General features: G+C 34.7%; 3 protein-coding genes across 23 annotated transcripts; all 3 read left to right on the plus strand.

The window, feature by feature from the left end:
- The first annotated feature begins 23,279 nt into the window (after positions 1-23,279).
- Positions 23,280-48,825, plus strand: LOC138327926 (cingulin-like). 3 transcript variants are annotated; one of them, XR_011209134.1, is made up of 15 exons: positions 23,280-23,417; positions 23,685-23,735; positions 24,289-24,363; positions 24,499-24,634; positions 25,212-25,373; positions 27,050-27,079; positions 32,922-33,074; positions 36,152-36,205; positions 38,002-38,052; positions 38,418-38,471; positions 39,083-39,284; positions 39,477-39,569; positions 40,484-40,582; positions 41,365-46,196; positions 47,070-48,825. XR_011209134.1 is itself a non-coding variant. In XM_069274393.1 (14 exons), the coding sequence occupies exons 4-14, from the start codon at positions 24,567-24,569 to the stop codon at positions 41,641-41,643; spliced, it is 1,245 nt and encodes a 414-aa protein (XP_069130494.1). In that variant the 5' UTR covers positions 23,280-23,417; positions 23,685-23,735; positions 24,289-24,363; positions 24,499-24,566; the 3' UTR covers positions 41,644-48,825. The 3 variants fall into 3 exon arrangements, 2 of the variants coding, with proteins under 2 accessions (XP_069130494.1, XP_069130495.1); XM_069274393.1 differs by having other exon boundaries at positions 41,365-48,825; XM_069274394.1 differs by lacking the exon at positions 24,289-24,363 and having other exon boundaries at positions 41,365-48,825.
- A 7-nt stretch (positions 48,826-48,832) lies between these two features.
- LOC138327929 (DNA ligase 1-like) lies at positions 48,833-71,790 on the plus strand. 8 transcript variants are annotated; one of them, XR_011209135.1, is made up of 16 exons: positions 48,833-48,935; positions 49,809-49,913; positions 57,866-57,973; positions 59,078-59,170; positions 60,891-60,920; positions 61,393-61,434; positions 62,378-62,431; positions 63,075-63,188; positions 64,875-64,904; positions 65,361-65,402; positions 66,040-66,093; positions 66,892-66,945; positions 68,454-68,658; positions 68,872-69,043; positions 69,414-69,512; positions 69,988-70,026. XR_011209135.1 is itself a non-coding variant. In XM_069274410.1 (16 exons), exons 2-16 carry the CDS (start codon positions 49,879-49,881, stop codon positions 70,264-70,266), a joined length of 1,332 nt encoding a protein of 443 aa, XP_069130511.1. In that variant the 5' UTR covers positions 48,833-48,935; positions 49,809-49,878; the 3' UTR covers positions 70,267-71,790. The 8 variants fall into 8 exon arrangements, 7 of the variants coding, with proteins under 7 accessions (XP_069130511.1, XP_069130513.1, XP_069130512.1 ...); XM_069274410.1 differs by having other exon boundaries at positions 68,872-68,964; positions 69,988-71,790; XM_069274412.1 differs by lacking the exon at positions 65,361-65,402 and having other exon boundaries at positions 68,872-68,964; positions 69,988-71,790.
- A 14,916-nt stretch (positions 71,791-86,706) lies between these two features.
- Positions 86,707-133,245, plus strand: LOC138327927 (glutamic acid-rich protein-like). Of its 12 annotated transcripts, XM_069274396.1 has the most exons (26): positions 86,707-86,856; positions 88,905-88,995; positions 91,304-91,390; positions 92,212-92,352; positions 93,006-93,092; positions 93,829-93,969; positions 94,577-94,663; positions 95,467-95,607; positions 96,818-96,904; positions 97,862-98,023; positions 100,217-100,246; positions 109,457-109,585; positions 111,669-111,824; positions 112,036-112,116; positions 113,300-113,431; positions 113,975-114,061; positions 114,885-114,986; positions 116,454-116,618; positions 118,673-118,810; positions 119,405-119,491; positions 128,368-128,397; positions 128,738-128,791; positions 129,110-129,314; positions 131,250-131,342; positions 131,812-131,910; positions 132,639-133,245. In XM_069274396.1, the coding sequence occupies exons 2-26, from the start codon at positions 88,967-88,969 to the stop codon at positions 132,915-132,917; spliced, it is 2,829 nt and encodes a 942-aa protein (XP_069130497.1). In that variant the 5' UTR covers positions 86,707-86,856; positions 88,905-88,966; the 3' UTR covers positions 132,918-133,245. The 12 variants fall into 12 exon arrangements, with proteins under 12 accessions (XP_069130497.1, XP_069130503.1, XP_069130499.1 ...); XM_069274402.1 differs by lacking the exon at positions 119,405-119,491; XM_069274398.1 differs by lacking the exon at positions 112,036-112,116.
- The last annotated feature ends 965 nt before the right edge of the window (positions 133,246-134,210 follow it).

Below are 134,210 nucleotides of genomic sequence, written 5' to 3' on the forward strand. Positions count from 1 at the left end.
CAACAACACAATAGTAAACATAACGATAGGCACTATTGGTTATTTGGTACACGGTTTCGCATTTTGTTTCGTATCATTCCAAAATTTTACACAACAATCTACGAAATCGGGGTCATGAGTTCGAATCCCACGAGGGGCAGTTGCCAGATACTGACCTCTTGTCGGTGATTTTTCTCCTCGTACTCCGACTTTGCTCCACCAACAAATCTTGCACGTCTTTACATGGCCCTGGCTGTTAAATAGGACGTTAAACTAATAAAATCCTAACCTGCAAACGAAATACCACTTGTTTAAACGAGAGCCTATTATAGTGGCATATTCCTGCCATCGAGTTAATTTAAGTCGAATTACGAATTCGACTTCACCAGGTTTGTTAGCAATTGAGTTATGACATGGTTTGTTGAGATAAGTATGTCAACCAGTCGAGTTATAACAGGACTTGTTGAGATATTTATATCGGTAAGACGAATTTTAAGATGCCAAATCCACATATTTATATTGGTAAGTCGAGTTACACTATCGCGACTGACTATCGTGAATCTCGTCGATCTAAGTCGACTTGCCGACACAAATATCTCAAGTCATGGTATAACTCAACTGGTCGATATAATTACCCTCGGCAAAGTTACGCTACACAACTAGCCCTAAAACAGTACGATGGCAGAAATACACCATCAAAGATAATAGAAATTTGCAACCGTGCGTGAGTTATTGTCCTTCTACCCTTCATTCTATGGTCAACGCATTTTATATCAACATTACTTTCTCCTATATCAGATTGGATGTCATACCCTGTACTGCCCTGCTGATATGGAACCAGTGAGGGGTTCTTGTGTTTCAATTAAACACGAAACTAAAGGAATCGCGCTGGATCTCCTTTTTGAGGTTAACGTCGACAAAAGGGATTGCCCCCTTGCTGAAATCGCCAAAGTCGTAATTAACAGGTTAAATGAAAACTTTCACAATATCTCAATCTCTCACGGATGTTCTATTGGGCGACAAGAGAGCAGGGTTTACAGAGGCTATCATGTGAACACGATGGAACCTTGTTCGCTGGTTCAATTCCAATGTACGGTTAGGGAACAAAAATACAGAAAACCAACTGCAGATTACACCAAGTCAATTCTTAATTTATTTGTAAAGTTTGAACACAACTTGTCTGGTGGTGTTTACGTTAAACATGTTGATGAAGTCATTAAATCGGACTGTAAATGTAACGAGTCGCTGAGAAATCCATTGTATATCGCAAATCAAGTTCCCCAAGACTCCTCGTTACCGTGCCGGGCAGTGAAGGTGTACCTCCATGATAATTACTCAGATATTAACGATTCTAACAGTTACACTGTAAATAGAACACACTATCAGCAGTTCTTTACTTTAAATGGATTACGTATTGAGTCGGAAGATGTTCTACAGAAGTTTGGAAGTTATTTTCTTTGTGTAGATATATTTTTTATCGAAATACCAAGAAGACAGTAAACATTATTCAAGCACAGCGTATTACCGATATGTAGCAAATACGATCTGTACCAGTATCTCAATCAAATCATTGATTTATTCTCTGATACAGTATTTTTATATTCCATTTCTACGTCAGGGAAAGTCTGAGCTCTTGTTTCTTTTGATGTTGTTTTTACTGATAGCCCAAACTGCATTCCTGTTACTTTCACATATCACATTACCAACAGAATTATGTGGATGGTTCGGTATGCTACACCATTTTGTTTGGATTGGATCTTTTACTTTCATGTTTCTTTGTTCTTACCGTCTGAACACTGACATTAAGAGTCTTTCAGTGTTAAGTAAATCAAAGCGTTTCTCAGAAACTGTAAAGTATGGTATATGTGGTTTAGTGTTTAGTATTTTAATTGTTTTATGTTCAAAAATAATAAATCTTATTATAGCGCCATCAGAAAACTGGTACGGGGGGAGACATCTGTTTCATATCCAATGTCCGTGTTCTTCTCGTCGCCTTTATCTTACCGATAACGCTATTTCAGTGCGGAAATATTATAATTTTTGTTCTTATTGTGAATTATATACGAACAACAGCAATCGCTACTAATTCTGGCACGTATAGGTCCTTAAACTTAGTACTGATTAAAATTTCTTCCGTAATGGGTTTTAGTTGGATTATTGGAAACATTGCTATTTTAGTCCAATCAGAATGGTTGTTGATAATTTTTGAAAATGTATCAGCTTTACAAGGAACGTTTTTGACAATATCTTTTTTGTGTAATAATCGTGTTGCTAACTTTTACCGAGATACTTGCTTAAAAAGAACAAATTCCAGCACAATTCAAACGAGGTCTGCCAACACCCGTTTCTGAAATCATTTTTTGACAGGTATGGTTGCATATTTGCCATCGAGTTGCCGACTTACGACTTCATGATGTCGACATTATTTAGGCATTATATCGACATACATTGTAATATTGGAAGATGTCGACATAAACAGAAGAATATGTCGACTTACATAATGTATTGCCCACATAATAATTCCAAGATAATCATGTAGAAAGTCGGAGACTCGGCGATTAATCGTGTTTATGCTCCGGTGTGACACCGACGAGTCAGTTATTTATGTCTACATCTATACTAAAAGATGTCGACATCTGATCTTGGAAATCAAAGGCCATTCTTTCATGGAGCACTGTGCATATGCAGCAAGCTACCATACAGCTTAGCCCGACGTTGATTTTGTTATTTGAGGTAAGTTTTTATTTATTTGACTTCAAAATTAAGAATTGTGGTCCTGCATTAAACATTGAATTCATGCCTGCCATGCAGCTGTATACATAGTCTGCGTGTGCGTAGCCGTTAGTGAGAGCTGATGAAGTTAGAGTGGGTAGGGCGAGGGCAAAAGGACTCTGTTTTGTACAACGAATTTCCCATCCTCTCTGCCATAATTATTTATTAGTTTATATAACTGTGGGTTGAAAATTCCTTTTAAAAACATGTGTGTTGTATGTGTTGGGGGTTGGGATTGGGATCAAGTAAGCCTGCTCTGACACCAGCTTATACCTTGATATAATATATAATACCGGCCGTTGGTAGGCAATCGTGTTCTTACCAAGTCCTGGCGGTACGGTATAAAAAATGAATGAAAATTGCAAAATTTTGATTTTTTCTTCTGAATCACGAAATAATAGGACCTAACTCGTTATGTTTCTGAGGGTTCTGTACGAAACACCCCTGAATACTTCTGGCTATTAATATGTGATTTAGTTTTTCAGAAATAATCTTTATAGATTGAAAAGTCTCAAGGCCCTCTGCCAAAATTGTGAATTTCATGGCCCTAGGGTCTCGGATTTTCCCCAGGGGAGAGAGTCAAATTCACCACAGTTGAGTTATGGGAAAACACATTCATTACCACTATTTGCGCAATTTTCATAGGAAATGTAACTAATGTAATGGAATCAAATACTCTTCATGGATTAAAAGGTTAAATTGATATCATCACTGACTGATTTAAAGGACCTGGCCCCGATTTCTCGAAACAAACTTAAGATTTTATCAACATAAGTTACATAAGGAGAAAAACTTAAGTTTTGACTTAAGTCTGTACTTTGTTTCGAGAAATCGGAGCCAGATAGGCCTATATAGATTGCTTATCTATGTCTTTGTTTCATTCTGTATATATGGGCAACTTATTATACGAAAGCATTGTTAAAGTCGGTCATTTATATATATTTTAATGCTTTGTTCTGATAACTGTTTCACTCAATAATTAAAAATAACAGTCCAATCAATAATCCAAAATGTTATAGTCGTCTTGTTTCTGTTTCAGCTTACATATTTTGAGAATTGACATAAAGATGGACTAAAATCAGATATCAATTTTATTATTACAGGTGTAAAGATTGATATAGGAAAGCGTGACCATGATGGCATCAGAATTGTCTGGCCTGACTGTGTCTTGAGCTACAACAAGCACATGGGGGCAGTAGACACGTATAAGACAAATAACCAGACTAAATTAAATTACTACAGATAAACAATGTCTTGATAGATCAATAATATCAGAGCCATTAAAATTTAATCTGTTGCAAAAGATTTGGTTACATTGTAAAAACTGCATCACTGATGCTATGAAATGCGCATGTAAGTAAATGAGTTTACTTTGTGTGTCATATTCATTAAAGCAATATTGGTTTTTACTAAGTTTAGATTCAAAATATACTCCTAGATAAGGGACGTTATACTTTAATATTTACAGGTATGACCAGATGGTATCCTACAATGGATTCGACAGGTGAACATTGAAATGTTGGAAGAAATTATTTTTTTCCTCGTCCTTGGCATTACAGTCCTAAGTTCCTATATAATCGACAAAGAAATGTGCCAACTCCAGTTATTTAATGGGTATCAGATGTATTATGGAAAAGAAAACATATCTGTCTTACTTAAGACAAAATAAATTCAATTATTTTGGGTATTAAAGTTGCATTTTACTGCTAAATATTAACAACAAAAAAGGAATCCGGAACTTTGATCATGTAATATATGACACTTTAAAATTGAACCATAAACAATTTGATATCGAAAGCATTTTTTGTGTGAAATCACGAAAATTTGCATTCCCATAATCTATTAATTTTACAAGAGAAGTTGTTCCCATCTTGTCATTGAGGCTGATGTGACACGGTCAGAATCTAGAGGTAGGAAGAAGGGAGATAACCTTCGGCGCCTGTCAGCACGACATTTTTATGGCACCTTCCACCAACGGGAACCAAATCAGCAGCCAGGAGGAGGTGTGTTGTCTGTGGGCCTGTTGAATTGGAGCTGATAGAGAATAACATCAGGGACTGCTTTAAGACGTCTTAGAAGGGAAACCACTTTCCAGTGTAAACAATATGGACAAGAAAAATATACTTTGATTGTGAAACATTGATAAATTGAAGATTATATGTTGTGCCAGGCAAAGAAGATAGCAAAGTTCGTGCATATATCTAACAATTATTTGAAACATCATCTACTAAATTTAAAGTTGCGTTGAAATTATAATTGATGTTGACTAGGAAATGTACCAGTCTAATTTTTGGTTGAATAATGCAAAAAAAAAGTGAATTGACTATATTGAGTAAAAAAAGTAATCTTATGCCACAACCAGTCCAATCTATTACATTGAAATACAAGTTAATTCGACATGTGCTATATTTTTGGTTTTTCACTTTTTTATTCTGAACTCACATGTTTTAAGATCTAAACGTTTCTACTCTGTTGAAAATCCTTCAAAACTGATTATTTCCCTTGACTCAAAAATTATGACAAACCATGTACATTTTCAATGATATGATTTTTTTTTAATTCAAAAATGAATATAGATTAAATATATTAATCAAATATTTGGATAAATTTAGTTTTGAAACGTGATTATTTTGCTGATAAAAGTTCAAATAAATTGTAATTTTATTGTTTATTATGTTGATATTTTGTATTTGCTGTAACGTAACAAAATCGCCTTAAATATACTCAGGAGGTTCCCAAAAAGTTTAATAGCATATTTGAAAATATTTATGGTAAAAAAAAACATTTTTCAACAATTTAGACATAGACGTCAGTATATTATCGAACAATACCGCACAACAAGGGTTTTAAGCTTTGAAAACGTTGTTATGGTACAACATTGGACAAAATTTTGTACATTGAACTATATCAAAATAAACCAGAACATTCCATACACGTAGACATAAGTAATAGCGCTTTCTTTTTACAATCTTCATGATGTTTATGACGCCTTGACACATTGTTAATTGGTAGGTAGTAATCTTTGATGTCATATCAAGGGTAATTACATGACGTCATATTATTGTACAGGAGATAAATATACAAAAATGCACATATTTAGCAATATTATTCAGGTTGAGTTAATTTGAATTAAGTCATAAACAGTTTTGAAAAAGGGGAAATGCTGAATGCCTTCTTTTTGGAAATGTCCAAGTCTTCATTCATTTTTTCTTGCTGTACTGGAATTGAATGTATGTTGTGTACTCTTGCTCAAGCCCTTAGTGAAGTGCCTCCTCTCCAATGTAGTACTAATTACAACCTGGATATAGTACATAAGGTCTTTCGCTCCACAGAATATATTTGGATTTATGGAGATTTTAGTCCATTTTCAAGACTGAATAGTATTTGTTAATGTGATATGTGCATAATCCACTTTGGCAGATTTTTCAATCTCCTGTCCACAGTTTTTCATAGCAGGTGAACAAAGTTGATACCTGCAGTCAAGGCTTTAATCCTAGCATGCTACATGGTGCCATATTATGACCATGGACATTAAAATTGTGGAGAAGAAGTTTGTTATAATTTGAATTGTTTATAAATGTATTACAGTAGAGGATGAACAGAAGGCAATAAGGATATATATGTCTAATAAGGGCTTCCAACAGTCACCTAAATTCCGATATGCACACTTAAAAATAATATTGTGCTTTTAAACAAACAATAAATATGTCTCAGCACTGTGATTTGGAACATAAGTCAAGATCATTTATTTGAACAAACTTTTTTTCCTTTCATCCCAGCATGCTATGACCCAATATCATGTCCATGCGTGGGGTTCTTGGTTATTAAGAAGAAATCGAAAACGTAAATTGTGTAATACTGGGTACCAAGTGGGTGTATCTTAAATAGTTATAATTTATCTCATATAGTGGATTTATCTTACACAGTTACACATTAAATTTTAATGGCAATGACTCCTTGAAACAAGCCATCCCAGAAGAAACTTGGTACCCACTATTACACAATTTACATTTTCGATTTCTTCTTAATTACCAAGAACCTCATGAAAATGTAAAACCAGACACTGGATGATGCCGACCAAAATAAAATTTCAATAGGTCACTTGAGACTTCATCCACCTCCGGTTCCCTAAACAAAATATTTTGAAATATTAAAATTTAGTTTTTGTTTATTGCATTAGTGAAAATACAAACCACTTACTGCGACAGAGGACACTTGTAAATAAGCACACACATTAACTGAAAACTGCCTTGGTCTTCCATTGTTCAATCATCAGAACAGCAAAAAATCACTATTATGGATAAAAAAATATGTAGGCTTAGCTTCCAGATCCCTCATCAATGTATATGTATACTGGATTACTGAATAAAATAAAATTTTGTTCAGACTAAAAATTTACTATTGACTGAATAAGTGAAAACAGCATCAAATAAATTTGATAAATCCAAAGATAAAAACTAACATAACATAAAAAACAAAACAAGCTGGTTCTTATCTTAACAAATCGATGATGGTAGAAGGATTAGTCTCTAAAAATACAAAGTGGGTTTTTTGGGTTTTTTTTGTCAAACATGTTCCGACATATGTGGCAACGTCGGTTCCTCGCTTCCAATTCTGCAGCACATACCGCACACATGTATCCGCATGGGATAAAAACGATACACTGTGGCGATCCTTACAAATTGCACATGTCGATATTTACGACAGTCTTGCACTCTGAAAAAGAAGATAGTTTGAATAACTATTATATTATAACTAGATATATCTCACACAGTTGCATATTATTTTTTAGTGGTTATAACTCTTTGAAACACGCCATTCCAGAAGAAACTTCTGAATGACGTAAATCAGTCCAATAAAATCTGAATCTTGTACTTTTTCTGTAATTCTTTACCCCTTCCGTTTCCCTTGGAAATGTTTTATAAAAAGGAAAAACTAAAAATGAAGTCTTTATAGCATAAATAAACTTTCAATGAATAAAAATTCAAGATATCCACCTGTCAGCCATGTTGTTTTCTGATTGGTTTTGAAATAGAATATACACAACTTAGAACAAGGAACAATAAAACCTCTGGTCCTCATAAGTTTTCTCTGTTTTTTTTTTTTTTTTCGCTTTTTTTAAATGGCGGTAACAAACTGCAATTGTCATAATCTAAAATGATTTACTTCCACTGACCAGTTGATACATGTATCCATAATCCGATAGCGTCATATTGGAATAATTGTCTACGGATGGCCTGCTTGATTTGAGATCGACGTACATTCATCTATATTATCATTATTAAGTTCAAACTCTTTTTTAACGATATGCTTCAAAGTAGGTACAATGAATCTATGTATATTCTTATAAATAAAAATACATGCAAATAAACTACTTACCTCTATAGACAAAATCAACTTCGGGCACGCTGTGTCATGTGCGACTGATTAATTTCCGCATTTAGGACTAGATGTCGACATCTTTTAATTTAGATGTCGACATAAATAACTGACAAGTCGATGTCACACCCGAGCATAACACGATTAATCGACGAGTTTCCGACTTTCTACATAATTAACTTGGAATCATTATGTGGGCAAGTACAAATTCTTCTGTTTATGTCAACATTTTCCTGTATTATTGCGACATAACATCTTAAATATGTCGACATTATTAAGTCGTTAGTCGGCAACTCGATGGCAAAAATATGCCACTATGGAAAGGAAATATTACTTGTTAAAGGTTCAAAGACATTGCTTTATTATTAACATGAATGGAGTATAGAATGTTGTAGCATAATAATGTGTGAATGTGAAACTAGTCGAAAGTCTTTTTAGGATATGGATATTTTGTGAATAATTAGAAATGCAAAATCTGTATGGAATACTTACAAAGTATGCTAATTGTGTTATATATCAAGTAACTGATGTATTAAAACACATGTTCCTGCTGCTGGGCGCAATCAATTTTTATGACAGCTGCGGAACGTACCAATTGCCTAGTTTCGTTGTCATCAGTGCATACAGTTGTTGCAGACGACGTTTTGAACACGTGATATCAAGGTAGGTGACTCATTAAAGTTACATTATTTAAGTTAATTTAATAACGTGTCTTTCATCAAAATTTCAAGAAATTTCTTGCAAAATCTTATACTCAGCGGTTCTTTCAAACCGGTCAGTCTGCGTCTACCTGTGTCGGGGCTGAGTTATCTTTAGTTTGATGAGTATGAAGCGATGAATAAAGAAATGTTTTTCTCTGTGTCTGAGCTTACTGTTGTTGGTAGTTCATGTTACTTGAAGTCTATATGTGGTTGGATAGATTCACAAGGAGAGGGACATATTCGGTGTTGTAAAATATATTTGTCCTGGTCTGTATTATTAATAAATGTTTGTATCTATAAAATGGAATAATGGTTATTAATGTGAGGTCTACATAACTACGCAGGTGATAAAATGGTGTTATATTAGTCGTCTATATCAGGGCAAGAAGACACCTCTCCGTCTTATACGGAAGCCCGCTACCGCAGATATAACTTGGTTTCAAGCTGGTTAAAATTTAGAGTTCTGACAACTGATCCTTACATAATGGATAAAGAAAATTGATCCAATGGTCGGTACCGTAATAGAAGAACAAACAAAAGACATTGACTCCGCTGAGTGTTTTCATTCCAATATATGTGTGGATTACTGTGAACTCTTTATCTTCACTTATACAATCATTCCTCGAGTCATCGTTATTTTCAATAAATCAATAGTAATCGATATAATCTGTATTTGCAAATTACAGAGGTTTCTGCCCTTGCGAGAAGGTATTGATGGTGACGTCATGTGTTTCAGAGGTGAACCTCATACTTTTCTGAGAAAAACAAAGTGAGATGTGATCACAAAAGAATGACGTCACAATGGATACCTACCAGAAAGGGAGGTAGCTCTGTAATGTGCAGAGACGGAATATCACATCACGCAAATGGTCTTCGCATTTAAAAATGAATGTTTGCTTTGTAATGCATCATTTATGTGAGGAAAGAGCAACCATCTCTACGTACTAGGATGCATTTGTAACTAATCCGTGGTTGTGTGAAGTTGGCTCGATATACGACATTCGACATTCAACATTTAAATATCGTTGGCCACCGACGGACTTTTGAATGTTGTACAGCTCGACATACGACATTCAACATTCGGAACTTATATATAACTGACAGACGAACGGACTTTTGAATGTTGTGCAGCTCAACATACGACATTCAACATTCGGAACTTATATATAACTGACTAACGAACGGACTTTTGAATGTTGTGCAGCTCGACATTCGACATTCAACATTCAGAACGTATGTATAACTGACAAACGAACGGACTTTTGAATGTTGCGCAGCTCGACATTCGACATTCAACATTCAGAACTTATGTATAACTGATAAACGAACGGACTTTTGAATGTTGTGCAGCTCGACATTCGACATTCAACATTCAAAACCAATAACTGGCCAACGACAACAGAATCTGAATGTTGCACAGCTCGACATACGACACTCAACATTCAGAACTTATGTATAACTGATAAACGAACGGACTTTTAACTGTTGTGCTGCTCGATATACGACATTCAACATTCGGAACTTATATATAACTGACACACGAACGGACTTTTGAATGTTGTGCAGCTCGACATGCGACATTCAACATACGGAACTTAAATTTAACTGACAGACGAACGGACTTTTGAATGTTGTGCAGCTCGACATTCGACATTCAACATTCAAAATAATCTGAATGTTGTGCAGCTCGACATACGACATTCAACATTCAAAACCAATAACTGGCTAACTAGAATAGAATCTGAATGTTGCGCAGCTCGACATACGACATTCGACATTCAGAATTTGAATGTTGTGCAGCTCGACATTCGACATTCAACATTCAGAAATTATATATAACTGACTTATGATCGGACTTTTGAATGTTGCGCAGCTCGACATACGACATTCATCATTCAAAATCAATAACTGGCTAACGAGAACAGAATCTGAATGTTGCGCAGCTCGACATACGACATTCGACATTCAGAATTCGAATACTGTGCAGCTCGATATACAACATTCAACATTCAGAATTTGAATGTTCAAAAGTTATAAATAACTGATAAATGATTTGACTTTTTATTGTTTTTCACCTCGACGTTTAATATTCAACATTCATAATTTGAAGGTTGTGCAACTCGACAAATGAGATCCAACATTTAGAATTTGAATGATGTTCAGCTCGACACAAGACTAACGAAATTCTTATATCGTATGTTTTGCAGTTCGAGATTCCACAATAAACATTCTCAAATAAGTTACCTTCCTTCAATGTATTAAACACACTATAGTGTAGGCTTCCGTATCTTATGTATGCGTATGAATATTTTTTGTTCGTTTAATTAATTTATATGCGACAGGATTATTACATATCGAAAAGCTTGCGAGATTTCATGAGAGAAGTTTCAACAACGTACATTACAGGAATTCACAATTCAATCGGAATGGAAATATTGCCAGACACGAACACAATATACAAATGTATATAATCATATAGTTTATGCATATGGTCCTATAGCTCATATTATAAGGATTAGATAAATATCACATTAATTTTGTGTTTCTATATTAGACATTTGTTTATGTGACATGTTTTTATTTAAACCCTTGTCCGTATTTGACGCCGCTCGACGTCACGCTAGTGTAACGTTAGGTATCAAAAGTATCTTGTGACCCATCTATGTTTTCAAATTTGTGCAGCTCGACTTTGGTAATTCTTCATTCAATCAATGTCATCGTCTTATCAGCAGGATTTTGTTTTAATATTTTGTATTTTGCCATTTTCAATTCATCATTCAGCATTAAGTGTTATTGAGCTTGTAATAACCCATTCTGATTTACAATGTACAATGTTTATATCTAAGTCTAAGTTTATATGTACCAGTTCAACTAACTTTTAACATTGTCGAGGAACTGGTGGGCTTCATTAATGATGAAATCGACAGAGCTCGGCTAGGGGTGAATATACATATTGTATGTCATTCTTCATACATAGCCTCCCAGAATGGTTGCCTGATACTCCTGGGGTAAAAGTGTCAGGGTTAAATTTGGCCAACTTGTCTATATTAGAAAGTACCTCTTCTCTGAACGCTAAGAATGAATATAGTCTAATCTATAATATGTAGCAGACCGAAGGTGTTGTGATTTGAATGACATGCATGTATATCATGGCAATGAGTAAACAGGGGATCAAGGAATCGGACCACAAGAAATCAAACTGGTTATTTGGATATAAACGACTTATCTAAATGTAAGGAATGGATATCTCTCATATTTTATCAATGCATCCCTAAAGGATGGGTATTCAATATTGCTAAATAGATAGTTGAAAAAATATTTTGATTTGCTTCATGATAACTGAATCCATTATTGCAATACCTGGTACTGCTGAATCAGTTCCAAACTAGAAAATAGTGAAACTTAGATATATGTTTTGTGTAACTTACTGAATTTGAAAGGCCAAGGACCAGTTAGAGTCCACACACGCTATTACAAACTCAAAACAGTTCTTGTTCCTTATTTTCATCAAGTTCGTCATTTATTTTGCCATGATTGTCGTCCATTTCATGTTTCGTCTCTTTAAAACTAAGGCGACCGAGATCAGACATGACAAATTACTTATTCGTTTTCTAGGTACTAATGAGTGTCACAAATTGTTCAAAATGCATTATTAAGCATCGAAATGATCTATTTAACCTTTATTTCCATATTAAGAGCTCATAAAGTATCACAAGGGCAAAATGGCTGGGGAGGAAAGGGGAGGAAAGAGAAGGATGGGACTCCATAAAGTTATGATAAATATTACATCATGAAAATTGGTTTTACATCGCAAAAGCCTCAATTTTCTTTCAGTAATACATTACCATAACTTTAGTCTGGGAATTCGAGCCTGAACCACCCCCTCCCCCCTCAATAAAGGCAGACAAAGAGGCGGATGATGCTACCTCCGGTCTATCATAACAATAGTTCTGCGATAAATTGCATTATCTAAACAAAAAGAGAAGGAAATCAGCGATGAGCTGGACAGAGGCCTTGGCCGGATCCATCTTTCTACCGATTCACCAGTCACAGAAAATCTTCGTGACTGGTAGACGCAGAAGAGGAAGACCTAATTGATCGGGTGGTGCTAGGTGACACGTCCGAAGAAAAACCTGCCTGAGCGAGGCGTCTTGAGATAGCTTCCGCGTGTGAAGGTGGAGGTTCTCGGGACTTGAATGCATACTCCTGGACCGTGACTGGAGCAGGATATTGGTTTGGATGGGAGAGCTAGAGAAACATCTACCAAAAACTACAAGAGCTTCGGAAATCAGAGTTGTCTCACCCAAAGGGGCAATATCAGAAGGAGAGAGCAATAATCCTCCCAAAGCTAATGTAGAACCCTGCATACCTGGTTATATGGAAGGAAAGCATAAGAATGCATCCGTCCCAATCCAGATATAGTGCGTCCACAATTATTTGGTCTGTTACCACCGGATAGACAGAGGTTGGCAACTAGTTGTTCAGGAAATTGGCGAAATGGTCTATGTGAGGCCTGTTCCACATCTGAAAAATGCCCGCGAAGATCGAGGGATTTAGCTGCCATTCTGACAGCGCCTTGAAAGAGTATCCGCCAGAACAGTCAACGTGTCCGGAAGATGCTTGACTAAAACAGTGAATACAGATAGCGAGGGCACAAAGGACTGGCGATGGTTACCCAGGTAAGCCCTCCGCCCTTTCATTTACGCATCCGTGAACAAGGTCATTCGTGAAAGCTGTCGTGGACAACTGAATCCCCCATAGAACATTGTCTTTTAGAGTTTAACACCGAATAAATCCTTCTCCGACTGGTTGAGAGGAAGCTAATTCCCTGATGGCAGGGACCCAGTTCGCAAGGAAGAACATCTGGGGAGGTCTGATATAACGTCTCCCTAGAGGGACTAAATCTGCCAGAGCATTGAGGTAACCCAGAAATCAAGGAACCTAGACGTGGGACGAGCCGATGGAGGTCAAAGCAAGATCTTTAGCCTTCTCGATCTTCTCCTAGAAATAGTTTCCCAGGAAGACAAAGTCTTCAGAAGGGGAAACCTCGGTCTTCTCCCTGGAAGGAATGAAGCCGACTTTGATTAAAAGTTTCAGGACCAGACGGGTGTTATATTCTAAAGAATACCACACTAGCTGGAGCATGAAAGAATCGTCGAAATAGATGTAAACATCTATTCCCCTGGAATGCAGAAATCCGTTTCCTCTCCTGAAATCTAATCCTCAAAGAACCAGAATCTACAATTGGAGGAGCGGAGCCCTACAGAAAAGCACTTTCGTCTGGAACGACAAAGGAAAAGAAGAAAGAGTCAGGAACTCTTCTTATTGCCCCCAGGAAGGGTTTTATCCTTATCAACCTTTCTCTTGTTGCCCTTCAACTAAGGCTTCGATTTCGGCTGCACAGCAGACTGGGGAGCTGAAGTTCCAGCCATCTTATCAGGAGGCGCTGACCCTGTGAGGTACTGGCCTTCACGCATTATCTTCAAACGAAGGGCAGAAGTTACCGAGGCCTCCTTCAAATCCTTTGGAATAAAAGAAAGAGTCCCTCGAAAAAGGTTGAACCCATACAAAGGGACAGTCACCAAACGGGAACGACAAGGTTCCTCAAGTAAGCGGGTTTTTTTTCAAAACAAAAAACGCCTTGCCAACACGATATTGACAAACAATGAAGCAAAAACTCTCAATGACCTGGTAAGGGCATATCTGTCATGTATGTTGGCTTGCTCTGTCTCAGATATCCAACCCTTGGACGCATACCCTATATAGATAAACCGTCTATGTAAGACAAAATCTGGATGGAAAGCCGCACCAGCCTCTCCATCTTGTGGTGCGTCTTGGCTCTGAACGCCATCTTATCCGGTTAGTTGGAATCAAAGTATAAGATAGTGCATCAGAATACATACAATGCATTTTAAACCATTACGATGTTAATAAGTACCTTAGAATCGAATAAGTAAATAGGAAATCGAATAAGAAATCAGGGAATCGAATAAGTAATGGAATAAGGAACTAGGAATCAACTTCACGGGGGCAACACTCTCTCCTGTGAACACATTCCTAAGCTTCATGCAATACCTTTGCATACGAACACAATATGAAGCAATATACACACGCAAACAAAAACAATATTCAAGTGAATATTCAACAATTCTGTTGTTGTGCCCCTGCTTCTCGCATGTTGGAATTCAAAAACCGAAATTAGTATTTGCTACTTATGCTTGAAATAAGTCAGATGAGCTTGAAAATCACTGTCATATATACATATTTGTTAAGTTAAGAGACATGTTTTACTGGATAATTTCGTTCCAACAATTCTTGCATAAAATTGATTTACATTTGAACAAATAGATCTCTGTATATAAACCTCATATCACTTACATCACTAGAAAATTATGCACTAAAGCAACTGACACTGATCAACATTTTTCTTTCTTCAGGAACATTGGTTTAGGTGATATTTATACCAGTAACTATATGGTGATTAAGTTTGTGATCACCAAACATGATGTATAGGTTCTGTAAAGTGTACAAAATAGATATATGAGGAATACCGAACAACACAATAAATATACATCGTGCTGACTTGGAGGTGTGTCTCGATCCTCTTAACCTAACGTTTAGTCTTTGTCATTCCTTTCTCAAAAGTGTAATTTATCTAAATTTAAGATAACAGTAGTCTATTAATTAAGAATCAAAATCCAAATTCTTCTGAGACCTGCACAGAGGCACACCTGCATATAATCACTGTTACAAGAAATAGCAATTTCTCGTGAGATTTGACTCTTTGAAAGGATAATCGATTTGGTGTCATAAAGCTGCTGGAAGTCCATGCAGTACCATTCAATGGAGAATATATAGAATGATGATACGTTTTTCAAGATGTTGGTCGTGATATGCATACTGAAAAAAAATAAGCAGGCCACATCAACGACCGGTGCTATCTTCAAAAAAAATGCTAAATTTCACACCATCAATATCTTATATCTCTTCGGTCCTTAACTGATTTTTTCTATCATAAGTATGTACTAATACGAATCCCAAATAATTAGATGCAAATTATACCATAATTACTGTTGTTACAACATTTAACATTCAGCGAATTGTCGCTTTGTCGTAAGGTCGCATTCTTGCACTATCACAGGAGCGCCAAGGCGACAATATGATATATGATAACGCGATAAGAAAAAGATATAGTGACAACGCGACAAACTCTAGGTAAGAAGACGACGAAGTGGTATTCCTGTTGCAAATTTGGTGTCTGGTTTTGCCACCTCATGTTTTTGGCGTATTGTCTCACATCTATCTATATCCATCTTCATTGCGTCTATGTGAGCTGGTAAAAATCAGCTAACACACAAAATAAAGAAGAAAACAATCTTCGAAATTGTGTTGGAGAAAGATTCCGTTATACATATAAAACACGACATTTGATTTCAACAGTCACATTCTAAATGTTAACTGTCAAATGTCGAAACATAAAACGTCAAAATGAATATGTTGAATGTCAAGCTAAACACCATTTAAAATTCCGCTCATAGGCCAGGTATAGTTTGTGTAAGTTAAATGGTGAATATCGATATGCAAAACATTTAAAAGTCTGTTCGTTTGTCATATATATAGAATTTGAATGTTGAATGTCGTATGTGGAACTGAACAATAATCAAATTATCCATGTTGAATGTCGCATGTTGAGCTGTACTACATACAAAAGTCTGTTCTTGTTGGCTATCTATATATGTTTTCAATGTTAAATGTCGTAAGTCGAGCAGCACGACATTCAAAATTCCGATCAAGTCTGAATGTTGATTATCATATGTCGAGCTGCACAACATTCAAAAGTCCGTTCATTAATTAGTTATATATAAGTTCCGAATGTTGAATGTCGTATGTCGAGCTGCACAACATTCAAAAGTCCGTTCGTTTATCAGTTATACATAAGTCCTGAATGTTGAATGTCGAATGTCGAGCTACACAACATTCAAAAGTCCGTTCGATTATCAGTTATACATAAGTTCTGAATGTTGGATGTCGAATGTCGAGCTGCACAACATTCAAAAGTCCGTTCGATTATCAGTTATACATAAGTTCTGAATGTTGAATGTCGAATGTCGAGCTGCACAACATTCAAAAGTCCGTTCGTTAGTCAGTTATATATAAGTTCTGAATGTTGAATGTCGTATGTCGAGCTGCACAACATTCAGTTTTTGAATGTTGAAAGTCGTATGTCGAGCTGCACAACATTCAGATTTTGAATGTTGAATGTCGTATGACGAGCTCTGCAACATTCAGATTCTGTTGTCGTTGGCCAGTCATTGGTTTTGAATGTTGAATGTCGAATGTCGAGCTGCACAACATTCAAAAGTCCGTTTGTTAGTCAGTTATATTTAAGTTCCAAATGTTGAATGTCGTATGTCGAGCTGCACAACATTCAGTTTTTGAATGTTGAATGTCGTATGTCGAGCTGTGCAACATTCAGATTCTGTTGTCGTTGGCCAGTTATTGGTTTTGAATGTTGAATGTCGAATGTCCAGCTGCACAACATTCAAAAGTCCGTTCGTTTATCAGATATTCATAAGTTCCGAATGTTGAATGTCGTATATCGAGCTGCACAACATTCAAAAGTCCGTTCATTATCAGTTATATATAAGTTCCGAATTTTGAATGTCGTATGTCGAGCTGCACAACATCCAAAAGTCCGTTCGTTTATCAGTTATACATAAGTTCTGAATGTTGAATGTCGTATGTCGAGCTGTGCAACATTCAGATTCTGTTGTCATTTGGCCAGTTATTGGTTTTGAATGTTGAATGTCGTATGTCGAGCTGCGCAACATTCAAAAGTCCGTTCCTTTGTCAGTTATACATACGTTCCAAATGTTGAATCTCGAATGTCGAGCTGCACAACATTCAAAAGTCCGTTCGTTAGTCAGTTATAAATACGTTCCAAATGTTGAATGTCGTATGCCGATCTGCACAGCATTCAAAAGTCCGTTCGTTTATCAGTTATACATAAGTTCTGAATGTTGAATGTCGTATGTCGAGCTGCACAACATTGAAAAAGTCCGTTCGTTAGTCAGTTATATATAAGAATGTTGTATGTCGAGCTGCACAACATTCAAAAGTCCTTTCGTTAGTCAGTTATAAATACGTTCCAAATGTTGAATGTCGTATGCCGAGCTGCACAACATTCAAAAGTCCGTTCATTATCAGTTATATATAAGTTCCGAATGTTGAATGTCGTATGTCGAGCTGCACAACATTCAGATTCTGTTGTCATTTGGCCAGTTATTGGTTTTGAATGTTGAATGTCGTATGTCGAGCTGCGCAACATTCAAAAGTCCGTTCCTTTGTCAGTTATACATACGTTCCAAATGTTGAATCTCGAATGTCGAGCTGCACAACATTCAAAAGTCCGTTCGTTAGTCAGTTATAAATACGTTCCAAATGTTGAATGTCGTATGCCGATCTGCACAGCATTCAAAAGTCCGTTCGTTTATCAGTTATACATAAGTTCTGAATGTTGAATGTCGTATGTCGAGCTGCACAACATTCAAAAGTCCGTTCGTTAGACAGTTATAAATACGTTCCAAATGTTGAATGTCGTATGCCGATCTGCACAACATTCAAAAGTCCGTTCGTTTATCAGTTATATATAAGTTCCGAATGTTGAATGTCGTATGTCGAGCTGCACAACATTCAAAAGTCCGTTCGTCTGTCAGTTATATATAAGTTCCGAATGTTGAATGTCGTATGTCGAGCTGCACAACATTCAAAAGTCCGTTCGTCTGTCAGTTATATATAAGTTCCAAATGTCGAATGTCGTATGTCGAGCTGCACAACATTCAAAAGTCCGTTCGTTAGTCAGTTATAAATACGTTCCAAATGTTGAATGTCGTATGCCGATCTGCACAGCATTCAAAAGTCCGTTCGTTTATCAGTTATACATAAGTTCTGAATGTTGAATGTCGTATGTCGAGCTGCACAACATTCAAAAGTCCGTTCGTTAGTCAGTTATAAATAAGTTCCAAATGTTGAATATCGTATGCCGATCTGCACAACATTCAAAAGTCCGTTCGTTTATCAGTTATATATAAGTTCCGAATGTTGAATGTCGTATGTCGAGCTGCACAACATTCAAAAGTCCGTTCGTCTGTCAGTTATATATAAGTTCCGAATGTTGAATGTCGTATGTCGAGCTGCACAACATTCAAAAGTCCGTTCGTCTGTCAGTTATATATAAGTTCCGAATGTTGAATGTCGTATGTCGAGCTGCACAACATTCAAAAGTCCTTCGGTGGCCAACGATATTTGAATGTTGAATGTCGAATGTCGTATATCGAGCCAACTTCACACAACCCTAATCCGTTATTCATTTAAAGCACTGATGTATCTCTTACTTAATTCCACAAACAGCTTTTCTTAATTTTTTTCTTAATTAGAAAGTCAGTATGCAAAATAGACAGGCATACGTGTTATTTTACTCGAAACTACCTGCGGATATGTTTTAAGCGTTATATCAATGCCAACACGGGAATAATATAGGATGGGTACATGAGTATTTTAAATATATGAAATGCGACTGTTGGTAAACTGAATTGGACTTCACATTTAAATGAAGTATCAGGAGCTTGATCCACTCTTGCCAAAGGTAACTAAAAATCAATATAATGTCAGAAATGAATTACAAAAAAATACTGAATTAAGTTACTTATTGCTCAACACAAACACTATCAGTATATGAATATTGCATTGGCGAGAAGTAATATGGTAAACATCATAGCTACGTGATTTTTCTGTCAATAGCAATATCACTAAACAATACCAATTAATGAAATGATTCCGCAGCCGTAACACTACATTCAGTATATCTCAAAACCCCATTTAGAATAATTTACGTCGAAATCGAATAATTTTTAATAATAATGTTCAGCATTCCACTCAATCCCGTTTTATAGAGGCGATAAAACGTGTGCTATTCATCACATATGATGATATTATTCGCCAACTGCGATACATACAAATAGTATTATATATAATCTTAGAAACTGGTCTTCCAAAGAAATTGCTTTGTTGATATGTCCGACACATCAATTTATTGTGTGATACTAGTTTTGAGTCGAATGTGATTGTTTAACCCTCTGTATTGTGTAAATATAGAGAAATTATTAATGAGTGCCGAGGTGATAAATGAATGTATTTATTCAAGAGATCTAATATTACAAAGAGACTCCACCCTAACATACCGCAGCCTGCCAAAACATACAGACATTTAGACACCGCATTACATTGCACAGATGTCCTTAAATGACGCTGGCTCTACAAATTACAATAAACTAAACTACATCTACTCGGACCGTAGTAGGAAGAAGAAATACGCAACTCTTGACTGTTAAAGTCAAATTATGTATTGACCGCATGAATGAACGTTCAACAAGCTAAACATCAATATCCCTAATAAAGTCACATAATATTGTTGAATTCTTCACAGTTTCGACAAATGGATATGTAGAATGTGTTTGTCTAAAATATCCTATGGTTGTAAGTACGTTCACAAATAGAGATTGAACAGTGTTTTGATTGCGTTAAAGGTGGTATGAACGAAATGGGATACAGACATATTCAATATAGCGCGTTGTGTGTGTGTGGTTTTTTCCCCAATTTGATAATATATCAATAATGTCCATTTCGAATAAAAATTTAGATTACCGAGGCGGAACGACTACCGGTATGTATCGTTGTCGAGCCGCCATATTTGATTTTCAACCGAGGAAAGTAACTGCGATATAGCCTATTGATGGTATGACCGTTGAACTGCTGAATGTTTGTCATATATGTGTCGGTCTACGCACGCGATATAGACTAAATTCTTTATAGTCATGACTTTTAATTTATTGTACGGAGGAAAGACAAGTGTTTGTATGGTGTGTGTAGGCCTATTTTGAACGCAAAGACGGGGGTAAAGCTGATGATACTGTTTCGGATAGGGTACTACTTGTAATGTTTTTCTTCTTCTTGAAACCTGTACATGACTGGATAACCTATTGTTCCCTTTGACGATCCCAGAACTGTTCGCCGAAAATCAGATGTTCTGTATATTAAGGTGATATGAGTTTCCGTACACACATACTGACGTAACTACTGTATAGAATTCCCCGAACATTCCCGAGGAAAGCCCCTCGGTTGTAGCCCCGACCAGCGATTCATTTTGTTTGTTTATTACCGTTACAATGCTTGAACACATGTTTTGTTTTGATGTCAATTACATATATTTAATTGGATCTAAGAGAAACTCTTTATTGTTATTTTGAAATCCGTCAACTTATGACGCAAAATCTTATCGCAGCGTGAACTAGAAATAGTCGGAACTTTCACTGCGTTTGTATTCATACTTCATTGCGATTACGCTAATTTGAACGCAACTCCCCTCCCATTGACTATATAGGGACATATGTAAATATATGATCAACATGTCAATCTGACGACTTTCAACGCGCTTAAAATACAACAATACAAAAGAGCGCAGTATCTATAAGTAAAGAACATTCTTTAGATGCCCTCTGGTATCTGTGTGTTATGTGCAATATACATCGCGTGCCAACATGTAATTTAATTAGTTTATACAAAATGTAGTTGTAAAGGATTTAAAGATTTCATTTGGTTTGAGTATCTTCAGTCTATCTTATGAATCATAGCGTTGCCAACAATATCTGTACTGACAAACACATCGAAGGTCAAAACTTAGTGTACCACTTGACTAAGTTGTAATTTTTTTTAGTTTAAGCAATATTTTTATTTAGGTAAACTCTCGTGCAAATTCACATACATTTAAAGTTAGGATTTCTCATTCATGATTAATCAAATAAAAACATTACAAAGTTCTACACACTATACGTTGACAACATTACAAGGTTCTACACACAATCCGTAGACAATATTACAAGGTTCTACACACTATCCGTAGACAACATTACAAGGTTCTACACACTATCCGTAGACAACATTACAAAGTTCTACACACTAACCGTAGACAACATTACAAGGTTCTACACACTATCCGTAGACAACATTACAAGGTCTACACACTAACCGTAGACAACATTACAAGGTTCTACACACTATCCGTATACAACATTACCAGGTTCTACACACTATCCGTAGACAATATTACAAGGTTCTACACACTAACCGTAGACAACATTACAAGGTTCTACACACTATTCGTGGACAACATTACAAGGTTCTACACACCATCCGTAGACAACATTACAAGGTTCTACACACTATCCGTAGACAACATTACAAGGTTCTACACACTATCCGTAGACAATATTACAAGGTTCTACACACTATCCGTAGACAATATTACCAGGTTCTACACACTATCCGTAGACAACATTACAAGGTTCTACACACTATCCGTAGACAACATACAAGCAATTACAAGTTCTACACACTATCCGTTGACAACATTACAAAGTTCTACACACTAACCGTAGACAATATTACAAGGTTCTCTACACACTATCCGTGGACAACATTACAAGGTTCTACACACTATCCGTGACAACATTACAAGGTTCTACACACTATCCGTAGACAACATTACAAGGTTCTACACACTATCCGTAGACAACATTACAAGGTTCTACACACTATCCGTAGACAACATTACAAGGTTCTACACACTATCCGTAGACACAACATTACAAGGTTCTACACACTATCCGTAGACAACATTACAAGGTTCTACACACTATCCGTTGACAACATTACAAAGTTCTACACACTAACCGTAGACAATATTACAAGGTTCTGCACACTATCCGTGGACAACATTACAAGGTTCTACACACCATCCGTTGACAACATTACAAGGTTCTACACACTATCCGTAGACAACATTACAAGGTTCTACACACTATCCGTAGACAACATAAAGTTACAAGGTTCTACACACTATCCGTAGACAACATTACAAGGTTCTACACACTATCCGTAGACAATATTACAAGGTTCTACACACTATCCGTGGACAACATTACCAGGTTCTACACACTATCCGTATATAACATTACAAAGTTCTACACACTAACCGTAGACAATATTACAAGGTTCTACACACTAACCGTAGACAACATTACAAGGTTCTACACACCATCCGTAGACAATATTACAAGGTTCTACACACTATTCGTAGACAACATTACAAGGTTCTACACACTATCCATATACAACATTACAAAGTTCTACACACTATTAGTAGACAACAGTTTATTTACAGTCACAAAATTACAATAACATAATGGGGCTTTAAATACTGAACTGATTTACACACATGCTTAGATAGATGGGAGTTTATCTAAACCATATATTAACCTTCATTCTACATTCGTATAAACGTACTAACAAATGTTATATGATGCTTCCACTGAATTAAGTTACTCGGAACCACGTTAAATAAAGAACTATTATTAATCCTTCCGAGAAAAGATTATTAAAGACTAGTATCGACAAGTACCTGGTGTGTAGGATCGGTGTGTTGCTGTGTTTTACTAGGAGGCCTTTTACATAGTTTTTATTACTTGTAAGGTAAGCAGTTATTTTAAGTATTGTATCTACTGATAAGGCATAACTTCTGATGTAGAAAAGGGTTCGAATTATTCAATTATGCAAAAAATCACTGTTTTGCTTGTTCAATTGTTTAGCAGTCACACCAAACAGGAAGTATATTTCTTTAGAAAACAAGCCCCTGCATATCCCATGTGTGTAGTGGTACGGTATGCAATTTAACTTCCTTTTAAACATATCAACAACGTGCTTTATTTTAAAACACACCGATACTATTGTATATTGTAGTATCAACGAAAAGAAACTGTTGCGGAAACAATGTGCACAAAGATGGATAAAGTAAGTAAAAATGCCACCTGAAATAATTAATCATTTAATTTTACAAGCGAGATCAAATTGAAGGATTTTTTAGAAACGGACAAATATGATTAAATACCGGTTTAAACAGATGCAGGATATAGGAGAGGGGTCAAATCGAGATATTTTCCCAACCCTTCAAAACATAGTGATGGACAATAGATTTTCGTGGAAGATCATTTAGAATAAATTTTAGTTTAAATTTAAACAAACGGAAATTTTGCAATTTTCCTTAAGATAAAAAATAACAACTAAAAATGCCGAAAAATGATGATACAAAGATGTTTTATCTGTTTCGAAATATATAAATATATGTGTGTTGAATTGATTTATTTTAGCAAAATCGTTAAATGATGATTCAAATGATTAGCGATGATATCTATTAAAAGGAGACCATTTTACAGCCACTTATTGATAAACAAAATATTTTTCATACAGGCAAGGTGGCCTGGATATAATGCATGTAGGTAATATTCATCGTAAGGTATCGTCTTTCAACTAAGCATCTAATCAAGTTTATTGCCGATTTTTTCAGTAATTTAAGTGATGGAAGGATGCTAGAAATGTGCCTAATGTCCTACAGCATGATCGAAAAAGGCAACTAAATTAGGTAATTTAATCTACCAAGATCGATTCTGTCAATTTCTACCATCATATTACACGATATCGGTAACCCTGGAAGTTATGAGTTTCTGAGCGATAACATTTTTGTGCAATGTTCTGATTTATGTTTCTAATAATCTAGAGACAAACCAATCTGCATTCCAAACGCAAAAGACAACTGATCAACGAGACAAGGAAATCATTTAAGATATGGAAAATACCAAAACAACAGACATTAAGATGGTAGAGTCTCCCCCTGAGACGCAATCTAACCAAAGGTATGGCGTATTTGTTTTAGCTTAACCTCGTGTACTCTAATTGAAATAATTTTTAATCACATCTGCCTAGTGATTAAATACGAACTACTAAACCGGCGTGAGTCGAATACGATAGTCCTAACATCCTGCGACTATGACGTCACCAAATCACGTCACATTATGACGTTACAATCGTCAAAAGGTGGGCCTAATTGTAACAGGCTATACCAACTTATCTCTAAATCGACATGTTGCTTACCAATGTTTACAACGTGTACCAAAACAATGCATTATAAAACTATCAAATATGTGCTAGTCTTTTGTTTGTTTGCTAGTCATAAATTAACACAAAATATATAAGAACCATATTTAGTTACTCCATTTATTACATGTTATTGCACGCCAATGTGCTGGTATATTGGACTTTATAAGGCTGTGGTTACTTTTTGCTTCCTTTTATTTCCACATTTCTGTCTCCAAAGCAACAGTTTATTTCTTATATTTTGTCAACAATATAACAAGTGTAGTAACAAAGCGTCAATATTTTGGTTTAATATATAATGTTTATATAAATTGTCATATTTCAAAATTGATTTAGAAAACATGACGCGGACATTGATGATGGACCAGAAGAAGGTGTTGAAAGGAACACAGAGGAACTCAACAAGGGCAAGTCTGAAATATCGCCAACTAAAAACCACGAAGCGTGTGATGAAGAACATGAGCAAGAACAGACACAGATCACGGAACTCCGTAAAAGGTTTGTAATATAAGACTCTGTCATATTTGGATATGAAGAATAGAGATATTCTACCCGAGGGTCACAAAATGTAGTAAAACCCGAGGCTTGCCGAGGGTAATGCAACAATTTGTGATGCCGAGGGTAGAATATCCCTATCCTTCATATCCACTTATGAAAGAGTATTTTTCTTTCATACATCGACGTTTTAATGCAATTTTAAAAATGTACAACTATAATATCCCGTCATTTTGAAGAAAATTCGAAGAAATCCACGGCTGAAAGGCAAATTTTCATACATGAAAAATTACGTGATATTTTCAACAAAAATACCGTTGTTTGCATCTTTTATAGTAAAACCAGTCAGGTTTGTGAATTTTTAAAAAAAATTACCGAGGAAATAGAAATTTTGTTGACGCCGTGATGTCACGACATCCCCAGGCGGCATGAGTGTAATGCCCTAGACCAGCCAGTATTACACCCGTAGGTAATAAAGAAATTACTTTACTTTATGATATAAAGATTATGCAACTGTTCATTATATACATTTTCACAACATATTTCATGTGAAAAAATATGCAATTACAAATTATTGTAAGAGAGGAAGAAGTCGAATGATGCCCAGACTGTTAAACTCAGGGAAGCTTCTTTTGCTTCATATGTGAATACAATTTATGTATGACATACATATTTCCACAATAAAATAAACGAAAAATCAAAACTTAATGCAACTAGTGAGAATATTGTTCTTCAAAATTTTTATTGACGTTCATCATAAGTATTTTTATATGATTTAACTCAAATATATGGGTTATATGTCATGTAGGTATATGTGCCGTAATTTCCAAACTTTCTGAATCAAAAACAGCTTTGAATATTCTATTCGACACCCAGAATTACCAACATTTTGAGAATTTCAATACTTATTATGCCTTAGATTTAACTTTACAAGTGATTTTTTTCAGTACTGCCAAATCAGTGTATTTACATCTACACTGGAGTGAAATGTGTACGTACTGTCAGACCACAAGCCATTTTAATTTGTGGTGTACACTTTCATTACACATTTCTACAGTGTTATTAATAATTATAAAGTGATTTCTGCAGTTATAATTCCATCTAAACATACATAAGGCATAAGAAGAAGATTCTTTCAGTGCGAAAATTCTGCTTTATGAGGCATCATTCATGCTTGTTAGTCCATTTGAATGCTAGTAACAGCTTAAGTCACCAAACCTGTAAGTAAGGGGAAGTAACTCGTATACACATTTAATAATAGTAAGCCAAGTAGTGTACAAGTACGTTTACTATGTTCATATTATGTTTATTCATTTACGTTTGTATCTATGGAAATTGGTAGATATTACAGAAATTAGTTAGAACATTACGATTAACAGTGATATGATTTATCTTGGTGCTTAAGTTTAGGGAGTCGTATTTCCTTTGATTGGTGAAGATATTAGTCGCCTAAGAACTTTTCTATAGTAGTTGTAATATGATATACTGTACTTACCTATACAAGAACGCTATTCACACTAGAAACTATTACTGTGTTAGAGGAGGGAGTAAATTGTCTAGTTGTACACGTTTACCATTGGAACGATCTGGATTAATTATTGCAGAGAAATTGACAGATTTGAAATGAGGCCAATCGCAAGGAATACAGAAACTTTAACTATCTGACGTTTATGTTTCAGCGAGAAAAAAATACAAGACCAGTTGGATAAGTAAGTGTTAGGCTTAATTTAAATTAAAAAAAAAACATAAAAAAATATTAGACAATGGATATAACTCCGCAATGGGCATAAATGCACAGTAAACATAACAACACATGGTATAAATCAACAGTAGACATATCACCAAACATGACATAACACCACGCATGACATATCACCACACATGACATAACTCCACACATGACATAACACCACGCATGACATATCTCCACACATGACATAACTCCACACATGACATAACTCCACACATGACATAACACCACGCATGACATATCTCCACACATGACATAACTCCACACATGACATAACTCCACACATGACATAACTCCACACATGACATAACACCACGCATGACATATCTCCACACATGACATAACTCCACACATGACATAACTCCACACATGACATAACACCACGCATGACATAACTCCACACATGACATAACTCCACACATGACATAACTCCACACATGACATAACTCCACACATGACATAACTCCACACATGACATAACTCCCAAATATGACATAACTCCACAAATGACATAGCACCACACATGACATAACATCACACATGACATACCAACACACATAAAATACCACCACAATGCATAACGACACACATGACATACACCACACATGAAATAACACCACACATGACATAACACCACACATGACATAACACCACACATGACATACCACCACACATGACATAACGCCACACATGACATACCACCACACATGACATAACACCACACATGACATAACACCACACATGACATAACACCACACATGACATAACACCACACATGACATAACACCACACATGACATAACACCACACATGACATAACACCACACATGACATAACTCCACACATGACATAACTCCACACATGACATAACACCACACATGACATACCACCACAAATGACATACCAACACACATAAAATACCAACACATATGACATAACGACACACATGACATACCATCACACATGAAATAACACCACACGTGACATACCACCACAAATGCCATAACTCCACACATGACATAACTCCACACATGATATACCACCACACATGACATAACATCATACATGACATTACACCATGCATGACATGACGCAACACATGACATGACGCAACACATGATATGACGCAACACATGACATTACACCACACATGACATTACACCACACATGACATAACACCACACATGACATAACACCACACATGACATAACACCACACACATGACATAACACCACACATGACATAACACCACACATGACATAACACCACACATGACATAACACCACACATGACATAACACCACACATGACATAACACCACACATGACATACCACCACACATGGCATAACACCACACATGGCATAACACCACACATGACATACCACCAAACATGACATACCACCACACATGACATAACACCACACATGACATAACACCACACATGACATAACACCACACATGACATAACACCATTCGACACATGAAATACCACCACACGTGACATAACTCCACAAATGACATAATTCCACACATGACATACTACCACACATGACATAACAGCACACATGACATAACATTATACATGACATTACACCACACATGACACAACACCACACATGACATAACGCCACACATGGCATTACACCACACATGACATAACACCAAACATGACATAACATCATACATGACATTACACCACACATGACATAACACCACACATGACATAACACCACACATGACATACCACCAAACATGGCATAACACCGCACATGACATACCACCACACATGACATAACACCACACATGATATAACACAACACATAACATAACGCCACACATACATACACCACACATGACATAACCCACATGACATAACACCACACATGACATACACCACACATGCATAACAATGACATAACACACACATGACATAACACCACACATGACAAACACCACACATGACATAACTCCACACATGACATAACACCACACATGACATACCACCACACATGACATAACACCACACATGACATACCACCACACATGACATAACACCACACATGACATAACACCACACTGACATAACACCACACATGACATACACCACACATGACATAACACCACACATGACATACACACCACCACACATGACATACACCACACATGACATAACACCACATATAACATAACACCACACATGACATAACACCACACATGACATACCACCACACATGACATAACACCACAATAACATAACACCACACATGACATAACACCACACATGACATAATCCCACATGACATAACACCACACATGACACATACACCACACATGACATAACACCACACATGACATAACACCACACATGACATAACACCACACATGACATACACCACACATGACATAACACCACACATGACATAACACACACATGACATAACAACACTGACTAACCACATGACATAACACCACACATGACATAACACCACACATGACATAACACCACACATGACATAACACCACACATGACATAACACCACACATGACATAACACCACACATGACATAACACCACACATGACATAACACCACACATGACATAACACCACACATGACATAACACCACACATGACATAACACCACACATGACATAACACCACACATGACATAACACCACACATGACATAACACCACACATGACATAACACCACACATGACATACCACCACACATGGCATAACACCACACATGACATAACACCACACATGACATAACACCACACATGACATAACACCACACATGACATAACACCACACATGACATAACACCACACATGACATAACACCACACATGACATAACACCACACATGACATAACACCACACATGACATAACACCACACATGACATAAACCACACATGACATAACACCACACATGACATAACGCCACACATGACATAACACCACACATGACATAACACCACACATGACATAACTCCACACATGACATAACACCACACATGACATAACACCACACATGACATAACACCACACATGACATAACACCACACATGACATACCACCACACATGACATAACACCACACATGACATAACACCACACATGACATAACACCACACATGACATAACACCACACATGACATAACTCCACACATGACATAACACCACACATGACATACCACCACACATGACATAACACCACACATGACATAACACCACACATGACATAACACCACACATGACATAACACCACACATGACATAACACCACACATGACATAACACCACACATGACATACCAACAATACACACACACACATAAATACACCACACATGACATAACACCACACATGACATGACATACACCACACATGACACAACACCACACATGACATAACCCACACATGACATAACACCACACATGACATAACACCACACATGCATGACGCCACACATGACATTAACACCACACATGACATAACACCACAATGACATAACACCACACAACAAAACACCACACATACATAACACCACACATGACATAACACCACACATGACATAACACCACAAGGACATACACCACACATGACATAACACCACACATGACATAACACCACACATGACATAACACCACACATGACATAACACACACATGACATAACACCACACATGACATAACACACACATGACATACACCACACATGACAACATAACCACACATGACATAACTCCACACATAATAACCACACACATGACATACCACCACACATGACATTACACCACACATGATACCAACACACATGACATACCACCACACATGACATAACACCACACATGGATGGCATACCACCACACATGACATAACAGCACACATGACATACCACCACACATGACATACCACCACACATGACATACCACCACACATGACATAACACCACACATGGCATAACACCACACATGACATAACTCAACACATGACATAACAGCACACATGACATACCACCACACATGACATACCACCACACATGACATAACACCGCACATGACATAGTTTATAAGGAATTGATTATATCAACTTCGCTACCAAAGGTATTCAGTACGGCACTGTCCCCGTTGAAGGGAGAGTATCGTACGAACACATACACTACTTGACTCACGAAGTTGTGATAATATCAGCAGATTAAAACATAACATATTTGATTTTGTTTCAATTTAGAATTGATTTAATATCAATGTATTTCACTAAAGATAACATCACAATAACATAACACCACACATAACATTAACTAACAGTAGATATTTCACCACACATGACATAATACCAAACATGACATAACACCACGCATGACATACCACCACACATGACATACCACCACACATGGCATACCACCACACATGACATAACACCACACATGACATAACACCACACATGGCATACCACAACACATGACATACCACCACACATGACATAACACCACGCATGGCATACCACCACGCATGACATAACACCACACATGACATAACACCACATATGACATACCAACACACATGACATACCACCACACATGACATAACACCACACATGGCATAACACCACACATGACATAACACCACACATGACATACCACCACACATGACATAACACCACACATGACATACCACCACACATGACATAACACCACACATGACATACCACCACACATGACATAACACCACACATGGCATACCACCACACATGACATACCACCACACATGACATAACACCACACATGGCATACACCACACATGCATACATAACACCACACATGCATGACATGACATACACCACACATGACATACCACCCCACATGACATAACACCACACATGACATAACACCACACATGACATAACACCACACATGACATAACACCACACATGACATAACACCACACATGACATACCACCACACATGACATAACACCACACATGACATACCACCACACATGACATACCACCACACATGACATAACACCACACATGACATAACACCACACATGGCATAACACCACACATGACATAACACCACACATGACATACCACCACACATGACATAACACCACACATGACATACCACCACGCATGACATAACACCACACATGACATAACACCACACATGACAATAACACCACACATGGCATACCACCACACATGACATACCATACCACCACACATGACATAACACCACACATGACATAACACCACACATGACATACCATCACGCATGACATAACACCACACATGACATAACACCACACATGACATAACACCACACATGGCATACCACCACACATGACATACCACCACACATGACATACCACCACACATGACATACCACCACACATGACATACCACCACACATGACATACCACCACACATGACATAACACCACACATGACATAACACCACACATGACATAACACCACACATGACATAACACCACACATGACATACCACCACACATGACATACCACCACACATGACATACCACCACACATGACATACCACCACACATGACATAACACCACACATGACACAACACCACACATGACATAACACCACACATGACATAGTTTATAATGAATTGATTACATCAACTTCGCTACCAAAAGGTATTTAGTACGACACTGTCCCTGTTGAAGGGAGAGTATCGTACCGAACACCCTTGACTCACGAAGTTTTGATAATTTCAATTTAGAATTGATTTGATATCAACGTATTTCACTAAAGATAACATCTCTATGTTTAGATATATACAGGTCGATAAGGTTCGTAATGACTGGTACATACAAGTTCTAAAAGACTATGAAGACCATCAACTGCAGGTAGACATTGACATCCCGGACTGTCTATCTGAGGAAGAAAGGAGTGGATTAGAGAAGTTTAAAGATATCCTGAAATGGTAAACTGGCATTCATTATAGTTACTATTTATCTCTGATATGTACTATTGGTTTTAATTCAAGATTTTATTTGTTACTCTCAGACACATGAAAATGTGTTACATGAGGACATAATGATATACATAGACATATACATGACAAGATGGACACAAAATATACATGTACAAGATATAAAAATACATAGAGTTATAATAGTATAATGTTTAAAGTAATTTCATTATCTTTCCTAGAAAAATTGCGAATTTGTTTAAAACTTGAATACTGCAGATATTCAATAGACGTTCTAATTTTAAAAAAAAGTAGGATATTTGGTGTAGTACTGAGCAAAATATGTTTCTCTAATAGCTTTAATTTCCCTTTTTTGACATTTGAAAAGATAGTGAAATTCATCTCCGATATCAACTTGACATAAATTACATATTCTATTTTCTTTTGGGATACCGAGCCATCGTCCAGTTTCAATAGGGAATTTTATATTTGAGGTAAGAAATTTTGTAATAGTAATTCTGTTTTGTTCCGATAACTTTGTTAAATAACTTTCGAAAATAAATTCTTTTTTAAATTTTGAATAAAACAGACTTTTGGACGAGGATTCTATGTCTGCGAACCATTTTTGTATAAAAGCGTCACGTAGACGTTTTGCAACTTAATGCTTATAAAAATTTGCATTCATAGGTAACATAGCTAGCCCTAACATTTAAAATTCTTTTGCAAAATTTAGGTGGGTTTGTTCTAAAATCTTTAAGTCTTCGTAACCCCAGATTTCTGACCCATATAACAGAATCGGTTCAACTAATGAGTCAAATAGCTTAAGTTGTAGATCTACTGGTATTGCCTGATTTCGGATTTTTTTAAAAATTGAAAATATAGATTTTTGTGCCTGTTCTATAAGCTTCTGTCCAGCCGCTACAAAATTTCCGTTAAATTTAAAAGTAATTCCGAGATATGTAAAGCAGTCTACAATTTCCAATATTTCATTATCGAGTATAAAGTTGTTTTGTCGTCTACACTTTCTCTTGCTAAATATCATTACTTTAGTTTTATTAACATTTACTTCTAGCTTCCACACTTTACAATATTCGCTGAAATTATTCAGTGCAGCATGCATACCTTCAACACTTTCCGCAAAAATAACAGTATCATCAGCATATAATAGTACAAATACTTTTATAAAATACGTAATTCTCTGGTTATAATCTCATTAAGATTTTGGAGAGAAGTACTACCTTTAGATATCAAAAATTCCTCCAGATCATTAAGAAATATAGAAAACAAAAATGGAGAGAGATTTTCACCTTGGCGTACCCCCAACTTGGCAAAGGAAAAAGTCGGTGGTTTCCGAATGGAATTTCACACAGGATTTGATATTATCGTACATATTGTATATTATTTTGAAACATTTACCCTTTATACCACTTTTAATCATTTTCTTCCAAAGTCCTGTTCGCCAGATAGTATCGAACGCCTTACGAAAATCAACGAATGTGTAATAATTTTTTTTACCACTTGATGTATAAAGAGATATTAAAGTATGCAAAATAAAAATGTTGTCCATGGTTGAGTGGTTTTTCCGAAACCCTGCTTGATTTTTAGATAGTAAACTAACAGTATCGGAGTATTTGTTAAGTCTGTTATTAATTATACGTGTAAATAGTTTTCCTAAACAGCTTATCAAAGTAATGGCTCTGTAATTATCGGGGTCATCAGGATTTCATTTACTTTTATAAATGGGTATGATCACGCCGATTGTCCAACTTTCTGGTATTAAACCAGTTTCAAATATAATATTAAATAATTTACAATACATTGACATTAATTCCGGAGACGAAAATTTGATATATTCATTTAAAATGTTGTCTACACCAGGCGCTTTACTATTTTTCAGCTGTTTAATAGCATTTTTAAGTTCATCTTCCGATATCATACTATTAAGTATAGCGTCATTCTCTTCGGGGAAGACGTCATTATTTTGATTAGTTACGTCATTTTCATTATCATCGAAAGTCTGGTTTTCGTTTAATTCTTTAAAATGCTGAAATAGAGTATCTATTGGAATTTCGCCAGTTTTTTTCTTACACTGTGAATTTTTATTTAGAGTATTCCAGAACAGTTTAGGATTATTTTTAGAAATCTGTCGGAGTTCTTTTGCACATTTTTCTTTGAATTTTCTGTGATTTACACGGATTTGATGCAATTAGAAGTAACACATATTGATGAACAATACTGACATATTTAGAAATCGCTGAGTGTATTATATAAATACAACCTGCATTAGAGGAAGACACAAGGCACTATCATCCTCTAATACAGGTTGTATTTATTTTATTATACCAAAAGTATAGGAACAAAACTAGTTTTCAAGTATTTGCAATCTATTCAAACATTTTACTTGTTTTAGCAAAATTCGAAAACTTTTCGACTTTTCACAAGAAGCATTCAGTAAAATTATTCGGGTCTTGTCTCATGGATTTGTTATAATCTTTACGTTTATGGAAATCTCAATGAATTTTGATTTAGTCCAGTTGACGCTTGTAATCGTATGTCTTCTGTTCACCTAAACACCGATGGGAAAATGAAAACCAACATATAGCGTTTGCACAGTAGACTTAAAAGGTGTAAACGGAAAGATCCAGACTTAATTTGAAAAAACGATATCGATGAACTGACTAATTTGGCAAAAAGTATTAATAAACACCTTCAAGCAAGATTTGGCTATTGTCTCCTATTGTTCGAATGCTAGCTACCATGTGACAGTGTAAAATGCCAAATATATCTCGACCAAACAGAATGCAGGAATTTCACTTGAGGTATAATAAAACATGAAAGCATACTGTAAACAATCTATTTTCGCGTATCAATTCCTCACTAATTTTTCTTGGCGGCTTGATTTCACGATTAAGATTCATATGGTTTAAAAGTGTTTCTGCCTCACGTTTTGTAGTGGCGATTTATTTTAGCCATTTTCTGCTTGCCCGCGAAATATGTGAAATACAATCGCACTGAATTATTAACTAGTTCACAGTATCAATGTATCTGAAAATCATTTCTTTTCATTATCTTTTATTTACATGTTACAGTCAAATAGAAACATGTGAAAACCTCAAGACAAAAGTTACAGATATGGAATCGAGGTATGTCTCTAAAGCCAATGTTGATTTACTATTTCTACCACAATACGCCGTATCATTGCACTCTCAGGTCATTGCATAGGTGTGCTGGGTTTTGTATTTGGTCAGTGTAATGTAGCTGCACAAGGACTCTACAGGTGATTGTGTCAGATTGACGGGCTTGAACTTGGAAACAATGCTTTGATGTTGATTTTACTGGGAGTAGATGTCACCGTAAAAATTCTCGCATGTTATTCGACGATGAGTTTTATTCAAGCACTATAGAAATATAATTGATGAGACGGTAAGAAAGTAAGAATATATTGAATAGTTAAATTAAAATGATTTTTATCAATACATTCTTTATACAGTGACATGTTTTAACATCAATGAGTACATATCTTCTTATGAAAATATTACTACACCTTATTTGAATATGTCGGCAAATCTTTAATTGTTGTAGAAACAGGTAACATCACTCAGGGTTATTGGATATGGACTTGTTTTCCTACTCTTATTTCGTTTAAAACTTATCTCACTCGTATGAAATTAATTTCATATCCAACAATCACTCTTCGTGTAACATCTGTCCATGTTATGATATACTGACCTAAACGAGTGAAGTGTAAAATCATTTATAGTGCAATAAAATAGTTTATGCAGTGTTTGTCATAAAATCAAGATACCACAAACAATCAGATTACGGTGATATAGTGCTCAAACATTAATAAAATAATAACTATTTCATATCTCAGAGAATCAACATTTGAAAATCTTGTAAAAGAAAAAGAGGAAGTAATTGAAGTGTGAGTAATCTAAATTGAGGAAGCTATTAAATAGTAATCCAAATTAATGTATTGTCATCCTTAAGTCACGCACATCGAACCTGAATGATTTGAAGAATTAAAGACAAGAGCTTATGAAGATATCAAGTTTCGAATTGTTCCATCATTATTGTCACATATTCGATTTCTCCATCAAAACCATGAACCTTTAGATGTTTATTTCATTGTTAACTAACGATGTCACAAGCTAATTATATCATAAATACATGTCATAGACTTGATAACTCTAAATATCTTATTGCATGGCAACATGCGCACATATGTTGCGATTCCTTTTGTATATCAGGAATGATGAATATATGGAAAAACTAAAGAAAGAAAACGATGTTGTTACCAGACAGAAGGAAGAATTGGAGGTTAAATTGGACAGAGTTAAAGAAGAGTCAAAAAATTAATAAATTCATTGTTTTCATTCAATAAAACATACAATCAATTTTCATATTTATTTTTATAAATAGTGTTACTATTAAAACTTTAAATGATGCGAAACGAGCTTTTATGATAGGATAAATAAATATATTTGTTTTTAATGATATATATCAATTAATGAGTATGACATCGATTTTCATCCTTGATACTCCAGGGATTACACTCACTATCGTTATATCTATCATTGAGTATGTCATAGCAAACCTGAAGGCTCAGTCTGCGACAACAGATGAGATATGAAGTTTGATTATTTGATCAGAATCGAGCAATGGTAGTCTGTGAGCGTAATTCAATCGTCAAACTCTAAGGAAAGTTTTATTGGTCTGTGATAGTTCATTGCTTTTCTCCGGAAATGTCCTAGTAATGCTATGATATAGTCCAGGGATGGATATTAGGATAGTGAAGTGGAATATCGCGGATGCTTTATAGAATTTGTCAATAATTGTCTGCTCTAGTAAGGCACATAGTGCAGTCAATTGATAAGAGCGTACATTGTGTACTTCCATTCATGTGCGTTATATATGGTTTTTTAAAATAATTTAACAGGTCTGTCAGAGAAAAAGAAGTCATGGATGAACTTGACACTGAACGTAGAAGGTAAGCTATTGCAGTTAAATACATTCTATCATTTCCTGTTCATATACTTTCTATGTTGAATTAAACATTACTGTAGCACGAAATCTTACTAATGGTGCAAATCACATGTACTCAATCTCAATCTTTCGTTTCCTAATGCCCTTATAAAACTTATAGGTAATTGTTTAATGAGCAATGAGGTTTACAGTGACTATAGTTAAAATATAGACACGTCGACGTATATGAAATATCTGTTAACGACATATTTGATTATTAACGTGCTAAAATATGTGACAATTAATTCCCTGTCAGTTACATTGGTATTGGAGACGAAAACATATGTAACTGGCAGTAGACTTTCTTATGTTCGTTAATAAATATTCCAGGATGGATTATGAGCTGAAAATTGCCAGGGAAGAAGCGGACAATTTACGCCTGAGGTACTTTGGTCATAAACCACACCCCCGCCACATACACATACATACACACACTCACCTCACATATATTTATTTTGTTTCCCGTTCTCCATAACAAATCTGTAGAGGAGGAGGATAATTCATATCTAACGTGCTGCTTTATAGAGGCTTTTAATTGTAATATAAAGTACTGTTTTAGATATAATTTGCTCTGCGATCTCAACTGTGATGAAGGGGCTACATTTTCACAAATGTTAATTATACATTATTTTTTGTAATATTTATTGATTTAGAAACTCTTATTGTGGGTATACATTTGAATGTATTTTTGAAATTAATACAAAGCACTTTGTCATTTTCGACAGCATCATCTTTCCTGAAGATACTTTACCTATAAAAAAAACCCCTTTTGTTGCATATTTGCACACTTATAAACATAGTCTTATTGTATTTTATTGAATACAAATAAAATTTTGATAAACAACTGCAGTCACGTCTATTGCTGATTAAAACATTCTGTCTCAAATGTTTTATATTGTATTCCTTGTTCATAAACATGCATATGTAGTCTAATTTTATTGTATTGAAGATAAACGGAATCGTCACAGCCATTGTTTAATTATGTATCTATAAAGGTTAAGCAAAGTTGCTGGTGCAAAAATGACTGAAGGAAATCCTAATATAACAGACCTCAACGATCCAAACAGACCCATAAAACTTGCGGAACGATACAGTGAGCTCAGTGATAATGAGTGGACCAATGCATTTGTAATATTGACAGAGAAGTTCAGCCACAGCGAAGAGTCATCTATAAAACGTCTGCTTCAAATTTTAACCGTGAGTATACAGGTTCTACTACTTGTGGTAAGCTACCCGAGTTGAATAAATCGTTAAATAAAACAACTAATTCATCATTATCTTTTAATATCTTCGATCGGTCTCAAGGCTAAAACTATATTTAAAAATTATAAATTGTCTAGCAGGAAATTGTAAGATAACGTACTGTGTTATCACTGTTTTAAATTCCAGGAATGTTATAAAGAATGTACGAAACACTCTGATGAACAGTTGAAACGTCTGAGTAGGGCTCTTACCATGACGAAGACAGAGAACGCACATAGAGTAAGAATTACGTCACTTTTCTGCAAATTACATTTTGTAAGGTACTGGAAAAGGCATAAATTATATGCAATTCTGCATTTCATTTCTATTTTTTAATTATATTAGTAATTTGTAATGTCAATCATGTCTTTATCTGAAAATGAGCATAATAATGTGACATTAAGTGTCATGAAAAGATAACGATAAAATAATCATGTATATATATATATATATGTGTGTTTTCATAATTATGCAAAGGAGAAGGTACGTTAAGACTGGAATATGGCCCCAAAATTAATTCTCCAGTAAAGAACAACATATTTTGCCATATAACTGTTGAATAAATTTGTTAACTTATTACATCCCGAAAATATCCCACATGTGCCAATTATGTTCACTATGACTTCATCAACACGCAGTTTCCTTGAAAAATCATACTTTTTGAGTGGTTTTCTCTAAAAATGAATGTGGCCGCCTTCGTGGAGCAAAAAGAGATTTTCACACGTTGTGTATCGTGTATTTACGCATATATATGCAAAATATAAAGTTGCTCCAAGATGACGGCCAAATCCATTTCAAGCCTTTTCTAACCTAAAGATGATGAATTTCAAGCAACATTTGGCGAGAAGAGGAAAATCATTAATTTGATGACATCATAGGTGGAGCACATCGTGTACATGGTTATAAAAAGTTATGTTTTGATGAATGGCAAGTATGAGAGTATTTATTGATGTGAAATTTATGTGGATCAGAGTTAAATTTTTCGGCCTGAAAAATTAAGGCCAAATACTGGTCCTATCATATCTACTCCTTTATGCATATTCTAGCAGTTTTTAAAAACATTTAAGTAATTGTATCAAACTAAAAATATAAATGAAGTGACATACTTTATATTATAATCGGTAAGTTGTATGTAGTTAAATGTTCTCTTTAAGACACTCAAAGAGATCGGATTCCAGGAAACAGAACTGAAGGATTTAAAGAATCTTAGGCGGATAGCTTCTAAAGAGTCGTCAGAAAGGATAGTTGAAAAGGTATTTCTATATACACATGAAATGTTTAATGAGACGAGATTAGTGGTTTATAATTCAAATATAATCATGATACGCATTTTGATTATTAAAGACAACTTTGACACAATATTTGAGGTCTTTTTTACTAATTTGATTTCGTGCTATCAAACATATTTAAAGCTCAGAGTTTCTGGAATAAATTCAACATGGCTGATGTTGATCAGAGTGTTTATGGTTATCACTTTCTGATATATAACATAGTTTTCTCAACAAGCGTGAATACAGTTACCATGATACACATAGGTCTATACCTAACACTTGATATTGCAATTGATTAGATTTTACGGTTTCGCTATCATTTTGACATACATACTAGGCCCTGTCCTAAGATAACAACTGTAGCCAGATGATTTGTTCACTTTTCATCTGTTGTAATGTATTCCCCAATGCAATTTCATATGAACATAAATATTTAAGCGTTATTGTCTTTTGGATTGATGAAGTCATAGACAAAGCCTGAAGGACAAAGCTTCTATAAACATAATGTCCTTCCATTTTTGCCTAGACTTCATAAACCCAAAAGGTATTTGAAATAGTGCTTATAATTCAAATTCCGTGAGGTAAAAACTAGGCTTGTTAGATTAATTCGTGCTCTTACTTATTTTTGACAATAAATCAAATTATGTTGTTGTGCTTTGATATCTAAGCCATTAAACAGTTGGCAAAAAATTTATTCGAAAATGCCCCTCAAATTAAATTATATTAATCAGATATACTCGAGATTCTTGTTTTGTTTCAACAAGGTGAAGACAGCACTGATCGAGAATAGACGCCTAGATGAGGAGTTATTACAAGAGCTGGACACATACATAGAAGCATGTACGCGACTCTCCTGGGAAATGGCATTACAAGACCCTCCATTACATATGTTCTGGGAGTTAAAGAAAGACGATTCTCCAAACGATATGTTCAAAACCTATACACAGAGTGGTACAAAAGTTAGCTTCGTTGTTTGGCCTTGTCTCCTTCGCCAGGAAGGTGGCGATCTTCTGGCAAAAGGAGTCTACCAGCTCTACAAATAAATCAAACGTAGTGTAACCAAATGCTTTAGAGGTTTCACCAGCGCAAAGATACATTTTTGTATATCGAGTGTTGTGTCCTCGTCAGGTACGCGATTTGTTAAAAAAACATTTCCTCAAAATTTCTATAATTACATACCTTATTCGCCGTAATTAGCTCCCCTCCACCTATGAGCGCCCCTCCCCTTTTCGGAAGAAGAGTTGAAGTTGTATATAAACGCCCCCATCTCAATCTCATTTAACAAGTGTTTCACAACTTGTGATGCCTCTAACATCAGCATTGCATCCCATATTACATGTACTTGTGAGTCTTTTACATGTGAATCATTACATGATATTGCGTCCCAAAGGATTAAAGGCATATGCAAGTTTACTCTAACAGATTTTTGTCCACAACTTACATTTCGGTTCAATAATAAGTGCCCGCTCCCCCTTTGTTATAAGAATTTAAGCGCTCTGGGCGCTAATTACAGCGAATACGGTAGTAGTAATAAGACACATAGGATATTTTTGTATGCATATGATGTACTGGAATATAAACGTTCAAGGCATCTTTATCTACTGTGTAAGGTCTGTGAACTACATGTAGTAGATGCTAGAGCTTTGCAGACAATCTTCATATTGCACGCTTCTTTGGAGGTCTCTGTAATTTAAGCAATTACGTGTAAAACTAACGATAATTTAGTCCATAAGATTAAACTGGCATTTGATCAGCTGGCTTTTAAAAGTCAACATCATTGACGTCATAATTGTCACGTTATGGATGTTTGATAGACTTCACATACACTTGGTTAGTTAATTTAGTGACAAGGAAATGTAACCATACCCATATACTGTAAGCATACATTGTACATATTGTATGTATTTCAGCGGTTATATATTTTAGCACTTTTCGCGCTACAATCTGATGGTGCTAATTGACCTTTTTGTATACCGCTAGTATAGCAATAATACGAATACGCGAATTCATGACCGCACTAATTATTTCAAAATCAAACTGCACTAAAATTTAGTTCTGCCAAAATAAGTACGTGTCTAAAGTACACAAATTGAAGATACATGTATGTGTGTAAATATTAAAGCGAAATATGCCACAAATGAGTAATAAATTTAACATATTTATTTTTTGTAGTAATCTTTTGAAAAAGTTTGATGAATTGAGATGTGAAATTCATTCAAAGGCACAGACAAACATGTACATGGATTGGCAGAACACAGAATGTATGGACTTTAATTGGTCTTTTTTATGCGTATCTAAGTTTACACGAGAACAGATATGAAGAGGTCACTTGATAAAACATGTACTAATGCCGCTGTAAAAATGAGAAATGTAAATGTAAACCACAGCTTGGCGTCTTAGTTTGACCGTATATACTCGTTTTAGTGCACTGTGCATGTATATATTATGACAAAATTGATTATGAGCCCTTGTTAAAATTAAAACCTATGGACTGTAAGTATTGTAATTATCACAATGTTGGTAGTTTTTGGTGATTAACAACATGTTGATAGCTCTTCTATGATTCATCAGTATAGGAAATTACTGCTTATATAAATCAATCCTACCTAGAATTGATACTTACTTGTCAATTACAATTTGATTACACCAACATACGTATGTGACAGCTTTACACACATTCTATTCCATGTTATAAGTAAACAGGCTGAAGTTATAGTCATAAATATTAATCTTGTGTACACATCATTATGTTTTACAATCGAACCGCCAACATTCATTGCACAATTGACGGATCGCCAGCTGTCAATCAATGCGCTCGTGACTTTGCATTTTCTGTTATATAATAGAAACAAGTCCAATTTGCGAGCACGAGGCGCGGCTATATTACATGTACACCTGGCGATCAGTTTATAATACCCATAAAGGCCCAATAATAGATGTGATAATAACACCATTTCGGATATCACCAAGCACAACTAAATGTGAACAAAAACAAACAGTATAATAAAAGGAGTTGGTTATTTTTTTCTTCGTTACCCAATTCGATATTTATTCATTTCAATGAATAGAATTTCTGTCAGTAGGTCGCCGCTTGCATGCAGGTTTATAGGGAATGGTATGCATTTTACTGCGGCGTTTTCATAAGTTCGAAGAAAAAACTAGAGAGAGGTTGTTCGAATTCTTATTTCGAAAATAAGATACATAACGTTACATTTTGTACACTGTTAATTTAAATTGTTTCTTTTTTCTAGACGGGTTTAGTATAGGTAAAAGAACTTGACGTTGGTACTTTGATATAAAAGAAAAAATATTATTTATTGTTTGTCACACCAGACATATCTGGTTACTTGAATGACAAAATGCATCATTGTTCGGCTATAGAAGCATGGTCATATCCAATACTTTCGAATCTGTATTGACAAAGCTCTATTCCCAATAAGTTTTGTCATGTAACAAAATTCCTTACGTGCCATTTTCACGTAGGTAATGCTGAATAGCAATGCTAATTTCGTAAAGAGGATTACCTCGCCATTCATCTCGATTTTGTTTACGGAATTCGAAGAAAAATGCTTCTTAAAAATAATCCAAGATTTCGGGATCCATGGATAGCAATTATCCGTGAAGTTGTCTTATGTCATCCCTTTCAGAATTAGCTTTCCTAAATCTATCCAGTTGTTGAACAGATTGACAGCCCATTTTGATTTTGCGTCAGTTTTTTGCAAATCTAGTTCTAGAAAGGTTTTCACTTTCATCATCTGTTATAGGCTTTATAAAACGCTTTTGTTGCTTTGGTAATAAATCATTTTCGCGGGATTCCATCAAAATTTTGTCAGTAGAGTTGATTAGTTTATCGTCCGAGATATAGCTTAAAATAGAATTTTTAAGTCAGGTACTTCAGGCAATGCATAAGATTCCTGATCCAAAATGTTTTCCACAACAGTGTCTGTATCAATTTCGGAGGTGCATAATTGGAATTTTTTGGTGTAATGAAAATATCATTATCATTATCACAGCTATCAAACGAAGCTATAACGTTGATATGAAGGTCATGTAATTGTACGCTGACAAATTCATAGCACGTGTATATATAATTTACCTGTGTGCTTATTCAACCATAACAAAAGCAAGAATTTTACCCTTTACATGTGTACCTAATTCCTATCCACACATCTCTCCAACAGTTGGATAGTTGAATAGTCTGTAATACCTGAAGAGGTTCAAAATGGGTCCGCCAATCTCTTCTTTAAGTCAACATAAAACATATAATGAAAACTGTTCATTCTATGATTACTGTTGGTGTATTTGAAAAAAAATCCAATATATGGATTAACTATTTTTATTTATTTTTTTAATTTATTTTCTGATCAAAACGTTGATATTCTACTTCGTTTGCACAATTTAACGGGCGGTACTGGTAGTACAGCTAGTGTGTGATCCGGTCACTTGAGTCGCACGGATAATTCTTAGCCACGCGTGATGAAAATGACAAATGATAATAATGCTGGACACATAGTATACCTATGTTTCCGTCAACAGTCTTAAAGCACTGTAATTGTTTCTTATGTATTCTACAAATCTTTTCATTGTCCTGTTGTTTTATCGAGAATAAAATCAAATCGTCATATATAGTAAAACAAAGAAGGAAAAAATACATTAAACGTATAGGACAAAATAACAGTGTTGAGAGTCGTTTGACCGGGATGTGTATTTTAAACCATATCTAGTAGTTTAAACATGTCGTAGTCTACAATTTCATTTCACATTTCTTAAGTTTTTATTGGTATTGCAGAGTGATTTATGCAAGTGTTTGCAAATTTAAACACACAATTTAAGGCATATTAAAAACAAGAATTTTACAGTGTATAAATTCTGTGTTGTAACTAATATTTGTAAGGCATCTTACATACTTTTTCTGTCCATTTGAATGATTTTCACAGCTTATTTCATCACCCCTGATGGTTTAGCCAAGTTACGACACATATAACTTTAATAATTTAATGAAATCGCATGTCATTTTTCACGGAGTCTAAGTGCACTGTTATATAAGCCATCTTGGTCCATTATCAATCGTTTTATTCTTTGATATAAAGCTTATAGTCATGGTTGTTAGTGTGTACTACTGATACACAGAATACCATAACCCTCTGGAATGAATAAATATATGAAGAGAAACAATGGACTAGTGTAGAAAACGGTATACAGAAGAACTTACTTGGGGAACGATTACCCTTTATTTTGTATTAAAAACATTATAATTGACAATGATAAATTGTTGAACCGAAAACGATGACTATCGCATTACAATAGGAGTATTTCAGTCGTGCCTCTATTGTATTGTAAATACGTAATTGTAATATATAGGTAGATAGAGGACTGTATTCAATCCGATATTTAACTAACTTGTACTCGTACCCCGTATCGACCCATTGTGATATGATTGTTGCCTTTTGTGAAGTTGGTTACTCAGAACCGACGTTAAATATAGAACTCTTATCTGGATTTACTTCCGAGAAAAATATCATGCTAAACAAGTACAGGAGACCTGGTATGTAGGACAGGTGTGCTGCTGTTTTTACTGGGATGTTTATTACATAAGGTAAGGACTTATTTTAAAAGGGGATGTAGTTGCGTTTATCATACGGAGTTACACTGAATACAGTTACATTTTACTGTAAAAATTGTACAAGTGTTTTTACAACAGTACCTGCGCTAATTCAGTACTCCCGTAAGACCACGTAACGACTTGTGTGATATTTCAATGATTTAAATTCAGTTTTCTTTGGCATACACCTAAGCCTATATATATGTCATAGGACCACTTATGGTCAATTCATACATTTATTTTTAATGATTGTAAAAAAATCAATGTAGAAAACTACAAACATGATTATTGATCAATGAAGTTAAAAGATACTTGAATCTAGTAACAGTTTTAGTAAAAATAAAGGAGAAGAAATAACGCTATACAAAGAGAAATTTGCATGTGATTAAATAAATAAATAATGCAAGGAAACAATATTTTTTTTCTATTTTGTTAAGTGTTTATATCTTATTCAATAAAATTTTCTTTGGGGAGGCCTTACGCTTTGAAAAAAACACTATTATAGTAGAAATAGTAATTGCCGCACAGCCACATTTTTAGGGTTAATACGTTTCAGACAGAATTATCAATCTCAAAGTTATGTTTCAGAGAAAATACCAGAAATAGTTGCATAAAACGATGCATAATTATCAATAAATGATGTATCTTTGGTATCACCACTGAGAAATGAGGAAAACTTTAACAAAACAAATGTTTTAGGCATTTTTTCAATTAGGGTATCAATTTGGGTACAGTATCAATTTTGGTATAATGACGTTATGCCATTTTAATAACCAATCAGATGCGAACGTCACTTTAATGATACGATATAACAATTTTCTGCAATATCTTGGAATTACAGTTAACAAATGTTTGTGGTTTTGGTAGATGATCATGTGAATGGCGACAAGTGGTTGAAACAAAGCCAAGATCATACACAGCCACTGATATCTAGGCAATGGGGGGTACACTCACCAAAAGAAAAGAAAACAGGTTAGTATTTTTACAGGCACGTTGTTGACATTCCGTAGACTAGACCACAGTGTATTAATTGTGGATAACCATGCGGACTTAGACATTTTAAATATTCATATTCATAGTTTATTTTTTATCTATTTTCTTTTCAAAACGAAAATAAATAGAATAAGTGAAATATAAGAAATGGTAGCTATTTTTTTACATACATTGGTGTGTAATATACATTAGGTGTTTTTACATATCTCTAATGGTTAAATCCCTGACGATTCTTCTCTTTAGCTAAACGTAACTGACCAATGGTATAGAGTATTTCCTCATATATTACATTTACATTTAAAGTTATATTATTTTTAACCAAATTAGCCTATCATTATCTAGAAACTTACGCATATATCTGCTATTGTTCAAAAGATTAGTTAAATTGTAAACAAAACGGTTCATTGTACATCCTTTTTCAATTTTCCTTTCACTTTTAAATAGTAATATATGACTCTGCTTTACTATTATCATAAAACTTGACATACAAATGTGTCGCGTTATTTTGACGATAAATAATAATAAATCTAAAATGATACGACCGGTAACAAGATAGCCGGCCAGGCCAGCGCTCGGCTAGCTTCCCTAAATAACCCCATCCCCGTATCATGTTTTAAACTCGAATGTAGATTTACTTAGTGTTAAGGGTTTATTCACATAATTAACCACATAAATATAACTGATATAATTTAGTAAACCTTTGCAGAGAACGTCTACACAAAAAGAGTTTATCAGTTACTCACTGTCCTTAACAGACCTCAATATGCTATTTTAAATAAAACGTGATACCCTCCTTCCATTAGAGACTGGAACAATCTTCACATTAGGAATAAACCCTCTTTTTATCGAGTAACATCTACTCTTTCACAGGACAGAGAAAAATATTTATTGTAGATCAATAATGGCGCCTTAGTTCCCTCATCAGACGTTAATTTTCTGAACAAATATTGTGACTTCTGTGTATAATCCCCTTAATATTTAGACATTTCTCTCATTTATGAGAGAATATAACATCGACATTGAAAACCCCCAAACCTGTCACCAGCACTGCCCCTTTATATTTTATTTCTATTCCTATTTCCCACCTTCTGGAAATATTTGTGTGAGTGAGAGAGAGGGAGAGAGAGAGGGGGAGGAGGATGGAGAGAGAGAGGAGAGTACTATTCTACTGTATTATATTCAATATAATGCTTTTATCATATGTGCTATGGAGAGTTTCTTGTGACCTTAGGGCTATCTACAATCCTTGCAAAATAAATAAAGAATGAAAACAATAACAAAGGACTATGTTTTGTTTGGGTCCTTTTCGGCCCCCAAATCCATCATTTCTTTTAAAACTAAGTATTAAATTGTTGCATTTGTAATAGGAGATTTCAGAAAAGATGGCGTGACGTCGCAGAAAGTTTACATCCGGGTCCTCAAAGGTACAAACACATTTTGGCGACTAGTAAAAACAATAACAGATACGTACATCCCTTCTACACAATCGATACTTTGACAAAAGTATACACATTCATGTTTACAAATTCTGATTTTAAAATGCTTTCTTATTGTTTCAGAGGTGACAGACATTTGTATTTTTATATTTACAATGTTTATTGCTAAATATATTTCTGTAGATTTAGCGTTGAAGCCGCTCTGGATTTACTTCCGAGAAAAATATCATGCTAAACAAGTACAGGAGACCTGGTATGTAGGACAGGTGTGCTGCTGTTTTTACTGGGATGTTTATTACATAAGGTAAGGACTTATTTTAAAAGGGGATGTAGTTGCGTTTATCATACGGAGTTACACTGAATACAGTTACATTTTACTGTAAAAATTGTACAAGTGTTTTTACAACAGTACCTGCGCTAATTCAGTACTCCCGTAAGACCACGTAACGACTTGTGTGATATTTCAATGATTTAAATTCAGTTTTCTTTGGCATACACCTAAGCCTATATATATGTCATAGGACCACTTATGGTCAATTCATACATTTATTTTTAATGATTGTAAAAAAATCAATGTAGAAAACTACAAACATGATTATTGATCAATGAAGTTAAAAGATACTTGAATCTAGTAACAGTTTTAGTAAAAATAAAGGAGAAGAAATAACGCTATACAAAGAGAAATTTGCATGTGATTAAATAAATAAATAATGCAAGGAAACAATATTTTTTTTCTATTTTGTTAAGTGTTTATATCTTATTCAATAAAATTTTCTTTGGGGAGGCCTTACGCTTTGAAAAAAACACTATTATAGTAGAAATAGTAATTGCCGCACAGCCACATTTTTAGGGTTAATACGTTTCAGACAGAATTATCAATCTCAAAGTTATGTTTCAGAGAAAATACCAGAAATAGTTGCATAAAACGATGCATAATTATCAATAAATGATGTATCTTTGGTATCACCACTGAGAAATGAGGAAAACTTTAACAAAACAAATGTTTTAGGCATTTTTTCAATTAGGGTATCAATTTGGGTACAGTATCAATTTTGGTATAATGACGTTATGCCATTTTAATAACCAATCAGATGCGAACGTCACTTTAATGATACGATATAACAATTTTCTGCAATATCTTGGAATTACAGTTAACAAATGTTTGTGGTTTTGGTAGATGATCATGTGAATGGCGACAAGTGGTTGAAACAAAGCCAAGATCATACACAGCCACTGATATCTAGGCAATGGGGGGTACACTCACCAAAAGAAAAGAAAACAGGTTAGTATTTTTACAGGCACGTTGTTGACATTCCGTAGACTAGACCACAGTGTATTAATTGTGGATAACCATGCGGACTTAGACATTTTAAAATATTCATATTCATAGTTTATTTTTTATCTATTTTCTTTTCAAAACGAAAATAAATAGAATAAGTGAAATATAAGAAATGGTAGCTATTTTTTTACATACATTGGTGTGTAATATACATTAGGTGTTTTTACATATCTCTAATGGTTAAATCCCTGACGATTCTTCTCTTTAGCTAAACGTAACTGACCAATGGTATAGAGTATTTCCTCATATATTACATTTACATTTAAAGTTATATTATTTTTAACCAAATTAGCCTATCATTATCTAGAAACTTACGCATATATCTGCTATTGTTCAAAAGATTAGTTAAATTGTAAACAAAACGGTTCATTGTACATCCTTTTTCAATTTTCCTTTCACTTTTAAATAGTAATATATGACTCTGCTTTACTATTATCATAAAACTTGACATACAAATGTGTCGCGTTATTTTGACGATAAATAATAATAAATCTAAAATGATACGACCGGTAACAAGATAGCCGGCCAGGCCAGCGCTCGGCTAGCTTCCCTAAATAACCCCATCCCCGTATCATGTTTTAAACTCGAATGTAGATTTACTTAGTGTTAAGGGTTTATTCACATAATTAACCACATAAATATAACTGATATAATTTAGTAAACCTTTGCAGAGAACGTCTACACAAAAAGAGTTTATCAGTTACTCACTGTCCTTAACAGACCTCAATATGCTATTTTAAATAAAACGTGATACCCTCCTTCCATTAGAGACTGGAACAATCTTCACATTAGGAATAAACCCTCTTTTTATCGAGTAACATCTACTCTTTCACAGGACAGAGAAAAATATTTATTGTAGATCAATAATGGCGCCTTAGTTCCCTCATCAGACGTTAATTTTCTGAACAAATATTGTGACTTCTGTGTATAATCCCCTTAATATTTAGACATTTCTCTCATTTATGAGAGAATATAACATCGACATTGAAAACCCCCAAACCTGTCACCAGCACTGCCCCTTTATATTTTATTTCTATTCCTATTTCCCACCTTCTGGAAATATTTGTGTGAGTGAGAGAGAGGGAGAGAGAGAGGGGGAGGAGGATGGAGAGAGAGAGGAGAGTACTATTCTACTGTATTATATTCAATATAATGCTTTTATCATATGTGCTATGGAGAGTTTCTTGTGACCTTAGGGCTATCTACAATCCTTGCAAAATAAATAAAGAATGAAAACAATAACAAAGGACTATGTTTTGTTTGGGTCCTTTTCGGCCCCCAAATCCATCATTTCTTTTAAAACTAAGTATTAAATTGTTGCATTTGTAATAGGAGATTTCAGAAAAGATGGCGTGACGTCGCAGAAAGTTTACATCCGGGTCCTCAAAGGTACAAACACATTTTGGCGACTAGTAAAAACAATAACAGATACGTACATCCCTTCTACACAATCGATACTTTGACAAAAGTATACACATTCATGTTTACAAATTCTGATTTTAAAATGCTTTCTTATTGTTTCAGAGGTGACAGACATTTGTATTTTTATATTTACAATGTTTATTGCTAAATATATTTCTGTAGATTTAGCGTTGAAGCCGGCTTGCGAAGCGGTGCAGGGCCGTCACACATACCCGTTTTTTGTTTACCTTATCTAAATTCATGTTTTGAAAAAGTTCTGAATAGATAATTGAATTATATGTGTCATGTTTCTGTTATACACGAAAAAGCTGTTCACAAAACTATTTAATATAACGAAACGTGGACCATATCTGACCAGACTACGGCCGCTCGTGCATGGCTTCGTTGGTAGATCATCTCAGGCCACAGCCCATACTTGAGGAAATTAATAATATTAATACGTATGTAATTACCAACACATATCTCAATAAGTACTTGTGTTTTTCGTTCTTTACCGTGTATATCATGTTTTAAAGGAATGCTATAAACCACTGTGTTACACGTACATGCAGATCTACATGTGTACGTACACGTATGGCTGCCGATATATCTCGAAAAATAAAATGATGAAATCTCTCAGTTTTCATGCTGTTGAGTTTATTGTTTAATTTTCAGTCGCTTTCATTCCATGGGTTGCTATACGAAGTCTTTAATTGAAGTGATATTGCTTTTAAAATTTTGAATACATGTTAGATTGACTACATTTAGAATTATAAATACAGATCTTAGTACTGAAATGCCGACCAGGACACATTGCGCAAGGCTTCGAGAATCCTAAAATACTTCAAGTTTTGTTTAAAATATCATAAAAAGTAACTATAAACTGACTCATTTGTATATCATCAACTCAATTCCAAAATTTTTGACAAAAAAGTTATCAAGAATACTTAATTTGATGACTCAGACAAAGGTCGAAATTCGGGATGTCGGCAGTACGTAATATGGCTGCCGTGCGCTTAGGGTAATCTACGAAAGCAAATTTTAAATTTTTCATAATCACAAATCGTAATTTGGTATTTTACCATGTAAGACTTAGAAAAGAGTAATCGCTTTTTTAAATGACAGTATGATATTTGTGGAACTTGGAAATTAATCTATAATTTCAAGCTGATATTTGCAATATTCTGTCAATGTTTATACGGTAATGGCGACCGTATTTTCTCGTGGGCGGTCGAAAATGGAGTCTAAACAAAGTAAAATATATGAATATCATATGTTCATATCTATATATTATTGTTGCATATTTTCATTTACACTTTTTGAAATGAAAATAAAGCAACATTTCTCGGATAGCCGTACAATTTATTACAATAAAATGTAAACAAACATCGCAAGCGGCGGTGTTCCCACATATTAATGTATACAGCTATATAGAGTTGTACCTTTGAGCGCCCGGATGTACCTTTGTGTGACGTCATCGCCATCTTTTCTGAAATCTCCTATATTTAATACATTCCTGTCATAAAAGTTTTTTTCAAATTTTGCAGCTGATTTTGTTGCCACGGTAACAATCTGAAATATGTATAAAGAAACTGATTATTTTTAAAAATCGTTATCTTTGACCTATTTTTTGTTAGTTTTTGAAGAAAGATAGTTTTTAAGAAACAATCTTGAACAAACTAAACATTGATTCAGAATATGAAGGTACAATGTACCTCTTATACATCTTTTGGAGAAATGTAAAGTTTTTTCAAGGATAAGCTCTATGGCTTCTAGATGACAAAAATGTCCAAAATTAACTGGATAAAAATGTGTAATGCGTTTGTCATCGACAAAATTTAAAGCACTTGTTTTTTCTCCTAGCAGTCCTAATTATTCTAATCATGTTTGCAAATAAACATGAGCCCACATTGATCTATCTATTTTATCACGCTAAATATCAAAGAAACACAATTTAACAAAGCATGACAATTTATTGACTCGTGCCCTATCCGGGCCTCGAACTCACGATCTACGGCACCCAATCGCCTAGCCAAACATACCTGCAAACATCACGGTAATATTGTCGACATTGAATTTATTCTAAACAGCATAGTTGAGTTATCACTCGCATATAGATTTCTTTGGTAAGATGTTTCCTTCTAATACTTTTTTTATTCAACTTAATTCAAAATCAAAATAACCATAGAACAAATGATACTTATATTAATTTATTATTACGTGGTAGATTTAGCGTCGATGAAAACATTACTTGCGTCGATAAGGTAGAAACAACTTTAGAACATAAAGAACAGTCGAAGAAGGAGAAGACAGAGGAGAATAAACAAAGCAAGAAAAAGAATAAAATAATTGTTAATGATATTCTACCACTTTTGATAACATTAAAATACTGTGAATTTACCACAATTTATTCAAATTCATGTTTACAACATGTATCATAACATTGTCCTTTTAAAAATGGTAAAGATGCGTGTAAAATAAAAATCATAAAAATAAAATACCTATATCATTCAAGTTCTGTTACAAGTGATTACAAAAGGGAAGAATCGGAGACAAGTGTCAGTAACTACTGTCAAAATGCTTTCTAATGGGACTAATTCACGTGCACGTGATACTTGATAATACCTGATTGTGCGGGACTTTTGTTTCTGTTGAAGATGGAATGGCGTTCGAATGAGATATCCCTCGCAAACATCATAGGCCGGGATCTAGGGGGGGGGGCACGTGCATCCCCCACAACTTAACGAACCAATGTTTTTCTGAAGACTTATAACCCACTGATAACGATTTGGTTTGTTTTATTTATTTTCACGTCCTATTAACAGCCAGGGTCATATAAGGACGTGCCAGGTTTGTTGGTGGGGGAAAACCGGAGTACCCGGAGAAAAACCACCGACCAGCGGTCAGTACCTGGCAACTGCCCCACATGGGATTCGAACCCGCATCCCAGAGGTGGAGGGCTTGTGGTAATATGTCGGGACATCTTAACCACTCGGCCACCGCGGCCCCTACTACTGATAACGAAATCGAGAGGTAACAGTGTATAGACTGGGATGAACTTCCGGTTATGACGCCATCAAGATGGCCGCCATCTCGAATTTCACTAAAGATTGAAAAATAGTCATAACATTGACATTTTTCAACCGAAGAAGACAAATGAGGCATCAAAATGACCACGTTAGAACAACAAATACATATCAGGACCATATAATGCAATATATGTAGTGATTTTTACGCAGAAAATGAAAAAATAGGATTTTGAGTTAAAAAATGGTAATTTTAGCAAATTTTTCATATTTGGCTTGACGCAGCAAAAATGTTGGCCAACAGCAAACTATTTTTTCTAATCAGTTATTTGACCTCTTATCAAAATCAGTGAAAACAACACCAACCAAAAAAAACCACAATGTTAACACTGTATAAGCTCCGGTTATGACGTCATCAAGATGGCCGCCATCTCGAATTTCACTAACAATTGAAAAAATAGTCATAACATTAACATTTTTCAACCGAAGTAGACAAATAAGGTATCAAAAAGATCATAATAGAACAACAAATTCATATCGGGACCACATAATTCAATGATTTCTAGGTAGGAATTGAAAAAATCGGATTTAAACTTAAAAAATGATAAATTTTTAGCAAATTTTTCATATTTGGCTTGACGCAGCAAAAATGTTTACCAACAACAAACTATTGTTCGTAAACAGTTATTTGACATCTAATCACTCAGTAAAACAATAAAAATATATAGAGATACAAAAAAGAATTATTCTTATACCATCATCAAGTTTACAAAACATCACCGAGTGCGTATACTGGGTATATGCTATTTTTCTAACTCCAAACCGCTGACACTACAGTTTCCTGTGTCTTATAAGTTCCTCAAATAAGTTTGACTATTTGTGATTTATAAGTAGGAAACATGAATGTACAGTTGACAGAATATCTAGGTAGGACAAGTCACAGTTTCGTTTATTTCCTATGCATAGTATAAGCAAAATGTCAGATAGTTACTATAATGTCACATATTTCTTTCACTGGTTCTCAATTATAACCATTATCATAGTGCGTGCTTTCCCGCCTCACTGCACTATCCTCTGACGTGACTCGGCATGTCTTGTAGCTGGTACATGCAGTCCGAATCAGAGTAATCGAGATATCAGTATCCAATTCGTCGAAAGCCAGAGCGTCGTCTTCGATGTCGATGAGCTGATGTGACACTACATTACCAGTGGTGTTCAAGCCTGCCATCTTTCATGACCCATCCATGGCCAGAGTTTATGTCAGGAACAACAGGTTCAGGGATGTGGGATCTCCTTCAGATTCTAACATATCGTATATGCTGTTTCAGACCTCTCAGGATATTCCACCAGATCCAGATTCTTCGAATGGTGGAATTAAATGATTCAAGCACCATTCATCAACCTTGTGGACACTCGTGCGACTGTAGATGGCACAGGTGATATCCTCGAGGTATTTAATGAGGTCATAAATAGTAAATTTCATTGGTCAGACTTTCCCCAGTCCCTTGAAGGTACTGGTTGTGTAGCATCTGGTGTATGCGTGGATACACCATTGAAGACTCTCCAGAAAAAGTTTTCTACAGTGCTCTCCAGACTTGGCAAAGAGAGGAACTTCACTGTAGATCTCATTTATGACCTCAAAGATCCACCTGTGCCATCTATGGTCACTGGGGGTTCACAAGAATGAGGAATTGTGCTTCATACGAATTAAGGAAAAGCTACTCAACCCTTCGCAGAATGTGGCTCTGGTGTCTTTTTCCATCCTACCAGAGAAGTCTGGAACATCATATACGATATGTGAATCACTAGGTTGAAAACAGGATGAGCCCCCACATCTGCGAACCCGATGTTATTGATGTTACCTCTGGCCATGGACGGTTGACAAGTTAGAACTACGATGGTAAACCGGTAATGTAATGTCACATCGGCTCATCAGCTCATCGACACCCTGGCGAGAAAGCACGCACAACGATAATGCTTATCATTAAGAACTATTGAAAGAAATATGTGATATTGCAGTAACCATCTGACATTTCCTTACGTTATACACAGAAAAATAAAGTTAACAGTGGATGCGCTATTTCTAAAAGAAACAAATTTCTGAAAGTGTCGTGGTATTAACGGAAAGAAATGCTTTCTTCAGTTTTAAATTGATACCCTTTTAGTTGGCGTTGTGCTGTTAAAAAAATATTTTGAGACGCTACTACTCTACAGACTTTCGAACATGAAAATGGATTATGTTAGAAAGTCCCACTTAGATATTAAGCAAACTTAAAACTCAAATATGTTAAGATATGAATCGTCAATTGCCAATGTTATCTCAGGAAATTCTAAGACATCCGGAAACTGTAGTGTCAGCGGTTTGGAAAAAACATCAATCATATACCCTGTATACGCACCAGGTGATCATTTCGTAAACCAAATGATGGTATAACATTAATTATGTTTTGCATTTTGTATATTTTTGTTGTTGTTGTTTTTACTAATTGATAACAGGTCAAATACCTGATTAAGAATAATAGTTTCTTGTTGGGAAACAATTATAGCTGCGTCAATCCAAATATGAAAAATTTGCTAAAACATTACCATTTTTTAGCTTAAAATCTTATCTTTTCATTACCTGCGTACACATCAGTATTTATATAGGATAATTTGGTCCTTATATTTATTTGTTGTTCGATTGTGGTAATTTTGATGCCTTATTTGTCTACTTCGGTTGAAAAATGTTAATGTTATGACTATTTTTCAATTGTTAGTGAAATTCGAGATGGCGGCCATCTTGATTACGTCATAACCGGAGTTTATACAATGTTAACATTGTTGGTTTTTTTGTTGGTGTTGTTTTTACTGATTGATAAGAGGTCAAACAACTGATTAAAAAAATAGTTTGCTGTTGGCAAACATTTTGCTGCGTCCAGCCAAATATGAAAAATTTGCTTAAAAATTACCATTTTTGAGCTTAAAATCCGATTTTTTTCATTTCCTGCGTAGAAATAACTTCATATATTGGATTATATGGTCCTGATATGTATTTGTTGTTCTATTGTGGTCATTTTGATGCCTCATTTGTCTTCTTCTGTTGAAAAATGTCAATGTTATGACTATTTTTCAATCTTTAGTGATCTTTAGAGATGGCGGCCATCTTGATGACGTCATAACCGGAAGTTCATCCCAGTTTATACAATGCTACCTCTCGATTTCGTTATCAGTGGGTCATAAGGCTTCAGAAAAACATTGGTTCGTTAAGATGTGGGGGGGGGGGGAGGGGGCTGCACGTGGACCCCCCTAGATCCCGGCCTATCTTGGGCGCCTTCATCCGGGCCATCAAAAGTGTTTTGTATAAGTTGTTTCGCAATCGATGTAAAAGTTTATATAATGATACTTGATATATCTTATGTCAACAAAATTTTTCATGAAAATGTATTTTTCCTAAATAAGCGTCAGAATCTATGTTTATGATTAATATAGATCAAATCAAGTGGATGTCACTGGTATAATTGGAAACAAAGATCCTAAGATATGTTTCGACAGCAACAGTCAAATTGTTGACAACGATAAACTACAGAACTTATCAAGGTAGTAATATTAACCACATATTTATGTATGTATTGATTTTTAGCTGGTGGGCTGAGCCCAACAACTTATGATCTGGTGTGTTGAAAAGGAGCTTGTTAACAAGATATCTTGCAAAGAAGTTGTTTGTTCTGTACCATCTTTCAGATTTGGTTTATCGTATGGTTATAACAGATCGCTATTGAATTACAGATTTTTAATTAATTTATTTCACGTTTCCTTCTCTGGGTTGTTTGTATATCCACATTTTAAAAAATGTCATGGGAAAATGAAAATTGACCTCTATGATGAACTTTGTATGTTGAATTTAATTTTACAAAATTAGGTCATTGTGACCTACGTTTTGAAAAATTGTCACAGGAAAATGAAAATAAACATCTACAATGTTTTTAAATGCTAAATTTTATTTTTGCAAAATCAGGTAAGTATGACCTAATCTAAATATGGCTAAATATGAGTAAGACATTTGGTGAACTTTGAATGTTGTATGTGACTTTTGCAAAATTTGGTCACTCTGATTTTTTGAAAAATTGCCCCGGGACGGCGAAAATTGATGAACGTTTTAACCTTGTAACATGAATTTCGAAAAAAACGGCAATGCCACCTATTTCATGAATATGTGCAATGGAAATTGACATCTGTGATGAACTTAAGAAAGACAACAAATATAAAACTTAGTGATATTTTAGGGAAGGCAGTATTTTCGGGCAATTTATTTATCTTCCTTTTTTTAATTTACATATGTATATCTTTTATTTGATAATCCCTAATTTGTAAGGATGTTACCAAATAGCACATATGTTTAGAATACCGTCAAGTTACTTTAAAAATATCTACCTCACCACATTATCTAGACTAAAATTGAAAATGTGTCAATTCGTTTTGGTGATACAATGACGTTGCTTGTTCCTAGGAGTTTTTTTGTGCGATAATACACCTGTTTGGTTTTAACTTTTATAACTGTTTTTTCATCAAGGTATAAGGAGTTACATCTATTCATTGTTTTGCATAATTATATTAAATTAATGTATTTCAAGGAAAGGTCATTTTGGATCTAAAAATCAACGTTTAAAACATATTGGAATGTCTTCATTCTTCATACTGTAGTACCAGAAAAACCCAAGTGGAAGATTTTGAGACAAGTTCCAACGAAAACGATCAAGTGGCTGACGAGCGCAATTCACAAAAATTTAGACCAAGGTATGAATATTAGCATCATATTTGTCATATAAGATATTGTTGGACCATCATTCAATGCAATATGCAATCGAATTTCGCCTCATTGAAAAGTCATTTTTGAAGCAATGATATTTGGTTCTATCCCCGGCACGGACGTGAAATGTCAAGGGTCACCTGTCCGTTAACATGGTTTTTATCCAGGCACTCCGGTTTCCTCTTACTCTTAAATCCCTTGGGCGCCTTCATCCAGGCCATCAAAAGTGATTTGTATAAGTTGTTTCGCAATCGATGTAAACGAATTAAAAGTTTATATAATGATAACTGATATATCTTATGTCAACAAAATTTGTCAAGAAAATGTATTTTTCCAAAATAAGCGTCAGAATTTATGTTTATGATTAATATAGATCTAATCAAGTGTATGTCGATGTCACTGGTAAAAGTGGAAACAAAGATCCTAGGACATATTTCGACAACAACAGTCAAATTGTTGACAACGATAAACCACAGAACTCATCAACGTAGTAATATTAACAAAATATTACCTGATATGTTGATTTTTTTCAAACGTGATTTTATTAATATCCTGTAGTAATCTCTCTGTCTCTCCCCCTCCCCCCCACTCTCTCTCTATCTCTCTCTTTGTAATCTTTGTAAATGACCATATTGTTGAAAATATTTCGACTTAATATATGTTATCTATACCAATGTTAAACGGAAAGACAACAAATATCACACTTAGTGATATTTATGGAAAGACAGTATTTTCGGGCAATTCAATTATCTATTTTTTTAGATTTACATATGTATATCTCTTATTGGATAATGACTAATTTGTAGGGATGTAACAAAATAGCACAGATGTTTAGAATATCGCCAAGTTACTTTAAAAATATCTACCTCACTACATTATCCAGACTAAAATTGAAATGCTTTTTGACATATAATGACGTTCACTTGTTCCTTGAAGTTTTTTGTCTGATAATGCATCTGTTTGGTTTTAATGAGCAATTTTTATTGGTTTAAAATCCATGTCATCATGTGATAATGTACAATTCATGTCGCCGTGTGTACCGTCGTCTCTGTTTGACTTAAAAACTAGGCGTATGACGTCACAGAAAAGGTGTCGAAAAATACGGATTTCATTAAATTGGATTGAATTATAATGATAATTTTGAATAGATTTTTATGTTTGGGACTATAACACAATAAGTATAAATTATAAAACTACGATGTCATGACAGAAAAATAAAAGTGATGTAAACGCTAGCATCATGTTTAGAGAACGTTTGCGATCAGTAACCTTGGTATGATTATCTCGACAATTAAGGATTAACCTGAATAGATTTTTTGTGTTATGGAGATAAAACACACAATTTGAGTCTTCTTAAAATATACCGTGAAGCGGTTTATGATGAGAGTTCACTCATATTTTTTTTATATCTCTATATTGTAAGCATTTATTCAAATTAATCCGTATAATTCAATTTACCAAAGAAAATCTCTTCAATATTCATAATTCATTTTGGGATTATTTCGTCTATGAAATCATTATGACGTTATATTAGCCAATCCGAATCGACGTTACAAACGGCGACGCAATATTTGCCTTTATGTGCTAAATTTATAAACCAATAAAAATGTTAGTTACAAGCAAATTTGAATTATACGGATATATAAACAATGTATGAGCATGCTTTATACTTTATAATGAGGAGTTCACCAGCCTTTGTTATTGCAGTGAGAAAAAGTTAAAACAACGGCTGAAAAAGTAAGTATTTGTCTCAATTTATTTCACAAATAATCTTTGACACAAATCATCTTCTATACTGATTATCGCGTTAAAAGTGCAAGTTTTTTCAAGCACGCAAATGCTTTTATAATATATTTTGCCTATCAAGCTGTATGTTTTATTTGGACGTCTGTACTTTGGCGAAGTCACGCACTATATAGAGTATATTTAGAGTTAATGCATATGAAATATTCCGTCTTTGCATATTACAGATTTACGTCCCTTTAATATGGATTTCCATTTTTAAGCCTAATCATTTTGTGAACGAAAGCATTCTTGTCTTTAGATGTATGACGTTACGCGCGTCACAATATATACCAACCCACAACGGCAGAGAAATCAAAAATAAGTAAATAAAGAATATTGGATACAAGTAAACGATAGGAAGGATCATTTAGAAATGACCTTTTAAGGAAACTTGATGTGTTCAATACCCTGTTTTAAATTTCAGGAAAGAAAATGAAGTTAAACGTGCTCTGGAGAAAGCGGAAAGGTACGATCAGTTTTAATGACAATAATTCACCTCTATTTATAATATAACTTCCATTTGTAATCTGATAAAATTACTTGTTCGATTCAACCATCAGATTACTTTCAGCTTTGTTTAATCAACACGTTGTCTTTGATGTGACACCACATTGGCTAGATATGCGGTGATAGCAATGAACAATTGTCTTGGCTATTAGTTTTCCACTGGAACTAAACACAACTGTAGTGTAACATATGTACCACGAAATAGTTTACTGATTATTTTGACGGTTTTAACATAAAAAGAGTAATCGACTCCAATAAACTTCATTTTTGTATGCAAGACTACAAAAGTATACAACAATAATTTCCCAATTTCATCAATGTTGTAACACCACCCCATATCAAATTATGTTAATAGCGAGTTAGTTGCAATGCTATCAATGTTATTGTTTTTGGCGATAAACATATATTTTTTATTTTATGAAATAATTTTTTAAATTGTCATTACTCACGTTCATTGTTTCAATCTCCATAGGTTTAGCCAACTTGTTTGCCAAAAATTGAAGGACAAAAATCCAAACAAAGAAAATCTCAATCTAATTAGACCCCCAAAATAGATATTGCAATTATTGCATATCAAATATTCCGTCTTTGAATATTACACATTTACCTCCAATCAGGATAGATTTCCATTTTAGGCCTCATTATATTGTGAACGAATCTCGCGTTGTTTTCTTTAAATGTATGACGTTACGCGCGCAAACCATGACGTCAGAATTTATACCGACCTACAAATAAGGAGCATTGAAGACATGTAATCAAACGACAGTAAAAATTATTTAGTGACGATAATTAAAAAAATAAAGTGTGACCAATACATTAATTTTATTTTTGTGTTTAATACATTTTATTTGTGTAACAAATATATGTTAATTTTTGCTCAACACAATTTATTTGTATTACAGGAAAGAGCATGAATTTAAACGTGCCCAGGAACAAGCGGAATTTCATCACCAGAGGTACGATGAGCTTTAATGACAATCATTCACTACCATTTATAATAAAACTTCCATGTGTATTCTGATCAAAATAGATTATTTCATCGATGCGTTCCTCAGATTACTTTCAGCTTTGGTAAATCGCCATTTAATTTTGACACCAATCACACTAGATATTCGATAATAACAATGAGCAATAGTTTTCCACCAGAACTAAACACAACTATAGCTAACAAGGGCAATTTACAAAAAGTTAGATCAAGGTATTAATATTAGCAACAAATTTTTGCCAAATAATACATTGTTGGACCATCATTCAATATAACATGCAATCGAATTTCGAATTTCGCCTCATTGAAAAATCATCTTATTTAGCAATGGTATTTGGTTCTATCCCCGACACGGACGTGAAATATCAAGGGTTACCTACCCGTTAACATGCTTTTTATCCGGGCACTCCGGTTTCCTCTAACTCTGAAACCCCTAGGGCGCCTTCATCCGGGCCATCGAAAGTGATTTGTATAAGTTGTTTCGCAATCGATGTAAAATAAATGAATTAAAAGTTTATATAACGATAATTGATATATTTCATATCAACAAAATTTGTCATGAAAATGTATTTTTCTCAAATAAGCGTCAGAATCTATGTTTATGATTGATATAGATCAAATCAAGTGGATGTCGATGTCACTGGTATAAGTGGAAACAAAGATCCTAAGATATGTTTCGACAGCAACAGTCAAATTGTTGACAACGATAAACTACAGAACTTATCAAGGTAGTAATATTAACCACATATTTATGGATGTATTGATTTTAGCTGATGGGCTGAGCCCAACAACTTATGATCTGGTGTGTTGAAAAGGAGCTTGTTAACAAGATATCTTGCAAAGAAGTTGTTTGTTCTGTACCATCTTTCAGATTTGGTATAACAGATCGCTATTGAATTACAGCACTATTTGACCATTTACTGATTTTTCATTATTTTATTTCACGTTTCCTTCTCTGGGTTGTTTGTATATCCGCATTTAAAAAATTGTCATGGGAAAATGAAAATTGACATCTATGATGAACTTTGTATGTTGAATTTAATTTTTACAAAATTAGGTCATTTTGACCTACTTTTTGAAAAATTGTCACAGGAAAATGAAAATAAACATTTACAATGTTTTTAAATGCTAACTTTTATTTTTGCAAAATCAGGTCAGTATGACCTACTATCTAAATATGACTCAATATGAGAATTAAGACATTTGGTGAACTTTGAATGTTGTATGTGACTTTTGCAAAATTTGGTCACTCTGATCTTCTTTTGAAAAATTGTCCCGGGACAATGAAAATTGATGAATTTTTTAACCATGTAACATGAATTTCGAAAAAACGGCAATGCCACCCATTTCATGAAAACGTCCAATGAAATTTGATATCTGTGATGAACTTAAGAAAGACAACAAATATCACACTAAGTGATATTTGAGGGAACGCAGTATTTTCGGGCAATTTATTTATCTTTTTTTTTTTATTTACATATGTATATCTTTTATTTGATAATCCCTAATTTGTAGGGATGTAACCAAATAGCACATATGTTTAGAATACCGTCAAGTTATTTTAAAAATATCTACCTCACTACATTATCCAGACTAAAATTGAAAATGTGTCAATGCTTTTTGTCATATAATGACGTTGCTTGTTCCTTGGAGTTTTTTGTCCGATAATACACCTGTTTGGTTTTAACGAGCAATGGTATTGATTTAGAATCAATGTTTAACGGCTGTCATAATGTACAATTGATATTGCCGTTGTAACTTTGCCTCTGTTTGGCTGATACAACGGCGTATGACGTCACAGAAAGGTGAGAAAATTAGGGATTTTATTAAATTGGATTGAAACATTGATTACTTGAAATCAATTTTTATGTTTGAGACTATAACACAATAAGTACATTATACAAGTACGAGGTCATAAGCAGAAAGAATAAAAATGATGTAAACGCTAGCATCATGATTAGAGAACGTTTGCGATCAGTAATCTTGGTATGATTATCTCGACACTCAATTAAGGATTAACCTGAATAAATTTTTGTGTTATGGAGATATAACACACAATCTCAGTGTAATCTAAAGATACCGTGGAGCAGTTTATGATGAGAATACACTCATTTTTGTGTGTTATATCTCTATAACATTTATTTAAATTAATCATTATAATTCAATTTACCAAAGATAATCTCTTCAATACTCAAAATTCATTTTGGGACTCTTTCGTCTTTGAAATCATTACGCCGTTATATTAGCCAATCCGAAGCGACGTTACAAACGGTGACGCCATATTTACCTTTATGTGCTAAATTTATAAACCAAATGCTAGTTACAAGCAAATTTGAATTATACGGATATGTAAACAATGAATGAGCATGCTTTATACTTTATAATGAGGAGTTCACCATCATTTGTTATTGCAGTGAGAAAAAGTTAAAAGAACGGTTGAAAAAGTAAGTATTCGTCTCAGTTTATTTCACAAACAATCTTTGACACAAATCATCTACTATACTGATTATCGCGTTAAAAGTGCAAGTTAACTAGCACAAAATGCTTTTTTATATCAAATATCGCCTATCAAGTTGTATGTTTTTTTGGACGTCTGTATTTTGGCAAAGCCATGTCCTACATAAGTTGAAGTAAATGCATATAAAATATTCCGTCTTCGCATATTATAGATTTACGTCCCTTGAGGTAGATTTCCATTTTTTATGCCTAATCATTTTGTGAATGAAAGCATTGTTGTCTTTAGATGTATGACGTTACGCGCGCAAACAATGGCGTCACAATATATACCTACCCACAACGGCAGAGAAATCTAGAATAAATAAATAAAGAATATTGCATACAAGTAGATGACCCTTTAAGGAAACTTGGTGTGTTCAATACTTTGTTTTGTTGTATTACAGGAAAGATGATGAACTTCAACGTGCTCTGGAAAAAGTGGAAAGGTACGAGAATATTTAATGACAATAATTCGCCACCAATTTATAACATATAACTTCAATTTGTAATCTTATTGGTTCGATGCAACTATCAGATTACTTTCAGCTTTGTTTGATCAACACGTCGTATTTGATCTGACACCACATTGGCTACATATGCGATGATAACAATGAACAGTTGTCTTGGCTACTAGTTTTCCACTGGAACTAAACACAACTGTAGTGTAACATATGTACCACGAAATAGTTTACTGATTATTTTGACGGTTCTCACATAAAAAGAGAAATCGACTCCAATGTACTTCATTTTTGTGCACAAAGCTACAAAAGTATACAACAATAATTTCCCAATTTTATCAATGTTGTAACACCGCCTCGTATCAAATATTTACAAAATATGTTGATAGCAAGTTAGTTGCAATGTTTACAATGTTATTGTTTTTGGCGATAAATAAAATATGCAAAAATATGCAAATAAAGAACATTAAAGACATGAAATTAAATGACAGTAACAAATATTTAGTGATGATAATTCAAAAAATAAAGTGTGACCAATACATTTTAGTTTTGTTTTCAATAGATTTTATTTGTGCGTTCAATAAAAATTTTTTTTAGTGCTCAATATATCTTATTTGTATTACAGGAAAGAGGATGAACTTAAACGTGCTCTGGAACAAGCGGAATTTTATCGCCAGAGGTACGATGAGTTTTATGACAATCATTCACTACAATTCATAATAAAACTTCTATGTGTATTCTGATAAAAATAAATTATTTCTTCCAAGCGTTCCTCAGATTACCTTCAGCTTTGGTAAATCTCCATTTGATTTTGACACCAGTCACACTACATTAGCAAGATATTCGATTTTAACAAGACCGTTAGTTTTAGGTATTAGTTTTCCAGTAGAACTAAACACAACTTTACAGTAGTGTAACATCTGTATCACGATATATCATGCTCATTATTTTGACGGTCTTTACGTAAAAAAGAGAAATAGAAAAACAGAATTTAATGTTTGTCAACATGACATATTAAAGCATACTTCTGTAATATTTTCCAATTTCCATTTATATGTACTGATTGTTATGATAGCATGTTAGTTGCTAATCTAAAGGTGTTATTACTTTTGGTGATAAATGTGGGGTTTTTCGTGGAACAACTTTTAAAACTGTCACCACTCACGTTCCTTGTTTCAAACTCCATAGGTTTTGCAAAAAAATGACGGAAGGATATTCAAAAATAGAATAATTCGTCGATCCAAATAGACCCACAACACATGTTAAAATCAATGTATATGAAATATTCTGTCTTTGCATATTTACATATATTTAACATATTTACCTCCCTTCCAGTTCATTTGGGGTTCATTTATACCTATCCACAAGGGCAGATAATTCTTAAATATGCAAATAAAGAATATTGGAGACATGCAAATGACAGTAAAGATCATTTAGTGATAACCCTTTTAAGAAACATGGTGTGTTTGTATTTCAGGAAAGAGGATGAACTTAAATGTGCTCAGGAGAAAGCGGAAGTTTATCGCCAGAGGTACGATCAGTTTTAATGACAATCGTTCACCTTTATATACATCAGAGATTCTATAATAGAACTTCAATTTGTAATCTTATAGATATTATTTTCTCGATGCATCTCTCAGATTACCTTCAGCTTTGGATATTTAAGGATGTACTCCTCTGAGAAGTCAAAATTTTCTTGTATTAAACTTTTTTTCTCATATAGATTTTTGGAAATAGGAGTTCATGTTATAAACGAAAATGGAAGAAAAAACATATGTCCGTGTGCTCGTTTATGAGATATTGTCACTCAAAGATACCTAGTTGACAAAATATTGGATTTTATGGGAATTTTGCGGTTTTGACCATATACACATGAGATTAAAGCCATAATTTCCTATCGAGGTGTTTGATTTGTATGGATGTTTGTAGAATTTATTTTCCAGTAGTCTTCTTTAAAAACATACCAGTTTTGATTAATTAGACTCATATTTTTTCTCAGAATAACAACATATGCTACCCCTACCCCTTAATTTTGAGCTAAAAATGCACCATTTTCAGCCATTTTTGCCAAATTTAACCTTTTATAGAAAAAGTTCTGGTATTAAACTTTTGTTCATATTTTGCATATCAACTTGGAAAGGGTTGTTCTTTCTAAATCAGGCAGAAAAATGGGGGGTCCGTGTGCTTACTTTTTTGCCCCATTTGAATATTTGTTATTTTTCAGTATTTTGGAGTAAAAAATAAAAGTGCCCAAATTACCATTAAATGTCAAAATAAAGTGACAAAAGTGTATCATTTCACACATTAATGCACAATATTTTAATTACCACGAACCCAGTAACGATTTACAGCAAAAATTAGTTCGATACAGCTAAAAATACTGGCGCAGTGATGATTTAAGTAAAAACAATTTCAGTAAAAAATGGTAAAACTGTGGCGCTATTCAAAGCGAAAAAAGACACAATTTCAAAATGGCCGCCAAATGGACCATTTCTTAAAGTCCCCGTATAAAAAAAATCTACTAAAAATAGAAATGTAATTTTTGACAGAATTTGCAATTGGCAACTTGCTAAAGATATTGATAGATTTTATCTTAAAATCTCATAACTTCTTTGATCTATGTCGAAACGAGACTTCAACGGGACTGAAACCTCAGAAGAATACAAACTTAAAACGTCGCCTAAAGATTATGATACCGGACATGGCTTTTAGTTTCTCACTACGCCTTAAAGATTAATAGAACTTAACAGTAATCTAACATCTGTATCACGATATATCCTTGTCATTATTTTGACGGTTTTCACATAAAAAAGAGAAATAGACAGAACACAGAACTTAATGTTTGTTAACATGACTTTATCAAAGTATATACTACTATAATTTACCAATTTCATTAATATTTTAAGACCATTCTGTATCAAATATGTCCTAAATGTTAATAATTATGATAGCAAGTTATTTGCAACTCTAACAGACTTTTGGTAATAAATGTGTTTTTTAAACTGTCACAACTCACGTTCATTGTCTCAATTTTCATAGGTTTAGCAAACTTGCTAGTGCAAAAATGACGGAAGGAAATCCAAACATAGCAGATCTCAGCGATCCAAATAGACCAACAAACCTTGCGACGAAATACAAAGAGCTTTATGATAATGAATGGACCAATGCCTATGAAACTTTGACAAAAAACAAGTTTGGGTATTATGGAAAAGAGGCTATAAAGTTGCTTCGTGAAATCGTAGTTGTGAGTACCTTATTTTTATGTATTAATACCTTCCATTGACAGGTACGGGCACGGAAAGACGGACAGACACACACATAAACAAAACAAGCATGTGGCATGTTCCTTATTTACGTTTATCTATCAGTTTCTGAGTTATACTTAATGCTACAAACCATAAAGCATGAATATATCCGTGTATTATTAAATCTATCAATATTTTTTTTTATATTCAAGGAATGTTACGAGCAATGCATGAAAATCTCTAAAGAGCAGTGGGAAAAAATGGCTACAGTTCTAAGTCAAAGGAAAACAGAGAACGCAGACAAAGTATGACTTGGGTTAAACAGATTATTTTCAGTTATTAGAGGAGCATAAATAAGGGATCAAATTAAAACAAAAATATCACGTAGGTCTACATCATTATATTACTGTCTATCACTTTATAATCAATTCTTATTTGTAAAGAGCATGTTCATTGGCTCAAATATTTATGTTGCCATATCATAAGAAATAAATCCGAATAAAACGGAGTAGTGAAGAAAACCCTTCATGAAATTGCTCACATGGTTAAATTGAATGAAATGATTCACTTAGTACGTATTTGATGTCATGTAACTATAGCATAGAATTCAGAGTGTGCTCGAATTATTAAGATAATTTTATTATTTGTTTTGTTATGACATCAAATTTATTCATGTTCATCCTTAAATAACTTTGAGTGCTCTTTCCTTTAAAGTTTCTTCCTTTTATGTCATACATAATTTGTTTTGGAACAGACACTCAAAGAAATTGGGTTCCAGGAGACAGAATTCAAAGATTTAAAGAAGTTTAGGAGAATGGCTACTAAGATATCGTCTAACAAAATCGTTGAAAAGGTATCGTGTGGAAACTTGTATATTTATCATCTTTTTTTTTCTGGACTGGTAGCTCTGTCTTAAATGAGAGGTTGCATGTTACAGGTTGAATTTGTACACGACTGTGCGTATTTGATGTAAATACATTTGTACATCAACATGAATCTGTTTTCTCTGTGTCAATATTTAAACTCAAATTTATTGCAGAATGAACTCTTGTTACACAAGTCATGATGTAAATAAGCCTGTTTATGTATATTTAGCCTTCTTCCCTATTTTCATTTTTTGTACTATTAATATTTTGATGAATAAATGATGATAATAGTGGTGACGGTGGTGGTTTTGGTGATGGTGGTCGTGATGATGATAATGATGATGCAAGTATATAACGTTAGATTTTATTCAATGTTCTATTGTCGTTTATTAAACGTATTCACCTTTGCATTTGTATATTAATATTGGCGATCACTACCAATGAATTCTTTGTTTTGACAAGGTGAAGGGAACACTGTGGGAGGATGAAAAACTAGATGTGGCGTTATTACAGGAGCTAGAAACATACATAGAAGCATGTACCCGACTCTCGTGGGAAATGGCATTACAAGATCCTCCATTACATATGTTCTGGGACTTGAAGCAAGACGATCCTCCAAACAGCATGTTCCAAACCTATACACAGAGCGGTACAAAAGTTAGCTATGTGGTCTGGCCCTGTCTCCTTCGCCAGGAAGGTGGCGATCTTCTTGCAAAAGGAGTCTACCAGCTCTACAAATAATTCGTTTTGTAGAATTTCTAAATGGATATGCTAGCACTGAAACGCGTTCTTTCTCAATTTGCTTATTTACCGAACCCGAGATTTATGTAATAATGCAGTACAACATGTGAAATCCGACTTTTCCGACACTGTATCATATTCACATAAACAACAATATAGTATAAAACAATATCAGTCTTTTCTGACACCTTGTATAATCTGACCAAAAGAGTCACTCCCCAATTTGTTAATTCAATTTATTCCGTGGACATGATCATTTGGTCGGCTTTGACAGGTTGTACTACTGTAATGATATTGATGATTGATAACATCAATAATGTCTCCACAACTAAGTGTATATTAAAAAGTCAAATGTATGTTATTAGCTTTTAATAATTTATTTACGCTATATAAGAGTTACTTGGTTAAATTGACTAGTTCTCTACTTGTTTTTCCAAAACCCTCGTTCAGCTGTGTGTTAGTCTTTAAAACTAACACACCCCTGGAAGCTAGCACACATCCAGACTCGGTTATTTCCGTTTAACCAATCATATTCGAGGTGTATGGGCCTTGTTTTCGATCACGCCATCAGTTGCTAGGCGACGTTACAAATGGGCATTAGATTCGGATCACGCCATTTCCTTTGACGTAATCAAACGACGTACATATCAATCGAAAAATTTCACCGAATATGTCGTCATGTTTATTTTATAACTGAGAGTTTTGTGAAAAATGTAATGGGATCAGAGGACAATACCTTATATATATACATGCACGCACAGTTGTTACATGTATGTACATTTTAGGCTACCTGATAGTGTAGTGGTTAACGTCTCGGAATATCAAAAGGCAACCTAAAGATAGCACCGTATTCGGGATTCGAATACCGAATTCGGTGCCAGCACCTTATTCGTTATTCATAAATGAACAAATAATAACAATTTCAAAACATAAAATACAGATCAAAACCTAATTTCACAACCTAAATAAAAATAAAAACTTCCAGAAATTGTTTTGAGTTTTAATAACGAATGCGTTAAAAATTGTATAACTATCTCGTTATAACAAGATAAGTATCTCGTTATAGCAAGATAGGTATCTCGTTATAACAAGATAGGTTATCTTGATATAAAGCTATCTTGTTATAACGAGATAGTTATCTTGTTGTAACGAGATAGCTATCTTGTTATAACGAGAAAGTTATCTTCACATGATGTGTCACATGACCACATGAGTCACATGACTTCGTTATATATATTCTCCGCAAAAACAGTCACAATCCAAATTGGCTGCTGTATCTACTGGAATGTGGAAGGGAAAACATTTTTCATCTTTTGCAGTTTTTGTACATTAATGAACGATTTATTCCATTCCTGAGTTTCTTTAAGCATAAACGAACACTTTCAGTATGTTTTGATTTATCTGCAGTTCTTTTGCAACATGAAATTGTTTGCACACTGATATTACTATAGTGATTATGCATAGGTATAGGTTTGTGAAATTCTGTCAAATGTTATTGAATAAAATTGTCCATATAAACTGTGATCATGCCTTACATCTATAAATTTATTTTGGGCAAATACTACTTTACTTGGAATATATTATGAAATTGATTGCTGCGTATTACTGAAAACAGATTTTGTAAGCAGTTATCGGTGGCAGTATGAAAATATAATGAGCACAGTAAATTGTTGATGATTTCATGTTAAACTCTTCTGATGTTACATATTAATATGTAGATTATATATGTTGTCATAAGAATTTGTTTAATCAAATATTGAACTGATTCCAATAGAATTCTCATTGGTTTGATAGAAAATATCAGTTCTGAACCCCAGAAGAGTTCATGAAATTCACATGCCGCTGACTCCAACTTGCATTCATTAAACTTCACGAACACGAGTCAAGTTCATGAATATTCAGGAATTGTTCCAGTTCATGAAGTTTCATGAATTTTTTGTGCATACTGCTGCGAGTTGTAGTTAATGAATAGCTCATGAATTGTCACGACCATTCATGATCATTCATGATAGTTTTAAGTTCATGAATATTCCTAAAATATTCATGAACGTTTTATGAATTTTCATGAATGGGTTATTCATGAATGTTCATGAATTCATGAATAAAAGAAATTCATGAACGTTCATGAATTCATGAATGAAAAGATTTATGAATGTTCATGACATATAAAGTAAAAGTCAAACATGGACTCATTTGCATACTTAACTGACGAAAATGAATTCTGTCGAAACGAAATTGAGTTCCGTCGAGACGAAAATGAATTATGTCAACAAAAATGAAATTGTCATCATAAAAATGATTTTTGTCCACTAAAAGATAATTTTGATTAACAAAATTTACTTTTGTCATAACGAAAAAGATTTTATGAAAAAAAAAACATTTTTTTGTGAGACGAAAGTGATTTTGCCATGACTTTTGTCCACTGAAAGAATGTAACTGATTCTAGTACCCTGTACCCTGTACCCCGTACCCTGTACCCTGTACCCTGTACCCCGTACCCCGTACCCCGTACCCTGTACCCCGTACCCCGTACCCTCTACCATCTACCCTGTATCCTGTACCCTGTACCCTGTACCCCGTACCCTGTACATGAGTTGCTATTACGGACTATCGGCTTGCGCATGCGCGGGTTATGACACCTTAGATGTTCGAGTGAATTACAATAGATTATGAAGGAATCGTTTCAAGGAACATCTTATTGCCTGACATAAAAGCAATTTTTCAATTACTTTCATACCAATGGCAGTCGGTAATTTTATTCCGAGTCATACTTGCATACCTTGTACCCCGTACCTTGTACCCCGTACCCTGTACCCTGTACCCTGTACCCTGTACCCTGTACCCTGTACCCTGTACCCCGTACCCTGTACATGAGTTGCTATTACGGACTATCGGCTTGCGCATGCGCGGGTTATGACACCTTAGATGTTCGAGTGAATTACAATAGATAACAAAGGAATCGTTTCTAGGAACATCTTATTACTTGATATAAAAGCAATTTTTCAATATTTCATAGTAATGGCAGTCGGTCATTTTATTCCGAGTCATATTTGCGTACCCTGTACCCCGTACCCCGTACCCTGTTCCCTGTACCCTGTACCTTTTTTATTTGAGGAACTCCTATCTGTGGGAAAATGATTGCTAAATGCTAAAAGAAATGAATAATGCACTAGACCCTCGCTCTTGGCCATTCTTGTTTTGTTTATCATCCGAGTATCGAACATACATGTATATACATGTAAACGAGGCATTTTTATCAGGCGCGTAGCTGCCATGTAAGCACATAAGCCCTTGCATGCACATCATTTTCCTTAGCATGTGTATTAAAGTCGAGAAATTCATTTGTTTGTTTTGTATAAACTTATTTTTGTAAAATGTTTTGAATTTTGTTAATATGAACTCAGTTTTGTTGAACAAAATTTATTTTTGTCTACACAAAATCACAAGTGTCTCATTCCTCGTCCCGTAATATGAGGCAAACTGAAGCTTTTAAAACAATGGTCTACTATATTGAAAGTAAATTAAGAAACACACATTTTCGGTATTGAAAGGTAAATATTCGCCAATTATATACACTCAAAAATCATCAAAACATTTTTAAAGATCCAAATTAAAACCCAAAAGGCTTAAAAGCACATGTTTACTTTTTTTAGTACAATAAATGAGATTTTTTTCACTTCTGGTGTTTTACAGGTTTGTACAAAATAGAATGAAACCACCACAACTGTTTAGTATCATACAGTTCATAATAAACTTGATTTTTTTAAATATTGAACAGAAACAAGCATACAAGTAAATAAGAAATACAGAGTATTAGAAGTTGTCATGGCAAGTTTATATTGAAAGAACGTTTTTATGATACAGAGAAAGACTACAAACACGTTAACTCATTGTTGTCCATGCATTCGTCCCTTATAGTTATGTTCTATTATGTTAGAACTCTAAGGAAATAGTTAACGACTCTTACCTCGAAACAAGATAACTTACATCGTCATTTTAATATAATATGACTGAAGACAAGGCCTTAAAGTGCGCAATGTTTCAGTAACCATTAATTATACAATGTAAAAAAGATTATCGAAATAACGGAGCCGAATTTTCTGTTTATTTTTTTTCATATATTAACACTCTGTCCTTGTCCCCAAACCCCTATTTGAGAAGGAAATCCACAGCTCAACTCGATTTGCGCTCTTCTTAGAAGAGAAGTCTTCTCAGATGATTTCCAGCCTATAGACGGAAGAGCTTCCAGAAGTAGAAGAGCTACAATCGAGTAAACCGAAGTTATATTCTGGAAGTAGAAGAGGGCAAATCGAGTTAGGCTCACATAAGAGAAAGAAGAAATTTTTAATAATTTTCCATAACAGATATTCCGTTTTGGGTCAGATGATTATATTGGAAGGTGGTCTATCACTTGAATACTTGCAAATAAAGAGCAATAACACTAAGCTTCTGCCGGATGAAGATTACTTTCGTCGGGTCATAAAAACGTTAGAACCGCTTGATTATATATTGAGCTGACTTCAAAGCATCGTATTCACGCGGATGGGATTCTTTACAGTGGGTTTAAACATGGCGGCCGCTAACTGAAGCTGTCAGCGTGTAGGATTGAATTTTGAAGATTGTATTTTCTTATATTTTCATGTATGCGTTACCTAAAAAGTGCTTTTCACTTCGTGTCCGAAGGCTGCGCCCTTATAATCACATGTACGTCGACACTTTTTGGTAACAATATTACTACTTAATTTACCAAGTACCCTTTCTGAGGCAATAAGATAATATCTGTCATAAATGTTAGTCTATCATAATTAAAGATAATTATGATATTCTGATTTTTGATGGCTCGACCATAACAAGCACATTTTCTGAAAAGTATATATCACTTTTGGCAATAATTGTAGAAATAATATGTATACAAATACAATTTATCCCTTGGGTGTCTTTATAGACTGTATGTTTTCGTATGGGTCGTCTCTGGTGAGGTTTCAGTCTCGTTGAAGTATAGTGTCGATTTTGATCAAGAGTTTTTGTGATTGCCAAAAAACAATTCACTATTCATAGTAGGGTTGTCAAACCGGTAGGAATTCACTAACCAGTTACAGTACTCGGAAAAGTCTTCCGACTGAGTAAGCGGTTATCGATAAATAAAGGTTACACAACGAGTGGTTGTTCGATATGGGATTTATTCCACACGAGTGAGTCTATAAACAAAAGATGTTGATTAAATATGTCAAACGATGTATGCAAGGCAAATCGATAAATAGACAGAAACGGGACAACCCTCCAATTCAACGTTTGATACAGGTAAAAATACTGAATAGCTATATAGCATGGCGGTATCCCCCTCGCCCCGCAGTAGTATATGCAGTGATACCTCATATTATTTAGCAAAACTTTAAACGGTAAATAGGTTATATCCTTTTGATGTCCCACACAGCTCGGCAACACTTAGCGGGAAACATTTTGTGGTTGGCTGACCAATCTGTGAAAAACCTGAATCTTTGTAGTTGGGCGAGACAACTCGATTAGTTTGATTTAAAAAAAAAATCTTTTATCAGTTGCAATCTTAATGTAGAAGCATAATGTTTCTAACTTACAAATACCAAATACCTTGTGAATACATGAATTAAGTGAAAGATGAACGAGTGTATTGTACATTAAATCAATACCGTAGTCCCTGACGTTAGCAAACATTGCTGTTACATGCATATATTTATTTATTTGTTTAAAGTCTATACTTTATTATATAGGTTTCAAGTGGCATACAAGTAAATTGTTTGTCTCATGAAATAAATACATGTATAGAGTTATGAAAGCTGAACAATTAGTATTGGCTTTCTACATTTATAATCGAGATGGTCGTTGATCTATACAATGTAACTTACTTAATTAGAGTAGAGAAATGCTAAAAAAGAACTATTCTAACCATCCCCTTACAGAAAATCATCATAACGAAACGTTTTGCGCCACAAATACTTGAACTAGTCTGTGTTCAACAATAACCCATTTTTTTCATTTTTGTTTTGACAGCGATTCGTTTAATTCTATTGTGGCTTATCTCAACGATCTCGAGTGATTTAAAAACAAACCGAGGAAGAAGTTTCAGATAAAATATGTTAAAAATGTTATGATTGATAATATAAATTGATGTAAAATCCATGATATATGGTCGTTCATGTTAGGTAGCGAAATATACATTCGGTCAAACCCCGCCCACTCGAAATACAATACGTCGATCAAAGGGTTGTTATCGAACTTGTCATGATCACTGATTGGCCAGTCAATCAAAATCGTTTTGCCCGCTGAGCAGTATAGAAACTGGCTTCTGAATTTTTTTCGGCTAACATGTCTTATAAAATAATACTAATTTCAATATAGAAATAGTTGTTGTAGACTTATTAAAATCGCTATATCATATATCATAATAACCCTAGATAATAATTAAAATTTGATTGAATTAATATGAAACGCTTTACATTCCTATATCCAATGAACTATATTTCGCGTTTTCGGTAATTTTAACACATTTACGAATGCATAAATACACAAACCTTGGCTGTTTAAATTTTTTTTTCATATTTACGTTTTATACAGTTATTCGCGAAACATTTTAATTCATGTTTGAACTCTTGCGAAATTACTTGATTTTTTTTTATCTCGCGAAAAAAATTAGTGGAGGACTTGAAGTCATCACATCGATCTATTTCTATTTTAAATATCGCTGTATTTTGTGGTTTTAAGGAGAGATATTTGTATGACAGCTGGATACCTTGAGCCTAACTATAACGTTAAACAAAATGAAATATACATTTCGTGTATCAACCTTACGTCATCGCTCTCTCAATTCAAAATATAGCACATTTGCATAGATAAAAACTACATCTATATACAACCGATTAAGCTTTTAAGTGAACTGTTGAATACAGGAGAATATCGGTAGATAATATTGTATACATAATAATGTAGGTCCTTCTTCAATAAACGTTTTACGGCACTGAACTTGAAAAAAATTGATAGCCTTATGGTTCCTTCAGCTGAGGGGAGACGCTCAGGGTTTTACGGAAAAAACTCGAATCTCTGAACCATGCATGGCTGATATAAAAAGAAACATCCCTATCCTCGTCAGAGACTGTCCAAGGCACATCCGTCTCCTTCTGACAAAAAAATAAACAGAAAAAATTTCTACCTTCGTCAGAGACTGTCAAAGGCACATCCGTCTCCCTGTAATAAAATGATCCACAGAAAACATCTCTATCTTCGTGAGAGACTGTCCAAGGCACATCCGTCTCCCTGTAACAAAATAATACACAGTAACATTTGTATTTTCGTCAGAGACTGTCCAAGGTACAACTGTCTCCCTATAACAAAATAATAAACAGTAACATCTCTATCTTCGTCAGAGACTGTCCAAGGCACATCCGTCTCCTTCTGACAAAATAATAAACAGAAAACATCTCTATCTTCGTCAGAGACTGCCCAAGGCACATCCGTCTCCTTGTAACAAAATAATACACAGAAAAAATCTCTATCTTCGTCAGAGACTGCCCAAGGCACATCCGTCTCCTTGTAACAAAATAATACACAGAAAACATCTCTATCTTCGTCAGAGACTGCCCAAGGCACATCCGTCTCCTTGTAACAAAATAATACACAGAAAACATCTCTATCTTCGTCAGAGACTGTCCAAGGTACAAACGTCCCACTGTAACAAAATAATACACAGAAAACATCTCTATCTTCGCCAGAGACTGCCAAAGGCACATACGTCTCCTTGTAACAAAATAATACACAGAAAACATTTCTATTTTCGTCAGAGACTGTCCAAGGTACAAACGTCCCACTGTAACAAAATAATACACAGAAAACATCTCTATCTTCGTCAGAGACTGCCCAAGGCACATCCGTCTCCCTGTAACAAAATAATACACAGTAACATCTCTATCTTCACCAGAGACTGCCAAAGGCACATCCGTCTCCTTGTAACAAAATAATACACAGAAAACATCTCTATCTTCGTCAGAGACTGTCCAAGGCACATCCGTCTCCCTGTAACAAAATAATACACAGTAACATCTCTATCTTCACCAGAGACTGCCCAAGGCACATCCGTCTCCTTGTAACAAAATAATACACAGAAAACATCTCTATCTTCGTCAGAGACTGCCCAAGGCACATCCGTCTCCTTGTAACAAAATAATACACAGAAAACATCTCTATCTTCGCCAGAGACTGCCAAAGGCCCATCCGTCTCCTTGTAACAAAATAATACACAGAAAACATCTCTATCTTCGTCAGAGACTGCCAAAGGCACATCCGTCTCCTTGTAACAAAATAATACACAGAAAACATCTCTAACTTCGTCAGAGACTGTCCAAGGCACAAACGTCCCACTGTAACAAAATAATACACAGTAACATCTCTATCTTCACCAGAGACTGCCCAAGGCACATCCGTCTCCTTGTAACAAAATAATACACAGAAAACATCTCTATCTTCGTCAGAGACTGTCCAAGGCACAAACGTCCCACTTTAACAAAATAATACACAGTAACATCTCTATCTTCGTCAGAGACTGCCCAAGGCACATCCGTCTCCTTGTAACAAAATAATACACAGAAAACATCTCTATTTTCGTCAAAGACTGTCCAAGGCACATCCGTCTCCCTGTAACAAAATAATACACAGAAAACATCTCTATCTTCGTCAGAGACTGCCAAAGGCACATCCGTCTCCTTGTAACAAAATAATACACAGAAAACATCTCTATCTTCGTCAGAGACTGTCCAAGGCACATCCGTCTCCCTGTAACAAAATAATACACAGTAACATCTCTATCTTCGCCAGAGACTGCCAAAGGCCCATCCGTCTCCTTGTAACAAAATAATACACAGAAAACATCTCTATCTTCGTCAGAGACTGTCCAAGGCACAAACGTCCCACTGTAACAAAATAATACACAGTAACATCTCTATCTTCGTCAGAGACTGCCAAAGGCACATCCGTCTCCTTGTAACAAAATAATACACAGAAAACATCTCTATTTTCGTCAGAGACTGCCCAAGGCACATCCGTCTCCTTGTAACAAAATAATACACAGAAAACATCTCTATCTTCGTCAGAGACTGCCCAAGGCACATCCGTCTCCTTGTAACAAAATAATACACAGAAAACATCTCTATCTTCGTCAGAGACTGCCCAAGGCACATCCGTCTCCTTGTAACAAAATAATACACAGAAAACATCTCTATCTTCGTCAGAGACTGCCCAAGGCAAATCCGTCTCCTTGTAACAAAATAATACACAGAAAACATCTCTATCTTCGTCAGAGACTGCCAAAGGCACATCCGTCTCCTTGTAACAAAATAATACACAGAAAACATCTCTATCTTCGTCAGAGACTGTCCAAGGTACAAACGTCCCACTGTAACAAAATAATACACAGAAAACATCTCTATCTTCGTCAGAGACTGCCCAAGGCACATCCGTCTCCCTGTAACAAAATAATACACAGTAACATCTCTATCTTCACCAGAGACTGCCAAAGGCACATCCGTCTCCTTGTAACAAAATAATACACAGAAAACATCTCTATCTTCGTCAGAGACTGTCCAAGGCACATCCGTCTCCCTGTAACAAAATAATACACAGTAACATCTCTATCTTCACCAGAGACTGCCCAAGGCACATCCGTCTCCTTGTAACAAAATAATACACAGAAAACATCTCTATCTTCGTCAGAGACTGCCCAAGGCACATCCGTCTCCTTGTAACAAAATAATACACAGAAAACATCTCTATCTTCGCCAGAGACTGCCAAAGGCCCATCCGTCTCCTTGTAACAAAATAATACACAGAAAACATCTCTATCTTCGTCAGAGACTGCCAAAGGCACATCCGTCTCCTTGTAACAAAATAATACACAGAAAACATCTCTAACTTCGTCAGAGACTGTCCAAGGCACAAACGTCCCACTGTAACAAAATAATACACAGTAACATCTCTATCTTCACCAGAGACTGCCCAAGGCACATCCGTCTCCTTGTAACAAAATAATACACAGAAAACATCTCTATCTTCGTCAGAGACTGTCCAAGGCACAAACGTCCCACTTTAACAAAATAATACACAGTAACATCTCTATCTTCGTCAGAGACTGCCCAAGGCACATCCGTCTCCTTGTAACAAAATAATACACAGAAAACATCTCTATTTTCGTCAGAGACTGTCCAAGGCACATCCGTCTCCCTGTAACAAAATAATACACAGAAAACATCTCTATCTTCGTCAGAGACTGCCAAAGGCACATCCGTCTCCTTGTAACAAAATAATACACAGAAAACATCTCTATCTTCGTCAGAGACTGCCCAAGGCACATCCGTCTCCCTGTAACAAAATAATACACAGTAACATCTCTATCTTCGCCAGAGACTGCCAAAGGCCCATCCGTCTCCTTGTAACAAAACAATACACAGAAAACATCTCTATCTTCGTCAGAGACTGCCCAAGGCACATCCGTCTCCCTGTAACAAAATATTACACAGTAACATCTCTATCTTCGCCAGAGACTCCCAAAGGCCCATCCGTCTCCCTGAAACAAAATAATACACAGTAACATCTCTATCTTCGCCAGAGACTGCCAAAGGCCCATCCGTCTCCTTGTAACAAAATAATACACAGAAAACATCTCTATCTTCGTCAGAGACTGTCCAAGGCACAAACGTCCCACTGTAACAAAATAATACACAGTAACATCTCTATCTTCGCCAGAGACTGCCAAAGGCCCATCCGTCTCCTTGTAACAAAATAATACACAGAAAACATCTCAATTTTCGTCAGAGACTGCCCAAGGCACATCCGTCTCCTTGTAACAAAATAATACACAGAAAACATCTCTATCTTCGTCAGAGACTGTCCAAGGCACAAACGTCCCACTGTAACAAAATAATACACAGTAACATCTCTATCTTCGCCAGAGACTGTCCAAGGCACAAACGTCTCCCTGAAACAACATCATACTTGTGAAATCTAATGTAACCAAATGTTTGTTTGATAAGACACAAAATGATAAAAAGAGGCCCAAGAGTCTTAACGGTCATCTTTGGAACCAGTCGTATAAGAAAGCAATTAGATATGGTGTCATGGTGGTCATCTTCGATATAGGATCAACACATTGTGGAGATTATGTCAGGATCGTTTCAGACAAGTTTCAGCCAAATCGCACTGGTAGATATGCGTTTTCAAGATGACAGCTGTCGCGGCCATCTTGGGTATTGTATCGACCCTAAAAATAACAACACTTTGTCGGGAACATGCCAGGATCATTTCAGGCAATTTCAGCTAAATCACATTTGTAGAACTGGAGAAGAAGTTCAAAATGTTAAAAGTTTACGCACGGCGGACGACGACGGACAAAACATGGTGACTGTAGCAAAAGGTCATCCTAACCCTTCGCCAATGTAATTTAAGTCTTTTTCTATTTTTCACATCATATAGAGATGGACGATGTTTCTTAACGTTTAAGATAAGCAGATAATTAGTAGAAATTTCTAATATCTAATATTAGTACATGTATTTACATAAGGGAAAATAATCCTTGTATGTTATCATAACTTTTTCTGTTGTTATTCAGTTAATATTTGTATAATATGTTAATTTTTCTTTTCAATATTTACACAGATAAAAGGCTATGGCCATTGTTTTCTTCCCGATAACATTTCCATCATTTCCAAGAAATCACGGGATCAAACTTCTGTAGTTCCTCAAACAGAACTAGGTCACTCAAAACAGAGTCGAGATTTGGAATGATAACGGACCCTTTTGTGATTATCATTACCCAGAAAGGTATGTCTGTTCTGGCGTCATGAACCACGGACGGATGAACGATGTTTCCGAAGAAACTCCATAATGATCGCTTCTGAATGGCGCGTGTTGGGTTTGTCAGCGAGGACGGTTGTCTCAAAGTTCAAAGACCACAGATTCGATTTCATGACGAAGTGCGTCTTGGACAGGCTTGTTGTGGAGTATAGTATGAACTACCGTATCATGGCGGAGGTTGTTTCAGTTCCAGCCAAAAATAAATCCTTGATGGCCGCTGCCAAGTTTTGTCCGCAAATAGTTATAGAAGGACAAATACAAGATATAACAGTCCATGGTAGAATTCATAACAATATGCCTCCACAAATTTTATGGTAGGCTAATTCATCTCTACCATAAATATTGTTAGGATTTATCGTTGATTGATCATCATTGATGAAATCTCGGGGATCATTTTCGTCAAATGATTCTCGATGTTCATTTAAAGCTCATGTCTTTTGTAACTTAAAAAAAAAATAACTCACTCGTGTGTAATAAATTCCATATTCAACAACCACTCGTTGCGTAACCTCTATTTAAACATATATGACAAAAGAACATTATAGAGAGGTTTAAACTTGATTTGAATAATGTCTTTTGGATCGAAATTGCATGTTGTAATTTAGACTAGTCAGAAGTTGTTATTTGGAGCATGCACATTATTTGCGTATTAATTTACCTGTTAATACATGTAATACTTAAATTATTTTACATTGTATAACATGGAATACATATTATTTTACCTGGTATTATATGGAATACATATTATTTTACCTGGTATTATATGGAATACATATTATTTTACCTGGTATTATATGGAATACATATTATTTTACCTGGTATTATATGGAATACATGTTATTTTACCTGGTATTACATGGAATACATGTTATTTAACCTGTTATTACATGTAATACCTATATTATTTTACATTGTATTCCATGGAATACATATTATTTTACCTGGTATCATATGGAATACATATTATTTTACCTGGTACTATATGGAATACATATTATTTTAACTGGTACTGTATGGAACACATATTATTTTACCTGGTATTACATGGAATACATGTTATTTAACCTGTTATTACATGTAATACCTATATTATTTTACCTGGTATAACATGGATTACATATTATTTTACCTGGTATGGAGCATAACTGATATTCAACATTTTAATAATAATATGTGTTTAATTTTGGTGCATGCGTAATCAGTACATCATTCCATACAGGATATAGTGCCATGGAATTTTTTCGGGATGCAATTTATTATTTTTGATATTTTTAACTTGAAGTAAATTTAGAAGCTCAAACTTTTCAACAGTGGTAATGGTGTTAAGTAAGTAACTTTTTTTAACTGAGGAAAAGTACTAAATCGTATGCTCCTATTTTTATAGTGAAAAAATATAATACCTTATATATGTATTGACGTGTACATGCATACATTAAGACAAAAAAGGGAAGAGGGGATGAAGAAGGAGAGAAAGAAGAGGAAGTGTGCTCCACTTAAAGTTGTATGTGCTGTAATTTACATACTCATGAATGAAGAGGGGCTTTTCATACGTAACTCAACACCAAAATTACCAACATTTTGAGAAACACAATACTTAAAATGCGTAGATTTTTATTTCCCAAGTACAAATAAGAGCTGAAATGATTTTGGTTACTTTTTAAAAGTTACAAAAGACACAAACTGTGTTTTGTAACTTTTAGAAAAATAGATTCCATAGCCAATAACCCCGAGTTGTGTGACCTGTTTCTACCACAATGAAATAATATACGAGAAGGCAAAAGTAAGATTACAACATTATTTGTCGACATTACAAATAAAATGTTGTGATATAATCATAAACAAATAGTCAATCATTATCATATTCAAAAATCTTAATTGATTAAAGAATGTATTAATAACGACTAATCTTATTAATGAACAACTGTTCTATGCATCCCTACTCACATACTTTATCTAGATTTCTATAAGTACTTGAACAATAAGTTTATTATCATCGAACTACATTCGGTAAAGTGACATTTACTTCCCGCCAAATAATCTTCAAATCATTGTAACCAAATTACCGAAATCATCTCTAGGGTCCTTGCATAGCAAATTATACCACTAAACAAAAGACAATTATCAGTCGGCAGTGTATGCTACGAATGAGAAAACAGTAAAGATTCCGACGTCGTCACACATCCGTTTCAACAGCGATTTGTTGTGCAAAGAACGGTCGGAGTACAGCAATATGACGTCATTCGATGATCGATGACATTACATGTAAACAGTTTTGACGTGAGAATGAGAAAAAAGTAGTTCGGGTAAAATTTTAACTAATAAAAAGACCAAAAGGTGTTATTTCATAAGTTGAATATCAATATATGTATCCAACACCAAGCACATTTATACAAAGGAATAACAAATCGGAGAACGATTACGCTTTAGTTTATATAAAAACTTTATAATCGATAAAATAAATTGATGGACCGAAAAGGAAGACTATCGATTTACAATGGGAGTACTAAAGTCATGTCTGTACTGTATTGTAAATACGTAATTGTAATATATAGGTAGATAGAGGGCTGTATTGTATTCTACGATGGCAGAGAGCGGTCTGCCATTATTTTTATAAGAAAAATGTCTAAAAAAAATGTTTAAAAAACAAAAGCTGTCATGACACTTTCCAGTCAAAAAGTGACATGACGACATTTTTACTCAATGAAAGGATATGAAAATTATAGGAGTATACGAGTGTCCTATTTCAGTTGTGCTTTCTCAATGTAATCAGAATTCGTGGGGTATCTTAGAGCTGATAAAACCGTTGTAATTAATTTACCGTGTTGCAGGTACGCACAGCGGCACATTGTAGACCAACTAGCAGGTAAGTATTATCATCGCTGTGTAATTAACCAACATAACACTTGTAATTACTTACCATAGAACTTGGAGTCTTGGGAAAAAACCGAATCATTCATGTGTAATTAACTAACATTACACTTGTAATTACTTACCATAGAACTTAGAGTCTTTGGGAAAAAACCGAATCATTCATGTGTAATTAACTAACATTACACTTGTAATTACTTACCATAGAACTTAGAGTCTTTGGGAAAAAACCGAATCATTCATGTGTAATTAACTAACATTACACTTGTAATTACTTACCATAGAACTTAGAGTCTTTGGGAAAAACCGAATCATTCATGTGTAATTAACTAACATTACACTTGTAATTACTTACCGTAGAGCTTAGAGTCTTGGGAAAGAACCGAATCATTCATGTGTAATTAACTAACATTACACTTGTAATTACTTACCATAGAACTTAGAGTCTTGGGAAAGAACCGAATCATTCATGTGTAATTAACTAACATTACACTTGTAATTACTTACCATAGAACTTAGAGTCTTTGGGAAAAAACCCGAATCATTCATGTGTAATTAACTAACATTACACTTGTAATTACTTACCATAGAACTTAGAGTCTTTGGGAAAAACCCGAATCATTCCTGTGTAATTAACTAACATTACACTTGTAATAACTTACCTTAGAACTTAGAGTCTTGGGAAAAACCGAATTATTTATGTGTAATTAACCAACATAACACTTGTAATTACTTACCATAGAACTTAGAGTCTTTGGGAAAGAACCGAATCATTCATGTGTAATTAACCAACATAACACTTGTAATTACTTACCATAGAACTTAGAGCCTTTGGGAAAAAACAGAATCATTCATGTGTAATTAACTAACATTACACTTGTAATAACTTACCATAGAACTTAAAGTCTTGGGAAAAAACGAATCATTCATGTGTAATTAACCAACATAACACTTGTAATTACTTACCATAGAACTTAGAGTCTTTGGGAAAAAACCGAATCATTCATGTGTAATTAACCAACATTACACTTGTAATTACTTACCATAGAACTTAGAGTCTTTGGGAAAAAACCGAATCATTCATGTGTTATCAATCGTTACAGGAGACTCTGGTCGAAAGGATACTAGTTTTCTTTTCTCTGAATACATGTTAAATTATAGGGAAATATGCTTAAAATATCGTATTTCAATCATGTTATTAGCATCACTCATTTCATCATAAAAAAATATTTTGGATTTGATGTCCCTTTAACATTTCTCCAGATATACATTCAGAAGTAAAACAATGAAATAATACTATATATTACACCTACACGCTAAAAAAATCATATTTCTACTTTTCTATTTGTTGGTCAGCATGGTATGAATATTCTCTCATCTCATTGTCAATCCGTTAGGTTTTAGCACGATTTATAACGGGAATTACATTGTTTTCTATTATATTGAGTTAAATACTGTTGTTTGCTGCCTTTTGTCAACTGAATCATCCCATTAAATGTAAGGACATACCACTTTCGTCGCTGTATCTTCCCCGCTTTCACTAGTGCTCACAAATATAAATCACATTATTGACAATCCTCTCACTCTACCTCACAGTTAAAAAATGTGTCATGACAGATCTTTTATAAAAAGTAATGACAGGCCGCTCTCGGCCATCGTAGTATTCAACCAGACATTTAACTAACTTGCACCCGTGCACTTTTACAGGCTACTCTGAACTGACGCTAAATATAGAACCCTTATCTAGATTTACTTCCGAGAAAGCTATCATTCCAAACAAGTATCGTGACAACCTGATATACAGCTAGGACAGGTGTGTTGCTGTATTTACTGGGATGTTTATTACATAAGGTAAGGACTTATTTTAGGCTTTATCTGATGATAGGTAGATCAGGTTATGACTACTGATAATTTTATGTGTTTATGTTCTATATCATTATCAGTACAATTCATTACCTGTCAACTCAAACAGGAAGTTATATATTTCTTCATAAGACAAGCCCGAACCCATCTTGTAACGTTATGCTGTGGGTTTTACTTTCACTTGTCACAATTATTTAAAAGTTAACCAAGTAGAAGTGACGTGATATAAATGAAATCCAAAACGTGACCATTTTGACGTCACGTCAATTGATCACCATCAAAATGTATGTTCCATTTTTTGGATTAAATCGTCGTTGATGAACAGTTTTCGTGGTCTAACGAACCAGTTGTATTTCAATTTCTAATTTTTTTATTTCAAAATACTGTTTAGAAAAGGATTGAACAATTGGCATAGCCTATATAAGTTATCTCCCTAAATAACAACTAGTACATAGCAAGATATATAAGATATTCAAGTTAAGATACGCAGTGTTGTTTACAATGTATAACAGTATAAACATATTAGTACATAACTATCAAATATAAGATTTGGATGTGGAAGTTTGTAATTACAGGTGTTTTTTAATCATGTTTAATTGCTAAAAACTGTATGTATATAAAAGATTCTGTATCTAAAGTAAGATTGTTAAGGGAAATAAGTTAGTTTTGCTGTATTAATGAATACACTTTGAAAGATCTTTAAATGTACATATATATACACCAGTTATATGATAAAGCGGGTGTCACTTAAAGCCATTTCCCGCGTATACAAGTGGAAATCTAAAAAAAAACATTATTACAGTAGCTATTTGCATTTCGTGTGGTATATTAAAGTAGAATTAATAAAAATGTTAAAAAATACTGAAGCATTACTCCACAGTCATTAGTTTATTGAAGCGCATCTCGTAGAAAATAATAAGATCATCGCCATGGACATTCCATTGGTAAATTTTTACCAGATTCACTTGATCATTGCAATCCAGATAGATATTAGTTAGAGAAAATAGGGTCAACATGGTCAGAGGTAATGTATACAGGTTTTACAAGAGAAATATCTTGTAAGTGTTGTTACTCTAATGGAAATGAATAGCAACTCTTATTACTAGGCAAAATCTTTTACTTGCTATTTTCACGTTGATAATCCTCTAATGATATGACTATTTTTGTCACGTTTCGTCTAGATGCCAACAAGGGGTACTTGTAAAAATAAAATTCACGAATAATGTAAATTTTTAAGATACTATATTCACTAAGATATCGCTCCGCTGTTTCAGCAGCCAATAAAATGCAAACAACGACCTAATTTTTATTTCCAATTTTTTTTATCAATAGTTCGAACGTCACGGATAAAATCCCAAAAAGTTTCTGATATAGTTCTGTGTCTGATTATCATATATTCACACACACACACCCATATATATATATATATTAAGAAGAAAAAAATTAAAACAGGTCTTTAATCTCCAGGGCTTTCGAAGCTTTGCTGCTCATGAGCATCAAAGATCAATAATCATCTCCTAATGAGCAGCAAGGCTGCGAAAGCGCTAGAGATTACAGACCTGTTTTAATTTTTGTTTTTTTAATATTTTAATTCCATCACACGAATATTCAATATTTATCGTCTGGAACTCTATGTATATCATTTTAAAGCTCCTCGCCCACCTTGATCCAGTTACATGCATACCAAAAGGCAATATTCAGCGAGAAAAAATATATCAAAGATTTTTGGAAAAGGCAAAAATAACTAGTTGGCATCCAGACTATAACATTAAAATGAATGACATAGAGCTATGTACGATGACTCTTAGAATGTTGATCCCGAAAATAAATTGTCCATTATTTAAAGAAGCAACTAAACAGTATTGACAAAGGATACATTTTAGTCATAACAAAAGAAAGATTGTACGAGTAGGTCACAGTGATCTGATACTAGAAATCATTGGTGCACAATTGCATCACAAACATGAACAAAACCTACTGTCAGCTTTATAACCCATGAAAGATATCGTACTAACTCATGCGTTTGGTTTTGTCAGATGAATGGCTACCAGTGACAGGGACGAAAACAAGATCTCACACAAGCACTGAAATATAAGTGATGGGGAAAAATACATCGAAAATCAGCATGTTGGTATACAATTTCAAAAGATTTAAAAATGAAACTACACATAAATGTAACTTATAAACAATTATTCTGCATTAAATAAGGATACGAGAGAAAATGTAACCTATTGTATTGTGGTTGATTTAGGTCATATAGCAAGCGCCATGCTGTTGTGTGTGATAATGCGACAAGCGAAGTGCGATAATGCGCCAGGTGAAGATCAAGCAAAGAGTGATAGTTTGGCAATGCATTATGCGACAGTGTAACAATGCGCCATATGACAAACACACTGTCGCATGGCGCATTGTCATACTAACGCATTGCGTATTGTCGTATGGCACATTGTCAAAATGCGAACTGTGCGCCATTTTAGACATTTTCATATTTTTTCGTAGTAGAATTCTGTGATTTTTGTGGGACAAACTAGGTTTTATTTATGACGTAACGTGTAAAAATTGTAACAAAATTGATATCATTAAATTTTTAAGTATGTGCATAAACTATAAAGATAAAACTCATATCAAAGTAAGAAATTTCATGCAAACCAATTGATGACAGATTATTCAGTGTTTTAACATCACATACTCAGCAAAATTAGTTAAGGGTCACTTGTTTGGGGCATCAAAAATAAAGAAATATATAGAATTTCACAGTTGTTGCATTAAAAGCCATTCCAAGTGTCAATAATACAAAATGCATCAAAGACGTCACTAGAGTGAACAACAGGCAGGTACTACTTCAGGTAAGCTCCAATCTGGAATGACACATCGAAATGTTGCTGAAAATAAATGTCACCGGTAGACTTTGTCAACACTTCCAGGCTACTAGTTCGATACGTAACCGACCAAGAAATGGCAGACCATGATGTATGGCAGCCCTTGAGGACCGCGCCGTTGTTTTGAAAGATGAACGTAATCGATCTTCGTCAGGTGGTGAGTTCAATACAGACCTTCACCATCATCAGAGATTGCGTATCCCTTCCCATTCATATAGGAACCGTCTCCATGAAGGTAATCTGCGCGTTCGCCGGCCAGCTGTGAGGCTAGTTTTGATCGCGCGCAAGGCATAGGACAGCGGGGCTCATATTTGTAGAAATCACGTTCACTGGAAACTGCGCCATATTCGACTGATACTTTTCACTGATTAGTCGAAATTTTGAGTGGAAATTAGTTACAAAAGGAGGAGAGTTTAATGAGAGAAAAAACCGAACGATACCACGACTGTAGTGTGACACAACACAATTGTATTTGCTTAGGTTCGGTAATGGGTGGGGTGGGGGGTGGGGGTATCTCTCAAGATGGAAACGTGACTGGAGAAAGCCATAGGAAAATAAATCCTCGACTTAGGTCCTATAGAACATTTGAGATGTTTTTCAGTGACATATTCAGTAGCGGGCCGGTCAACCGTCGTCAATTCCTGAACTGGAAACCGCCCTGTTAGAGAAATGGTGTAGCCTGACACAAATGACCATTCGTAGAATTATCCGCAGTTTCAGCAGGCGTTGTCGTGCCCTGATGTGCCCTGTTCACTCACTGTATTTTGAAAACTTTGAAAACTTTTGAATCAATAAATGGGGTGCTGTTGATAATAAATCAAACATCATATTAAAATTGTTTGGTAAAAAATGTACTTAACTCCAAACTGTGACCCTTACCTTAATTTGCTCAGTATCTTTAAGGATTATGTTGAATTACACAATCCATAATATCTTGGAATGAAAATTAAGGTTGGGGTTCGATATAACACAATGGACGACTTAAAACAACATATACAATTGTTGTAACAAGTGTTCAATAGAGAATATACATAGCCAAAAAGTGGCTGATCGCTTTTCCATTCAAATTATTTCATGCAAACTTAATTTTATGGCATCACAAACTGAATTCATATAGAATTTCTTATAAGGAAAAGCATACCAAATCAAACTCAAAATTGTACAAATATCCTTCTATACGCATCAGTACATAAGATTAGCCATAGATATAGCTTGCATATATGTTTATGATTACATCATTTATAATGATGTATTTTTTCATAAATAACCGTCAAATTTTGTGTGTTATAAACCATTAAAAACTGGAATATATATATTTTCATGCTCTGGTACCAGTGAAAATGAAGTTGACAAATCTCAGATATTTGGCCACATTAACAATCAAAATGCTGCCAAATAGCATTGTATTATTAAACTATTTTTTTTAATTTGATACATTATTATCTGTATACATGTTTACAACATTAACAATCATAATTTCGTTCTTTGGATGAACGTCAAATACTATGTTGAAAGCAAATTTTAAACTAGAATATTTTTTCATGGACTGGCACTAGTGAAGGCGATGCGAATAATTCTCAAATAGGGGGCGACATCAAGAATCAAAATGCTGCCAAGGATCATCTACCATGGGATATACCAAGGTATAACATACTATTAATAATATCCGTATTGTATATACATTTGATAACAGAGTCTTAGTTCACCGTTCATTTGCGATATTTAATATCATAACGTATCAAGTTGTGAATAGTATTCATTGTTTTTGTATATAAGAAAACTGACAGCGTCAAAACAAATGTAGAATACAACCGGATGCCAATTAAAATTTAAAATGAGAAATTTATTTAGTAATTATCACTTTCATATATATTTATCAAAATTCCCAACATCCAATTAAGATGACTTCAAAAGAGTAAAGGGTATAATATTAAACATCGTTACTGAGGAAAAGAAGTGACGACCATTTTTGTTAAAGGTCAGAGGTTTTAAGATAACTGAAAATACACAGAAGTCCGTATGTACATATAGAAATACAACGAATGTAGAATACAACCGGATGCCATCTATACATTGGTAGAGAGTATTTCTTCATATCTAATATATTTGCCGATTTAATTTGATAAAATAGAGATGCACTTGGTAAATATCGATTTCATATATATTTATCAGAAACATCCAAGTAAAGGAATCGAATATCTTTTCTAAAGAAAACAAGTGAAGGCCACTTTTGTTGAAGGTCAGAGATTTAAGATAACCGCGATGGCCTGTGATGAGTTTGTTATCAATAGAACAGTTTGTGTATAATTTGTAAATAGTTTGGTTGTTATTTGTTCATTTTCTTATAGACGTGAACGAATAGCACGCTAATATTGTAGATATTTCCTTTCTTTTGAGTTTAATATATGGCTTTGATAGTCACCGTGTTTACAATGTATTAGAATTGTAACATTGGCTTTACTAGCCTCGAACCAGCTTGGGAATCACCAAATTCAACACCGGTGGATAATCAACAAGAAATGATAAAGGACAACATAGCCACCCAGACGAAAGTAAGAAGATCAGAAGATTCTAGTATTTCGTTTTGCCCTCCAGGATTAATTAGGTATGACATTCAACCATACTTTACCAAATTCAATGTTGGTGAATTTAACACTATATTATATATATCTATGCGTAATTATTTATTGTGGTGATGTCTTTCTTTTGATTAACATCAAATTCTAAATTTTAAAACAAGCATCAATAAAATTGGAATACACATATATTTCAAGATCCGACAGTAGTGAAAACAAAGCGAACGAATCTCATATCTTGGGTGATATCAACGGATAAAATGATGACAAGACTTATCTATAATATTCACAAAGGTGTATATTTACATTTTCAACATGATTCTATACATGAGTCATTGATGATGTTTTATTTGTGATTTTTTTAATAAAATAAAATATTAATATGTGAATAGTTATTATTGCTTTTATTAGATAAGTATAACCATCACAATATATTAATATAGAATAGACAACAATCGATAGAGCGTCTTCATAGTTAATATCTATGTACGTTCGATGATTATGATATTCAATCATATTTAATTTTGGTCAAATTACATTGTACTAGGAAAACGTTGTTTCATACCACAATGTTGTCTATATCCATACATGTTTATAGCATGGGAATGTCTTTACATGTCAGAGGCTATGTTGTAAATAAATCATTTAAATCGGACCACATATTTCTATACTCTGGCACCAGTGAACATGAAGCTGGAGAATCTGATATATGTGGCGACATCAACAATCAAAATACTGTTAAGGAAAACCTACAGAGGGATTCGCCAAGGTATAACATATAAGCAATACACTTTAAGTAATATTAAATCTGAACGGGATTTTGATTTTCCTTTATTTTTAATCGATTTCAAAAACCAATATCATAAAAATTAGAATAATTTTTCATAAGCTGGCATCAGTGAAGAAATAACGATCAATTATTGGTTTTGTATTTGAAAATATAAGAAAAATGACAACATCACAACAAATGTAGAATATAACCGGATTCCATCGATATATTGGTGGAGGGTATTTCTTCAAATTTAATATTTTTGCCGATTTCATTTTACAAATTGAGAGATTTATTTAGTAATTATAGTTTTCATATGTTTTTATCAAAATTCCAAACATCCAAGTAAATGAACAAGTGAGGACCACTTTTGTTGAAAGTCAGAGATTTAAGATAACCATGATGGCCAAGATCTGTGATGCGTTTGTTATCAATAGAACACTGTGTATATTTTGTATATAGTTAGATTGTAATTTGTTCATTTTCTTAACAACATGAACAAATATCACGCTAATATTGTAGATATTTCCTTTCTTTTGAGCTTAATTTATGGCTTTGATAGTCACCGTGTTAAAGTGTGTTGGAATAATAATATTAGCTTTATTCATTTTCCAACAATTGCGAAACAAGAAACACGAAATTATTACCCGACTAGAATGGTAACTTTACTTTCAATGTAATGAAAAATAGCAAAATCTATAGACTTTTTTAAAATATCATATTTATTATTATCTAGCCTCAAACCAACTTTGGAGTCACCTAATTCAGCATCGGTAGATAATCAACAAGTAATGCAAAAGGACAACAAAGACACCCAGACAAAAGTAACAAATTCAGAAGATTCTATTATTTCGTTTTGCCCTCCAGGATTAATTAGGTATGACATTCAACCATACTTGACCAAATTCAATGTTGGTGAATATAACACAATATCAAATGTATCCATGAGTAATTATTTATTGTGATGCGTCTTTCTTCTGATTAACGTCAAATTCTACGCTTTTAGCAATTATCAATAACATTGGAATACACATATTTTTCATGATCCGACAGAAGTGAAACAAAGCGAACGAATCTCATATATTGGGTGATATCAACGGACAAAATGATGACAAAACTTATCTATAATATTCACAAAGTTGTATATTCATATTTTAAACAAGATTTTTTACACGAGTCTTTTATTATTACGTTTTATTTGTGATATTTTATTAAGTAAATCATTAATATGTGAATATTTATCATTAATTTTCTTTTATTAGAAAACTAACAATATCACAATAAATGAAGAATGAACAAGCAGCAATCGGTATAAAGTATTTCTTCTTATTTAATGTATTTGCACTTCGATAATTATGGTATTCAATTATATTTAATTTTGTTCAAATTGCATTGTACTAGTAAAATGTTGTTTAATGTATACAGCATGATAATGTCTTTAGATACATGTCAGATGACACATATCTTTTATACTCCGGCACCAGTGAACATGAAGCAGGAGAATATGATATATGTGGCGACATCAACAGTCAAAATACTGTCACGGAAAACCTACGGAGGGATTCGCCAAGGTATAACATATTAACAATACACTTTAAGTAATATTTGATCCTTACTTGATTTTTATTTTGATTTATTTCTTATTTATGAAACAAATATCATAACACTAGAATACTTTTACATAAACTGGCACCAGTGAAGGAAAAGCGCAATCAGATCATTGGTTTTGTTTTAAGAATATTTTAAGAAAAAATGACAACGTCACAACAAGTGTAGAATACAACTGGATGTCATCTATATATTGTCGGAGAGTATTTCTTTATATTTGAAATATTTGCCGATTTAATTTTTAAAAAAAATTGAGAGATGTATTTAGTAATTATCGTTTTCATATATATATATATATATATATATATATATATATCGAAATTCCAAACATCCAAGTAAAGGAATCGAATATCGTTTCTAAGGAAAACAAGTGAAGTCCACTTTTGTTAAAAGTCAGAGATTAAAGATATAGCCTAATAACCGCGATGGCCAAGATCTGTGATGCGTTTATTATCAATAGAACACTGTGTGTATATTTTGTAAATATATTTTGGTTGTTATTTATTCATTTTCTTATAGACATGAACGAACATTACACTATTATTGTAGATATTTCCTTTCTTTTGAGTTTAATATATGGCTTTGATAGTCAACGTGTATAAAGTGTATTGGAAGAGTAACATTTGTTTTATTCATTTTCAAACAATCGCGAAACAAGGAACACGGAATTATTACCCGACTAGAATATTAATAACTTTACTTTCAATTTAATGAAAAATAGCAAAATCTTTATACTTATTTAAATCTTGAATATATACTTATCTAGCCCCAAGCCAACTTTGGAATCACCAAATTCAGCATCGGGAGATAACCAACAAGAAAACAAAAAGGACAACAAAGACACCCAGACGAAAGTAACAAATTCAGAAGATTCTATTATTTCGTTTTGCCCTCCAGGATTAATTAGGTATGACATTCAACCATACTTAATCAAATTTAATGTTGGTGAATATAACACAATATTAGATATATCTATGACTATTATTTTTTGTGACGGTCTTTCTTTAGAAGGCTAGATTATCCATGGTGGTAGGGGACCTCCAATCGCTTGAAACCATCTTTTTTCATACTGGAAATATGTTTTCAACCTTTTTTATTGCTGTTTTTTTTTCTTTTCTTTCAATTTTTCTACAGAATGACTAACAGAGGGAGAGTAAATGGGAATGAATGAATATGTCCTGAGAGAGAGAGAGTGAGAGAGGATATAATATTATAACAAACTTTTTTATTAGCTGCAGTAAAGTGAGAAAGAGAACGAAAGAGTGTAAATGAGGAGAATACAATCTGATGCCAAAATGAAAATAAAAGAATGAAAAAAAAATTAAAACGACAGAAAAAGCACATAAATGTACAATGTTGAAATGGCTCCGTGCCAGTGGCGCGAAATACAACATAAATATATAAACATTAGACTAGACATTAACAGTACAACTTAATCAATACTAATTTCACTACATTTAAGTTTACACAACTCTTTGTTTTATTTTATTTATCTGATTTAATTGATTTTTCATATATGTTCAAAAACTTTATTTTGAACGAGTATTTCTAATATATGATATGAGTATGCTATTTATAGATACATGACGAGCCAATTCTGAGTACAAAAAAAGGAATACAGATATAGTTCATGATCCGACAGTAGTGAAAACAAAGCGAACAAATCTCAGGTTTTGGGCGATATTTACGGACAAAATGATGACAAGACTTATCTATCATATTCACAAAGGTTAATATTTTAAGCAAAATTCTTTTCTTTCTACACTTTGATGACGTTTCTGTGATTTTTTTTAAAACAAATAAAATATTAATATGTGAATAGTTATTATTGCTTTTATTAGATAAGTATAACCATCACAATAGATTAATATAGAATAGACAACAATCGGTATAGCGTCTTCATAGTTAATATCTATGTACGTTCGATGATTATGATATTCAATCATATTTAATTTTGGTCAAATTACATTGTACTAGGAAAATGTTGTTTCATAGCACAATGTTATCTATGTCCATACATGTTTACAGCATGGGAATGTCTTAAGATACATGTCAGAGGCTATGTTGTAAATAAATCATTAAAATCGGACCACATATTTTATATACTCCGGCACCAGTGAACATGAAGCAGGAGAATTTGATATATGTGGCGACATCAACAATCAAAATACCGTCAAGGAAAACCTACAGAGGGATTCTTTAAGGTATAACATATTAATAATACACTTTTTGTATAATATTTAATCAAGTTAGTGAATTTTGATTTTCAGCAGGATTTTATAAACGATCCTTTGGTAACTTTTTATTTTGGAGTATTTAATTTATAAAGCATGAAATGTGTTTAGTAATATGTGTTTTCATTTTCATCAAAAATCTGAAGTTAAGTAACTTCAAAAAAGAAATGGGTATAATATGGATTGTCGTGTCTAAGGAAAAGAAGTAACGGCCACTTTTAGTAAAAGAAAGAGGTTTAAAATAACAGAGATGGCCAAGATCTGTAATGCGTTTGTTATCAATAGAATAGAGAGTGTATATTTTTTCTAAAGAAGATGATGATCCCTTGAAAATGCACAGGAATCAACATTGACTTTTATATTTTGTTGATGTTTGCTCTTTCTGATCGATATCAAGATTTTGAATTGTTTTCTATATAGTTTGTTCGTTTTATTATAGACATGAACGAACATCATGCAATTATTGTTGATACTTTTGAGAATATTTTCCTTGAATCTTTCGTAGTTATAGACAGGAAGTTGTTTTAAGATTTTATTCTTTTTTTACCCCTGTTACTTTGAATGAAGGTCAAGGTCATTCATTTGAAAACCAATCGGTAGACATTAATCCCAGCATGCTACAGTTCAAATATGACTTTACTAAGCTTTCCAATTATTGAGAAGAAATCATTCGAATGAAAAATTGAAATCAACATTGTTTGCGCAACACCACAATTTCCCAGAGTTGTTACAGAATGCTCAAATATTTGATGAAGAAGGCTTATCCAGACGCTTGTATGCATTTGTCAGTATTTCGATCAAAATTAGTGTGGAAGGGTTTCGAGGGATGCAAATTTATAAGTGTGGGGCGTTTGCTGGATTTCTGTAATGGTTACCCATTATAATTCTCACTTGTAATAAATTAATTTTCATTTTTAATCAATACAGAACAGATTTTGCCGACGATCATGAAAAGCCCGAAGAAACTATTGAAGAAATCAAAGAAGAAATCAACAAGGAAATTATGGAAATATCATCAATTAAAAGCGAAGACACGTCGGGGGAACAATCTACGCAAGAACCGACACAAAACAAGGAGCTCAATCAAAAGTTTGTAACTTTCTAATGTATTGTTATATTTGTAAACACTGTAAGTGAACACATTCTAAATAGTATATTAAACAAATATTGTACCTTGCAGGAGATTAGGGGGTAGGAAGTATTGATAGGCAGACAATTTTACTTGAAGGTTGACAAATATATTCATGAATTTATTCTTAAATGTAAAATCATTTGTTTCCTAGTGTACAGAAGTAAATGAAGCAGAGACATTTACGGTATTATTGATGTATGTGTCCCATTTCTGGTCTTCCGCGACACATACATCACCAAGATATACAAACTATATTAAAGTTGTGGTCCCAAAGCCAACTACACCAGTTTACAATTTCGTCCTATAAGTAAACTTGTTCACGATATTACATGTAACGAATATGATCATATTGAATATTTTATGGTGATTCCATCTCATAACACCTACACGATATTCCCATTCAGGTCATCATATCAATATGTCAATAACACATTCACAGATTTACCTCATTCACCACTAAATACATGTTTTAACTCTTATAAGTCTGGCTGTCGTTACAGAATGCTAGAACATTCGAGGAAAAAATCTAATCCGAACGCTTGCATGTATTTAATTAAGATTAAGTTTGTTCACATATACTACTGGAGATACTAATTCTACACAAATGTTATCGGGTATGATAAATACAAGGAGAGACGCATGAAGGCAACAATTTAAGCAAGGACCGACACATGACACGGATACGAAAGCCATTAGTGTCACTTTGAAACATAAAATGAAATACTTTTTCTCGTAAAAACGCGATAATTATCTCGTTATAGCGTGATAGAAAAACAGCTTTTTGACGAGATAATTATCAGATTCGTGTAAAGCACCTAGTTAACGCGTTGTGGGATACTCGCGGAGGTCCTATCTATAGACACCCCATTCTAAGTTCTCACCAGCCTGGTTTTCTCGGTATTCGCGGTCATAGAGCAACACAGAATACCACACGTATCTTGAGGCGTGGCGAGAAATATCCGACGGGTACTTTAAGTACGTGTCCGCATTTTCCAAGGCATTTTCCTTTATCAGTTCTTGCAAAATTTTCACATTCGCAAAGCCCCATTCCGTAATTGTGACCTTATCAAATGCAAGTGACTTGCTTGACGTGTTGCACCAACATGTATGTCAATAAATATCAGCAATCTGCAATGCCTTTGCGGACTTTTATGATTTTTGCACAAAATTCGCAAGCTCAACTGCAGGTGATGATGATGACGAGCTGGTTGTTGAGGCACTTGGTTATGTACCGACACTTGTTGTGGACTTTCAACTTAAGGATTGGTAAGCATTGTCTGGATAGCCTGGGTCTTCTCTTCTATAGCCCAGCGCAATTCAACCTTCCGACGCTCTGTTCTGAGAGGTTCTAATCAGTTCTATCGATTGAGTCGTGGAAATCATCCTCTTCCGAATCTTCTTCATCGGCGTTTTGGAGATCGTTCACAATGTCTTTTAACCTTTTGCCCGCAAAAGAACATTTTGGCCTGGCTCCCTCCGTCCCATTTTAGGTAGTGGTTAAATAAAATCCCCAGCTTCAGCAAAGCTGTAATTTGCCCTCTAGCAAACTTAAAAAGAGAACGTATGTGCGAGGCTTGAAGCTAAGGCACTGCGACGCTTGTAACATCATGTTTTAACGTAATTTTATTTACAAACAACATAATCAAGTTTTAATTGATGCAATATTATAAAATAAACACCTGATAGTCCCATAATTGCAAATATTAATTAAAAAGCAACGTGGTCCGATGATAGACTTCATGTTTTAATATATCAATGCATTCTGTCATTGCAGCCGGTGTAACGTTGAAAATGGACCTCCGTTGAAAATTGACATCGGGTCATTTTTCAACGTTGGAAACTAACCCCGAATAATGTTGAAAGTGGAACGTGCCGTTGGAAATTGACAGATTCGAGGGTCAATTCTCAAAGCAAGGATTAATTTAAATATTGTTTTATGTTATGGTATACTAAAGAAATAGAGTATACTCTCAAAACACTATGATTTTACTGATTTTAACATTATTTACATAACAAAAATATATTTACGTTAATCCCTAAATGAGTATAAACTTTATTAAAACTTGACTAGTACTCTAGATTTATAATGAGTACTTAAATCCACCGGGGAATACAGATATCGTAAGTATCAACCTTTCTTGATGTTTCAGCGAGAAAATGTCACAAGACGAGTTGAAAAAGTAAGTAATCATTTGATTTTACTAACGTCAGGAAAATGTCAGATGGCAATCAACTGTGTCGTTTTACAAGCAAACAAATACTAAATAAAAAATACACAAATACTAAAAATATGGAATTTTGAGCTACACAGGCAAAAGTTTTTTTTCAAAAAGAAACGTACTATGATTAATATTTCAGTGACAACTCTCTTTTTTAAGTCCTTTGCTAGTGTCAATGTATGTTGAATAATAGAAAGATGACATCAAGCTTAATTAATTTATAACAATTGCAAAACAAATAATGCCAAATGTACTAATAGTGGAGCGGCTAAGGTTGATTTTTTGGTAAAATCGTTCAAACTTTGAAGAAAGCATTAAACTTTGCATATGTCCTCTTTAGGACATAAGGTTTCAGAAAAAAAATGGACCCCAAAAATTCACGGCCCCTGGCGGCCGTCATATTGGTTTTAAAAATGGCCGTCAAAAACCACCTTCTGCGACCCATATCTCGCGTTCTATACCAGCTAGGCCCAAATTTTAAACGTCTACACCCATATTATTGACACTTAGGAACATTCTGAGAATGCTAAACTTCATGCAGAAGGACCGCCATTTTGTATTTCAATATGGCCGCCAAGCTAAATCTGTATATAATACGTCAAATGGCTAAGCTTACTTTAAGCAAATAAACACATGCAAATATTGTGAGAGTATTTATAATTTTGTAGTGTTTGATACATAAATAATTTTGTTCTTATTTTAACTTCAAAATGATCATCTTTCATGTGCTTCATCGAGTCCTCAGATGGAACATTTTCAAAGTCACAAATCAGCAGTGATTGGGCAAATCTCTCTCCATCTGTTGATAACACCCAGTTCTTACCTTGTCGCTTCTACTGCGATCAGTCGGGCGCCTTCTCTCCTGTATTGACAGTACATCTACAGATGATTTCTCCTCACTGCCCATTACTTCCAATGTTGGATATAGCTTTTAAGTTGTACATGCAGGAAACAGGAACACCAATTCCGACATTCTAAGGTATTGATTTCTTCTACCAATTCTTTATACTTCGTTTTCCTACTTTCGATTCCTCCTCACAGTGTAACTCCGATGAAGCTGTCAAGTTATCCTTAACCGTGTAAGAATTATTGTGGTACAACCAGCAGCTGCACTATCGGTCCTACTTTTTTTCACATATCGATGTCAACCTAAACTAAAGTCGGCAAGGCTCCAGATGACAATATCAATAAGTTAGTTTTAAGTCTATGTGGTTCCTAATCTTGATTATACTCTCTATCATCTCCAGGTTTTTGCACTTAGTTTTAATGACCATATATACTTTCTCTTTGAAGACTTATAGTTCTCTTGTTTTCCATGGCTGCTATTTATTTTCAGCCAGCCCTTGGTGCCGTATGCATGTTTTACTGACGGTGGCTATATGTTTGGTGGATTTAGTTTGCCTCATCTTTATTCTAAATTCAACACCATCATCTGTCTTACCTTCGCCATATTTATCTCCTAAGCCTGCAATTGGGAGTTCTAGCTAGGAGGCACAGCTAACATTTGTAAAGAAAATGTCATAGAAGTAGGTATGACTATTTTCGCTATGACTACTAGGGCCACTACTGTCAAATTGACAAATTGATAAACGCACATGTACCACAAGGTGTCCTGTCAGACAAGGTAGACATCAAAGTTTTGGCGGCAAAACCTTGCTATGGACTTACTGGAATTCCTTCCTTAAGTGGAGTGTCCTGATGTTGTTGGAGTCGTGCTGATTTGCATTGAATACATTTTATTTGATTATTATAGAGGGAATATCTTCCCCTGAATCCACATAAGATTTCCTGAGACGCGGTTGACGGCCGGACATGAACGTGGCTATGCAACATGAGTGCGACCATCTCATCCATGAAATCTTCTTTAGTAGACAAATCCAAAATGATCTTGCATTTAGTACTTCTGTTTGCGGGTCTGATATTAAGGTGTGGAATTCCATCACGCAAAGTATTTCGGATGCCTGCCAAAGTGATTTCGTTTAGATATTTTCTGATAATTCCCTTGCTCTGATGAGATAGTGATGTTGTATCATCCATATGCATTAAATAGTTGCAGTCATAATAAACCATTTGAAGCCTTGACTGCCTTCTTGCTTTATCCAAAATATATTTGTTAGCCGTCATGAAAATTCCCATTCTTCTGGCAAATACGATCTTCCATTCCACATTCAAAAACGGAGATGATCATCGATTGTTTTTGTTGTTTACAATTTGTATCTTTCGGAAACACCTCCTCTGCTCTCTACAGTTTATTATTATCCTATCTCTCTTACAAAGGATTACAATAGGTCATTGTGCCGATGTAGTGAAGATCTCCATCAGGATAGGCTATGTATAGGAGAAAGACCGAAAACTGTGGAATAGTCAAGATAATAAATTGTTCGAGGCCCGTAAGGGCTGAGAACTATTCATTATCTTGACTATTCCACAGTTTCCGGTCTTTCTCATACTTAAAACATGGCACTGAATGTCACTTGCACTCTCCACTATGACACTGGGTATTATTTAACTATTCCACAGTCCAGGTAAACCCTTACTACCTATTTAAACCTTGCTACCTATTCGTGATTCTTTTATTAACCTCACTCGGAGAAAAAGTCACAAACTATTCCACAGCCAAAAGGTAACTATTCCACACCAGTAGGTCATAATAGTAGACTTTGCTCCTATTATACTTCAAGCTATAACAATAGATGATATCACAGCCATGTTTAATTCCAGTTTCATATCGCAAACCTCAATAAGATAAAATTATGCATTTACGGCATCATGCTAAACATCAAGCCCTGCAAAGCGAAAGTCTCGCCAAAACGAGACTTGGAAAGTCTCAACGAGACTTTAGAATCTCGCATCCCGCGAGATCTTCAGTTTTAAAAATGGCTTCATGCTAGCTGCAGTGCACGTTTGCAAGAAGTATTATGGCGAATTCTAAAGGTGTTTCTTACGTCGAACCCACCCATAATGTGGAGTCGGGGGACGATAGGGATACCGGGCTTGACCCGGACTCCCGACGTGCCGGCGTACGTGGCCGATGTAGAGTTAGAGAGACCAGACACTCCTCTCCTATGTCTCAACCACGTGGTCGGAAAAGGGACAGGCACTATGGTGACCGTTCTTCTCTTTCTGATGATCGGGGAAAAGTAAGATCTTCTAGATATGATCGTTTTAAATGTTCTCGATCCCCATCTCATTCCAGAGATGTTTCTGATCGATCCCGTTCTCGGTCTAAAGATCGTTCTGTTTCACGAGGTCCTAGCGGGGGCGAATCGTCGTATTCGTATACTAGACATAGTAGTGAGGACGAGTCGTCTAAGTCGTCCATCTCGTCTCGGCGTAGTTCTAGCCTAAGTCCACCACGTAAACGGAAGAAAGCTAAACGTAATAGCAGTGACTCTCGTTCCAATTACGTCCGTTTTGAGGTGGCCGACACGGAAAGTGAGAAACCAGAACTACCATCAGATATGGCAAATTATGTAATGAACAAATTTACATCTTTCATTCCAGAGAAAATTTTAATGGATAAGATTCTGGACAAATATCCAGTGCCTAAGAACATTTCTGTTGGGGCACACAAGGTTGACTCTTATGTGCCAGAATTTTTTCAGTCAGTAAATCGCTCGTATGGTAAGGCGTATGATCAAAACTTATCTTCTATTCAGACACGGGTTGGTAGCGTGATGGGACCCCTCTCAAAATTGTGGGTCGATATTGATGGTGTGCGCTCAGGTGAGACAGACAAGAAATTAGATCTGTTTTCATGTCTAGAACTGGTAGAAAAGACTATAACATTAGTTGGTCAAGCATTCAATGCTACTACCTATCACAGGCGGATGAATATCCTATACAACCTCACTAAGGACGTTAAGAAGTCCCAACACTTGTTAAAAGAAAACAGTGACAGGTTAACATCGGACAGTAAAATTTTTGGGAAAAAATTCTACAAGGCATTGGTTAAATCTTCAGCCATTTCCCGGGAGTCACGTGAGATTTCCAAGGAATTAGCAGCCAAGTCTAAATCCAGCCTAGACCGCTCTAGGTCAACGAACATTCAGAGGGACCAGGCTAAGCCATACAATAAGCCCTTTCAGAAGAAGGCCCCATTTCGAGGAGGAGGAAGTGGTGGCCGATCCAACTCTTTCCGGGGACGCAGAGGAGCCCAAAAATCCTATAAAGGTAGGTTTATTACCTTCATTACAGGTAAACAAAAATCTAGACGCAATACCTCAGACTCTGTTAAAAGTACCGAACGAACCTCCAGCCGAGTTCAGCTTGGATTTAAACCTCGTTCATCTAGAAATAAAGTCGCTTTCTTTTCGGCGAATGATCATAAACAAACCAGTAGGGGGTCGTTAAAGACATTTCATAGACAACTGGAAAGTTATCACTCAGGACCCTCAGGTTCTGGAAATGGTACAAGGGATAAAAATTCCGCTGGCCAAAGAACCCTTTCAAAATCGGATCCCATCATCATGGGTGGAGGGTCAGGACGCACATTTGATAGAGTCAGAGGTACAAACCATGTTGGAGAAGAACGTGATTATCAAATCGTTTCATTGCACGGGTCAGTTTCTAAGCCCTGTATTCTTGGTTCCAAAGAAGGACGGGGGAAATCGTCCAGTAATAAATCTGAAGAGACTGAACTCGTGGGTGGAGTATCAGCATTTTCAGATGGAGGGGGTACAGTCTCTAAAGACACTGATTCAGAAGGACGATTTCATGGTAAAACTAGACCTAAAGGACGCTTACTTCACAGTACCGGTCCATCCAACTCATCAGAAATTTCTGAAGTTTCTTTGGGAGGACCAAATATACATGTTTGTAGCAATGCCCTTTGGGCTAGCTCCAGGCCCTCGGTTCTTCACCAAACTGATGAAACCAGTGGTAGCCCTCATGAGAAGGATAGGTGTCCGAATGGTAATTTATTTAGACGACATGATTCTTATGAACCAATCCAAGGAAAAGCTCCTGATGGATATACACTCTCTGAAATTCCTGTTGGACCAACTCGGATTTCTGATAAACACAGAGAAATCAGTTTGGATCCCTACTCACGAGATAGAATTTTTAGGCTATCTAGTCAACTCAATGGAAATGACATTGTCACTACCTCAAAGGAAGGTGTCAAAGGTCATCGACAAGTGTCGTCATTTGTTGACAAACAAAATAGTCACAGTGAGGGAGATGTCAGAGACTTTGGGTCACATGACCTCGACCTTGCAAGCGGTGGCTCCCGCCCCTCTGCATTACAGACATCTTCAAAGGACAAATCTTACCAAGTGTTAGTAACTCTCTCCTCGGATTGTCTGGGGGAGTTGAGATGGTGGATCTGTCAGATGGAGAGTTGGAATGGGAAGGCTATTATAAATGCAGGCCCGGATCTGATCATAGAGACGGACGCCTCAAAAAAGGGTGGGGGGCGGCGTCAGGTACCAGCAGGGTTCAGGACTTCGGAGGAGAGGACATGTCATATCAATGTGCTGGAACTGAAGGCAGCACTATTAGCCCTGAGATCCTACACAAAGGAAAATTCCCCCAGTCATGTTCATCTGAGACTAGACAATCGGACAGCGGTAGCATATATACAAAAGATGGGGGGGACCAAATCTCGCCAGCTACTGTTGCTGACCAAGGATTTATGGGATTACTGTCTGAAAAAGGGAATGTAACTGACAGCAGAGTACCTTCCAGGCAGTTTGAACACGGATGCGGATTGGCAATCTCGCAACTTCCAGGACAGCAGCGACTGGCACTTGAAGGAAGAGGTGTTCAAGGCTCTAAACCGTCTCATGGGTCCATTCAAGCTCGACTTGTTTGCGAGTCGGCACAATCACCAAATGTCCAGGTATGTGAGCTGGCGCTCAGACCCATACGCAGTCCAATCGGATGCCTTCCAAATGACGTGGACAGAGGAGGGTTTGTACCTATTCCCTCCGTTCTCCATGATATCGAGGTGTCTAATGAAAGTACAATTGGAGAAGGCCACTGTAGTGCTGATAGCGCCGATGTGGCAATCTCGTCCATGGTACCCGTCTCTGCTGGGCATGCTAGTGGAGACTCCGGTGTTACTACCCCCGTACAAGGACCTCCTAACGTCGGTAACAGGAGAGTCCCACCCGCTATTAATCCAGAACAAATTCAGGTTAGCGGCGTGGAAAATCTCCGGAGACAGGATGTTGGTAGAGGAGTTTCGGAAGAAGCTGCAAATATCTTGGCAGAGTTCTCATGGAGGAAAGGCACTAACACTGCTTACAACAGCTGTTGGCGTCAGTGGTGTTGCTGGTGCAATAGAAAACAGTTTGATCCATTTCGGACCCCTGTGGTAAACGTTGTTAACTACCTATCTGAACGTTTCGAGAAGGGAGATAAATACAGGACCCTCAACTCTCGGAGATCTGCTATTTCAGCATTTCACGAGATTGTTGACGGAACTAAGGTGGGTCAGCATGACCTTGTAAAGCGTTTCTTAAATGCCACCTTTAATGCTAGACCTCCACAACCTAGGTATATGGGCACATGGGATGTTGATATGGTATTGAGTTTTCTTGATCTCGAATCAATGTCTGTTCTTTCAGATAAGATGTTGACATTGAAGGTCAGTATGCTATTGGCCTTAACTTCAGCGAGTCGAGTTTCTGAGCTTTGCGCTCTAGACACAAAGTTCATGTCGGATACAGGTTCCAAATTTACTTTCAAGTTAGCCAAACTTACGAAGTCTCGTCGTGTTGGAGACTCCCCTATTGAGGTTGTGTTTCAAGCTTATGTAGAAAACCCCAATTTGTGTGTAGTACAGACTCTCAGAGAATATCTGAAGAGGTCCGAGTCTTGGAGAAATCGTGACGCAACTAGTCGAACCCAGATTCTACTTAGTTATGTAGAGCCACACAAACCGGTTGTCTCGTGTACAGTTGCGGGCTGGTTAGTTTCCCTGTTAGGTTTGGCTGGTGTTGACACTGACAAGTTCAAGGCACACTCTACCCGTAGTGCCTCTACTTCAAAAGCTCGGGCAATGGGACTATCTTGCCAGGAAATAATGGAGAGAGGCCACTGGTCAAAAGTCTCCACGTTCAGGAGACATTATTTGAGGGAATCTTCTGATCTATCGAGTAAAGATAACTTTCAGAAAGCAGTGTTATCTGTAGGTTAGTACAGAAGTATGCTTTAAACATGCATAATTATATCTTATTGAGGTTTGCGATATGAAATTGAGAATTTCATCAGTGCATGTAATGCACACAATGAAATTAGAATTTCATGAGCAAACCGAAATAAGATATAATTCCCAGGACCCTTACCCACCCTCTTTCTTGCTTACAAGTTATCTTTGTATTGGTTTTGGTTTATTATAAGAAATGAGTTGTTTAGTATACATGGAATGACTTAATGTACATGATGTCCTTTCTATACACACGCATGAGCAAAGTTGGCTTGCGTTCCATATAAGTTCCCCTTTTTTATGTTACAGGAGGGAAGAGCGCAGGTGATGTCTAGACAGACAATGAGGACGGGTTAGACGAGTCGACAGACCGATGTCCGTCCATGGATTTTTGAAATTTAAATGGAATTTTGATGTTTGATGCAATAAATATTGCAGTGTTTAATGTTTCTCTTTGTTTACGTTTTCCTTTACTATCATTCTTCCATTTTTAAAACTGAAGATCTCGCGGGATGCGAGATTCTAAAGTCTCGTTGAGACTTTCCAAGTCTCGTTTGGCGAGACTTTCGCTTTGCAGGGCTTGATGTTTAGCATGATGCCGTAAATGCATAATTATATCTTATTTCGGTTTGCTCATGAAATTCTAATTTCATTGTGTGCATTACATGCACTGATGAAATTCTCAATTACATGATATAGCTCTTGTATGAGTGTTCTTTACAGAATGACAAATATTGCTATCGCGTAAAATTTGATTCTAGACTTTTAATTATCTTTTTGGCATGGTAATGGGTGTGAGGAATGTTTTCCAAGCTGGTGTACTCTGAAAGAGTTAAAGGTCCGCTACCTGCTCGAAGTGATGAAATGGTTAAACGTTTTCTAATGACCGTAGTGAAAGTCAATCACGGTGTGTTTATAAGGACGACGTCATGGATAATAAGCGACCCGCTTAATAGAAATTAACGTTTGCATTTAATTTATCTATTAAGATTGGTTCAGAGAATAATGGTATGTCTAATATTTGTAGAAGTAAATATCAAGTTTTTACGTATTGTTTCCGAAATTATCAGCGAATTTGGTTAATTCATGTACTTTTAATTTAATACTGCGGAACATCTTGAAATTCAGAACAGAGGCCATTTTCAAATAAGAATCGAATTATTTACTCTTTGTATTTGCAGCTTTTTCATTTACTTAAAGTCAGCTAAACCAATTGTTATATTATTATTATATACAAATATAGGTAAATTTAGTAAATTGGCAGCCATCTTAGAATACAAAATGGCGTCTTTTTACATGAAGTTAAACACTAACAGAATGATCCTAAGCAATAATAATAATAAGTATCAATATCAATAATATGGGTGTAGACGTTTGAGAATAATAAATTGATTTTTTACAGATAAATAAGGAAGCAACTTTAATTTATACGGCATTATTGGATTTCAAAATGGCGTCATATTTTAAAATTAAAATAATAATAAAATTATTATGTATCAAACACTATAAAAGTATGGATACTCTCACTTTATTTGCAAGTGTTTATTTGCTTAAAATTAGCTTTATCATATTCATATATAGCTCGCAAAGTTGGCGGCCATCTTGAAATTCTAATGGCGGTCTTTCTTCATGAAGTTTAACGCTACTAAAATGTTCCTAAGCATCAATAATATGGATGTACACTTTTAAAGTTTGTGTCTAGCTGGTATAGAACGTAAGATATGGGTCGCAGAAGGTGGTTTTTGGCGGCCATTTTTAAAACCAATATGGCGGCCGCCAGGGGGCCGCAATTTTTTGGGGTCCATTTTTTCCTGAAACCTTATGGACTAAAGAGGTCATATGCAAAGTTTCATGCTTTCTTCAAAATTTTGAACGATTTTCATGCTTAGGCGCTCCACAATAAGTAAATTAATAATGACATGATAGTGATATCTAGAGACCTAGACAGGAAACGTTACTTACTTTACGATACGGTGATATCTTCAGGAATTCTTATTCTTTTATTCATACTTATATAGGGATAATCCAAAAACAAGGCCATCTTTGGTGAGTAAGATAAAGAATAAGAAGAAGGAACAACAAATGCAAATCACCCAAGGCACATCAAATACAGAAGAGGCAGAAAACTGCAACCCGTCTACCCAACGGTAGAAAATCTTTCTTCATATATATCTATGTATATATTTGCATTTGCACTTTAAATGATTATAATATTCAATCATTATTGGCCAAATTAATTCAATATTATCTATATCTATGTTTACATCATTTGTTTTGAGATAAACATCAAATCTATTATTAAACAAATGCAATTAAACTGGAATACCTATATTTTTCATGATTTGATGAGTCTTTTTGTATTGTTATATTTGCAATATTTAATTTAAGAAAGCAATAAATTTTATATGTGCCGTAATTTTCATAATCACGAATCAAGAAAAGTTTTTGGTATTTTATCCAAAAATAGAAATTATCATCATTTTGAAAATTACAATACTTATAATGCACAGATTGTAATTTTACGAGTACAAATAAGAACTGAAAATGACTTTTGCAGTACTGCCAAAAAACATTATATTTATATCTGTAATGCAGTGAAATGAGTACATAAGGCCAAGTTATGTCCTACGATTTCATGTAACATTTTGACAATATGATACGTAATTATAGTGATCATTTGTAAGTATGTTTCTATGCATAAGGCATGAAAACCAGCATTTTACAGTGCTTAAATTCTGTCATGTAAATATTGTTTACAGGGCATAATACATGTTTGTCTGTTAGCTTGAATAATTTTCACAGCTTGATTTATTTAACCTGATGGTTTTTAATAGATTACTGAAGAAAAAATAACATGTCAAAATATTTGCCCAGTTACGTCACGTTTAACATTAAGATGAGAATTGTAACCATTCGAGTTGTATATAACAAAACTGACAATAACTGAAGAATGAGCATACAGCCGCATGCAATTTTTTCATAGGTATAGAGTAATTCTTCATATTTAATATATTAGTATTCTAGATAATTATGATATTCAATCATATTTCATCTTGGTCAAATTACATTGTACTACACCCTCGGAAACCCAGTGTCTAAACTCCACTACGCTCCGTTTATACGTGGGTAACCGACGATGATTGTACTAGTAAAATGTTGTTTATATAGCACTATAATATCTATATCCATGCTTACAGCATGATAATGATTTTAGATACATGTCAGAGGCTATGCTGTAAATAAATATTTCAAATCGGAACACATAGATATTTATGCTCTGGCACCAGTGAACATGAAGCAGGGGAATCTGATATATGGCGCGACATCAACAGTAAAAATGTTGACAAGGAAAACATACAGAGGGATTCGCCATGGTATAGAATATTAACAATACACAAATAATTTTAAATCTTTAGAGGATTTGGATTTTCAGAAGGATTTTATAAACGATCCTGTGGTTACTTTTTTGCGATATTATATTTTAAACATTACGTATATATCAAAATTTCAAGTCAAGTGCACGTGATTTCAAAAAAGAAATGAGTATAATGTAAAACATTTTTTTAAAGAAACGAATTGACGGTAACTTTTGGTAAAGGTCATAAGTTTAATATAACTGCGATGGGCAGGATTAGTAATGCGTCTGTTATCGATAGGATTATCCTTTGAAAATGCACAGACATCAAAATGGTTATTTGTGTCGAGGAGATCTAGAGCATCTAATGGTCTTAGGGTTATTTGCAATCCCAGTAAAGTAAATAAAGAATGAAAACAATCACAATCATTTAGAAACATTTAATCTTTCTTGCGGTTTTAATTTTAAATAGGATTTATGAACAAGCTTTTGGTGATTTATTTGCGATAAATGCAAATTGGTTTCAAAAGAGAGAAGGACGTATCTGAAAACCACAAGTTTAAGATAACTATGAGGGTCGATATATGCAATGCCGTTTGCCATTAACAAAATATAAAATGCGTTCTGACTATCCATAAGTTTGGAGATAAACAGGTACCCAACATGGATATATCTATTGTATCACGCTAATATTGTCGTTATCAGTCGTACACATGTACTTAGGTTTCTTTAGGAACTGTTTTCTTTTAATGCTTTACTTATTCGCCATAATTGATGCTTAATTGAATATTAACTATGCATGTGTCAAACTTTATTTGAAACCAAAGTAACCGTGGAACAAATCATACTAATATGAATTTATTATTCTTTGGTAGTATTAACGACAAAGAAAACTTAACTTCAAATAGAGAAGAAGCAATACCCAACTCAAATTCGGAACATGAGGAACAGTCAAAAAAGAAGAAGAAACAAAAAGACAAAAAGGACAAAAAGAAGAAGAAAAACAAAAAGGACGATTCCCCTGATCAATAGTATGGATTTATATATATATATATATATATATATATAACGCATTTGCACATCTAAATGAAATTCTAACACTTTTGATGAAATTTACCACAATTTATTCAAATTCATTTTTACAAGATGTATCATAACAATTTCATTTTAAAAATGTTAAACATTAATCTCAAACAAAAATAATAAACCAAAATATTTATATTTTTGAACTTATGTCACCAGTGCAAACAAAGCGGAAGAATCATTTGTCGACAAAGACTGTCAAAATGATAAAGAAGAAAATCTACAAAACATTTCTCCGAGGTAATATTAACAGCTTAATATTTTTAACGTATTCAAACATTGACTCTCATTGAATATGGTATCAAATTTGGTTTCATTGACGTATTGGTTAATTTTACAAATGCTGTATTATACAGGACTGAAGTTGGTTGAGATTTCTGTATTTCAAGTTAATGTTTTAGACCCTGTTTAAACTAATATTTTGTATGACTATATATATCACATCTAGAAAATAACTTTATTGATAAAGAGTGTCTATTTATCGGGACTAACCTTAAATATGACTGCAAAAAATATACATTTCAGTTCCGTAAGTCCACAAGATGCGGCACATACTTAAATCACCAAATAACTATGCCATTATGTTTATTATATAGTGTCTATAACATGTACAACGAGCGCTTGTTTGACTATATTTTACTGTACAAATTCATATGCATCAACTCCGTTTTTTACCTTGCCGTGCAATTGCAAATGCCTCCTATATATTATACCAGGCAAGCATGTCCAACATACACCTCTTGTACATGCTATAGATACTAGAAAACATAATGGTATGGTTATTTTGTGACAGAAATATGCCAAAGTTTACAAGCAGTACACCAATCTACGAGTTAGCAGTAAGGTTAGGCGTAATGTATGCTCACGTACACCTAAGTAAGAGTATTTATTTAATTTACATATGTAATCACTTCCGATGCTGACGACCACAGTTGCATTTTTCTCGCTTCTTTTCTTAATGTTTCCAACATCCCGTGCATTGGTCTCTTTCTCCAGTTTATCTGTTGCTTTCCAGAATACGTTTCTTTTCTTTAGTTAGCATCGGAAGGATATAAAAGAAACTTTTTTGCAATATTTCATAGTATAAATAGAAACGTAAGAGGGGGAGAGGGGATGAGGGTTTTACTATTACAGTCAATTATAATTCCCGTTGAGTGCTCTGACATTTCGTTATTCGTTATCTGCAAGAAATAAAGCTAGACTTGTATCAATATCATACTGCTCTGAGAGAATAAGACATTTCTATTTTAAATTGAAATTGTAGCAAACATTTGCTTCTGTTTACTGCTTTGTCAGCCAATAAACTTATTGGATTGTTAACATTAAGCTTAATCCAATTTACATCAATTTCTGAAAAAATAAAACAAACTTAATTAATTGATAGTAATTACTGGAGAAACATCTTCTTGCCATTACTTTTTAGCCAAACACTAACTTTGGAACCGCAAACACATGGAGAAAAAACAATGGACAACGCCAATTTGATTACGGTGCAGGAATGCAAGCAGATGGAAGAATCAAACGACAAAGATTTTCCTCATCCAACTACACAATGGTATCGGGTATTTCTTGATTTTAAATGCACAGGCACTTTTCAATATAACCTTTGATAACATTTGTCTAAATAATACATTTTTAGAGTTAAATATAAAATATTATGGTGAGTATGTGGTGATTTCCATCCGAGTGAAAATATTAGTTTTGTATTGACCAATCGTGACAGAACACACCATTTACAATGAAAATATGTATCGTTTTGGCGAGATTTCAATTCAGGAGTACATGGTAGCAGATTGAAATACTGTATCAGAAGTCCAAGAATAGACCATGTAGGACAATTTTGTAAATATAATATCTATGATGTGGAAAATGTTATATGTTTCACTCATGGTTCGCACTTGTGAAAATACCAAAGTTTCCATCCCACTCTATGAAATGTAACTGTGTTTCATCAAGAAACAAGGAGTATCGTCTATTTACTGTTTTATACGATATTATTTGAATTAATATTTTCACGGAAACGTCATCATAGATCCTAAAATCAATGTTTAAAACAAATATGATTCAAATTGGAATGTCTCTATTTTTTGTGCTGCAGTAAAAACAAAGCGATTGAATCTGAGACATTTGTCGACAAACACAGTCAAAAAGCTGACGAGGAAAATTTACAATTAGTAACGCCAAGGTATGAAATATTAGCAATATGTGTGGTCATATTATATATTTTGAACCTTCCTTCAATTAAGGATTGATTGTCAATATTGTTGCTTGCATTGACTGATGAAGAAAGTTAATACCGTGAAAAGGAAGTGAACTGCGAAGCAGTTCATGTACTATCGACACGAGATTAACCTTTTTTCATCAGTCAATGCAAGCAACAAAATTGATAATCAATCCTAAATTGAAAGAAGGTCCAAAATTATATAATGATTATGCCTAGGCCTAGATGTGTGGTGAACTTCAATGCATTCGGACGGCTATTGTAGACTCGGTCTATGTTCAGCATTTTTATCGGGGGCTTCAGCGTTTTATCAAAATAGACGTGTATATTAGTGACAATTTCTAATATCAAATTTTCAAGTGTTTCTGTCTGTGATTCTTAATTTTCAACGATATTACTAGTACAAATACAATAGGCCTCATCACAGAAAGTGCATTCAAAACTGAAGCGGCGTAAAATTAGGTCACAATGTAAACAATTTCAATTATTATGTTAAATTATATTAATTGTTTACATTGTGACCTATTAAATTAGGTCACAATGTAAACAATTTCAATGTATTTTCACTCCGATTAGAGGTACATGTATCTTCATTGGAAAATTAAGTGATCAGAGTTTACTAGTTTCATTGAGGCGGAGCGAAGTGAAAATGTAAATATTGCAATATTCGCCTCATTATAATATAGTCCTATTTGATAATTTTGATATATTTTATGTCGACAACATTTGTCATGAAAATGTCTTTTTCCCCAATAAACGTCAAAATCAATGTTTATGATTAATATAGATTAAACCAACGGGATGCAAGGTTCGCTGGTATAAGTGGAAACAGAGATTCTTTGACGTGTGTAGACAGCAACAATCAAATTGCTGACAAAGACAATTCAAGGTATGAATATCAACAACATATTAATAGATACATGTACAAATATATATTTTCTTTCAAACGAGATTTTTGAATAATGCTTTTAAGATTTAAAAACTATTTTTTCCTCTTTATCGAAGTTTAAAAAAAAAACAAAGAAACAAAGGAACGGAAAAATGTTTTCATCTTAGTTAGTTTAACAGTCAAACATATAGTTTCTCCTGACCTCATCATCTTTTCCCTTTATTATTATTATGTTCAAAGTAATGTATATACAATTCATAAAGCTTCTCATTCTCTATCATTCCCCTCACCCCCCTTTCTCTCCCTCTCTCCTCATTTTCTTTTCTGCTGAGTGTGATAATGTGAAAGGATGTAAATGATAACACGAGTATAATGTTTGTGTGAAGATTAATGGGTATGTGTCAGTGTTCATGCATGTTTTTACCGATTCAATGACACAGAAATTATCTAAATACTAATATAATGATAATTATGATAATAAGATTATGATGGCAAACTTATGTAATTATATAAGTATGCATGGTTGAGTGAATAGATTATTTTTGTTTTTGGTCTGTATTGTATAACTATCCCTGCCTGTGCACAACAAGAGGGTGTCAATCACTGCCCGTGCACAAAAAAGGGGGGGGGGTCAATCACTGCCCGTGTAAAACAATAGGGCGTCAATAACTGTCCGTTCAAAACAAGAGGGCGTCAATCACTGCCCGTACAAAACAAAAGGAGGCGTCAATAACTGCCATAATAAAACAAGAATCAAAATTGGGCGTCATTAACTGCCATATTGGCATGAATACCAGTACAATAAGTTTAATAAAATAAGCATAAAGTCCAATGAATCAAATCAAATTAAAGTTAACTGAGAATTTATTACAAGACGTTTTACTTATGCCAATAGATTTACTGATCAAGTAGTCAATGATCAACCAATTTTATTAATTTCACTTAAATCAAATATGTATCAATTATAATTCTTCACTAATGTTAGCGAAGTCCTGCCACTTCGCTTATGATCGATTCAAATCAAAGACACGATTTACTAGTCCTCTTTTCGATTATTAACTCAAATACAAACCTAGTAACGTCAAACACACTTGCCAAACAAAGGTCTAATTTGGTCAGTCTCTAACGAAGTTAACAGTAAGAGCACAAAAATCATGCAAGAAATCGTCTGTAAATCACAAATCCTCCATGCCCTGTCATTGCCACGAAAAATTAAGAAAACTACGACAGAAATGGTAACTAATAAAGGGGATGAGATGAGAGGGTTTTCATTTTTCGCCGCGTCTGAAACGAAATTATCAAAGGGAAGTTTCTCTGTATCAAAAATATCTCTATGGAGATGATAAAAAAAGATTAAAACAACGTCATCACATTTCATGTTTAAAACAACTCGTCGTTTGCACATGTCTTATCAAAATGATGCTGAGAACGGTTATATTTCATTCTATATGAACGTATTTCAATTAGGAATCATTCCAGAAAAAACTTTTTTGACACTGATGAAAAGGCCAAAGAATCTCCTGTGGAAGATATTGACGAAATCAACAAGGATCATAATGAAACATCAAGTACAGACGATGAATCATGTGAGGGGCAATGTATGATGAACCGTAGCACGGAACCTAATCAACGGTTTGTAAAATACTATTATTGAAAAAAATTTCACCTTGATATATATCAAGCTTAAACGGTAAGCCAACGCAAAATATTACATTTAGTTATATTTTTTGTCAATTTCTTTACATTCTTATTCTTAACGCTGACATTTGTATATCGTAGATTAGATATGAATATGCTGTTTTGTTCGAATGTAACAAAATACCGCCAATGTTTAGAAATCTACTTCACTACAGTATCTAGACTACAATTGAACATGTGCCACTGCTTTTTGACATATAATGACGTTCGTAGGTACTTATTCCATGAATAGATTAGTCTTGCGACTACATCGCCACCTTTTTAAATTTACGTCCAATTCTTATTTACATATAATGATTCATAATAAGGCATACAAAAGATTATTTTCGTGTAATTGCATAGCATTTCGTATAATTTTTTAACGAGATACAATAATTTATCATATTTGTTCGGGTTCTCTTGCAATTTCCAGGTTTGCTCTTGATTTTTCATGAAAATAGAGCAATATCATTTCATTAGTTTCTAATGAATTCCTTAGATAACAATGACAAACCCCGAGTACCCTAAAATCTTAGCAATCAAAAATATCTTCATATATCATTTATTGACTTATGAAAATATCTGTCGATGAATCACTGGATATGCCTTTTTTAGTACTTTTTTATATCTACCCTTTTTATATCTTACCAAATATCAAAGTACTGAGAGTACTGAGAGCTAAAAATGTTAACGAAAATGTCCTTCTCTCGGCTCTATCATGTATCAAAAGTTGCTTTAGCGACGTCATATTTGAGTAAAAAACATCCCATAAGTTGTTGTAACAAAGTTCTAAATACAAACATGTTTTTCCTCTATACCATATACAAAATGTAGTACTTTTCTCAAAATGTTAATTTTAGGGTTATAAATTGAACTAGACAATATGTTGTGTCATCAAGCAAAACAAGGTCAATATGACATTCATATTCTACACCAGTCGTCAGAAGTATTTCCTATTTGAGTCATCATTGGTTTATTTACAAATTAATGAGCAAATGTTCCATTTAGCAAAACATATATCGGTGTAACTTATATGTTGACCTTAGATATTTATCAAAAGAATATACTATTGTTTTTATGTCATAAATATGTCATGGATAACTCGATATTACTCTTAAGCAAAACAGCCCATGTCTTACTAATATTCATACAATAAAACATGGTCAAACTATACAGTAGTGAAAAAACAATCCAGTGGACTGAAATTGTTTACCTTTTTGGGGCCAGCAAATAAGAAATTGCACGCTAGAAGCTCTTTGATAGACGTTCTTGGTGTCTGATATATTCTAAAAATGTTACCATGAATCTAGGTCAAGTAAACAAATCATGCGGAATATTACAGACCCACTATATGTCTCAGTTATTGTCAAGAAGTCGTTTATGTTTGCCATTTGAACCCTGTGACCTTGCATTAACGTCAAGGTCATTCATTTGACAAACTACTTTGTAGCCCTTCACTATAGGTCACCGTGACCCATCGGGCAATATGATTTAACAAGAGGCCCATGGGTCTTAACGGTCATCTGACTATTGGCACAATACAAAATTGTGAAAGAATACAGTAGTGTCAAACAATTAAGGCAATGCAAGGAAATCTTTAGCTTTTAGTAAAAGTAAGTTTCTGGTATGTTTTAAGAATTTGACATTGAATGAAGGTCAAGGTCATTCATTTTGACACACATACATGTTTGTCCTTCATCCCAACATGCTACATGTACAATATCTGGTCTCTAGTCCTCTTAGTTATTCACAAAAAGTCGTTTAAAGATTTTTTGTCTATTTGACCCATGTGACCATGATATTTTAAATCCATATTGTAGAAAACTTTTGCTTATGTTTAATGTTTTGTTAGCCAATGTACGTATTGGATTTTAACATTTAATTTAATTCAATTTAAAACAATTTCTGAATAATTAAACCAAACTTAATTTCTTGATAGTGATTACTAGAGAAACAAATACAGCAGTATATTAAAATTTTATCCTTTTGTTAAATGTATAAATATTTAGCCTATCCCGAACTTTGCGACCACAATCACAAGGAGAAAAAACAATGGACAACGCCGGAGTAATTGAAGAACAGGAATGCAAGCAGATGGAAGAATCAAGCGACAATGATTTTCCTTCTCAAATACCAGCTACACAATGGTATCGGTTATTTCTTGATTTAAATGTAGCTGCGCTTTTCAATATACTTTCAATAACATTTGGCTGAATAATACAATTTAAGAGTAAAATACGAAAGTAAATTGGTGAAAATATGTGGTGATATCCATCCGAGTGAAAATATCAGTTTTGATATTTTCACTCTCTATTGACTAATCATGATAGAACACACCATTTACAATGTAAATGTGTATCGTTTTAGCAGGATTACTTTATATGAAACATCAAACGAGTGAATTTTAATTTAGGAGTACGTGGGTATGGTAGCAGATTGAAATACTGTATCAGAAGGATTTGACTAGACCATGTAGTACAATTTTGTAAATATAATATCTATGAAATGGAAAATTTCATATGTTTCACTCGTGCTTCGCAATTGTGAAAAATATCAAAGTTTCCATCCCATTCTATAAAATGTAACTGTTTTTTATTAAGAAACAGGGAGTATCCTCTCTTTACGGTTTTACACGATACTATATAAATTCACATTTTCACGGAAACGTCGTTATAGATCTAAAATCAATGTTTAAAACAAATATGATTCAAATTGGAATATCTTCATTTTTCATCCTGCAGTGAAGACAAAGTGGTGGAATCTGAGACATGTGTCGACAACAACAGTCAAAAAGCGGACGAGGATGATTTGCAATTAGTTACACTAAGGTATGAAATATAAAAATATATTTGGTCTTATATATACGATCTTACATGTGTGGTCATTTCATTCGAGATTTTATAAAACGAGTCTAAGAGGTTTTTACTTTTGCAAGGCTCGCAATAGTAAAAACCTCTTAGACTCGTTTCATAAATCTCATATGTGTGAACACAAATTAAGATCATTTTATTACATAACTACAAAAACCTACATAACAAAGAATTTCACGTCAAAATGTATCTCACAAATCCAGCGGACGCTGCCCTATAGTGATATTAGAAGAAAGACAGTATTTTCAGGCAATTTCTTTATATTCTTTTTACCACAAGCTGACATTGGTATATCTTTGAATGGATAATGTACATACAAAATACCGCCAATGTTTAGAATAGGTCATATTACTGTTAACAAAATCTACTTCATGTTGGTAATAGGTTCGATTGAAGTACTACCTTACTTGAGGGAAGTAATATCGTTAGGTTCACTTATATAGTATTGTGCTTGAGTGAAGTTACACGGGGAGTACCCGTATGTAAAAACATGTGCTGAATAAATCTGACAGTGTTCGATGACCGTCTGCGAGTCTTTATTGACAAAACCTGTAACATGGTGTCAGAAGACACCAGAAGATCCACAACCCAAGTTGTAAGTGAAGAAACCGACGTCATGGCTAAAATTACGCCACCGGAGAACTTCAACTTTAGCGCCCCGGTAGAATGGCTGGATTGGAAACAGCGTTTCGCGCGCTATCGCACGGCGACAAAACTCTACAAAGAAAAGGAAGAAGTGCAAGTACGTGCGCTCATATATGCAATGGGTAAACAAGCGAAACACGTGTTCAAGTCATTTACATTTACCAACGCCGGTGATGAGGTAAAATACGAGACAGTTCTTGAAAAATTTGACACATATTTCGTACCAAAACGAAACGTGATTCATGAGAGGGCTAGATTTCATATGAGAACTCAAAATCCAGGGGAATCAATTGAGGCCTTTGTTCGCGCACTGTATGAAATAGCGGAGAACTGTGATTTCACAAGTAAAGACGAACAGATCAGAGATAGGCTCGTGATAGGGATTTCTGACAAATCTATATCAGAGAAATTACAGATGAAGCCAGATTTAACTCTCGATACAGCACTGCAGACAGCGAGACAGGCTGAGCTCGTGAAATCTCAAATGAAGGAACTAGGTCACAGGATGGTCGAAGAAATACAACGAAACTCTAATGGTAAAGGACAGAGGACTGCATACAAACCTAGACCAAAACAACATACAAAGGCCACACAGCAACACAAACAACAGCAACAACAATCCACGGGTAGTACATGTACTCGGTGTAACCGCATTCATGGCAGTAGTGATGTGTGCCCAGCTTATGGTAAGCGGTGTAATGAATGTAAAAAGTACAACCATTTCGCAGTGAGTTGCCGATCAAAAACTACACATGTACAGAAACAAATCCGAGAAGTGGTGTACGAGACAGATGATCAGCAGCCATTCTTTTTGGTATATATTATCTGTGAGGATAATGGAGAACCATGGACAGTCACACTACGTATAGCCAGATCTCCAATTACCATGAAAATTGACACAGGAGCAGACATTAGTGTAATTTGTGAATCAACATATAATCACTTACAGGAAAGACCAAAACTGGTGGAGTCAGTTCAACATTACAAAGTCCTTGGAGAAAACTGTCAATAGTTGGAAAGTTTAAGGCCAACACCAAGTTCAAGGGCATTCAGTACAAGTTTGATGTATATGTTGTCCGTGGTACAGAGGCGACAAATCTGTTAGGCAGGAATGTTGTAGTTCAAATGGGTCTAATTAAAAGACTTAATGAAGTGACTATTGATAGTGAGGTATTTGGTTCTACAGATCTTGTAGAATATGAACCAGTAACAATTAAGATGAAACCTGATATCACGCCATACTGTGTCACAACAGCTCGTCGAGTACCATTCCCACTCTTAGAAAAAGTGGAAAAGGAACTAGTCAGAATGGAAAAGGACGGCATTATAGAAAAAGTCACAGATCCTACTGACTGGTGCGCTCCAATGGTTCCGGTAATCAAAAAAAAATGGAAATGTGAGGATATGTGTTGACTTGAAAAAGTTGAATGAAGGCGTGAAACGCGAACATTTGATGTTGCCAACACTCGATGATATTTCGCCAAAACTGGTGGGAGTTACCATATTCTCGAAGTTGGACGCAAGTAGTGGGTTTTATCAGATACCATTACATCCTGAGAGTTCGAGGTTGACCACATTTATAACACCTTTTGGGCGCTATTGTTTTCGCCGCGTTCCCTTCGGAATAACCTCTGCGCCAGAAATATTTCAACGGAAAATGACAGAATTATTGTCTGGTTTGGATGGAGGTGAGGCCATTATTGACGATACACTTATCTATGGCAAAACGTTAGAGGAACATGATCAACGTTTGAAGATGGTTATGGAGAGAATCCAAAAATCAGGATTGAGGTTGAACAAGGACAAATGCGAGTTTGGCAAATCACATATTGAATATTTTGGCCACGTGATCAGCGACAAGGGAATATCGCCAAATCCAAAACGTGTCGAGGCCATTCGTGATTTGGAATCTCCGAGAGATATCACTGAACAGCGTCGTATTATCGGAATGATAAACTTCCTCGGGAGATTTCTACCTGACCTCTCTAACATTATGAAGACTATGACCTACTTGCTCAAGTCCGACCAAGTTTGGAATTGGACAACTATGCAACAAAAAGCATTTGATGATGTGAAAGAAAAGCTTACTGACACACCAGTACTTTCTTTCTATGACGCGACTAAGCCTATAGTTGTCAGTGCTGATGCAAGCAGCTATGGACTCGGTGCAGCATTATTTCAGCAGGATGGTGATGAATTACAACCCATCGCGTTTTGTTGACGAACATTGACATCTGCGGAAACAAAATATGCTCAAATAGAGAAGGAGTGTCTCGCGTCAGTGTGGGCTTGTGAGAAGTTTGAAAGGTATCTAGTTTGCTTACATGGATTCAAAATCCTGACAGATCACAAACCGTTAGTACCCCTTATGAACAAGCAAGATCTTGACAAAACACCGCTGCGATGTCAACGCTTACTAATGAGACAACGCCGATTCAATGTCACAGCTGAACATGTACCAGGAAAATTATTAGTCGTACCAGACGCCCTGTCGCGCAGTCCCATGAAGTCACCAGAGACTCATGTTGAAATGGAGGAAGACGTAGAATTGTAAGTCAACTCTGTCAAGTCATGTCAACCAATTTCAGACAGGAAGCTATCCAGCATTCGGCAAGCATTGGCTGATGACAAATATGCTCAAAAAGCAATTCACTTTACAAAGCTAGGATGACCAGATCGTATAACAGGCCTGGAGGAAGGTATGGAAGGATACTTCGCATCACGTGGTGAGTAAACGATATCAGACGGCCTACTGTTGTACAGAGACCGGATCGTCATACCGGAATGTCAGAGATCTGAGGTCCTTGAGACAATACACGAGGGACATCAAGGAATAGCGAAATCTCGCGAACGCGCCGCGACATCTGTATGGTGGCCAGGAATCAATAAGAATATAAATGCAAGAGTGGAGAACTGTCAGTTCTGTCAAACACATAGACCATCACAGAGGAAAGAACCTTTGATAACAAAACCATTACCTGGACGTCCATGGGAGAAGATATCTGCAGACTTGTGTGACTTTGAAAACAAAAGTTATTTGGTGGTCATGGACTACTTTTCAAGGTATTTGGAACTTGCATACTTACCTAGTACATCCAGTGCTAATGTCATAGGAAAGCTAAAGAATATCTTCGCGCGTTGGGGCGTACCTGTAGAATTTGTGTCTGACAATGGGCCACAATTTGCTTCAAAGGAATTCAATGAATTTTCAGTTAATTATAATTTTCAACAGACATTTTCTAGTCCGCATTACCCACAGTCGAATGGGGAAGCCGAAAGTGCCGTTAAGATCGCGAAACGAATCTTAAAGCAGGATGACATATTCAAAGTTTTAATGGCTTACAGATCAACACCTGTAGCATCAACTGGCATCAGCCCCTGTCAACTGATAATGGGACGTCAAATCAGAACCACATTACCTGTAATGGAGAAAAATCTAAATCCAAGATGGCCGAACTTTGAAGAAGTTAGAAACCATGACATTTTGTACAAGGAGAAACGTACAGTTGGTAGTAGACTAAAGGTTACACATTGTGCACACGGTGTGAACTACGAGTGGACACGTAGTGCACGAGGTTTAGACTACAGGTAGACACGGAGTGCACGAGGTTTAGACTACAGGTAGACACGGAGTGCACGAGGTTTAGACTACAGGTAGACACGGAGTGCACAAGATTTAGACTACAGGTAGACACGGAGTGCACTACGTGTGAACACGGTGTCCACTTCAGGTGGACATCGTGTCCAGGTAAAATGTCCACTACATCCAGACCACAGACAGACTAGATGATGTGCCACAGAAATATGAGAAAATGTGTATTGATTCTGCAGTCTATATGGACTTTGACAGATAGAAATAGTTATTGCGATCAGAAACATAATATTTATTGCAACATAAAAATTGCCGTTAATTACTGGAAATCATTCGTACTGTAATGTTTATTTGAATAGATACATATAAAGTAAAATGTATCAATATATATTATCGTACAATTTAATTTATAAATAAGGACGTTAATTATAGAATTTATGAAAGCAAATTAACTGCGTTGCAAATTAACTGCGTACGGTAAACCACATACTGGTTATGTCTCATCAATGGATAGTTCCCAGTAAAAACTATTTTTCCTAGCTAGTGATAAGTAATTTAAAGATGAAATTCTTTTTCAGACGCATAAAGTGATGAACCTTGCGTGGAGTAAGATTTTTAGTATAAGCAAATCGTCGCCAAAGAGATATTTTGATCGGCAAATTATTTTGATTAAAAAGAATATATTGATGGGCATAATAAAAGCAAGGACATATAAACATAAACAAATTAAATTCTTCATAAAATGTTTAACTATGTATGTATGGAATATAGCTTTCTAAATGGCAAGGTGCGCGAAATAGTTTGTATAATACGTATACATTTGCTACATGGAACCTGGCGCGTTGCAAAGCATTGGATAAATGAGAAATCGTTCATAGACGTTAAAACTCGGCATTAGAAATTACACTTTATTACACTCAACCGATTGAGGAACCAGTAAGCACTGGCTTAAGAAAGCAAAAATTTATTATCGGGCATTGTAGACCCCTAGGCTAGGACTGCAGTTGCTATGGTCACTTGGACTTCATACTGTTCCATCAACCACACGGGTATGATAATCTAAATTACCTAACATTGGTCAGAGTGGGGCCAGGGGCCTGGGGCCTTCTTTGGGCACCCTTCAATATGTTCAGTCAAGTGTATCACAGACTAACAACACCTGTATACGTGTACCGGTAGTACCTTATCCCAACCCCAGGAGGTCCATTTATAGCATGCTGTACTTAGGTGGCAGCCTCTCTACATACATACATTGTACTCATCACATAAATACGTACAGTTATACAACAATGCTAGTCAATAGGGATATGTGTTTTAACTGGTAGTGCATTTTAATTTATTTGTTAATGAAGCTTTATATATTAAAATTAAAAATAATCTAAATACCAAGTGTATATATATAGTTTACTAAAACATTTATTTCAAGATTATTGGAATATCATATTTCATCCAATATCTTTTCATTAATTTATTTTTTTACACTGGCTTTTTACATATATCAGAAACCTGATTATCATGACAATGTATATAAAATACCATATTACAATGTTGAATAAGTACCTAATCTACATTAATTTTGATTATAATATACACATGTATTATTGGTAAATTCAAGGTTGTGACAGACATGCATGATTTACGCATTGTACAGCTACCGTCAGCTCCACTTCACGACTGCCTGTCATGACAATAATTGAGGTGTATTCAGCGTCACTTTCTATATGTTTTGCCAGCTAGTTTTTACCTCATACCTCGATCATCCCAATCTAACCCCCCCCCCCCCCCCCCGGGAACCGGTGTACATGTTTACCCAGGCTCTACAACAAGCATGTACATGTATCTAATAAGAATGGTACTTATGTGTTTCAAACTCATGAACCTGTATGATTTTTAAACGGTAAAGTATATTTGTTTGTCTTAACAAACTTCCATAGAAACAATTCTAAAATCCATTATTATATAAAGATACTGCCCCCATTCTCATAAAGCCGTGCAAACACAGAAGGTAACGATTCTGCCCTCTGGCCATCTATCGATGGTCACCTTGAGGCACCTGTATAGCTGGATACTGTGGCTTACCTGTATGTTTGACAAGTTATAATTATTGAACCATGACGCAATATACGATCAAGATAACTTGCGGGGTTGGGATCATAAACTTATTGTGTGTACCGGTAATTAAGAATCAAAACAAGCTGAATTGGGTACTTGTAGGTAGACTAGCCACCAATTAGTGGAGGACGTCATATAGTTTGAAGTGGATTTAATTCTGCATGATCTTTTAAAGACGTTCAGATTTTAATAAAGAATATGTAATTAAGCTATTTTTACGTACAATACTTTTATAACTTAAAATAGCAAGAAAAATATTATAAAAGTGTATATATCTTAATGAAAGACGATCTACAAGGGTATCGCTAGACAACTGATTGATAGGCACCAAATCTTTCTGTTTAAGCTATGTATTACCCGGTATATGATTGTATTACTGCATATAGCTGATAGCTTATTATAAAAGAAAAAGTGTCTCAAAAGCACATTAGGACTGGTTTTTGCTGTAATTCAAAGTTGTTTTTGACTTGTGAAAATGCTTGATGTATGATATATATATATATATATATATATATTTAATGCAATTTACCCGTAAAACATTTACTTTTGAAAACGTAATATAGACAATTTAAGATAAGAAATGGAAACTACTGATATAAAATTAAATAGACATATACTTAATGAATATAAATCAATCTTTATTACTTTTGCAGTGAAAAGGTTTTATTCATGTATACCAAAAAAATATTGTATTATATAGTTATATATACTGTACATTAAATTGTAGATGTTGTAATTAAAAAAAAATAAACACTTAAAAATTATAATTATGTATTGAACTTTTTCTTCCCCGATCCATAACTGTAACACATCACCTTGTCTGTCTAGGTCTCAATGTACCTGGACACGATGTCCACCTGTAGTGGACACCGTGTTCACACGTAGTGCACTCCGTGTCTACCTGTAGTCTAAATCTTGTGCACTCCGTGTCTACCTGTAGTGTAAACCTCGTGCACTCCGTGTCTATCTGTAGTCTAAACCTCGTGCACTCCGTGTCTACCTGTAGTCTAAACCTCGTGCACTCCGTGTGCACAAGGGTGTAACCTTTAGTCTACTACCAACTGTACATATGTACATATCAGTACAACCAGCATCACGCTGTAAGAAAATTACCAGAACTGCACCCAGGGGAGGAAGTGCGAATTAAGCTTGATAACCAGAAAACCTGGAACACGATGGGTCGCGTGGAAAGTGCTGATCCACAAAGACGTTCATACATTGTCACAACATCCAATGGACAATCTAGGATTCGGACGAACCGTAGACATTTTCCAGCAAGTGAAACGCGATGTACGTGATACGACTGTAAACGCGCGCGATACATTAACTGATCATGATTACCCAGATATTGACATCACAGATGTAGGAGTTCCGAGTGATAGGAATCGCGATGACAAGACAATAATGACTGTGCCAAGTAGTCCTTATACACCTGGTACTACTAGAAATGAGAGTAAATCTCCTGTCAATCATAGTGTCCAAACTACATCAGGACATTATGTGGTAACGCGCTACGGACGTGTGTTTAAGAGAAAGATCCTGAACGATTATTCGTACGAATGACTTTTCTATAGTTTATAGTTTGCTAAAGTTCAAGTTTTATATGTAGTATGATTGGACAGTTTAATTACTGTACGAACATTTTGATAAAGTGATTATGAATAATCATGATGATGACAGTATTGATAAACTGTTCAGATCAAGAGTTAAACTTTAAATTGTTATTTCAGTTCAAGTTACATTCATTCTAAAGTAATTTGATTGTCAGTAAATTTCATAGTTATTCCATTTACTCATGAAAAGGGGAGACGTTGGTAATAGGTTCGATTGAAGTACTACCTTACTTGAGTGAAGTAATATCGTTAGGTTCACTCCTATAGTATTGTGCTTGAGTGAAGTAACACGGGGAGTACCCGTATGTAAAAACAATCTGCTGAATAAATCTGACAGTGTTCGACGACCGTCTGCGAGTCTTTATTGACAAAACCTGTAACACATTATCCAGACTACAATTGAACATATGTCACTGCTTTTTGACATATAATGATGTTTGCTTGTTCCTTGAATATTTTTTTGTCTGATAATGCACCTGTTTGGTTTTAACGAGTAATTGTATTTCTTTAAAATAAATGTTATCATTTCATAATGTATAATTGATGTCGCCGTTTGTACCATCACCTCTGTTTGGGTGATACAACGGCGCATGACGTCACAGAAAAAGACCCTCATTAAATTAGGGATTTCATTAAATTGGATTGAATTATAAGAATAAATTGGAATTATTTTTATGTGATGGGACGATAACACAATTAGTCAAAGTATACATTATAAAACTACGAGGTCTTTAACCGAAAGAATTTATTAAGTGATGTTAACGCTAGCAATATGTATGATGATCTCGAAAATCAGAGGGATATATAGACAATGGATGAACATGCTTGGATATTTATAATGAGGAGTTTATCAGCCTTTGGTATTTTTTCAGCAAGAAACAGTTGCAAGATCAGCTAAAGAAGTAAGTATTTATCTTAATTTACTTCACAAAATATTTTTTGTCGCAAGTCATCTACTATACTGATTGCCGTGTTGAAAGTGTAAGTTTACAAGCACATGTTTTTACTATTACATATTACCTATAACTGTATGAATAAAATCAATATAGTAAATATGAATTAATTGGTAAGCTGATATTGAGAATTTAGCCATTTGGACAAGTGAAACCATGGCGTCACAATCTGTATCTACCCACAACGGCAGGTAAATGTGAAATATGTTTTTGCTAAGAAAGAATATTGGAGACATGTAAATGACCCTTCAAAGAAAGATAGTGTTTAATACATTTTATTTTATTACAGGAAAGATGATGAACTCAAACGTGCTCGGGAGGAAGCGGACTATTTACGTCAGAGGTACGGTCAGCTCTAATGTCATTCATTCACTTAATAAATCCTGAAATATCATTCTTAATATTTTGACGGTTTTTATATAAAAAAGAGAAAGACTACACAGAATATAATATTTGTCAGCACGACTATATAAAATATACTACTTAAATTTACCACTTTCATTGATATTTCAAAACCATTCTGTATAAAATATGTACAGAATATTATGATAGCAAGTTAGTTCAACTCTAACAGTATTTTTGTCGATGATTTTTTTGTTTTTGTTTTAAAAATATTATTTAAAACTGTTACAACTCACGTTCATTGTCTCAATATTCATAGGTTTAGCAAACTTGCTGGTGCAAAAATGACAGAAGGAAATCCAAACATAGCAGATCTCAGCGATCCAAACAGACCCACAAACCTTGCGACGAAATACAGAGAGCTTTATGATAATGAATGGACCAATGCCTATGAAAAATTGACAGAAGGCAATTTTAGCTATGATGAGAAGAAGACTATAACATTGCTTCGTAGTATATTAGTTGTGAGTACCTTATTATTATTTATTGGTATGTCACCATTTTCCTAAAAATCATGCTTAAGAGAATTTAAAAATGAATTCCTAGAATTTAATTCCCACCGGATAAAATTCTCCTCTATGGTATCGCAGCATGGAAAGGCACTTTAATGATGTAAGACAAAGTAAACAGCCAGCCACTAACAGAGCGTATTGTTACGTGCTCTTTATAAAGAAGAGGCCCAAGAGGCCTTGACGGTAACCTGAGACCTGATACAGAAAGAGCATTGCAAAGTTGGTTCAAATCTGTAAAAAGTATTTAGGAATTAGAATAAACTTTAAAGTTGAACCTTCGTATTAGAATTTTTATTTTTTGTTTTTCATTTTGATAGTTAGTGTATTATATTACCGAATCTTATGTTTAAAATTTGCTTTGCAACCGTTAAACAACAAAACTAAACTGGAATATTTGGTTCCATCAAATCTGTGAATTCAGAAGAAGATATTTTAAATTTGAGCCATTTTGTCCCATTTTACCCCGCCCCTCTGGTACCTGAGTGTCAGCCAGGATCATTATGGATAAGGTGTTTAAATGCTATTTCAGGCTTATAATTCTAACCAAGTTTGACTCATTTCCTATCAAAACTAAGCAAATAATGTTTATTAATGTGGTGGGTTTTTTTCTATATAAACTATAGTAATTTTGACTCCCTCCCCAAGGGAGTAACTGAGATTCCTGGGCCATGAAATTCACACGTTTTTGTAAATGGCCTAAAGACCTTTCAATCTATGAAGAGTATTTGGTTCCATCGAATCTGTGAATTTAGAAAAAATATTTTTGAAAAATTAGCCAATTTGACCCTTTTAGCCCCGCCCCTTTGGCCCCTGGGGGTCGGCCAGGACCAATATGGATATGATGTCAAAATGCTATCTCAGGCTTATAATTCTAACCCAGTTTGACTTATTTCCTATGGAAACAAGGCAAATAATGTTCATAAATCGTTTTTCCTATAAAAATTAATTAGTTAATTTGAACATAATAAGCATATAATGTTCATAAATATGTTTTGCCAATATAAACTATAGTAACCTTGACCTCCTCCCCAGGGGGAGACATGAGATCCCAGGGTCATTTAATTCACAATTTTTGTAAAGGACCTTAAGAACTTCCCATCTATGGAATGTATTTGATTCTAACAGTTCTAAAATTTCAGAAGAAGATTTTGGAAGTTTTAACTTATTTGACCCATTTTGGCCCCGCCCCTCAGGCCCCTGGGGGGTCAGTCATGGAAAAGATGTTAATAGGATTCAATGGCCATCTCATAGGGATAATTCTGACAACATTTGACTAATTTCCTATTATTGATGATCAAATAATGTTCCAAAATGTGTTTTCACAATATAAACTATAGTAAACTTAACCCCCTCCCCAGGAGGAAACTTGAGACCCTAGGGTCATAAAATTCACAATTTTTGTAGAGGGACTTGACACCTATCTAAGAAGAGTATTTGATTCTACCACATCTGCGAGTGAAGAAGAAAATTTTGAAATTTTAGTCAATTTTTAAGCGACATATCGTTACAGTGAAATCCGCATGAAATATAACTTTAAGGTTGTGGTTCAGGTAATAAGACAGTTGTTTAATCTCATATCAGTCAACAGTCAAAACTTTTTCCCTGCTGTGGTTGGGACCAATCCTATAAACCTCGGGAAAAGAGTTTTGACTGTTGCCTGATTGGACATAAAACGACTGTATAATATATACCTTTCAGTGACAGGTAAGAGTACGGACAGACGGACGGACAGACAGATAAACAAATCGTGGCATGTACTCTGTTTACGTTTATATATCAATATCCGAGTTTTAATTAAAACTGTAAATAATATAGCATGAACATATTCGTTTATTGTTGCATTCGCCGCACACTTTTTTTCCATAATTGTTTTTTTTCATATTCAAGGAATGTTACGAGCAATGTATGACATACTCTAAAGAGCAGTGGAAGAAATTGGCAACAGCTCTAAGTCAAATCAAAACAGAAAACCCAGACAAAGTAAGACCAAGAGGGAGGTGTCAATGTCGGCCCTTAAGGTGTCCATCAGTAATCAGTTAATTAAAAAAAATAAAAATGATAAAAAAATCGATCAAGTAGGTTCGCACCATTATACTTCTGTCTATCACTGTATAGATAATCTTTATTTGTAACGAGCATTTGCATTGGCTGAAATATTTATGTTGCCATCTCATAAGAAATAAATATGTTTGACTGATATAAGGACGTAGTGATTTTATAGAAAAGGCTCTTTATGAAATTTGACATAATAAATGGAATTAAAATGATTCACGTACACGTGTAATATGTTTTTATGTGATTGACTTACACCATAAACCAGAATCTGCTTTTATTATATTTTTGTTATAGCGCCAAATTAATTCAAGTTAATCCTAATAACTTATATTAAGTTATTAAATATCTTATTATTTGAATGTACTTTCTAGTTCCTAGCTTTTTAATTCAACAGACACTCAAAGAGATTGGGTTCCAGGAGACTGAATTCAAAGACTTAAAGACCTATAGGAGGATGGCTGCTAAAATATCGTCTGAAATCATCGTTAAAAAGGTATCGTGTGGAAAAATTTGAAAGAAAAACATACGTGTATATCATTTTAATTTGATGTTCAAAATATTTTCGATATTATCTTTACAACAACGTTGACAATATTCTGCTTTTGTTTTTTGTTTACGAACTTGAATTTATCATAGTGTTACTTAGACATAGGGTGAGTATAACTTATATGTTGACCAGACATAAGACGGACAGTCTCTGTACTGATAGGCTGTGAAACAAAAATGGTTTCCCTCAGAACCAAAAAAAAAAAAAACGATACCCCGTCCAACTTTATCCTTCAATACAATGACCTATTAGTTTCCTTCTGGAGTAGGTAGCTTGTCTAAATTGAGAGGTTTCACGTTAGAGATTGAATTTGCAGAAGATTGTGAGTATCTCATGTACACAAGTCAGCAGGAATCGATTTTCTCTGTGTCAAGATTTGAACCAAATTTTTCGCAGAATAAACTTTGGTGCACAAATCATGATGTAACTAAGTCCGTTTCTATATATCTACCCTATCTCAACGTTGTTGTACTCTCAACATTGTGATGAATAAAGAATGATGTCGATGACGATGATGATAATAATCATGATGCAAGCATATCATTTACTTTACATTTTCTTTAGCATTTACCCTGCAACTGCATATCATTATTAGCAATCACGACCAATCGAATGTACAAATCAAATTAATTATGTTAATAAGATTATACGAGATTCTTCTTTGTTTTAATAAGGTGAAGTCAGCACTGATTGAGAATGGGAGCCTAGTTGAGGAGTTATTACAGGAGCTGGACACATACATAGAAGCATGTACCAGACTCTCCTGGGAAATGGCATTACAAGACCCTCCATTACATATGTTCTGGGACTTGAAGAAAGACGATCCTCCAAATGATATGTTCAAAACCTATACACAGAGTGGTAAAAAAGTTAGCTTCGTTGTTTGGCCTTGTCTCCTTCGGCAGGAAGATGGCGATCTTCTGGCAAAAGGAGTTTATCAACTCTACGAATAAGTTGTTTTCTAGAATTTCTATATGTATATGCCTGCACTGAAACACTTAATTTCTGAATTGCATATTAATCGAATTAGAGATTGAACAGGTATGTAATGATGCAATACAACATGTCTAATCCGAAACTGTCTTTGCCGACATCCTGTGAAATCCAACCAAATTTTGTCAATTTAACCCGTGAACCTTACGGTCCATAATTGATCATCATTTTGTCGGATTTGACAGGTTTATTATATTAACATTGATGATTATAACATCAATATTGTCTTCAGAACTACTACATACATGTACCTGAGTGTATATATATAAATAAAGGTTATAAAATGTGTGTCATTAGCTTATTCAGTGAAACCACAGTTCAAGTTATTATACAGGACACATTGCTACAGATAAAGTGGACAATCATATTATATAACTTTTAAGGTGAACTTACAATTATAAGATAAAGATATACGTTTGTAATAATCCAATATAATGATATAATATGAATGATCACCTATGCCCGTTCAAAATTTGTATATCATAGAGTTTTGGAATTCAAAAGTTGAAATCGGAATTAAAATGGTGGCGTGCTTAATTTTAATATATTGTGAATCAAGGATACCAGTAACTATTTGACACAATGTGTGACTTTACGGGAATTTCACTGTTTGGACCATACACACGAGAAGCAAAAGGAATATTTCTAAATTGGTTATCTAATAAGTATGGTCAATGTTTGCATCACACTTTACTTTGAAAAGCTTTTTAAAAAAATATCTCGGTATAAAAAGTATAATAAGTGCACATTTACAAATGGTCGCCAAATTAATTTATTTTGAAGATTGTGTACTTGGGTAAAACTTCTACAAACAATAGAAATCTAATTTTTGCTGTTTTTTAACTATAAATAGAGAATTAGTTTTTGACAACCACAAAAACTCTTTGATCAAAATTAAAACGAAACTTCAACGAAACTGAAACCTCACCAGAAACGATCCATAAGAAAACATCAGTCAATTCTGTCTATAAAGACACCCAAGGGATGAAGAAAAATGGTATTTATACACAAACTATTCCTACAATTATTGCCAAAAGTGATATATATTTCAGAAAATGTGTTATTAACTTTGTTAGTGACAAATATTATCTAATCGCCTCAAAAGAGGTTGCTTGGTAAATCAAGTGGTAATTCTAGTTGCCAAAAATTGTCTATGTACGTGTGATAATATAATTATTAATTTACATGTAAAGTGATAATGTAAGTATCCTCGCTTCGAGGTCAGAGTAGTCGATTATTTCCTTAAATCTGTA

Source organism: Argopecten irradians, chromosome 7 (genome assembly GCF_041381155.1).
Source record: "Argopecten irradians isolate NY chromosome 7, Ai_NY, whole genome shotgun sequence".
In the NCBI taxonomy this organism is placed as follows: domain Eukaryota; kingdom Metazoa; phylum Mollusca; class Bivalvia; order Pectinida; family Pectinidae; genus Argopecten; species Argopecten irradians.

Excerpts from the sequence above, each read along its gene's own strand:
- LOC138327926 (XM_069274393.1), top strand. The coding sequence starts at position 24,567 with ATGGAAAATACCAAAACAACAGACATTAAGATGGTAGAGTCTCCCCCT. Across the intron at positions 24,635-25,211 it reads GAGACGCAATCTAACCAAAG|AAAACATGACGCGGACATTG; the intron begins GTATGGCGTATT and ends AAATTGATTTAG. Across the intron at positions 36,206-38,001 it reads GTTACAGATATGGAATCGAG|GTCTGTCAGAGAAAAAGAAG; the intron begins GTATGTCTCTAA and ends ATAATTTAACAG.
- LOC138327929 (XM_069274410.1), top strand. The coding sequence starts at position 49,879 with ATGGGGGGTACACTCACCAAAAGAAAAGAAAACAG. Across the intron at positions 60,921-61,392 it reads TTAAAACAACGGCTGAAAAA|GAAAGAAAATGAAGTTAAAC; the intron begins GTAAGTATTTGT and ends TTTAAATTTCAG. Across the intron at positions 69,513-69,987 it reads CTAACAAAATCGTTGAAAAG|GTGAAGGGAACACTGTGGGA; the intron begins GTATCGTGTGGA and ends TGTTTTGACAAG.
- LOC138327927 (XM_069274396.1), top strand. The coding sequence starts at position 88,967 with ATGGGGAAAAATACATCGAAAATCAGCAT. Across the intron at positions 114,987-116,453 it reads GCTGACAAAGACAATTCAAG|GAATCATTCCAGAAAAAACT; the intron begins GTATGAATATCA and ends TATTTCAATTAG. Across the intron at positions 131,911-132,638 it reads CTGAAATCATCGTTAAAAAG|GTGAAGTCAGCACTGATTGA; the intron begins GTATCGTGTGGA and ends TGTTTTAATAAG.